This window comes from Podarcis gaigeae, assembly GCF_964106915.1.
Source record: "Podarcis gaigeae genome assembly, chromosome: 8".
NCBI lineage: Eukaryota > Metazoa > Chordata > Lepidosauria > Squamata > Lacertidae > Podarcis > Podarcis gaigeae.
The window spans coordinates 49,842,212-49,964,107 of NC_139684.1; the positions used below are offsets into that span (position 1 = coordinate 49,842,212).

General features: G+C 43.2%; 3 protein-coding genes across 4 annotated transcripts; 1 reads left to right on the top strand and 2 right to left on the bottom strand.

Annotated features, from left to right (window-relative positions):
• Positions 1-17,226: 17,226 nt before the first annotated feature.
• GCSH (glycine cleavage system protein H) lies at positions 17,227-26,431 on the bottom strand. The gene is made up of 5 exons (XM_083752079.1): positions 25,990-26,431; positions 21,924-22,003; positions 19,559-19,622; positions 18,503-18,634; positions 17,227-17,936 (listed from the first exon to the last, which is right to left on the bottom strand). Exons 1-5 carry the CDS (start codon positions 26,201-26,203, stop codon positions 17,839-17,841), a joined length of 588 nt encoding a protein of 195 aa, XP_083608205.1. The 5' UTR covers positions 26,204-26,431; the 3' UTR covers positions 17,227-17,838.
• A 1,371-nt stretch (positions 26,432-27,802) lies between these two features.
• On the bottom strand, positions 27,803-74,178 carry LOC310851282 (polycystin-1-like protein 2). The gene is made up of 43 exons (XM_083753504.1): positions 73,968-74,178; positions 72,683-72,847; positions 71,185-71,370; positions 70,816-70,926; positions 70,491-70,638; positions 68,924-69,153; positions 67,877-68,281; positions 66,873-66,971; positions 65,769-65,818; positions 64,353-64,470; positions 63,816-64,023; positions 63,190-63,310; positions 62,074-62,215; positions 60,410-60,610; positions 59,295-59,440; positions 57,689-57,883; positions 54,915-55,040; positions 53,617-53,799; positions 53,314-53,438; positions 52,656-52,782; positions 51,959-52,090; positions 50,910-51,135; positions 50,047-50,240; positions 49,439-49,669; positions 48,495-48,596; positions 48,096-48,274; positions 47,589-47,735; positions 46,954-47,153; positions 45,971-46,191; positions 44,388-44,604; positions 43,084-43,312; positions 42,121-42,352; positions 41,144-41,240; positions 38,668-38,808; positions 37,175-37,360; positions 35,882-36,209; positions 35,026-35,159; positions 34,606-34,733; positions 33,073-33,233; positions 31,656-31,866; positions 30,900-31,001; positions 29,426-29,557; positions 27,803-28,211 (listed from the first exon to the last, which is right to left on the bottom strand). Exons 1-43 carry the CDS (start codon positions 74,050-74,052, stop codon positions 28,083-28,085), a joined length of 7,230 nt encoding a protein of 2,409 aa, XP_083609630.1. The 5' UTR covers positions 74,053-74,178; the 3' UTR covers positions 27,803-28,082.
• Positions 74,179-87,677: 13,499 nt separating this feature from the next.
• On the top strand, positions 87,678-117,958 carry BCO1 (beta-carotene oxygenase 1). Of its 2 annotated transcripts, XM_083751286.1 has the most exons (11): positions 87,678-88,291; positions 92,874-93,002; positions 97,568-97,697; positions 99,991-100,138; positions 102,152-102,299; positions 103,013-103,239; positions 104,637-104,894; positions 110,142-110,247; positions 110,668-110,762; positions 113,457-113,568; positions 116,838-117,958. In XM_083751286.1, exons 1-11 carry the CDS (start codon positions 88,207-88,209, stop codon positions 117,032-117,034), a joined length of 1,635 nt encoding a protein of 544 aa, XP_083607412.1. In that variant the 5' UTR covers positions 87,678-88,206; the 3' UTR covers positions 117,035-117,958. The 2 variants fall into 2 exon arrangements, with proteins under 2 accessions (XP_083607412.1, XP_083607413.1); XM_083751287.1 differs by lacking the exons at positions 87,678-88,291; positions 92,874-93,002 and adding an exon at positions 93,341-93,412 and having other exon boundaries at positions 93,806-97,697.
• The last annotated feature ends 3,938 nt before the right edge of the window (positions 117,959-121,896 follow it).

Sequence of the window (121,896 nt, forward strand, 5' to 3'; positions counted from 1 at the left end):
ACATTTTTATATTGGACAAATAGTTTTTGTTGTTTTTTACTCCGGCCTCACAGGCTAAGTCTTGCAAGCCTATCCCAAGGTTACAAAAGTGTATTTGACAGACAAAGCTAAGGTTGTGATCCTGTACTCAGTTACCTGGCTGCAGGTAAGCCTCATTGGACTCAAAGGGGCTTCCTTATGGGTACACAGGTATTGGGGTTGCCCTGTGAATTTTTCTGATCCAGTCCCATGCCCACAGCAGCTATAAGTCCTGGTGAAGTAAGTGGGATGTCATTCTGAATCTACATCCATAGGATTGGACCGCAAAGCTTTGTTTCATTTATATAAACACAGTAATTTGGTTCTGGGGTTGAGGACAACATTCTGCTTTTTGAAACCAATTAGCCTAGTTTAAAGTAGTTATCTCACTAGTCATCATAGCACTGAAATCCTGTGCAGGTCTACTCAAGAGTGGGACCTCTGGGGCTTACTCCCAGGTAAGTGTGTACAGGAGCACGTTCAGTCTTGAAGCTACTATTCATTTCAGCAGGATTTGCACAGAAAAGCCTCTGGGTGTGTTATGCCCAAATTACTAGCTCTTAGAGAAGAGTCCTTATTTAGCAACATGTTCCTGTTGTGATAGTATAACTTTTTTTGTTATTTATTTCCACACATCTTGACTTTCTTCAAAGTTATTTCTTAACTGCTGGACGCAAACTGGTATCTGAATTCTGTAATGTTTGTACTTGAGATGTTGTTTGGTTTGTAGTTTTTTTCTGATTAATATTACTGGTATTATTTTGGTTAAAAAAATACTTCATGTCATTTGATATTAATGCCTTCTACTCTTTCTGACGCCAGTGAATACAAATGTAATATATCTTGCCTTATGACAACATTACATATCTTGTCTACCTAAAGCATTAGCCAGTCACTGGTTGTACTATTATGGTGAAAAGTAGAATTTATAAATGTGTCATTACTAATTGTCATTAAACTTGAATGGTGCAAAATGGGAGTGTGATCCTGAGAAAATATCTGTTCTGTATGCGTTCTACATTCATGGGTAACATCTATATTTAGCCTTTCTCACTAACATATCCATTCAAAAACTTTCTAGATGGAAGGCAGAGATTCTCTTGGTCAGAATCTCTAAAGCAAGCATGGGGAACCTCAGCCCCGGAGGCTGAATGTACCAGTACTACTGAAGACCAGTAGTGTGCTGTGTCCGACAATTGGTTCTATTCTGATGTCCGTCTAAGGGTGAAACTATATGTTACGCTTAATGCATCATGTGCAGCTATATCTTCATTTGGTCTTAATTGTATCTGCCAAACTTCAGCACAGGGACAGAGGAGGGCTAACCTTTCCCAACCACAACAGCATCCAGAAAATTGCTCTCCCAGGGCAACTATGAGGGCGAGTTTTTTCTTCTCCTTTAAATATTCCATTTCTGGTTTCTGGTGGGCTCTGGAAGCAGAACCAACAGCTGTGACATGCGTATTTCCCACCAAGCCACAATGAACACCCACAACTTTGCAAACCCTCCCTAATTTGCAAATACATCCATGTGCAACTGCACTTTGTCAGTTCATTGCATCACTCTTAACATAGTTAAGATTCCTTAAGCATGATTTGATGTGATGTATGAATTGAGCTGTACTGGTAAGAGTTCCCATAGGTGTAGGCTATGTTTGGGGTGCAGTGGGGGGGCACCATCACTGTCGTTTAGGCTTCCCTTTCTCCAAAGGTGAGATCAGAGCACTTTCCAATGCTCCTCTTTTCCCCAAGTATAATTTTTGCCATTGCGAGCCGCGGTTAAGGCAACAATGGCAGAAGCAGAGATTTAACAAGCAACTGCAGCAGCCTATAAAATTCCTGACTCATTCTCTGCAGTAATAAAATGGAGGCCTCCCAAGGTGCTTTGCTGTTAGGATTTCTCTCTCAACTCTCTCTCTCTCTCTCTCTCTCTCTCTCTCTCTCAACTCTCTCTCTCTCTCTCTCTCTCTCTCACACACACACACACACACACACACACACGAGAGAGAGAGAGAGAGAGAGAGAGAGAGAGAGAGAGAGAGAGCGAGAGCCCTGCTTCACTAGTTCAGTGCTATATAACCACATTACCACCTGCTTTCTTCCTAATACCCTTTATGCAAATTCCGTGTTCAGAGCTGGCTTTTGGAGTGTATGCCAGACCCTTCCTCACCCCATTGCTTTTAAAACAGAGCATTGTACATGTTTCCGTATTTGTTGGCTTAACATAGGCTATGCTGACATGATACAATGCTGTTTAAAGACTTCTTTTTCCCCAGAGGGGTACTCATGTTAAGTTTTTTTGCAGCAGACAAAAAAAAAGTTGAAATGTTATTATGGCATAAGCTTTCACGGGCTGGAGTCTACTTGAGTCTGAGGAAGAAGACTTGAACCCACATTGGCATATGCCATAATAATAAATGGCATTTAAGGTTCCACTTTGTTTTTCTAATGTGCTTGTTCTGCAAATGCATGTTCAGGTTACCCTCCTGCTCTTACAATCTTAAATAAATGCTGATTGGCTGTTGAGACCTGCAGGCCTGGAGTTTCCCCATTGTAGTCTTACAGCAGCCTTCGCCAACCTGGTACCCTCAAGATCCTTTGGACTACCACTCCCATCAGCCCTAGCCAGCACATTCTGTCTGGTGGGAGGGCACCGGGTTGGTGAAGGCTGCTGTAGAGCTTCAACACCATCTTTCATAACTTTGTTTACTAAATAGACAAGTAGATTATACTGGGAGCAAGGGATGCCCACAGTGGAGCAGCAGATCGCCAGAGAGTGGGAGATCCATTTCACCTCACAGAGCTTTAGCTTCTGTCCCCAAAGTTCAATGGGCAAAACCAAAACAAGCCCTGCCTGCTTTTCTCTTGCAGCCTTGCAAAATGCTGGTCTCGGATCCCACGCTTTGCTTATTCATGAGAGCATTGGCTGCCGCTAAAGGAACATTAAGGGCATTTCTGTCAAATCATTGACTCCTGTCAGGCAGCACTTCAGGCAAAGCAGTAATCAAATCGCACAAACCCATAACAGTGTCTTAAAAGCATCTGTTATCCTCGCCTGTTTTTTAATGCCTCATAAAATTATAGCAATATTATTAGCTTGGAGGAGGCCGGGGGGGGGGGAGGCCTCCTTCTTCCACCCCCACCTCCTGGGCCTTTTCCTCTCAGGAAGGGATTGTCCTTTTTTTATATGTACCGTGAGACTGGAACCAGAGCAGTCCTCTGGGGCAGAAGATGGAAATTGTAGCCCCTAACGTCTGGATCCTACTACGCTGAGAAGAGACCTGGATACAGCTGTGAAGCTCATTGGCTGATTCTGGGTTAGTCACTCACTACCTCTCGGGTTGCCCTATCACAGAGACTGTCCATTTATATAAAAAGCAAGGCGTCATCATCTTGGACAGCTTCAAAAGAGGATTAAACAAATTCACTGACGGAAAGGCAATCAGCAGCAGCTAGCCATGATGCTTATGTTCTGCCTTCCCTCTCGGAGGCAGCATGCCTCTGAATGCCCCTTGCTGAATCACAGGTGAGAGGAGGGTCCTACTCGGGGGGCTTCCCACTGACATCTGCTTGGCCACTGTGAGAACAGGATGCTGGCCTAGACAGGCCTTGGATGGATCCAGCAAGGCTCCTCTTATGCTAATTTACATCTTGCTTTTCAGTGTTTTTCTCTCTCAGGGCAGCTAACAAAAAAAACACAGCTAAATCAGCAAAAACAATGCAAGGGGGAGGGAAATCAAATGTATTAAAGCAGTAAAAGGAATAGAAACGTAAGCACAGCTGTTGTTGGGAAAGCGCCAAAGTGCTGCCCCCCCTTCCAAATCGATTGCCAGCCTTGAATGATCAAGTCAAATACAGTGGTACCTCGGGTTAAGAACTTTTTATTTTTTTATTTTTTTTCAAGAATAATTTTTTATTAACTGACCAATCACATCAAATCAAACCAAATTACATAAATTACAAATTACACAGCCGAATTTTAATTTTTTGTTGGGGGTACCCATATTTCAAGTTCCGAAGGGGATCCAATCAACTTCTTGCTTCTTGCTGCTGTTTTAATTTCCACAAATCTAACCATATGATGTTCACAGTCCTTTCTTATTGTTTTTCCACATCTCTTGTTGTTATTTTCATATATTTTTCCTTTCTCTTTGTAACCTCTGATAGTACCTTGGGTTAAGAACTTAATTCGTTCTGGAGGTCAGTTCTTAAACCTGAAACTGTTCTTAACCTGAGGTACCACTTTAGCTAATGGGGCCTCCCGTTGCTGCTGCCCAATTTCTGTTCTCATCCTGAAGCAAATTTCTTAACCCGAGGTACTATTCCTGGGTTAGCAGAGTCTGTAACCTGAAGCGTCTGTAACCCAAGGTACCACTGTACTTGGAAATCTTTCATGTTTTTTTTCCTCTGAGCATTCAACTTCATCACCCAGAGAGTGCAATGCCAGCCTTCTTCCGCCTGCCACCCTTTTCCCCTGCCCATGGTCTGAAGCACCATAGCACTATGTACATTTTTTGGGGTAAGGGTGACACACCTTCCCTCCCCACATGCCCCCCCTGTGTCATCTTTAAAATAAGTATCCATGCCTTTTTAGTCCTGGTTTGTAATAGCAAAAGCTCTGTGATTGAGCTCCAATGACTTTAATTATGGTGTCCTTTTACTTAATTGCTTTAACACAATAATTCTTCCCTCTCAAAGCCTTTGGGGGGGGGGGAGAAGTGAGCTACTAATCTCAGTTCTTATTCAGAGAACTTCAGTGCCCTTCTTTTAGTTAACCATCTCTCACATTTTTAAGTAAAGCAAGAGGAGGGGAAATTACCTCTATTCCCTTGAAGGCAAGTCTCTCAAATAATGGTCTTCAATCAAATGTCATTTGTGAATGAACTGTTTGGGCCAAGGAAGACCCCTACTTTCAAGGCCTGTGCTCTAAGCAGCAGCCAGGACTCCTGGAGCAGGAACTTAAAAAGGCATTGTCTAGCTTGCAGCTCAGTGTAGCTCTTAAATAAAATATGGTCTAATGAAGCACAAGTCACGTAGGCCGGTCATAGTTGGTATGCATTGTGAAATGAAAACTGGCAATTTCCCACTTTGACTGAACATTGGTGTCGCCTCAAAAATGGTGCCCAGTGCACCAAAACAGATCTGAAATGGATAGAAAGAAAAGGCATTTTTTACAGGTTTGTTTTTTTTAAATGCAAGCAATTCACCATGAATTGCCCTTCACCATAAGGACAACAATCATCCATAGAATTTGTCACGTCTGAGTGGTTTTGAGGACTGCACATATGCCAATCCTGAGCTGCTCTTTTTAACTTCTGTTTTCCTGTAATAAAGGGAAGCACAAAGGAATACCTTGGGAGCCTCCAAATGATGGAAGGTCCAGAATGGACCTCCTGACTCCATTCTTCTGTGGATGCTCTCAGTTGGAGCAGCAGTGCTGGGGACAAGGAGAGGTTAATTCTCCAACCCACTATAAACCTGTGCCCTAGAACTACTAAACTTGCTGAAGAAAAGAAATGCAAGGACATCTATCATGCCCCAGCAGGGCTAACAGCAGTTTAGTTTGTGTGAGAAAGAATTAAATGAGTGATTTACCATACCCGTTGTCTTTTAAAAGTAGCTTTCAACAGTATTGCATCACATGTATATTTATTGCATATATACTCCACATTTTTCTCCAAGGTGCTCAAGGTGGAATACCTGGTTCTCTCCCTCGTTTAATCCCCACAAGAACCCTGTGAGGCGGGTTAGGCTAAGAGGCAGCGACTGGACCAAGGTCACCCAGCAAGCTTCCTAGCTGAGTAGGGATTTGAGCCCTGGTCTCCAAGGTTTTAGTCCTGCATTCTAACCACTACACTACACTACACTGGCTTCCTTCTTGCAGCAAACTTTGGTGGTGAATGTCCCCCCCCCCCGCCCCCGGATTGCATGGCACAAAGCCAATGCTGATCGTAATCAGCCTCCCCACCTCACCCCAGGTTGCCCTTGAGTGGGGAAAGGGGAGAGAAAGTGTGGTAACATTTACAGCCTTCCTCTAACTTGGTGCCCTCAAGATGTTTTATTATTTATTTTATTTATATGCCCATATTCATAAAACCCCCCACAACAGAACAGTTTACAACAATTGTACAAAAATCAATGCAATAAAAACGTATTTCAACACATAGAATCAGAAATCAAACTAGCTATTGCGGAAAAACGTACTTTTAATTGCCTGCATAAGCTTGACAGAATAGAAAAGTTAGTTCTATTTAGTTTCTATTTAGTTTAAAAGTTGAAACAGAAGGTGTCTGCTAAACCTCTGTTTGCAGAATATTCCACAGGACTGGGCAAATGACTAAAGGCTTGGTATCTTGTTGTCCAATGAACCACATCAACCCAGGGAATGACCAATGACGCTCCTGTGGATGATCTCAGTGATCAAGGGTTCCTGTAGTACCCTGGACCTAAGCTTTGTAAATACAAGGACCTTGGACCTGAGTCAGTAGATGGGCTGCCAGTGCAGATGCTTTAACAATGCTGTCACTCGTTGTCAGCCAGATGCAACCCTCGGCAATCTTGCAGGCACATTCAATACCAGCTGGAGTTTCCAAAACAGGCCCAAGGGCAGCCCTGCACAGAGTGCATTGCAGTAATCCAGCCTCAAGGTTACCGATGCATGAACTACAGCTGTCAGGCTTTGGACAACACATTCTTTGACTACAATTCCCATCATGCTGTCTGGAGCTGATGAGAGAAGGGCACCAAGTTCAATAAGGCTCAGTTTTACGTAAAGTACAGTTTGGCCAACGTGTATATAACAGAGAGAGAGAGAGAGAGAGAGAGAGAGAGAGAGAGAGAGAAGGAAAATGATGTGGTCCTGGGGAAGGTTAAACATTCCTTTTGCTATGGCTACTGCTCCAATCAAGCTCACTCCTCCCTTCCATGGCTCCTTTAAAAAATAAAATATTAAGTGACAGAGGTACAATCATAAATCGTCTGTGACACCTTTGTTTGGCTATGACTTTACTGTAGTATTTGATGCCTCTCCTGACAAGAGTTGTCAGGACTCCTAGTATGCTACCAGCACAACTGCTCCTGTTAGAAAATATTTAAACATATGAGACTGGGCAGAGTAAGAATCCACAGATGCAACAGACATATATTTATAGAGGCCACTTTCAGTAGTGGCCCAGTTATACAATCAGCCAAACAGAGTGGTGAGGCTTTTCATGGACTGCACCACTTCAGGCTGCAGGTGACAGTGGGCATGCAAATTTAAAAGCTTTGTCTGGGGATTGGTGGTGGTGGGGAGAACACCTGCATAGATACCTAGCATTTCAGGGCAAATGCTCAAACCTAACTGGGCGCACTAAGTTTGCTGTATGCAGGGAGGGGAGGACGGGTTTGTTTATTTTATTTTTTGCACACAAGCTTGCAGCCCTCTCAAGTTTTGACCATGGTGTGTGTGAAATTTGCACCAAGGATCACATGATACCAATGGACCTTTGGCCTCACCCAGCTGGACCAATGTTATGTGGTCTTACTAGTAGATGCTACAAGGAGTTCAGGGCTGTGCTGCTTCTCCCTCCTTTTTTAAATCTTAACACAGCTCTCGTTTTTTGCACTTCTCCCAGAGGCAAAGGATGATGCCTTGTCTCCTGTTAGTCCACGTTTCTCTGGCAGCTGTGCTGCCTGCATCCACGTTCACAGAGCATGTGCCTTCCTGTTTGGAGTCACAGAGGCAAGTGGGAGCTCAGAAACATTACAAAACCAATGCCTCTACTGCTATTTTGAAACTCCTATAGTCCGGGGACCACATGGAAGCCACGGGAAATCCACTGGGATCTCAAAAGCAGAAAGGGAAGCTTTGTACTCGGCAAGATATAGACTACAAGCAGAGGTTTGAGGTTTGTGTTGGAACAGAAGACCCAGGCTAATTTCTGGCAGTCTCTTGACAGTCCCAAAAGGTTTTCTCTACTACACCTGTGTTGCCAACTCTAGGACATTTACTGCAGCAATTTCTCCCAGGTAAGCATCCTCCAGGGGGGAAACACAGCCTTTTGGGGCAGGCAGAGGAGTGGATAAGCAGGTACTCAAATACTGTCAGGATTGGAGAATATAAAAGTTGAGAGTATGTCAAACTATAATTAAGATTACTCTCCTTCTCCCTCAGTTTTATACCCATAGTTAATAAGAGCCAGGTTTATCCCTCATTTCAGCCTGTAATTTATTTCATTTTAACAGCACTTTTTACATGATCAGAATTAGTGTTCAACCAATCACATGAAATGTGTCTTGTGTGAAGCCCTGGAGGACATCCCAAAACTAAAGCTTTACTATAATGGCAGTTGTTACTAGACATGGTAGGTAAAAAAAATGTTATGTCTGTCAGTTTAAAGTTATTGTTATTATATTTTGGGTTACTGAACTGTTTTTGAATGGTTTCTGCCTTTTCAATTAACATGTTACATTATGCCTTCAATATTTTGTTGATATGGGTGTGCTGATTATTATATTGACTGGAATGCTATTTATATCGTTCCTCCTTATTGCAAACTCAGGCGACGAGTCTCAACAGAACCGGAACCAAAGCTGGGTAGCTGGGAAGGCTCAGCGTGCTCAGGCGAACCCTTGGTGTGCAGTGTGAAAAGTGGGTAGGAGATCTGACTCAACTTTGCCTGCCTGCCTGCCTTTGGCTCCCAGGCTCCTGCCACCCGTTCAGCAAAGGGGAGATCTCACGTTTCCACCTTCCAAGGGCTGCCAGAGCAATGACCTGCCTTTCTCCACCTGCCCCAGCAATAAGCAGTCTCTTCGCGTCCTTTAAATGTCAGGTTTGATTACTCTGCTGTCATCTCGCGGTAGAGATAGCAATCTGAGACCATTGTAAATCCCATGTCTCCCAAGGGATGGAAAGTGAAAGAGAATCTTTTATCCTCTATCAGTTGACGGCAGAGGCACCAGGCAAAGAGGCAGCCAGATTTGTCACTCATTCTGTGATGAAGACATTGAGATGCGCCAGCCACCGTCAGCTTAGCCGACAAAGCTGTTGCGGTAATTGGCTTGCTGCTAATTTAATTTGACACAGGGAGGCTGCTGCGTTGATACTCTCAATGACCCTGCTAACACGTTGAGTGCTGGTGGGGGGGGGGCAGGGCAATCCACTCAGCATCAGTCGCTCTGCATCCCCTGTTCATCTCGAGTGGGACTTAAGTACTTTCGGCCATCTCCACACACAGCAAGATTTGCAGAGGTAAGACAGTCTGGGTGCCTCGTGCAGAAAATAGCATTTTTGTTTCACCTGTTTTCTAAGGACATACACTGGATTTGGCCGAAGCTCAAACCGAATCAGGCCAACCTGAGGGGATCCAGGCTTTGACTGAGTTAGGTGGAGACAACTCTGTGAGCCTGTAAGCACTCCAAGTGGAGAACAGCCTTTACCAAAGGTGTCGTGGGCTTTAAAGATGCTCGAACTCAGGACGAAAGGGAGAAACGTGCTAGGAGGAAGGCACACTTGGCAAATCCACACCGTGAACAACTCCCGCCCGGAAACCCGGAAACCTATGTCCCCACTGTGGAATGACTTGTGGATCCAGAATTGGCCTTTACAGTCACTTATGGACTCACTGCGGGATGCGGGTGGCACTGTGGGTAAAACCTCAGCGCCTAGGACTTGCTGATCGAAAGGTCGGCGGTTCGAATCCCCGCGGCGGGGTGCACTCCTGTTGTTTGGTCCCAGCGCCTGCCAACCTAGCAGTTCGAAAGCACCTCCGGGTGCAAGTAGATAAATAGGGACCGCTCACCAGCGGGAAGGTAAACGGCGTTCCGTGTGCTGCGCTGGCTCGCCAGATGCAGCTTGTCACGCTGGCCACGTGACCCGGAAGTGTCTGCGGACAGCGATGGCTCCCGGCCTCTAGAGCAGTGTTTTTCAACCTTTTTTGGGCAAAGGCACACTTGTTTCATGAAAAAAATCACAAGGCACACCACCATTAGAAAATGTTAAAAAATTTAACTCTGTGCCTATATTGACTATATATAAAGTAATTCTCTTGAATAGGAATCAAATAAACGAAAAAGAAAGTATTTTATAATTACTTTATTATGAAATAGTAAGTAAACAGAAATATGAAAAATTATAAAATACTTTATTTTTAAATCTTTTCGATTTTTCCCACGGCACACCAGGCAACATCTCATGGCACACTAGTGTGCTGCGGAACAGTGGTTGAAAAACACTGCTCTAGAGTGAGATGAGCACACAACCCTAGAGTCTGGCAAGACTGGCCCGTACGAGCAGGGGTACCTTTACCTTTATGGACTCAGTGCTAAGTCCATGTTCATGGAAGACAATCTTACTTGGCTACGAGTGATTGCCAAAGAAGAAGTAGAAGGATCAGGCTGCCCAGTGATCCGGGGCTGTTGGGCTCAGGAGCTGGGCAAGTGGCAGTCAGGCATCCCTAGTGTGCCCCGGAGAAGCAGATCCCAGCAGGGTTGAATCCTGCTGCTTTTCAAATCCTCCACTCACATGGACTGTGTTTGCAGAACAGTATCCTGCAGGAGAGATTAGGTAGGTGGGTCTTCATACACGGCCCTATCATTTGCCCCTAGAACAATGCTTTGCTGCTTGACACGATTTTGCAACTTCTTTCCTGGAATGTATAATACCACTGTCAGAGCTGCCCCAAGGTCCCAGCTCACAGAGGACCAACGCCAGATCGTCGTTATATACAAAAGTCTTTATTGACGTTCAGTTTCCATTTTAAAGCCTTGGCGCGCAGCTCTACGTCTTAAACCCTAGACCGCCGAAGCTCCGTCTGAATCTCCTCCCCTTCCACACCAGTTTAAGACTCTAGCCTTGCTCCACCTCTTCCTTAGCTCCTTCCTCCTCTGGGCCCTCCTGCCCGCTGGGGTCTCACCCTTTCTGGACTCTTCTGACGCTGAGTCCCCGTATTCACTCCCCACCTTCCGGCGGGCTTTAGGACCTGGTTCCCTATCCGGGCTACCTGCTGTGCCGCTCGCCTGTACATTTGAACTTGGCGCGCGCGCCCAGTCGGCAACCTTCCTTTTGACCGTTCCCTCGCTCCCCGATGGAGGCGTGGTCAGCCCTAACTCATTTTCTCTCCCTCCTGGAGGAGACGCTGGCCCTGATACCTGGGATTCTTCCCCCCCCCCCACTACGCTCTGGTGGGGAAGCTGGTCCTGATCTCCAGCCGCTGCTCTGGGAGTCACCGCTGGCCCCTTGCTCCTGGCGCGTCCCCCCTGGGACCCCCCTTGCCCTGGCCATCGGCGCCCCCTTCTGTGAATCTTCCGATTCACTGGAGAGGCTCATGGAATCTCTCGGGCCACTGTCGTCTTCTCCTATGCTGCCCTCAGATTCTTCCCCTTCGCTCTCCATTTCCTGTGCTTCTGCTCCTGAGCCCCTGACAACCACCTTTCATTTCCCAATGGAATAGCAAGGCACTTGTTCCACAACAGACCTTTATATATGCCCTACAGACACCTGCTGGACTACAGGTCCATTGTCCCTAACCATTGGCCATACTGGCTGGGACTGATAGGAGTTGGAGTCCAACAGCATGTGAAGAGCCACAGGTTCTGCACAACTTGTGACTTCACCAAGCTGAGCTCACCCCCCTTTCCCCTACACCGTTAGTTTATTGCAGCCAGATGTGGGGCTTGCAAACCCACATCCATTTTGCTGACATAGGCAAGCAGGCAGCAAAAAACAGATGTGTCACTTATAAAAATGTGTACCCCACCTTCAGTAGAAAAATACTCCTAGGAATAAAGTATTACAACAATCACTCAAAAAGCAGTTTAAGCAGCAAATCAATAAGCCTAACAAAAATAGTGAAACGGTAGAAGCAGAATAAAAAATAGCAGCCACATCGGGTTAAAATGAATTCAGCTAGCATTTTATTTATCAGCTAAAAAACAAACAGGAAGAAAGAGCATATAGTCTCGTCTCATCTACAAACCCAAATAATCCTAGGTCTGTTCCCCAGGATGTTGGAATTGGGCCTCTAGTGGGACATTTCCTATCCTTTGGAACTGCCTCCCATTATATATCAAACAGGCACTTTCTCAATTGTCTTTTCAGTGCCTGCTAAAGACTTTCCTCTTTTAACAAGCCTTCTAAATGGAGATCTTTATTCTAGCTGGTGTCTGCATTGGATCTGAAATGATTTTATGTGTGTGCTGTTGTTTTAACCAGGCACACACAAAAATAGATATACACATCCATATATATGTATGTATGCAGTTGTTTTGATTTTTTTATATGTAACTGTTTTGCATGTCTTTTTATTATATTGTGAGTTGCTTTGGGGTGCCTCGTCAAAAGTGATTAATAAGCAAACAAAAATGGACAAATATATGGTCCTTTGTGTTGACAGGATGCCCATCCCTAAACTATGATGCAACTTGGGCATGGACAGGTTTCTGGCTTGCCAGGTCTACTTTTATTTTTCCTTAGGTGCAACAGAGGAGGACATAGGGAGAACAGAGAGTTCCAACAGAAACAAGAGTGAAAATTGCCAGCTTGCTTACTCGTCCCATGTCCATAACAAAAATCTATCCTGTGAATGCAATCAGTGTTTGCTGTCTTTGTTGCTTGCAAATGATATGTAATTGATTATGTTCTACCCCCTACAAAGCAAGTTTTCCAAGATTCATTATTCCAGTATGGCAAGCAAGCTAACATAACACAGCGGCAAATGGACTCCCAGAAACACACAGCATGAAGTTCCTTGATCATTGGGTTGCTACTTTAGCTGCTCAGAATAAGGACATCAGCACAGCCATATGACTAAATCATATGAATCTGTTGCTAAATACACCATCCAAACTTAGCGTGGGCAGAAGGCAGAGTCTGCTGGTAGATGGCTGGATGATAGATTGGCAATTTTTTCCTCATTCTGTCAAAATACTAGAATTTGGGGCCATTCAACGAAGCTCATTGTGGAAGATTCGGGACAGTACTATAAAATGGTTTTTCCTGCATGCTGCATAGTTAAAACTCTTTGTTCCTAAAGAGGATCAGGACAAATTCAGAGGGCAAGGCTTTCAACATAGCATGATGGCTATGTTGAACCTCCATGATATGCCTCTATCTACCAGTGGCTGGGAGCTGCAGTCTGGTCCTGTCTGCAGGCTTCCCTTGGGCATCTGGTTGGCCACTGTGAGAGCTGAACTAGATAGGGGGAACACACTGCCTTGCATGCCAGCTCAGTGTGCTAATGGTTGATGGGCAACTTAAAGGCCCCTCCTGCTCTCCCTTCTTAGGCTTCCCTAGCTTTAAACCAGACTTGGACTGGACAATCCTTTAAACAGAGAATGCCTTTTTATAGAAGACTGTCCTTTGACACACAGTCACCCTACCCATTTGCTCCTTCACCCTCCTTTCTTGACTGCAGTGGAGTGCTGGATACCTGGATTGGATATATCTTTCTTTAAGCTGTTGCCTGTGTTAAAAAGAAAGGCGCAAGCACACACCATGGCTGTTCTTGAATGTTCTCCCTAGGAAGCAGCTTGGAAATAACAGCTTGTCGGTTGTGCCTGTTATTTTCCCAGCAGGCTGCACCAAGTGTTTTGCAGCCGACTGATTGAAAATTAAGGTTATCAAAGGAAAGATACGTCCTTCCTCAAAGGAAGTGCCTTGTGTTTATTCAGACTATGTACTAGGCCACAGCATACTGCTGGCATAGGAAACTCTCTTATACAGAGCCAGAGCATTGGTCAAGGTAGCTCAGTATTGTCTACACTGACCTGCAGCTGATCTTCCAGAGTTTTAGGCAGGAGTATCTCCAAGCACCACCTGGAGATGCCAGGGACTTGAATCTGTCAAACAGTATCATCATAATATAGCCTTCTACTACAATCCACTATTGAAACACAGTAAGATCAACAGACCTATGTATACATGTTAACCGTGTTGTATTCTGGTTTATGTTCCTTAGGAAAGCACATTTGTCTGCTCATGTGCTTCTGCGCACAAACCTGTTGCTTGGCAAAGCACCATCTCCCTCTACTGGAGGGAGTGCAGCATGCACTTTTTAAAAATCCATGATTTATTAGGGTTTTCACATTATCATCCTCCAACCTCACCCTTTTTCTTTTTTTAAGCTGCAGTATTTTCATCTCTGTTATTCAGTTGTTTAGCATACTATTACAGTGTTCAGTTACGCACATTCAGAGAAGGATTAGGATAAGTAAGTATTAATGTTCTGCTCTAGTCCTAGATTAGCATCCATTAAGTTGGGGAAGTTTCCATCCCTGCCTTGTGCCTCCCACCGCTTCTAATTTGTGTCTGTTACTCAGTGAAGAGTTCCAAAAATGCATTCCAAATGTCTCGGAATCTTGACTTTTAATGTATGGAGTAGAATTGTCTCATGGGTGACTAGTTGCAGGGGGTCTTGTGCCCAGTTTCTGGTACTTAGTGCCATGTGCTGGCAGATGCTAGTGGGACACTCGGACCTTGACTTCCTGTGCTTGCTATCACAAATATTTCAAAGGGCAATGGAAGCAAAGGGTCAAAGCACTGGAATGTGTTAAGCAAACCTCAGTGTGTCTTTCAAGGTTTTAGGCTGCAGACCATAATGTTCACCTACTTGATCACATATCCTTTTCAGTGCACTATTTTTATTTATGCTGATGGGAGTTGAGGACTAAAAACATCTGGAAGGCCACAGGTTCCCCTATCCTGCACTGAACCAATGTGCTTACACAAGGTCCTCTATCATAGATGGGTAAGTTTTGACAAATTATCAAATTAATACAGTATCTAAAACCAGTGCTCACACATGTTCAAGCGGCAGGTTCCCAACTGCGTGGATAGAGCCCAGTGTGTGTATAGCTATATGCAGGGGTCCCCGTTCGGACATTCTAATGAATGCACATCCAGTGCACCCCTCCTGTGTCCATTTCACAGAACATCAGAAAAGGGCACACACATCTGAACAAGAAATAGGCCAGAGGTAGCTAACCTGTGGCCCTCCACGTTTCATCCTGCTGGGTGGAGATGAAACATTCCCTAAATCCTCTCTCTCGAGTGCAGCCTCCTGTGGGCCTCAGGGCAGGCTGAAATTGATGGGGCAACCTGCCTGCCTTTCTGCCAACATTCCTATCCCTTACGACATTTGCAGTGAGTGAATGACCCGCTCAAAGTCACTGAGAGGAGCAATCATCTCAGCCTCTTGCAAGAGGTACGTTTAGACATCACTTCAAACAGTCTGTGAGAGCTGGAGCCAGGTTTGAGGGAGACCTGGAAAAATTGTTGGGACATCCCATTTATTAATGTATGGGGGGGGGGGGAGAGTTGGGATTTACCAAAAATTGCTCTAGGAGTGCCTATCCCATTCCTATCCCACTCACTGATGCTTCTTGGGCATTTTTTAATTTGTCTGCAATGGGTTTAATTACTTCAAAGCCTCTGTGGGTGTTTTTGCTCTTACTGTTCTTTGAGCATAAACTTAATGAAGACATCAACCTAGTGTGTGGCAGCAGTGAAAAAGGCAACATTAGGGACCATTACTGAAAGGAACTGAAAATAAAATCCCATACCCCATATCACAGAGCTTTCCAAATTGTGTGGCAACACGTTAAGTGTGTCAGCTGCAGTGTGTATGTGTGTCACATGAATGCTCCTCACGCTCCTCCCGCGGCTGGAAAGGGTTTTTTTTTGGGGGGGGGGGTAGAATTTATATACCGCCCTATACCCAGGGGTCTCAGGATGGTTCACAGTTTAACCTCCTGTTTGCTAGTAAAACTGAATTACTGTATGGTAAAATGATGCATATCTAAAAGTGTCACCAACATGAAGTTTGAAAATCTCTGCTGTATCATAATGCAATTATACCAATCTGTCTGTGGTGCAGTCACACTGGGCAGAGCCCCGGTCCCCATACCTGAAAAGGGCTGCTGTAGACCTGGAAAAGGTTCAGAAAACGACAGTGAAAATGATTCCAGAGGTTGGAGCAACTCCCCTTTTGAGAAAATGTTACAACACTGGAGGCTTTTTAGTTTAGAAAAATGGCAAGTAAGGAAGAACATGATAGAGGGGTAGAGAATTAGGCATGGCATGGAGAATGTGATTCTTTCCCATAATACTAATGAAGATGCAGGACGGACCAAAGGAAGTGCTTCTTCACACAGCAAATACTGTAGTTAAAACTCTGGTATCGGCTACAAGAAGTAGTGATGGCCACCAAGTGGATGCCTTTAAGGGGAGGGGGTTGATAGCACAGGTGTCCACCCATTCTTGCCTTTTTCTTAATGTCACTGAGGAAGAACAAAAATCCATGCGTCAACCCTACTTTCCCATCTGCAGAGCTGATGTGTCAAGGAAAGTAATATTGATGTGCCAAGGAAAGATGAGCAAGTGTGGTATCGTAGTTAGAGTGTCAGATTGGAAACTGAGAGACCTGGGTTCAAATCCCCACTTGGCCAGGAAGCTCACTGGGCGACCTTGGGCCAGTCACTGCCTCTCAGCCTAACCTACTTCTGAAGGTTGTTGTGGGGATTAAATGTGGAGGGGAAGAACCATGCATGCCATCTTGAGAAAAAGGTGAGATATAAATACAGGAAGTAAATAGAATCATAAATAAGAATACACTGAGGGAAATGAAAAACTGTTTCATCTGTTCCCAGACTTCAGAAAGCAGTTTTTCTTGCTGTGTTCTTTACCCTGGACTGGTGCTAAGCCAAGTAAGTCTGCTGCCCAAGAAATTCAAGAGACCTATCCAAAAATCCCTCGCACTGCCAGAGGTGGGTAGGCACAATCTGAAGGATCCCCGGGCACATGCCTCAGATCACATGCTGCTTTATCAGTGCCATTAACACCGCTGATACCCCAAGCAGCTGGAGTACTATTCATTACGGATTGGCTGCCTGGCCCTTATTTTCATTGCATCTTTCAAGGAGAATGCTTTCAACAACAGTTATTAAAAACGTAACTACTATGGATTTTTAGACTTATCTTTGACTGCCATTTAACTCCACCACAGGCTGCACACTGACATTTTCAGTTCCCCAGATAACCTAACCCAGCTTATTTGACAGTTTCAAAACATTGCTTAGAATTTGTAGGGCAGACACTCCAATCGAATAATGCATCACACTGCAGATTGATCCTGCACATTCCAAAATGCCACCTGAAAGCTCATCATTTAAATATTAATCCCAGAGAGGCTACTGTAGAACACACACAAAAAGAACAGTAAACACACTTGGTAAAGTCAGGATTTTTTATTAACTTCTGTTATCTGTTCCAAGGCAAAGCAGGGAGCCTTATCTGCAGTGGATGGCCACACCTCCACAGTTTCACTTAAAAAGGTGAAATCTGGTTCTGCTCTAGTCACCTGGAACCTTCACTAATTCTGAAGGCAGCAATGCAGCCTTAATATTACAAAACGTGATTGAAAGAAGACTGCTGTCTTGGGGAGGGAATAAAACCCGTGGAGCTGAGAAGCACAGTTTGTGCTGTGAGATTAAGGCTGTTACAGTTCTAATTTATCAATGCTTAGGTTTATTTTAGGAACAAAGGTTATTCTACTCCAGATGTAATTATGAACTTCAAACTCTTGACATCCTATAATTACATTTATTCGACTAAAAAACAATTCATGTACTAGAAGTGAAGATAGACACGCCACCCCAAATGAAAATGTTTTGACTTGCAGTCACTTGTGGGCATAGATCAGCACAATTTGAATCAAAGGCAGCATATTTTCCTTGAAAATTTCCTGGATAAGCTGCTCAGAGTTGAACCTTCTGTACACCACTAATTTAGGACAATCTACAGTGAAGAAAATGGTCTGCATTGGTTTACTGTTAACATTTGGATCACTCCTCAATAGATTTTATGTATTTTTCATATGCATCTTCACTCATGAGTTCATCAAATTCTGAAGGGTTATCCACAGTCATCTTGATAAGCCAACCTATGAGCATAAAAACAACTCAATTAGAAGCAGCAGCAGCAGCACACACAACTCCTTGGAGCTCTAGTAAAATGCTGGCTCTTGACCCTAGCAATTTCCATTCATGTCAACAAGCATAAAAGTCTCATAGGAAATAGGTAACTTTTCACTAGTTGAAGATGAGAATACATATATAAGCCATTCCATTCGTGACTACAGGAGAAAAGGAGATAGATGGAAGTGCAGGGCCTCTCTGCTGAAATATCAGCACCTCTTGGCTCTCCCCTTCCTTGCAATCTTTTCAGAATGGTCATTAAAAGAACTCTGGACCTAAGAAATAGTGCTGAGTTTGCTTTGCTCCTCCTCTCTCCCTATCCCCTTTCCATCAGCCTGAGAGTAGGAACTACCTTATCACTGATATTTATAAAATGCTTTGTGAGCATTTTTCAGCCGATGAATGGGATAAAAATGCTTTCAAATAAACTTCACTGCCGCAACCACAAGACAATACTAAACGAGTTCCACTGTTATCCTTACAACTCAATGATGGCGGAAACACTTTTGCAAAGTTAAGATGCCTCCCTTACCATCTTGGTAGCAAGATTTGTTGACAAGTCCTGGATTATCAGCAAGGGCAGTGTTGATTTCCGTTACTTCTCCTGTGAGTGGGGAATAGAGTTCACTAGCAGCCTTTACACTTTCCAAAGCACCAAACTCATCTGAAATACAAAATTGAAGAGAGCAAAGCATTTAATTTAGAAACCGAATTAACTAGGCTTCGAGGAAGTTCAGAGCTACTTTGTGCTGCCACAAGAATTTTCTAAAGGTAGGGAGCTCCGGTGTTGAAAGATTAGAAATTCAGGTAAATCCAGGCTCCATTTCAGCCTAGGTGGTGTACACCTTTACTTTGCATCCAGTGCACTTCCTATATGAAGCCGTGTACACATAGCGTTAGCTGCGATCCTGTAGTTTCTTGAGAAATATTGCATTTTGATGTGTTTTCCCCCAAGCCAGCTTTAATCCGATTAGAAAAACATAAGCAATAAGAAAACATCCACGTCGCTTCTCCATCCTTTAGTGCAGACAGACAGCAGGCCACCTGGCAACACATCCAACTGTACCGATGTGTGCAATGATGTGCAAATGTGGTTTGAAATGCAGCAGGAAAGAAACAACACTACTTTGTTTTAAAGCTGGTATAATGTGTACACAACATTAGAGAGGAAAAACTAGGTTTCCTCTCCTTCTTTACAAGAGTGGAGGCTATGAAAGGAGAAGGCTTAGATCTCAGTGGGTGCACAATTAGATCTGCTTGCATAAGCAAGTCCAAAGATGCAATTTCCAACAACAGGACCCCACCCACCCCACCCCAATTCCACATGACCAACTTTCCAAAGTAACGATCTTTTAAAAGTTGCTTGTGCCATAACATTGGATGTGGGGAAACAGAAGGAGCCTTCTATTCAAAGTCCTTAAACACACACACACACAAACAACTTGGTATGCTCAAGCTGTTGAAAAAACCTAAATTAGCCTTTGGGGTTCTAATCCAAGAAAGACGCTTCTGTTTAAATCAAAATGCATTGCTTTCTGCCAATGTTGCAATGTGTTAAAAGTGCCAAAAAGTAAAGAAAATCGCTTACCCTGTTTGTTCAGCTTTGTTCCAATTTCTGGAAGACTACAATAAACAACATCTCCTAGTGCTTCCTGAAACAAAAACATTCAGACATCAGCAAAAATTGTTAACTGAGAAAGCTATCAAAAAGTTGGAATCCCACCCCCCGCCTTCCCTCTGGCAAGAATTTAAGCAAGGAACAAATGCACCGCATTATAATTCACACACTCCAGAAGCTGGTGGCACTATTCTTATTGCAGTTCCCAAAAACCATATCAAACATGGGCTGCAAAGCTTCCCACACCTGTCTCTGAATACGCTTTAGTCTGGCAAATGAACTGTATCACAAACAAGTCATAAACATGACTGATTTCTCAAGGATAATATAACTGGCTTCTCATACACAGCAAAGTCAAACTGGAGGGTGATGAATGAAGAGAGAAGCAGCTGTAGAGTCTCTCAGCCACACCAGCTTAGGAGCACCTGAGACACACAAAGACCCATGTTACCACCATCCAGCCACTTACAGCTGTTGTTAGGGAAGGACCAGGCCCCCTTTCCCAGGCTACCTTTGTGTGTGCATTGTATTGCAGCAATGGCTCCAACCTCCCTCTTGTAATGCAACAAGGAGAGCAACACTGGCTGCTGATTTTGCCACCGGGCCTGCTTCAAGGATCTTGTGTTAATTTACAAAGCGCTTACGCAACTTGGGCCCAAGGTACCTTAGGGACCGCCTGATCTCTTGTACTCCGCCTTCATCCCTGAAACCCTCTGATCATAGAATTGTAGAGGGGGAAGGGACCTGAGGGTCAGGTCTCCCCACCTGCTTTGTGGAACTGCCCACCTGTAGAGGTTCAGCAAGAATCGTCCCTTCTTTCAGATATCTTCCGAAAACTGCACTGTTCAGACAGGCCTTTACTGTAAGAATTTTTGTTTAAGCCAACCAGCATCTACTGACTTCTAAATGTTTTATAGAGAGCTAGAGACTGATTTTATTTAACCTGTTGCAAGCTTCCTTGTTATGCTGTGAATTATAAATGTTCAAGAAAACAAACAAACAAATAATAGGTTGTGCACCAGGCATATCTAGGTTTAGATAAGCAAAAGCAATGAAATACCACAAGATCTGTGGATGGCTATAACTTTACTGGTTACAGTATCTCTGGCTTTGGCATAGCATAGGGCAACCCTTGCCAACCGGTTGCCCTCCAGCTGTTATGGACTACAACTCCCAAGAGCCCCAACCACGGGCATAGTCCAAAACATCTGGAGGGCACAAAATTGGCAAAGGAATGCACAGGGCAAGGATCTGCCTACGTGGCAGTCTGTCTGTTGGTTAAGGATGGGTGAATCCATCAATTTTCTCTCAGTTTTTCTGAAATTTAGCACTCCACATTTTTATATCAGTTTGCAATTTAAAAAAAAGGTCCTCATGAAAATTAATCAGCATTTTAGCACAAATTCCTCCTAATTTCTGTATACTATTTTGTCTAATCTACATGTTTTTGCAAAGCAATATTCCCTAATATGATGAACTTTCTATGCTATTTTTACCAATACAACACGTCTAATTATGCACGCTTTGCCCTAGTATATGCATTTCTGTGCACGTTTTTTGACACAATAAAATTTGGCCATGTGCTTTTGGGCGGCGAGGAAAGCCTTTTCAAACAGCTGCTCTTTATTTTTACAGATGAGGAATGGAGGAACTTTTCAATCATGCCACGAGAAAGCTCTGCTCTGGGTCTTGCGCAAGTTGAGACCAGCCAAGCTGGATGCAGACCAAATGACACTTGCAGTCCCAATCTCATTTAAGAAATTACATGGTTCCTATGCAGAGAGCAAAGGTTCAGGTGCTATCCATCACCACCACCTCTGCAAACGAGGCAATAAATATATAAGCAGGGCAATAAACATTTCTATTTCTTAGGCTCCAGGACACACACAGCCATTTTGTTGTTGTTCTGTCTGCAAAATCATAGACCCTACTGAAATATTTAGGTACATAGGGAACTAACCAAGCACCTGGAGATTTTCCAACTCCTGTTACAAGGACGTATTCAGCCCTATAAACACTTGCATTAAAAAGTATTATCAACAATTAAACAAACAAAAAGCAAAAAATGCTTTGAGCCAAGGTTCCCATTGAGTCCTAAGTGTAAGATACAGAGCCAAACTGCTGAAGGGAGGACAGGATGGTTTAAAAGGGCCAATAATGTTGGAGTTCCAAGTCTACAATTTGGCTCTACATGCAGAATAGGCAATAAATGAGCCAAAGACCAAGGCCAACAGAACAGGCTGATAGATTTCAATTTTGCAGCACAAAGCTGAGAGAGAGAGAGAGAGAGAGAGAGAGAGAGAGAGAGAGAGAGAGAGAGAGAGAGAAGCAGTACCTGTGCAAAGTTGCTGATTCCTACGGTTCCAATACTGTTTTCAACTGTTATCCATTCATGCTTGTCTGTGAATCGACGGGCTGAATGAAGCAAACAGAACATTTTAACACACCTTGCTTTCTCTGAACACATTTTTGCCTCAATGTTTTACCCTAAAAAGTATCAGCATAAAAAGCACGATTTCCTAGTTCCAAGTTTGCAAGCAGGAATTAGAAAAAGATAGCCTGCTTTCCTATTTCAAGTACAAAAAAAACACCACTCCCAAATCCAAGCTATGCATCAATTTCATTCATCATTACATATCCAACCTTTCCTCCACGAAGGTAAAGGTGGTTTTTTACATAGTTTCCCCCCCTCTATTTTATACTCACATCAGCCCTGTGACGTAGACTGGGCTGAGAGACTGTGACTAGCCCAAGGTAACCCAGTGAGCTTCATGGTCAAGCGGGAACTAGAACCCAGGTCTCCTAGGTCTTAGTCTGGTATAGAGGCACACCTCCCTTTCAAGTGTTCCAATTTCAGAGGTGGAAATTGCACAGCAGTGTTCAGAGTGGGTGAGTCTTTTTACATGGGGCAGAAGTAAAAGATCCAACTTCCTGAGCCATCCCAATCTGCAGTCTGAATTGGTAGTCTTAGAAACAATTTGCCACATACTATTTCAGTACATTTGATTTACCACGTATTATTTCTACAGTGGTGATTTTTATTATTGTTCAGGACTAACACACCAGAGGTCCTAGGGAGTGAAGCTCCTTTGGATAATGTCCATCTATGAATTATGTTTGCACTTCCCTGCAGTTAATTATAACCAGCGAGAAAAGCTGGGATTCCAGTCAACACATCACAGTCAAATATCATAAAATAGCCCACAGTGCTATAAATCTGTGGGATGCCTGGACTCCCCTTCTAATTCTGGACCCCCTTTCTAAATCTGGGGTGCCAAACATTGAATTTAGCCTGTTACAAAAGCCACATTTTAAAAAAGCCAGGCTGCTTTTCTGGTGAAGTAATTGCCTAGAGAGATGGACCATTAGAAGGCCACAAAGAAATGGTTGATCAAAGAGGCTATTCACAGAGACTCTCTGGGCAGGAAAACAAATGGGAAAATCCCCTCCTGAGGTGAGAGAGAGTTAGCAGAGACAAAAGCCCAGTTTCAGAAGGGAGGGGCACAACTGTGGTGGGCTTGCAGTTTGGCAAGCAGGAAAGTAGAGGCTAAGTCGAATGTTTGCTGGCAGTTTTTGGATCCAACATGGCAGCCGTGAGAGGAACAGGAGATCTGCTCCTGCCCCTATGAGAGAAGCAAGAGACCCCCTTGGAGTGTAATGCTGGGAACTTCCTCTATCTAGACTCAGGTTGTAAATACGTGTAAATAAACCATATATGATCAAGATGCCACAGTCTCTTCTGCACCTCATTGTCCCAAAGGAAACACAGACCCTGGGCAAGCACGCCTAGTACCCTTGAAATCACACACCACTCGCACAGAGTCCTTTGCCCAATCTTGCGTGAATATAAAGCTGTGCCTCCCCTCCCGGGACCCTCTCCCTAAATCTTTCTCCACAATGAACAAGCACATCTTAGTGGTCCCACCAATATGCATACACCACTTGAAATAAGTTCTGTAGCACAATCTACCATTCAAGTGAATGAAACCTTGCAGCACCTTAAATAATACAGGGATGCCAGGGCCTTTTTCAGCCCAAGGGCTGCACTGCCTTGTGGGCAACCTTCCAATTGGGTACAAAAGCAAAAGTGGTGTGGGCAATGGATGCAACTCTTACCTTTGTACAGTAGGCTACATTCCAGTCACCAGAGGTTTCCACATAAACAGCCCTGCTCTGTCCAGGCAAGCAATAGGAATTATCAGAGTTCAAGGACACATTACAAGCAGGTACAGAGCAGGGCTGGTGCGGGACGCGGCATGCGGCCTAGGGAAGGGGTGTAGCTTGGAAAGAGTCCTGAAGGCCATACAGAGAGGCACAGAGGGTCGCATTCAGCCACCTGGGCCTGAGGTTACATTAACAGTAAAGGTAAAGGTAAAGGTACCCCTGCCCGTATGGGCCAGTCTTGACAGACTCTGGGGTTGTGCGCCCATCTCACTTAAGAGGCCAGGGGCCAGCGCTGTCCGGAGACACTTCCGGGTCACGTGGCCAGCGTGACAAAGCTGCATCTGGCGAGCCAGAGCTGCACACGGAAACGCCGTTTACCTTCCCGCTGGTAAGCGGTCCCTATTTATCTACTTGCACCCGGAGGTGCTTTCGAACTGCTAGGTTGGCAGGCGCTGGGACCGAGCAGCGGGAGCGCACCCCGCCGCAGGGATTCGAACCGCCGACCTTTCAATCGGCAAGTCCTAGGCGCTGAGGCTTTAACCCACAGCGCCACCTGCGTCCCCTACATTAACAGTACTGTGGTGTAAATGGTGTAAATCTCATGACCCTAATTCCATATGCCTGCTGTAAAACAAACAAAAAAAAACCCTCCATCCCCATCTTGCAGAATTTAATCTGAGAAAAAATGAGGGTGCATAGGGAATGACAAGCAATGCAATAAATTACTATGCCGCACAGCAACACAAGACCCAGTCCAAAGAGTCAGATCCAATCAGAGTGGGTGTGTCACTGGATATGAATGGCAAACTAAGCAAATGCTGCAATAAAATTAACCCTGTACGGACCACAGTGCTTCCATTAACATTTATGGGGTAATGAAGGAATGCAACCCTGACCTCTATTCTTTGATTAGGTCTTGGGCATGCAGGAAGCAAAGCATGATTTGAATCCTGGAAAAATGCAGGGTAAAGACTGCATAAAGTCAGCCTATGAGCCAATAACAGCACAAACTCTGTACTGCACACAAGACAGATTTTAAGTTTGAACACCCATAGCTGGGTCAACCAAAGCAATCCCTTCCCTCCTGCCTCGATAGGTTAAATATCCCAATATGTTTTGCACAATTAAATCCTAGGCATGTTACTCAGAAATGAGTCCCACTGTGTTCAACAGTGCTTACTCCCAATAAATGTGCTGAGGATTGCAGTACTGAAAAGCTCCATCCTAACTTTGTCTACTCAAAAGTAAGTCCTATTGAACTCAATGGGGCTCACACCCAGGTGTGTTTAGGACTGCAGTTTTTGAGGCTCTGTACACATTTAACTGAGGGACGCGGATGGCACTGTGGGTTAAACCAGAGAGCCTAGGACTTGGTGATCAGAAGGTCAGCAGTTCGAATCCCCACGACGGGGTGAGCTTCCGTTGCTCGGTCCCTGCTCCTGCCCACCTAGCAGTTTGAAAGCATGTCAAAGTGCAAGTAGATAAATAGGTACCACTCTGGTGGGAAGGTAAATGGCGTTTCCATGCGCTGCTCTGGTTCTCCAGAAGCGGCTTAGTCATGCTGGCCACATGACCCGGAAGCTGTACGCCGGCTCCCTCGGCCAATAAAGCGAGATGAGCGCTGCAACCCCAGAGTCAGTCACGACTGGACCTAATGGTCAGGGGTCCCTTTACCATTACTTACACATTTAACTCATATCCCCCTACCCCCCCAAAAAAAGAACTTCAGGAACTGTAGTTTGTTAAGGGTGCTGGGAATTGTAGCTCTGCTCAAACTGCAGTTCCCAGGATTCATTGGGGACAGGGGATATGCTTTAAATGCATGGTGTGTAGCAGCAAACAAGCTGCAAATCTATGACCGGCTGCTGGGGGTATAAGCCACTTTGAACTCAAGTGAGGTAAACCCGCACAAGTTTGGGCTGCCCAGCTGCACTCTTAGGCACGCTTACTTGGGAGTAAGCCGCCTCTCGATTCTCAGGGGCTTCCTCCTGAGAAAGGCAAGCGCGGGCTTGGGTTGCAAAGCAGCAGCAGCAGCAGCAGCACCCCCTCCCTCCACCCAAGGAGAGCGACTGAAGCTCCTCCGCAGTTCCCATTCATTGCAAAGGCTTCCTTGCGCAGGAGTGCTTGCCTGCGGATCGGGCCCCTTGCACTGCACCCTCCGCCGCCCACTTCTCCGCCCCGTGGCCCACGGCGCCCATTCATCCCTCTCGTTTCCTCTCCTCCCCGCCGCGACTCACCGGCGAGCAGCAACGCGGGGCTGGTGCTGAGCCTCCGAGCCGGGGCGGCCTGGCTGCTGCTGCTATTGGCCCAGGCGGCCTGGGAGCAGCCGACTAAGGCGCGACGGGGCCTGGCCAAGCCGGCTGCACAAGGAGCAGCGGCGGCGGCGGCGGCAGAAGCCGTGCCAGGCCCAACCCGCCGCAGCGCTCGCAAGGCCGCCAGTGCCGCTGCCATGGCGGGGCCGCTGCACAGAGACGCGGCCGGGGCCAGAGGGGACAAGCCGGCGAGGGAGGCGGTGGCGGAGGACAAGGGGGAGGCGGGCCTTTCGGAAGGGGGCCTGGCTTGGCCTGGCCGGCGAGAAGGAGGAGGAGAGTGCGGAGGGGACGTGAGGGAAGGGGGTTGCCGCGGCAGCTGCTGCTCGCTTCATTTTACTTTAGGCATTTATTAACCGCCCATCGATCGTGTCCTCTGGGCGGCTTGCAAAAAAGAAAAAGTGGCGTGTTTTTTTAAAAAAGTAACAGTAAAAAAAATAAGAGCAGTAGCATTTAGCACAAATCACCCCAGAAGGAAGAGCCAACATTAGCAGCTCGTCATCCGTCTAAAAGCTTGCTTCAAACCGTATAAGCACGATTCTGAAAAGACCTTAGGAGTTTTGTTTTTACACTCGCCGGAAACAAGTTAGAGGAGTGCATCCCATAATAAGTGGAGGAGTGGTACTTTTTGCACTTTAGGAGCCCATCGTGACAGGCTCCATAGAGCCCTGTTCCCCCTAATGAGAGTCCCAAAATGCAGATAGCTTTGTGCCGAAGAGCAGTGTGGTGTAGTAGTTAGAGTGTTGGGACTCAGAGCTGGAGGACCAGGGTTCAGATCCCTTCCTCAGCCTTGAAACTCACTGGATGACCTTGGGCTACTCCGTGTCTCTCAGCTTACCTACATCACAGGTTTGCAGTGGAGGATAAAATGGGGAGGGGGAGAATCATGCACTTAAGGTGAAATATAAATGTAATACATGAATAAATAACTAAAAGCATATAGCATAATGGCTAATTTATTAGGAGCAGCTAAAGTGCAATCTAATAATGCACTTCTCTGGGAGTTAGCTACATTGCTTACTTCTGATTCCATAGGTTCAGCCATTAAACACACACACTTTAAATCTCCAGCCAGTTGAAATGCAAACTGTGTGTGCAATCGATACATGTCCTAGCATTATTGTTTGTGTCTTACTATGCTCTGTGGACATCACTTCCTCAGTTAATGTTTTAGGACAGAGGCGGGGAACCTTGGGCCCAAGGGCCAAACGTGGCTCTCTAGACCTCTCTAATGGCCCTCCCCAGGCCAAAGGCCCATCTAGTCCAGCAACAATTCTCCCAGTTGTGAACCAGATGCCCCTGGGAAGCTGACAAGCAGGACATAAATGCAACAGTGCTCACCCCATCAACTGGTATTCAGAGCAGTACTGCCTCAGAGACTGAAAAGTGAAAGTAATCATTGTGGCTAATAGTCACTGATATCTTTATTCTCTTTGGATTTGTGCAATTTTCTTAAAGCTATCTAAGTTGACAGCCATCTCTACATCTTGTGGGGAGCAAATTCAACCATTTAATGATGTGCTGTGTAAAGAAGTATTATCTTTTGTCCTGAATATTCCAACATTCAGCTTTCTTGTATGGTCCCAAGTTCTAGTACTCAGAGAGGTTTCCTCCTCATCCATTTTCTCCACACCATGAATAATTTTATGCATTTCCAAATAAAGCATTTTCTAAGAATAAATTATGAATTGAACTGGTAATGATTTTATAATTTGATATAAACAATGAAGCTGAACAATGCTTTGGATTCTTAGCTTTTATTATACTACACTGTGGAATAAGTACAGAATAAAGCAGTATGCATAATCAAGCAAGCATCAGTTCTGTCAAGCACTCATTTTCACATCTATCAGTACAGAGTTAAGGCCAGTAGCTTAAGTACAATTATTGGAGAGCACATCAAGACCTCAGTCAATGGAAGTAATTCTGCTGTCTGCCACAACATTTCACAAACATGGAAGCCACAATATCTAAAGGCAGCTGCAACAGATGTAAGTTGAAGCGGGTAAGAAGACCAGTTATTAGTTGCTCATCACAGGTTCTTCTAGTTTCTTGTCACAGGCTGGTTTATGGTCAGTTTTACATTTTATTCCAAGGAAGCTGCAAATTTTCTTCAGCATTAGGTCAACAATCTCTTCCTCTTCAGAAGCCTAAAAAACACACAGAGACACACACAATACAGTTTGTATGAGTATAGATATAACAGTGAATTGCATCCTGGGCTTGTGTAGAATTTGTGGTGATGATGATAACTACAGGCAGGAAAAAGTAGAACACAAAACAGTCATGTTAAACATTGTAGTAGCACACTGCAGTAAACTGTAGTGTGGCCAGGAGAATATGTGAATTTCAGTATGAGTAGATTGTCAGCCAAACTAAACCTGCTGATTAATGTGCATGTGATTAGGCGGCAGACAGATACTGAAAATTACTGCCAAAAGAAAGGAAGACAAACAGGAAAATGTATTGGGGGGTTATTAGTTCTAGTTCATAGTTAGCAAGCTCAATCACAAGATGAGGTTTGGACAGCACACTGAGCTATACCGTGGCTTAGCTTAGTGCAGGAAGGAGTAAAAAGACTGGGGAGAAGCAAAATGGATTACTGTGTCATATGAACCAGGCCGAACCAGGCCAGGGCCCCACACTTAATGCTAACACCATGAGTTGTGGCAAGTCCAAGTAAAGAATTAGGCTTGGATTCTCCCCTTTCCTCCTCCTGCACAGCCAGTAGGCAGAGATCTACAGATGTTTGTTCTGTAAGAATTATCTGTTTGTTTTGTTGTATGAACCAGGAATCCTGGCTTTAAACAAACCAGTTACTTAAACAATCCAGCATCACAATCCACAGTTTGAACCTGGCTTGTTCTGAAATTTACCACAGTTAGTTGTATGACAGGTTTCCTGGTTCATAAAACAGGACAACATTCTTTGAAAATGAAAGTAATCGGAGGAGTGGAAGGGGAGCAGGCAAGCCTGATGTCCATGTACAATGGTTACAAACACGTTAGGTTACAGACTCTGCTAACCCAGAAGTAGTACCTCAGGTTAAGAACTTTACTTCAGGATAAGAACAGAAATTGTGCGGTGGCGGCGGCGCAGCAGGAGCAGGAGGCCCCATTAGCTAAAGTGGTACCTCAGGTTAAGAACAGTTTCAGGTTAAGAATGGACCCCCGGAACGAATTAAGTTCTTAACCAGAGGTACCACTGTATGTAGTACTAAACCATGGTTTAGTAGTGTTACATATGAACTTGGCCTGTGCAGGTCCTTGATTAGTCGGATCTCCCAGTATACATATATATGTACAGACCAGGGCTGATGGCATCCTTAAATGTGGAAATTCACATATTACTTCTGTGGACAAACCTGATAATGTTTCTGTTCCTCACTGAAAGCGACAAGGATCACAGAAATGAAGAGATTCAACACCACAAATGTCATAAAAATGATGCAGGAGCCAATTAAGAAGGACCCCAAGATAGGATTGTAGTCCAAGACCTGAAAGAGACATATATGTTGCAATAAGGGATATTGTTATCGTCTTCAGGGAAGAGAACATTATTTTCAGGGACAGTACAGTACTTGTGAATTATTTAAACACTTCAGTTTGCTGGTGTCTTGTGTAAGCATCATGTTTGCCCAAATGCACTCTGCCTTAATACTGAAGAGAGTGCTTCCTTGTATATTTTGAGGATAAGTAATGCTTAAGATATGTGTTGCTGTTTTTTTATGTACAAGTTATACTACCGTACTTCAGTGGGAGCAGGGGGTAGCATTATGAAAAGTAAAAAAAATGTGTTCCCTCTTGCCTCTCCCATTCCAATGCATCATTGCCTGTGACTTTTGCTCCTCCTTTTCCACCACCCTCATCTGTCCAAAGGTCTCTTCCTGCTTAGTCAACCTTCGTCCTTTCTTCCCCTTTATACCCAGAACTGCTTTTCAAAACCCCAAAAGGTGATTTCACCTTTTTTGCTTTGCTCAAAACCCGTCTTTTCATGAAGCCTTACAGTAGTCCCAATACCCATCCACAGCCTTTCCCAACTTGTTGCCCTCCTGATGTTTCGGACTCCCATAATTGCTGACCATCAGCCATGCTGGCTCCGGGTGATGGGAGATGGGAATCAAACAAGGTTGAGGAAGGTTGTCTTATGATAACTAGGGATGGATGAATCTGTACATTTAATTTTCTCTCCGTTTCTCATTTTTCTCTTCCTAAGTTCAGTTCTCCACATTTCGCATTACAGTGCTACCGCGGGTTACAGACACTTCAGGTTACAGACTCCACTAACCCAGAAATAGTACCTCGGGTTAAGAACTTTGCTACAGGATGAGAATAGAAATCGTGCTATGAAGGCGCAGCGGCAGGGGGAAGCCTCATTAGCTAAAGTGGTACCTCAGGTAAAGAACAGTTTCAGGTTAAGAACAGACCTCCAGAACGAATTAAGTTCTTAACCTGAGGTACCACTGTAGTTTGCATTAAAAAAAAAAGTCCTGAAAATTCACCAGTATTTTACTGCATTTCCCCCCATAATATGCATTTTATATGCATTTTCTCCCCAATATACACATGTTTGCAAGGCAATGTTCCCTAATATGATACATTTTTAAATGTTACTTTTGCTAATAGATGCATGGCCATCCACACTTTACCCTAGCATTTGCTTTGTGTACAAATTTATTGGCTGGAGAACGGCATTGCAAAATATAGATAGTTTAAGATGGGGCTGGAAAAACTATGTGTGTGGATGGTGCTAAATAAATAAGACAACAGATATGTGGTTCATTTCATTTAATTCAACCTTAGTTACAAGGAAAAAAACCTCTGAAGGATAAACCATACCTCTTCATAGTTGAAGATTCCAAGCTGAAGACTGACCATTGTCTCTGCAGAATCAAACAGGGTCTTGTAAGAGTTCAACTTCCAGCCGTATATCAAGTTTGTCTGCAAATTATAAAAATGGGAGGAAAACAGTTTCTCACCCAAATCACAAGGCCAGTTAGCAAGTGACACAGATTACTGGGCAAACTAGGTTCTCCATAATACACATGGCTATTTTTCTGCTTAGACACAGGTTGTATTGGAGCAGTTGGTGTCTCTTTACTGCAGAGATGAAAGTTTAGGTTAATGCTGAGGTTGCAACTGAGAAATGCGCCCTGCTTGAAAACATAATTACTGTTGCTGCCAGTTGCTTTCACAAGCCCCCTGCGCTTTAGGCCTCAGCTTCTGCATATGTTAAAGCGCTCATACCACTTTAAGAGTCATGACTTCCCCCCGAAAGAAACCACCTTTGGGTTAAAATTTGTTTCAAGCTGTTTTTAATGTTGTATTTTAAATGGCTGTAACCTGCTCTGGGACCTTAGGGTGACGAGTGCGTAGTAAGTTGAACTCATTGTCATCATCCTTGATATCTGGGGCTGATGGGAATTGTAGTCCAACAGCACCTTGAAGGTACCATTTTGACTACATCTGTATAACAGACAGGACTCTAAAAAAAATGAGCAAACTAATCCAAATTACAGAGGGTGGGGAGGGGCGAGGGGGGAGAGAGAGAGCCAGAAAACCGATTGGGAATAGATGGAAGACATGGGTACTCACCGCTATGGAGTAGGCAAGGAACATGATTATAATCACAGTTGCAAATCCTGATATGTCCCCCCAGGCCCTCCTCAAGGTTGAGGTGATCATGTTCAGCTTTGGGTTCAGTCGCAGGAGATGCCAGAGTTTCACAGTGGCAAGAAGAACCAGAAAGGCAATCAGGTAGCCCAGAACTGCATCAACAGTTGCTGTCTGATTGAAGCTTGCAAACCTGAAGGAATATGGGAATCGTTATGACATTGTGGAGGCTATTCTGTTAGGGCACATGGAGCACGGCTCCACCAACCTTAGTTACCCTCCACCTGCTTGCTTGCTTGCCTGCCTGCCCCTCTCCTTCCTTATAACCAGTCCTGGGGCTGTCTCTAGATGTCAGCTCCCTCCTCCTCTTTTGTCTCAGTGTTGCTTTTTAAAACTCACCAGGGAAGAGGATAATAATAATAATAATAATAATAATAATAATAATAATAATAATTTATTTATACCCGTCCCATCTGGCTGGGTTTCCCCAGCCACTCTGGGCGGCTCCAACAGAATATTAAAAGCACAATAAAACATTAAACATTAAAAACTTCCCTAAACTAGAATTAGTTGGCACTGCCTGTCATTGAGCTCTCTGCTCTCTGCTTTACCAGTCCCAGCCAGCACCGGTAATGAGGCAGTGTTGTGTAGTGGTTAGAGTGTCAGACTGGGACTGAAGAGACCTAAGTTCAGATACTGGCTCAGCCACAAGGTTCACTGAATTTTTTTCTTTCTCAGCCTGATCTGCTTCACAAGGCAGGTGAGAATCATGTTTGTCTCCTTGAGCTGCTTCCTGGAGGAAAGGTGGAATTGGGCAAGTCAACCAATCCGTTCTTTTCCAGTTGAAACACAAGTCCTTAAAAATTGGGCAGCTTCTCTCAGAGCAAAAACCTGGGAGACGCATATTAATTGTATTTTATATAAACTTTATGGATGCAAGCACTAGCTATTACAAAGTTGAAAAAATGCCTTGCAAAAAAAAAGATCTATGTGAATTTCATGCGACCCATCCCATCCATTTTGAGCCTGCGGTTTTTTAAAAAAAACCTCCACAAAATTATATAAAAAACTTGTATTTAAAAACTTTTTTCAAAATAAAAATAAAAATATCTAAAGCCGCATTTTTCTAAAGACCTTTTTCTGAAACCATACATTTTTATTTTAATACATTTTGGTATTCTTTAATGCCAAGGACTGTATTGCAGCATTTGTACAAGCACCAAAATCAAAGGATAATTATATTTGGGGGATGCAAATCAGGTCAGTTTGCATTGGAATTCACAGAGATCAAATTCCACAGGGAGCATCCACAGATCACAAATGCTGCTTAAAAATTCTTCCCTTTTCTACCCCTGATGGGATGGAGAGTTTGCACAGTGGCAGGATGGGGAGCCCTTACTCATCCTTGTGCTCCTGATAGTAGCTGATGTCCCGCAAGCCCAAGATTGTCCGTCTTACAAACACCAACAGGGCACTCCAGCTGATGGAAATGATGGCCAGTTCCAACAGGTTCCACTTGCTTCGGAAGTAATTCCATTTCAGAGCGCGCATGAGCTTTCCCTGCAGGAACAAGGTGTTCAGTTCCAAAGAATGCATTAAGTGATCGTTAGGGAGAAAGGCAGATTGTGTTGCTACAATGCAACCTCATTTTGATGCCTAGCCAAGCATGACCTCATATCCAAGGATCACACAGTCAGTTAAGTGAGAGAGCTGCTGGAATGCAGAGAGGGTTTCCAGCTTTTTCTGGCTGGCGGCTGGCTCTCCTTTCTAACAGCTGCCTGACCTGCAGAGATTCAACATGGAAAAGATGATAAGGAAAACACTTCTGATGACGAGCCTATTCTGCAAGGAGCATTCTGCTCTGAAAACTGTTTGTTATCTATTCCCAACCATATTCACAATGCATGTGCAGAGACTTGGGGTGGCCTAAATTTTAAATGGCAAGTAGGAACTGTATGCAATTTCCTGGGTTAACATGGCTGCAAATAAAATCTTGCTGGAACCAAATAAGAAGGAAAAACACTAAATTTGTTCTAGATTCCGCTTGTTTTCCAACAGTGGCTTTTACTTCATGTGAAAGTTCACATAAAACGTGGAAATCAACAGTTACAGAAATGATAGGAAAATGGAGCAAAGTACTGTCTGAAGGCAGCCTTAGGTACTCCTTTATCTCCAATGATGTTCTGGAAATTCCATGCGAAAGAGAAAGCCAATCAGTTTGTAGGACAGCATCCCAAAACTTCAGGGTGGTCACAAAAAGAAGGACAGCTGTCTCATTACAAGTCTTTGGCTGCAGGCCTCTGCGCACCTACCTGGACAAAGTCCCATAGAACTAAGTGTGGGACTTATTTCTGAGAAGACATCTATACAATTACACTGTCGGGGTTACTTAGTCCCTGCCTGCAGGGTGTGGCAGTTGACTGGCAGCAGGAGCTACAAGCACTATAATAAAGTGTCAGGGCTGGTGGCAGCCAGGGCTGCTGATAGGATTCGCAAGCCCTGGAACATATGTGACCAAACAATATGGGTGTCTGGTCTCCAGAATGCATGGGGGACCTGTGTATTCTTCAGATGTTGATGACTTCCAACCTGCATTAGCCTCAGCGAATATGGGCAATGGCCAGGGATGGTGAGAGTTTCACTTAAAAACATCTGGAAGGATTAATTTGTGGAAGGCTGGTTTAGCAGCATTGTTCTCAACTGTGGCACAAGAAATTCCAGGTCCATATCACCAACAAGGTTCGCTTTCCTGGCTCAGGGTGGAAGAGCATGCCTTCCACTGTTCAGGGGTACCATGCCTCTAACTACCAGTCGCTGAGAACCAAGAGCAAAAGAGTGCTACTGTGCACAGAGGCATGTGGCTGGCTACTATTGGATGCTGGAGCAAATAGACCATTGGCTTGATCCAGCAAGGCTTGTCTGGTATCCTTACCTGTCCCACCATGTAGTATATGACAAAGAGGAAATAAATGACTTCTGCTGCTATCACAAAGATATGCAGACCATCTGTGTATGGATAAAGTCGGACACTCTGCAGCTCAGACCGCGTAAAGAAGGCCCCTGCGAAATCAAAGCAGAAGTCAGTAGTCTATTCTGTCGGACAGCAGGTGCAGCTTATTGTGGAGGGTTAAGACAAAATGTACAAATCTGAAATGCCCTCTTCTATGTATTGTAGCTGTATGGAAACCCTGTTCCTTTTTCTGTCTGGCTCACTGTATCCATGTAATATGCTGGGTTGATATTGAATTACTACAGTAATGTAGAGACAAAATGTGCCAGGCAAACTCCCAGAGTAATGTAGGCACTGCTTTTTTCTTACATGAAAACACTGGCGCAGATGTCAGGCTCTTACCTAAGGCATTGGTTTCAAACATGAGGCTTACAATGCAGAAGAGGTTCACATTTGCATTGTAGACAGTGAACTCAACAAACACAGCTCTCGTAAATGTATCCAGCCAAACGTTATTGAAGAGGTACTGGAGGATTCTGCCAAAATACAAAGTGAGGAATGTGTAATCTCACATGCTGTGGTCCTAAAAATGTTAAGATGCTAATGAGTCAAGAGGTTGCCAAATCCAGCAGAAAAGAGGGTGGAACCCCATTTCCTGCAGTAACAAAGCATTCAGTCTAGAACATTTGAGATGCCCTTAGATCAGACATTGGTCTAAACTAGCCTTTCCCAACCTAGCACCTTCCAGATGATTTGAAAGACAACTCCCATTAGCCACAGCCAGCATAGACACCCTCAGCCCCACTTTATCTGGCTTGACTGTGCAAAAGGTAAAAAGAACTCTATAGCTCCAGGAAAAGAATACAAATAATATCAATAGACCATTGAAATGCAAGCCTTGCCTAACAGCTATTCAAAGTCCCAAACTTCAAAATGCAGTCACACCCTGGAAATGGCATGTATGCAATTAGAAAATGCAGAAACACTGCATATTTGCAAGGAAACGTAAGTTTATCTCTCTGCTAAGACTTTTCCCAATCTGTACCAAATCTGGAGCTGCAACTGCATGCTTTGCAAAACATCAACACCCCATCTTCTCTCACTTAGTTGCTTCCCATTGAACTGCTAATGGGTGGGATGGGACCCTAGAACTAGGTGGAGCCAAGGATTCCCAACCCCTGAATTAATCTAACTGATTAAACTACTGCTGCTGCTACCACTACTACAGTGGAAGCACAAATAAGCAGAGATAAGCTACCTGGAGGCATTGTGGGCATCTGTCCCCAAGTGAACCACATATCCACCACCTCTGTAGACAGCCAGTTTGCCCCAGATTGGGTGCCCTCTCAGTTTGGACTGGCTCTGATACTGCCATGCAGAACTGAGTTCTGATGAGTTATCAAGGGAAGAGATGTTCCAGTGCGCTCCATAGTCTGCCATGTCCTCCGTGTCGAAAGAATAAGAAGCATGGCACTTGCCAACCGTCAGCTGCAGTTTGGGATCTATTGGGCAGGTGTTGCCCTTCACTCGCACCTGGCGAATCCGGGCACTGCCTACCAGCTTGGAGTTGCCATCCGTGATAAAGCCTTGTTGAAATTTAAGGAGGGAGGGGGAGAGAAAGTGTTTGAAAAGGCAAATCCTTCCACAGTCATTTGCAATGCTTTCAAAGTTGATTTGTACAAAGTTAATTTGAAACAGTTTTATATTTACTCATTTTATTTTTTTTATTTATGGCAATGTTGTCTGAGTGACAAGCAAATCCTCGGAACAAAAGCACAAGATGCAAAGAAACAGAGACGAAGAAGCAGCAACTGAGGCAGCACAATGCCATGCTAACTGTATTTGCTTGTATAAAAACTTCATAAGGCTAAAATCCTTAAAAAGGCAGATCTTTTTCAGTCAAAGGGTCACGTCTCCTACTGGGCCAGAGTCTGAATGCCAGACAGAGATCCCTGGTGAGGCACATTTGGCCCCTAGGTTTCAGTCTCCTCATCACTACCATAAGGGTAAAAAACACAGCCAGCTGAGCCTAAAATTATTCCAGTAATAAATTAAAAATATGTCCATGCTAAAACAAGAAAGCCCTTAAAAAACACAACTCAGTGAACTGAAAAGTGTCTGGTGCCAAAAAAATTAATTAATGTAACCACTGGGTGAATATCCCAAGATATAGCATTCCATAACAGAGGAGCCACAAGAGAGACGGCCCCTCTCTCTTACAGCCACTTTCTCAGGGGGTACCTGCAGAATGGCTTCCACTGATGACTTTGGGGTACAGGCAACAGTATATTGGAAGAGGAGATGCTTTAAAGCAGAGATGGGAAACCTAAGGCCCAGAGGGCCAAATGCAGCCTTCCATGCCTCTGTATCTGGGCTTTGGAACTCTTCCCAGGCCTTTGGCTCATTAAACAATATATGGGCTTTTGGTTTGCTACTCTGTTATGTATTTTTGTGTTTTTATATTGTAAACTGCCTCTGATCTTTGGATGAAGGGTGGTATAGAAATTTAATAAATAACTGAAATGAAACAAAATGAAATGAATCTCTGTACCTTGGTGTGAGCTGTACAAGTTGCTGACTAAGGTGGTTCTGGCCCATTTGAAGAAGTCCTGATAACTGAAGACATCTTGGAATCCGTCTGTGAAGCTGTTCTCAATGTGTTTGTTCAGGTAATAGGAGTTAGGATCTCGCTGCCCATAGGCAACCAAAAGCAGCATCCACAAGAAACCCAAGTAGGCTGGGGAGAGGAGAGCAAAGCAATATGAAAGCAAAGAAGAAACCCAATAGGTTTCCAAAGGTGCTTCCAGACAGGGGCTAATACATTGCAAATGGCTCATTCTAATCTGTGCAACTGTAGTACGAACACAGGTTTTTCTGTACCTTTGCAAACACACCTTAAAAAACAATTCAAGCAGTGTGCAAGAACACAACAGCAAACATTGCCACCCTAATCCTAAGTGAGTTACCTGGGAGTAAGTCCTATTGAATTCTGAGTAGATATGGTTAAGGTTCCACTGGTTAGGATTACGGCGTAATGATTGTGGCATATGTTTTTATGAGGGGCAATATTCATTTCCATTTGGTTCTAATTTTTAAATACTAAGGTCTTGGACACACACAAAATTGTACTGTGCTTACGGTCCCTAAGGTAATGTCCCATGTTTACTTTGTGGACCGCTTAAGAGAATAGCTTCTCTAAACTGGGCTTGTTCTTGTTGGTTTGTTTTTAATGGCCCAGAGGACAATCTTCTATTTGAAGAGTTCCCTATTGCCCAGCCCAAATCCAGTTTAAAGATAAAGAACCCTATAAAGAAGAGAGGGCCTTGGTTCAAGGCAGAAGGGGCATTGAAAGTTGTCCATCAACAGCGAGCAGTAAAAAAGGTAAAGGTAAAGGACCTCTGGACAGTTAAGTCCAGTCAAAGGCAATTATGGGGTGCGGTGCTCATCTAGCTTTTCAAGGCCAAGGGAGCCGGTGTTTGTCCACAGACAGCTTTCCGGGTCATCTGGTCAGCATGACTAAACTGCTACTGGCACATGGAGGACTGTGACGAGTGCCAGAGTGCATGGAAATGCTGTTTATCTTCCAGCTACAGCGCCACCCACTCCCTTTACGTTTACCTTTACCTTACCTTTACCTTTACCTTACCTATTTATTTACTTGTACTGGTATGCTTTTGAACTGCTAGGTTGGCAGAAGCTGGGACAGAGCAACAGGAGCTCACACTGTCATGCAGATTCGAACTGTGAACCTTCCTATTGGCAAGCCCAAGAGGCTCGGTGGTTTAGACCACAGCACCACCCAGCACACAGCTCACTTGATCAGTCTTCCCCATGGTGAGATTATTGTATTTCTATTTATGTTTATAGTAATCATTTCTGAATGTGAATCTATACACATTAGATAAGCACATTTTATGTGAATCAGTATCGCCTATTGTCCTCTGTTTCTTGACGAGGAAATAAGTAACTATCCAACTCATGCCTTCTTTTAAAGCCCATTCTCTCTCCCCTCACAGTATGTTTAGAATGCAATCATAAACGTACCCAATATTTCTCTAATCAGGGCAAATGCTTTCTGCTCCTTGATGCGGTTATTCTTCATTTTCTCAATGTCGGTAGAAGGGGGAGGCTGGTAGATGTTGCTTCCGCTGTCCCTGCGGGCTCCAAAGATAGGGTTTGAATCACCTGTACAGGAAGAGGAGGCAGCGGCCTATTACTAGCCTGGAATTTATCAGCTGAAAACAATAGGAGAGGGACAATATTTGGAGACTGTGAATCAATGGCAATAGGCATATGTCACCAATCTCAGGTAGCACATTCTTGGCTGTATGAAAAGTGCAGTTTCCATTGGGAAAGCCTAATTTAGACTAGCCCTAGAGCTAGTTTTGATAGCCTACATCAGGGCTGGGGAATTTTTTTCAGCCTGAGGAATCATTCTCTTCTAGGTATCCTTCCAATGGTCACATTTCAGTGGTGGGCAGGGTCAGAAGCAAAAGTGGGTGGAGCAACAATGCTCACACATCTCTGTCTATCCAGGCAAGCAAGAAGCATCATCAGGAGCTCAAAAGCACATTCTAGTTATCAAATCCCACCCCAAAATAGCAACAGTCTGGGGGCAGGGTTTGTGGTTGTTTTTGCATAATGTTCTTACTTATTTTTCATGCTACAGAAAATACATTTTAATAGCAACAGTACGATGTGCCCCAAGCTACCATTCATACTCCTTTAGGTACCCAGCTCATTTAGAGCTCTGTAGGTCAAGGCCAGAGCCTTCAAATACACAGTCAATGAAAGCTTCTTTGGTTTCTTGACCATTTCCAGGCACAATTATAGACAGACAGACAGGAAGGATTGCAGACTACTTTGTATATCTCCTTGCAGTCACTTCCTCAGCATGTGGGAAACCTGTGGTCCTCCAGTTGTTGTTGGACTTCAGTTCCCACCAGCCCCAGTAGCCTGGTCAGGGATGACGGGAGTTGGAGTCCAGTAACAGGTCCGTCCGTCCCCTGTCCCCCCCGCACTAGCTGATCAATAGTGCGATCTTATATATGTTTGTCGACTCAGAAGGAGAAACCAATGACTTCAGTGTGACTCACTGTTCAGTTAAGCATGTATAGCAATCCTAAACACACTTACTAGGGAGAAAGCCCTACTGAGCACTATGGGACTTACCTCCAGATAAACATGGATTAGATTGCACTTTGCCTCCACAACATCTATCAGTATATTGTTAATTATAAAACAGCAGCACGATAGATTGATTTAAAAAAAACAACTCTCTATAAATACTCAGTCTTCCATCACCAACTGTAAGCTGGTTTTTAATGCTGACTGCAGTTCTGTTTTAGGCTAAGATGCTTATTTGATACAATTGTTTATGTAACCTGCACTGGGTTCTTACTAGGAAAACAAAGGATACACATTTAAAAACCCCTTTAGGAACTTCAATGGAGAAGCTGAATTATTTAGAAATGGAAAATAGCACAAACTTACCTAGTACCTTGGATTATGGACAAAAAAGCGTAGACTGGCTGGAGCAAAGAAAAGGTCATCGATATCAAACAGTGCATGTGATCTAACACCCATCATGGCTATTGAACTGGGCAGGAGAGAATATGTTTGGCTTAAGGTGAGATAAAAATAGATCTCTGCACAAGCGAGAAAAGGGCCTAAGTGGAGCGAGGAGCTCTGCTGTACAGGCAGTGAAACTTCCACTTTTCAAAGATGACAAGGAAACTGGGCAGGTGTCCAGTACAGCGTGCTAATTTTGCCAGTGAAACTGATGTGACAACGAGAGGCAATTTCACAAGGGAAACCTGATGCTCCTGAGTCCTGGTTGCCCCTTATGGTCCACAAATTGCAGAAGAGGATGTCCCTTGATATCAGGCTTGTTCGCATGATGTACAAGTTCAAACTGTTTCTACCCGTGTTCCAGTGTTTGCATGAAAGAGGGCACACTTGTTGATCTGTACAGCTCAGCGACTATGTGCATAGGTACACAGACAGTACAATTGAACATTACATGTGAGTAACATGAGTGCGCAACTATTTGCACATGCAGGTTACACAAATTGTGCAGTTATTGGTAGACTTGCCCCTGTTCAGCACTTTGCTCTTCCTCAGTCCTTTAGAAGTTGAGGGGCAAGTCTACTGTAGGAACCTGCCTAGCTGTTAAGAAAGTCCTCAGAAGGCCATCTCTGCAGTCCCCTTCTTTTGGGAGCTTGATGGGTGGCAAACAGAAGGAGGACTTTAAATTGGAACTACAACTACTTCTAGCTTTCTCTGTCCTACCATGAAAGCCTGGTCGTGATATTTTGCAAAGCCAGGGGAAATAAATTATAGGTCAGTTTTCCCCAATCAGCAGCCCTCCAGATGTTTTGAACACCAAATCCCATCAGACACAGTCAGCCTGACCAATAGGGCTGGTGACAGTTATAGTTCAGCTACATTTGGAGGACACCAGATTAGGGAAGGCTAATGTTATTCTAGGCCATGTTATTAAAATAGCTTAATAAGTTACCTGGGGCAGACAATGGGCCATTGATAGATGTGTTTTCCTCATCTTCCTGTTCCACCTTTTTAAGAACCAGAGCAAAGAAAGCAGCAAACCCCAGTACCTGGAAAACAGTTGTTGCAGATCTAAAAACATATTTTGGCACAAATAAGCTTAGTGTAAAATATCTATTTCTGACACCTTGCATTGGCAGAAAAGATATTGTGTTTTCTAAATGCAGATGAAGCCCGTGGAATATTGGAATATTTGGCCACCAGGAATCTGTTTCACTCTTTCTGAAGACGGCACAAATAGTATGCCATTGATTAATGAAGGCTGCCTTGCACATATCAAATTAAGATAATGCACCGTTAGAACTATGGTTTCTGAAGGTGAAAGCAATTCTGTAGTTAAACCAATAACTACAATTTCCAGGCTTCTCTTTGTTCAGACTCATGCTTAAAGAGATTTGAAACCAGTTTACATTTGTAGTATAGACATTAAATTAAAAGACAAAATAAAGCCCTGCAATTCTCCCCACATGTATTTAGATGGCCTCTTGGTACACTGATTTGGCCTTAGGCTAGGAACAAGCAGATAAAAGCAAATAAATGAAAGTGCATATCCAGAGGCGCCCATAGCATCCCTTCTGCAAATGGTCCACAGTAGCAAAACCCTTGGTGAGCAATGCATATCCCCTCTTCATTTCCAAGCCCTGAATATCCTGCTGTGACCATTCACCGACATTCCCACTTGTGTGCACACATGTAAATGGAGCTTCTGCTATTGAACCTTATGTAACTAAAGCCCGTGATGAAAAGGAAGGGCAGTCTTCAGTGGTAGAGTATATGCTTTGCATGCAGAATCTCCAAGAAGGGTTGTGGAAGACCCCTGCCTGAAACCCTGGAGAGCAGCTGCCAGTCAGTGCAGACAATACTGAGCTGGATGGAGCAGTGGTCTGACTCAATATAAGGCAGCTTTCTAATGTTCCTAGGGGAGCCTACCTTTAAGGGTTGTGTGATGAAAAGGCTTTCAAAGAAGGAGATGGCCATGGAGATCAGCCACTTGATGGAGTTGTCCTTCCCATAATGCAGCCCGTACAGCATTGTGAAGAATCCCGATACGCCGCTGGTGACGGCCACCAGGGACCAGCCAATGAAGACACACCACCAGGGCAGGCCTTTAGGTGTTGGTTCCTTCTTGCCATCTCCGAGAACGCTGGGAGTTGGTGAGCCTCTGGTGAAGCAAGAAAGCTGGGTTACATGACATATACAAGAGCTCAAAGCAGTGGTTAAAAATGCTAAATAAGCATCTTAACCGGGAGGGGGCAGAATGTTGAATGAAAAAGATAACAAGTGTGTAAGAGTGCTTTAAAAGTATGGTAGGGATATGGTCCTTGTCATCCCTCAGTCATTCACTCACTGTGTGGTCTTAGATAAAAAAATCTCTTGACAGATTAACTATTGAATTTTATATTCTCAAAACAGGGGTTTCAATGTCTGTTTCCTTGTCCCTCATTCCATCTTAAAACCTCTTAAAACCTCTTAATTCCATTCTCCCCACCCAATTTTCCTCCCCCACTCTGTTTACTGTCTAGCTTGATGAAGTGTTCTAGTGAACTCAAAAACCCGCACACTACTTTGTGACATTTTGGTTAGACTGCATCTATTGCTGGTCATACTCAGAGTAGACCCACTGAAATCAAATGACACAATTAACTTAGGTCTATTCATCTCAGTAGGTCTAATCTGAGCAAAGCTTAGCTGAGTACAACCTGTGGCCCTATGGTGGATTTTTGGCCTCAGTTTTCCCTTCCTCAAACTGTAAACTGGGAATAACAGACCTATTTCATAGGAGTCCTATGAGGAAAAAGCCAATAAGATAAAGCTTGTAAATGTTCTTATGTAAGATAAATGCATGGGCAATGGCATGAGGCCCCTGGACCTTCCCCAAACCCATCATTTTACCTCTCGCTGATGGATGCTGCAGAGCACAGCTGGCTTTCCAGGAAGTCCTTCATGTGCCGAACCTGCCTCACAGCCTGGGAGTAGCTTTGTGGGCTCTGGAATCTATGAGGCCCCAACAGCTCCATCTCCATCTCCACATGCTGCAGCTGCATGTAGAGGCAGCGGTTGTAGTCTCGATGCTTCAGTTTTTCACCCACTCCTTTTTCTGGAGTTGGAGTCCTTGTCTTTTCTAGAGGGAGAGGAAAACTAAAAGTTGTTTACTTGGAAATTAAAAGAACACAGTCATTTGTAACAGCTGTTTGATGGTGGAACGGACTCTCCTTCACGGGAGGCTTTTGAACAGAGGTTGGATGGCTACTTGTCAGAGATTCCTTACCTGTGATTCCTGCATGTCATCTCGAACTCACCTTTTCTGTAAACTAGTAAAGGTAAAGGGATCCCTGACCATTAGGTCCAGTCGTGACCGACTCTGGGGTTGCGGCGCTCATCTCACTTTACTGGCCGAGGGAGCCGGCGTTTGTCCGCAGACAGCTTCCGGGTCATGTGGCCAGCATGACTAAGCTGCTTCTGGCTAACCAGAGCAGCACACGGAAACACCATTACCTTCCCGCCAGAGCAGTACCTATTTATCTACTTGCATTTTGATATGCTTTCGAACTGCTTGGTTGGCAGGAGCTGGGACTGAGGAACGGGAGCTCACCCCGTTGCAGGGATTTGAACCGCCGACCTTCTGATCAGCAAGTCCTAGGCTCTGTGGTTTAACCCCCAGCGCCACCCACGTCCCTCATTTCTGTAAACTAGAATGCCTCAAATGCAGCAAACTTTCCCCATAGGGAGTTGCTCCACCCCTCAATCATTTTGGTTGCTCTTTTCCTGAACCCTTCCCAACTTTACACTGCGCTTTCTGAGTTAATGTGGCCAGAACGGTACAAATGTAGTCACACCATAGATTTGTATAAAGGCATTATGATATTGGCAGTTTTATATTCAGTTATTTTTCTAATCATTCCTAACATGAAAGTTGCCCCTTTTTCACAGTTGCCTCACACTAGAATCCCAAGGTCTCGTTCCTGGTCAGCCACCAGCAATTCCAACCCAATGAACATATGTGTGAAATTAAGAACTTTTTTGCCGCAACAGGCAGCAAAATGTCTCAGGCTGGCCCTGGTGAACTGTCTCAGAGAGTGAGCATGTCAGCCGCTAGGACCGTGTTGCCTGCCAGATGGTTCTGTGTCCTTGGGAGCTGTTATCACCTTCACTTACCGGAATTTTGCCGCATCGGAAATTGCCAGCTTGTAACTTACCTTGTAAATCCACCAAGCCGAGGGTGATGATAATTGGATCATCTTTCTTCTTGCTTTCGTCATAAAATTCCTGTCCGATCCTGTTCTGCTGGCAGATAATGTCCTCAACCAAGGCCAAGAGCTTGTTGATGTCAGTCGATTTGCCAAAATCAGGGTCTGGGGAAGGCAGTGGGGCCTTGAGGGTTTTGAACAGGGAATTGGCAATTCGCCTGATATCCTGTATGGAATCAAAAGATATGGTGGCAATGGGAAAGAAAATCCAAATTTGCCAAGATTATGAAAATGCCATCTGTGTTGGTTTCATGCAGAAAACATGCAAGGTTTTCCCCATATTGATCCAGGCCCAAACCCTAAAAAAAAAAACCCACCCCCCTCTTACCCAAAAAGAAGATGAACAGAATATTGCAATTAGGGGACATGCTACAGCTCAGTGGTAGGGCACCTGTTCTGCATCCAGAAGGCTCTAGTTTCAATACCCAGCATCTCCAGTTAGGACTGGGAGAGAACCCTGCCTGAAAACAGTGTAGAGCAGCTGCCAGTCAGTGTAGACAATACTGTGCTGTATGGACTGTTGTGTCTGGCTCAGTATAAGGCAGTTTCCTTTGTTCCTATATACAGTACCAGGGACGTCCAACTCCCAACAGATTGTGATGTACTCACAGTATAAAAAAATTGACCGTGCTCTACCCATTATCATTAGATGGATCAAAGTTGTTGGGTTTTTTTGGAAAACCAACGTTGTTCAGCTTTTTTGGGAGAGGCAAAGTTGTTCAGCTTTTCTTAGGAAGCCAGAGTGGTTGAGCTTTTTTGAGGAAGCAGTAGTTGTTGAGCTTTTTAAGTTATTTTTGATTTTGGGGGGAAGGAGATCCAGAGAGCGACCAGTATCTAGCAGAAACACCCCACAATCTACCAGAACTTGAATTCCTTTTCCAAAGAAATAAAATGCTGGAGGAGAGAAGCGACTACATATTATCATGATCATGAAATTGAGCCTATACTGCTCAGGCATTATGTCCTTGATTGCACAGGCGCAGTGGAGCCATCAGAGGAGGATTTGGGGGCAGAAATCTCAGGCCCCATGCAGCAGATAGAGGGAAGGCAGTCTGCAAAACCAGAATGCAGTTTACCAGATTCTCAAATCGAGAAATACACATTGCACTTTAAAGAATGGGGGTGTGGGTGGATAAAATCGTCATGCCCAGAGTCTTGTTTGTTTGTTTATCTAAATTTAGGAGAGTTTATAAACCATTTCATCAGAGTCACCAGTGTCAGGTGGAACAACAGGAACATGAAAGCTTGCCTTGTCACCAGGTCAGGCTATTTCGTTCATGTAGGTCAGTACTGTCTGTTCTGACTGGCAGGGTCTCAAACAGAGAACATAGGAAGCTTCCTGATATTTTCAAGACTGACTAGCAGTGGCTTCCAGAGTTTTAGGCAGGAGCTTGTTTTCAGCCCTACCTGCAGGTGCCGGGGATTAAAACTGAGCCCTTCTGCTTTTGTCCTTCTAAGTGGAGATGGCACCTTCTGTGGGCAAAGCATGTTTGACTCAGCATAAGCCAGCTTTGTATAGTCACGTGGCTTGCCTTGATCACAGCCTCCGGAGTGAGTGACACATTCTGGGTGGCTTGGTGCAGAGGTGCAGGTAGGTTGGGGGACACTCGCCCACTTTTCCCTGGCTTCTTCTCTTTCTTAGGCTGAGACCGGATGTTCCTGAAGATCTGGACGATGAGCAAGTTGATGGGGAACATGAGGAGGGAGCTCTCAAAGCCAATCATCACCTCCTGCCACGTGAACTCTATTTTACCTGGCAACATCAGGTAGAAGAGAGGCTTTGCTGTTAGGGATCAGTTAGAATTTCCATTTTCTTTGCATTTTAATGAGAAACTACCTAATATGTACTTCTAGAACAACAGAGTCTTTCTTTCAGGAATAAAAACAAATTCACAGAAAACTGAAGACTGGGATGAAAGCCATTAGAACTATTATTTTCCTAAACCCATTCTCATTCTGCTTATTCCCTCTACTCTCCACCCTCTTTCAACAGCAACCAGCTAAGTTCTTGTTAAAGTCCCAGCACTCCATACCTTAACACTCCAACATTCCAAGCATATATGCAACATTCATCCCTACCTAACATTCCATACTCCAAGCAAACTATCCTCCTTTCCTAATACAAATCCCAAACGTGGTTCATTACAGAGACATTTCATTTGGGATGTCAACACTCTGATCTGATGAATCCATGTTCTTTGCTGAAGAAGCTGAGCTGTGCATGCTGGAAAGCTTTTCTAGTAAGCATTTATATAGCAGGTTTCACACACTCAGAGTGCTTCACATGGATAATCTCAGAAATCTCGCAAACAGCCCTTCAGAGTAGGCCAGTATGGCTATTCCCAAATAACTGAAGAAATGAACAAAGTAGCAGCTCGCTTAAAGTCACCTAGCAGCGATGCCAATCCAAAGCAAGAAGAACCCCTCAGATCTATAGAACCCCTTCCTTGTTCAGCAATCTGTCTTAGCTCTCACCACAGTTCCAATTCAAGTGGTGAGGCTGGCATGCAGTTACCTAAATCCATTTTCTGGTCAGCTGGATCCTTAGGCACACCCCAGAACATGATGCTGGTCAGCATGGTGCACAGAAGCAGTGAGAAGCAGCAGGATACCCTCTGGGCTCGCGTGAAGGAGCTACGCGGTGAGCGGTTGAAAATGGAGTACCAAATATGCCCATCACGGAAACCCTTTGAGGTCTTCATGAAAAACAGATTGCTGCAGAGGAGCAAAGGAGGTGTCAGGCTGGACCATGAGTAACATTTATCGTAAGCTAAAACGTAAGACTGTTTCGTGGATACATGGCTTCATGACAACACAGACAAATGAAACCACCAGAGTCACATAAATCATTCTGGTATGATGTAAAAAGATGTTTAACAGTCTTGGTGGCCATTAACTTAACCACTTCAGTTGTTCCTTCACTCTAGAACTACAACTTACAGATATAAAGCTACAGGCTTGTAGGGGACACAAAGATGGCATTCATACCAGCCCCACTACCCTATTGATTTTACACACGCACACACACACTTCTGCATTACCTACAAAACCCATGTGCAAGGGAATCTCTACTTCATAACCAGTGGAAGCATTTTTGGTAGGGCCAAAGCAGCCAGAGGAAACTGCTCCTTCTGGTCCAGCCTAACATACCTGAACTGCTTCATATCTTCCTCAGTAGCTATGGGGAACACTTTATCGAGGACACAATCTCCGACATCAATGGCTAGCCAAGAGTTGCAGAGGAAATACCATTTCTGATCCGTGGCCACATCATGAACCAGCACACGGTTCACATACCTGTGAACAAAAACAACAGAAAGAAGCTAACAGCACTGACATGGGATAGGTTCGCACAACACAAGTGCACCAGACCCCCACTGCAGTATTTTGTGCCATGGGTGATTGTTCTTATACAATTGGGCACCCTAGCCAATCCACTCTTGACCAAGCCAACTTCACCCCTCTCCCTCTCAGTTACCAACAGCAACCTCCACATTGGGAAAACAGGTGAGCAGCGTCTCCTCACCCGGCTCTGCCTCAGTGGCTGCTACTGCCCATGGGGGAGCTCAGCATCCAGCCTATCAGCTGGCTCCTCTTTCCCAGCCCCAGTTTAAAGGATGACCCTTCCCCTGTTCCATCTCTTTGCCCCTTGCATACCAGGACGGGCTGCCTCCTGAATTGTCATGCCACAGCCGGATGCTCTGCAGTTCCCCAAGAGGAAACAGTGTACACAGCAGGAAGACATCCACTCCTCCTCGCTCAAAGACTGGCATGTCGGGGTCCACCAGGTGGTGTGGCTCACTCTCCCCTTCCTGGCCGTACAAGGTCAGAGTCACCTGGAATAGCAATTGTTCATGCTTGTACTGTACTTGCATGCCACCAAATCTTGAGCTGTGAATAGGTGTCTGAATGGAGCAAATGCAGGTGTGCGTGAACATGACCAGGGGCTGTCTCACTATTTACTGATTTATGATTTGCACTTATAGCCTCCAGGGTTTCAGGCATGAGTTACAGCTCCTTACTCGTGTGCAACAATGCCCAGGACCCCATTGGTACCTTGGAGGTTGTAGCTGAGCCTCGACGGTGTCCGGTAAAAACAGTCACCAGGTAGCGATACCGAGCAAAGGGGTCGTTGTCCTCCAACACCGTTATCTTCACCTGGATATTTTATGGCAGCATCATCAAAGACCATGCAAATGACGAATGAAAATATGTAATGTAGGGAAGAGGAGAATGATTACTAGATCTGAATCTAAGACGTACCTGGAAATAGGACCAGGTGTTGTTGTTTTTTGCTGAGGGAATCCCCACCCCACCCCACCCCATAATTTATTTACACCTTGAAGGAAACACATAGGGTCTTCAAATGGAATGCTGATTACCTCTTCCTCTTTGCACCATCTCAAAAATACATATTTTTAAAATATTTCTTAACTACCTTTCTTCGAGAGATTTCAGGGCAGTTTAAAGAAGTATGAAAACAAGTCGTATACAAAGGCACAGCTCTATGTAACAACTACAAAAATGTGCCGAAAGGCACAAGACTGTAACATCAACGTATTAATGAGAGGAAGTTTACGATCAAGTAGACAAAAGTCTATTACAATTGCAAAGTGCATATTTCGGCAAGGATGACAAAGAGCCACACAGTGGAAAAATATATATTATTGTACAGTTGTACCTTGCTTCTGGAACGCCTTGTGACTCGAATGTTTTGGCTCCCGAACACCACAAACCCGGAAGTGAGTGTTTTGGTTTGCGAATGTTTTTTGGAAGCCGATTGTCCAACACAGCTGACGTGGCTTCCAATTGAGTGCAGGAAGCTCCTGCTGCCAATTGGAAGCCACACCTTGGTTTCTGAACATTTTTGGAAGTCAAATGAACTTCTGGAATGGACTCCGAGAACCAAGGTACCCCTCTATTGAAGAATGCTCAATTGAAGAATGCTCTAAGCAACCAACAGCTTCCAGATAAAAGTTCTAGCTGAGAACAAGACTTACTTTGGCATCATCTTGGATATCTTTTCTTCTGGCCCAGATCAGAACCAGCAGGTACACGAGGAAGATGCTGCCCACAGTTGTCACCACCACAGGGTTGTCCACAAAGGTGGCAAACAACTCCACCGTTCTGCTGACATCAATGGAGTTTGGCATCACAAAGAAGGAGCTCCCAAAGAATGTCAGGTGGTTACAGAGACACTGAGTGCCATTGGGGTTTGTTTTGGGGCCAACCTGCAAGCCAAGGAATAGTTGTCTTTATGACTACCTATCTATCCCTACATTCCTATAAGAATCCAAAATTACCCACTCACAAGCTTGTGACTTTGTGCAAACCTTGTGAGTAGATTTTTTTTCCTTACAGGAACGGAGGAAGCTGCCTTATCCTGAGCCAGACTATTGTTCTGTCTAGCTCAGTACAGCCTACTCTGACTGGCAGTGGTTCTTCAATGTTCCAGGCAGAAGCCTCCCTCTGCCCTACCTGGAGATGCCAGGGACTGAACCTGGGACCTTCTGCATGCTAGGCTGGTGCTCTACCACTAAGCTGTGGTCCTCCCCCAAATTTCATTACTCAGGATGCCCCTCCACTGCATTATATTCTGTCTACTCACATGGCATCCATAGCTGTTCCAGTTCCCTTGGTGCTCATCCCAGAATACACATTGGGAGACAAAGCAAGTGACAGAAACATTTATGTCATGGGTGGCCATGGACTCCAGTTCTGTTTCTGGTCTCACAATGAAATAGTAGGTTCCTTCTCCAAAAATAAGGTCTTCCGGGTGAAGGATCCAGGAATATACAACATCTGGAACAGATGTGGTTGAGCTGAAGTCTAGGGAAGTATGATCAGATTAAGCAATGCTTATTGCTTTATTTATAACATTTTTACGTGGTTATAACATGGCTTTGAAACATTAACAAGAGACCACAAAGGTTTTATAAGTCATGATTAAAAGTCTACTAAAAAGATTAAAAGGTTGTTCTTAGTGGGAAAGGTTGTAACGTAAGAAAGGTTGTATGTACACATTGCAAACCCCAAATGGACCAACAAGAGTATAGTGAAATAAAGAGGTTAAATGCACCCAGCTTTCCCTCAGACTAAACAGTCTCTCAACATAACATTCTCTCTAAAGATTCTTGCATTAGAGTTGCAGCTCCTCCTCCTTTTTTGGAGTGCTGTCTTCCTTGTCATTGGGACACTCACTTTGATCTACCTTTCTTTCATCTGGTACCCTCAGGCTACCCAAGCCCCTTAAAGCCCAAGCCACAAAGCACTTGCAAACATTGCCTACAGTTTGTGTCTTTCTCAATGGTTTTACCACCTTCCAATTGGTTTCCCAAGTAAGGTTTTATAAACAAACCCCTTAATTCTCAAACTAACCTGCATGAAAGATTTGTAGTTTTTACACAGACTTACATCACCCTTTGGTTGATGAGCAAGCAACCAGACCTCTATCAGAGTGTTTATTTTTACCTCTTGAATTTCTGTTGAGAGGAAGGCGTGTCATCAATTCATAGTCAGTCTCGTTGGGGTGATAGCCATATCCCAAATATAGGATAAGTGGAATGTCTTGGTCCAGCTGTAGATGGATCACTAGAGATGCATTTACTGAAGTCACATTGACTTGCAGAGCATTGAAGTTTCCCAGATTCAACACATTCAGGTCATTGTCAGTTGCTGAATTCCTTGGCAGCATTATCTGCATTTAATGTCAACAGTTCAATTCTGGAAATGCCCCCAAACCCTGATAAATTTTTAAAAACCTATGCTGTCATCAAGCAGGGAGACCCACCTGAAGTATAAATGCAAGTGTGTGTGTGTTTGTATATTACATTTCTACCCCACCTTCTTTCTATGGAACTCCAGATGTCTTTAATGGGGTTTCCCCTTCCCAGGCAGTCTCAAGTCAAGCACTGCCCAAATTCAGACTTGTTTGGCTTCAGCAAGGTGCCTGCATCAATACCTTAAGACAGAGCTTTCCAAACCATGTGTTGCGACACATTAGTATCTTGGCTGCAGTGTGCAGGTGTGCCATGCAAATGTTCCCCACTCTCCTCCCAGGGCTGGAAACAGATCAATTTAACCTCTGATTTCCTAGTAAAACTGAATTACTAAGAAGTACTGAATGTCTAAGAAGTGTGCCACCAACATGAAAAGTTTGAAAGCTCTGCTTAAGATCATGTCTTGGATGCTATGGTTAACCTGTGGCCATCCAGATGGTGCTAGACTACAACTCCCATCACCCTGACCATAGGCCAGGGGTGGCGAACTGTAGTTTGTAGCCTACTAACTCCTGCTTTGTGTAGACCCATTAAATTTAATAGATCTTAGTTAATAATGTCCACCAATTTCCATGGCTTTACTATAAGTAAGACTAATGTTGGATCCAAGCCTGGATGTGCTTGGTGGGCTGGGCTTCTCCCCTCATCACAATACAGTTAGCAATGATGAATGAACGAAGTGGCCTGTTTTTAGAAAAGCACATGGTCCTGCCCTTCAGAAATGCACACAAGGAAAATTACCTCAATGTCTTCTGTAAGATTCTTAACTGGAATAACCAGTCCATCTAGGCTGGTGAGGGAGAGGCCTCCCACAGCACCATGGATATCAAAGCTGTCACTTGTGGAAAAGGGGTTCACAGACAAGCTCACCATCTACAGGAAGAGATTTTTAAGCACCAAAAAGATTTGATCATAGAACTGTAGAGTTGGAAGGGACCTCACAACCCCCCACAATGCAGATGACCATCCAATCTATGTTTAAAAACCTTCAATGTACTACCACTGCAACAACTTCTGCTTCTAACTTGCTAGTTGCTTGTTACACAGATGTCTACAACTTCCAGCATTTTTATAAGTAAAATACAATATCAACACATTCATACAAAACCAGATGAAATTCCTACAAAATACAAATGCATAAAAATTCTTCTGATGATCTACTTCTTTTCTGCCTCTCAAAGCAACTGAACTTTTTCTTTAGTATTCTTTTTCTGTACGTAGCCTTGTAAAATGTACTTCCTATTTCTGTTTGTTCTAGTTCCCTACACCTTTCCTCCTCCCCCTTTCCCACCCTTTATTGGGCAGGTGGGGAACAGGTGGGTCAGTTTCTATAGTCCCATTGTTTATATTGTTATTAAAGCCAATAAAAGCCTTAATAAGAAAGGAAGAAAATGAATTCCCAGAGCAAGCTAAAGCACAGTAAAAACGGGACACTTGCCCTGATGTCCACTGTCTCGTCTCTGTCTCCTGAGATGCTGAGAGAAGAGGCAGAGGGCAGAGTGAAGCTGGCAGAGCTGGAGTCAGAGACATGAATGGATGTGCTGTCTGCGTTGTCTGTCTGCAACCTTTCCAGAGAAAGATCAGAAAAAAGTCAGAAAAGATGGAAGCAAAGAAGAAAAAAATCACAGAAGTAGGAACCACAACATAGGAAGTTGCTTTATACCAAGTCAGACCATTGGTTCATCTAGCTCAGTATTGTCTACACTGACTGGCAGTGGCACTGACTGGCAGGTTTCTCTCAGCCCTACCTAGAGATGCTGGGGATTGGATCTGGGACCTCCTGCATGCAATGCAGAAGGCATAGGAGGCTGCCTTAAACCAAGTCATACTATTGCTCCATCTAACTCTATATTGTCTCCATCACGGGTGGGCAACCTTTCTGGGCCTGAGGGCTACATTTCCTTCTGGGTAACCTTGTTTGACTCCGATCTTTCAACTGACTTACAAATGAAACATTCCCTACTGGACAATCCAAAGTCATTTTTTGTTATTAGGGTTGTTGCCTTACCACATAGTTAATGGGATGCTAGTTGCTGCAGTTATGCTACATTTTTCCTGGAGGGTGATGAAAAAGCAGTATAGCAAAATCTGTTTACCGGTTGATGTACATAGCTGCAGAGGGGGCTGTGAGCACCATGGGTTCATTGTCAGGCAACTTCCCAATCAAGAGAGCACTCTGGAGGTTTTCAATGGTGTTTAGAAGCTGCAGTGATACCAAACTCTAGGACAGAAGAAAGAAACCACACTCTGAACCTTCTTCCTTTGATGGTTTCCCAGCCGGTGCTTCCCACCATTCCTCTGTGTGTCCAGCCAGTCCATGACACTCTTCCATAGCCACAATATGCTATATATACTTTTGCATGCTATAGCTCTTTGACATTTCATAGTTTTGCGCCCACCTGTGCAGTCTCTGGTCCAGCAGTATCCTCTGTCCCATTCTGCACAGCAGCTTCAAGGACGTTGCTCACTGCATTGAACAGATAGCTGGCAGCCTCCTTGCGCTTCAGGTCATCTTCGCCATCTTCAGCATTCACAATCAGCAAGGATTCACTGACATCCTTCAAAGTATTACCGGCTTCCACCTGAATGAGAAAAGAGGCCTCTAAGTGGACATAGCCCTCCAGGCTAAAGAGAACAAACTAGCAGGTGTTTCATAGCTCCCTTCTTCCCAAATTCAGGTGATAAGCAAATGACAGGGCAGCACCTCTCACAAACCACTGTAGATTGGCGAGGGCCCTCTGCCAGGAGGTACTTGACACACACACGTTCTGCTTCCCTCCAATGAAACTGAACATTGGGAGAGTCAGGACCAAGAAAAGAAAGCATTTCACACAGCTATGGAATCTGTTCCCAAAAAAGGCTGCAATGATGGACACCTATTTGAATGGTTTTAAAACGGGGTGAGCTCCCGTTGCTCGGTCCCTGCTCCTGCCAACCTAGCAGTTCGAAAGCACGTCAAAGTGCAAGTAGATAAATAGGTACCACTCCAGCGGGAAGGTAAGCGGCATTTCCGTGCGCTGCTCTGGTTTCGCCAGAGGTGGCTTAGTCATGCTGGCCACATGACCCGGAAGCTGTACGCCGGCTTCCTCAGCCAATAAAGCGAGATGAGCGCCACAACTCCAGAGTCGTCTGTGACTGGACCTAATGGTCAGGGGTCCCTTCACTTTACTAAAAACATAGACAAATTCATAGAGGATAAGGCTATCAAGGGCTACTAGGCATGGTGGCTATGTTCTACCTCCACTGTTGGAGGCAGTATGTTACTGATAATACTAGTTGAAGAGAATCACAGGTGGGGAGAGGGCCATTGGCTCCTGGTTAGCCAATATGAGAACAGGATCTTGGACTAGGAAGACCTTTGGCTGCCCCAGAAAGGCTCTTCTTATGTTTGGTACAAGGTGGAGGGTTCCATCAGTCATAGGTGGGTTTCTTTTCCTCTGTGAAATTTCTGTCCCGACTCCAGTTGTCTAAGGCCACCAAAGAGGTGACTGACAGTTTTATAAATACTGCCTTCCTCTAAGGATTAATCATAGAATAGTTCCTTTAATTTCCCTCCCTCCACCCCACTTTCAACCCCCCCTTACCAGTCTGTTAAAAGCACCACTAATCTCAGATTCTCACATTGTCAATACATCTGTTGCCTCTTTGCATGAACCACACACAGTTATGAAGAAATGCACATCGCCCAGCCACTCACCTGCGCAGAGGAAGAGAGCTCTTCACTCCTGTAAGTGATTTCCTTGAGCACCTCTGACATCTTAAGAGCCGTATGCATTGATGTTACATTTACAGTAGAGAGGGTTGTCAGCATAAGCTCTCGCAACTGGGGATGCAAAGACAGATCATTAGAGACAATATAAATACTGGTTATTGATGGTCATGTTTCTAATAGACCTATCCCTGGCAGAACAGGATCAGCTAGTACAGAAGTGGCCAACCTTTCTAGGTCCATGGGCACATCTGGATTTTTGAGTGAGTTGCCATGGGTACCATCCACTCTGATCACTTCCTTCTATCTCCCCCTGGATCATCCTCCTACCCCAACACACAGAAAGAGAAAATGCAGAGACACATTTCACATTTCCATGTGATCTGACTAAAACATCAGATCCAGTAGAATTAACCTGAAGCTTGAAAAGCACATAGTGGGGAAATCAGGAAGTGGCAAAGGGTGTCCCTTCCAGCTTCCTCCTCTATGTACTTTTCAAGCAAGAAAATGCTAATCACCTTTGCCACTCCAGGATCAGGTGGACAGTGAACCTGGGGGCTCAGGGTTTCACAAGCACCAGACGAAGACCTGCATCTAGAGGTTGTGCATCAGTGACCTGTGATTTGCAACATGCTACTGAATATCATAGGGTGGTGACTCCAAAATGGGCATTTTCAGCTGCTGCCCTTGTTCTGTGGAATGTCTGTCCCTCAGCCATACATAAAGCATCTCCTCCTTCAGATGTCTTATAAAGACTTATCTTTTTGCGCAGCCTTTCCCTGTTTGCCATAAGATTGACTCCTGATTTTTCTGTATGAATCCCCTAAATCTGCTTATAAATAAATGCTTTTATATTTTTATATTTTCTATTGATTTTAGCCTATATTTTTGTTTTAATGGATATTGTTTTTATATTGTACATTGTGTACACAGCTTCGAGATTTTTAAGTGGTTCAGAAATGCTTTTAAATAAAAATATACATATAGAATTTCCGGCTCCCAATGGTTTAACAATAGCAACAACCAAAAGTCTTTCTCTCCCACGCCCTTCGCCTCCTCATTTGGGCTGCCGAAATCAAGAATGCTTGAGAAAGCAGGAATAGATTTGTGGGTAAAATAATTAGGATGCGAGCCATTTTCTGCTACTGAAAACAAATTCCTAAGCTCTGCATGTGCTCAGAGGCATCTTGCCTTGCAATTCTATGTGCACCTTCTTGAGCCAATATTTTGCACTTGGCTTCAATTGGGGACCTCAGAGTCCCAATGGGAAAAAGTAGACCCTTACCAAGCTTAAAGTCTGCCCACCCCTACTGTAAATTATAGGGTGGGAAGTGGTTTGTATGTCCAGTCTGAGTTGACATCTATTCTAATTGCAAATTCCCAGATTATCTTCCAGTTGACTATATAAATAGAGGACTATATTAACTCCATGAGAGTGAAGGGAATTTATGACTGTGGAATAAATCCATTTACAATAACAAGAGTTCCTAGTGAGGTGAACATGTAGCCTTTTTGAGCATATGTAAGTACCAGCTTCCCCGTGACTTTCAAAATGATCATTATTAATGCCAATTAAACAATTCTTTACACTTCTCTGGCTTCTTTTATTTGCACATCTAGAGGCATTTTGGCAGTGCCAGACAGGATTTGGATCCCCAAAGCACTAAAATAATACAAACCCTATTTGTGACAATTGGCTTCCAAACCCAAACAATGCTTCAGGAACTGGGGAACAAGGCCGTATCTGAGGGATATCCTGCTTATTAGCAAAGGACACATTAACAGGATGAGCTGTAATTTCATTACTTCACACAAGATTACTGCAAAGGTGTCTATGCGGGGACAGCTTTGGAAATAGACCCCAAGCTTCATTTTGTGCAAAATGCTGCTGGCATTTGAAGATCAGAGCATATAAATCCAGACTTATTCCACCTGCTGTAGTTATCTATTTGTTTCCAGGATTAACATAAAGTGTGAGTATTGGCTTTAAAACTGAACAGCTTAGGGCCAGGTTGCCTTTCAGAAACTGCCTGCTCCTCCTTTTTTTAAAAAAAAGTTTAAATAGTTTTTATTTTGTCAGAGAAACTGCCTGCTCCTTCATGAGCCTACCAGGCCTTGGAGATTGGCCCTGGAGACCTTGCTCTCTGTAGTGCCTGTATACGAGATCCTGTGTGCAGGCAAGAGAGAAGGAGCCTTCTCAGTGCTGGGGCTGGGATTGTGGGGCTGGTGGAGATTTGCTGGACTCCATGTTCCCATCTTTTAATGGGTGGTAAAGCTCTTTTTATTCCAGTTAGCTTTTAATTAATGACCCACTGGTTGTTGTTTTTTAATTTATATGTATTTATAAAAGTAATTATGTACCGCCCTCTCATAAAATATCAGGCCAGTGTACAACAATATGTACACCATTAAAAACAACAAAAGAATCATTAAAATAACTGGCTGGTGAAAAGATTGTAAACAGCTAAAACAATTATTTCTTTCCTACCCAACTGTTAATGCTGTTAGCTGAGTGGGGGTTTACATAGGGGTCACTACCATTGGGCAAAATGCGCTGATGTCACAGAAGGTGTGGGCAGCCTTATGCCCCCACAGCTGAGAGGTAGGGGAAGCACCTGCGGTCTGCCCAGATCAAGCAATGGCACCAGAAGGTATTGATTCTACATTCCATGAGTAGCTTGTAGTAGCTAATCTATACAAATGCTGCTTAGACACCAAAGGAATAGTAAAAGTGGTTCCAGAATGCAATATGTGCAGCTAACCTCTTTCCGTGTATCTGTCCGCAGAGATGAATTAACACTCTCTTCTTTTGTTTCTAGATTAAGGACAGAAGAGACTGACTTGTACAGCTGGAACAGGGTCATGCTGTTGTTCTCGCCTTTGAGGATGGTGTTCGATTTTTCCGAAATAATGGCTTGCAAGGTCTGGTTTCCGCTGCTTATGTCCTGATGTTGAACCTGATAAAGCAAGAGGGAAAAGCACACAGTTGTTCATTCCATAACCACCAAGGACATTATTGCTGCTGAATGCCAGAGTGGATGTGTTGTTATTCTTAGGCTTAGTCCCCTCCTCTTAGCCCTTGTGTGGCTAGAAAACAAACAACAGATGCAGATGCTCAAGGCTGAGGTCAGGACCATGATATACAGCAGAAGGCTTTAAGCTTTTCATCTCATTATAGTCCTGATCCAAATCAGTTCTCTGACACCTACAGTTTGCAATGAGAAGAAAGTTTTCAGATAGGGGCTTAATATTGTAAATGGGTTGTTGACAACATGATTCTATAATAGAGGAGACACAGCAGGTGGAATTTTCTTTCTGAGAAAAACCCACCTGCTGTGTCACCTCTACTTTCTTTACTTTTCTTTTTATCCCATCATAATTGGTGTGATATCAGGAGGGATATTAGGTGGTATATTGGGGGGGGGTGGTTCAGGGGGACCAGATCAAGCCCCTGAACTGTGTGGGTTTGTCATCCTGGATTATCTGTTCTGTGGCAGAGCCTTCCTGTGGAGAAAAGACAACCACTCACTGGGCTGCACTTTCTGGAAACAATTGAAGACAGTTTTGTTTTGACAAGATATTGCAGCTGGATAAATGGTTGCAGGCCTAGTCGCCGTTCTCCCCAGTCCTCTACCCCCAGAGAAATGAAAGACAACTGAGACTAGATATGGATTGAAACAGGCCACAACTTTATTGAATACAGATGAGAGAGGTTTGGCTTGGGCATGGAGCAAGTAAATATTTCCAGCCTGCCTGCCAGAAATGACACAATAGTCAATCCACACAGGGGTTCCTAAGACTTACATCAAATAGGGACTGCTGTCTGGGGGACAGCCAAGGGTCCTAGGCCCCGGCTGGTCATGCAGACATGGCCACTCCCCCCAGATCCCTTTAAGGGGATGTCCAGCATTTGGAGGGGCAGGCAGAGACTACAACCTCCCCTCCATCCCAGATTGATATTGCCCCAATGCCAACCAAGTTGTGATGATTGCTATGAGGTAGGCAAAACCAATAGGCTGGTGACCATTTGCCTGGTGAACAAATTCCTACCCAGCCCCAGAATACAGCGACCACCTTAGCCACCCTCTCCTCCCATCAGGGCAGGAGGCCAATCCTGGGATTCCTTGGGGGAGACTCTGTCATCCAGCAACACCGCGAGGGTGAGTGGACATCTTTGCCTTGAGGGTCTATTTTGTACAGCCTCAGTTTTGTTTTAAATGTATTTACTCGTGTGTGTGTGTGTGTGTGTGTGTGTGTGTGTGTCACTGTGTTTATTGAACATCACCTTAAGACAGCTGTATAGAATGTGATGATAATAATATGGATAGCAAAGGCACAGACAGCAGAAGCCAGTGAAGTCACACCTACCCTGGCAGTGGCATTGGTATAAACGGTGTCACCATAGATGTTGCTCACACCAATTTTAATCCATAAAAGAAAGTTATCGTCTGCTTCTCCAAGTGGAAGGTAAACTGAAGGTAGGACAGGCTCTTGTCCGCAGTGTAGAAGAGAATCTGGAGGAGGGAGGGAGACTGGTTCAGGTGACAGAGTAGGAAACCAATTTTTCCATGACCCAGTTTGACAGCAGCAGCAGGGCATTTCATGATCCGTGTTAGTCTTGGATTGCAATGGCCAGATGCACATTTATTTGTCATTTGTCATTTTCTATTTATAGCCAGTGGTTCTAACACAGGGTGGGGTGAGAAGCCTGTGGCCTTACTGTTGTTGCTAGACTACAATGGCCTACAATTGAGTAGGGAGGAGCAAATTTCTCAGTTTCGGTTTCTCATTTTTCCAGTCTTAAGTTCAGTTCCCCACATTTCCACGTCAGCTTGTGATTTATTTTTTAAATTCACCATGAAAGTTCATTTTAGTGTGAATTTCTCCAAATACAGTACACACATTTCTTATGCAATTTTGCAAAACAATTGCCCCTGATACGACCCATTTCTGAATGTTATTTTCACCACTACACACTTTAGTAGTAGTTTAGCTACTACAAGCTACTTGTGGAGTGTAGAACCTGACCACTTAGCATAAGGGTGGGGAACCACTGACCCAGCATCCAAATGTGGCCCTCCAAGCTTCTCTATTTGGCCTTCGAGACTCCCTCTAGGACACACTTTCCCCTGGCCCTTCTCTGCACTCTCTAGGATACTTTTGCCAGGCTGGGATGTGTCATTGAATTGTGAATGTTTATTTTATTGTATATTATTTATTTATTTCAGTTATTTATATCTATTTTAATGCCTCTTGCTTACCTGGATGGATGCCCAGAATGTGCCTTTTACTGGAATGTAACCTACTGTATAAAAGTAAGAAGCACCCTTTTCGTTACACCACTTCTGCCTCTAACCACGCTAAACACTGGCATGCCATCCCTATGAGAGAATACAGCTACAGAGGTGCCTTCAGTTAGAACATGTGGACCAGAACCAACCTTAGACAAACAGTGAATGCAAGCAGCCACCTCTGACTCTTACTTGTCTCCAGGTAGAAGCAGTATGTGAGTGAGGAGCTGTCAGCTGGAAGGCACTGATCCACCAGACAGGGAGAGTGGCAGGAGATGGAGAAGCTGGTGAGCACTGATCCTTGAGCAGGAGATACAGTACATACTGGGGCTACAGGTGGAGGCACGGTGCTCACAGTATAGGTGTCTTCACCATATTTGTCCTCACTCATAGCTGGCAAATTTAGAAAGAAAACAAGTCAAAAGTGAGTTTGCTATGGTTTGTGTACTATTGAGACATAAAAGGAGCACTTGGCTTTTTGGATTAATACTACTTATACATTTTGCTGCACTGCAGCAACACCTGTGTGGTCATGCACTGGCCATGCTTCACCCTGCCTCCCCCCCCCAAAAAAAAACCCCAATCACACCTTAGTGGCAGCATTTGTATATAGGCTCCCATCCATGTCAGCTAACAGCCATTTTAGAACCCCCAAAATGCCTCGGTCCAGTATGTCTGAAGGAGCGTCTCCACCCCCATCATTCTACCCGGACACTGAGGTCCAGCGCCGAGGGACCAGGCGGTTCCCTCACTGCGAGAAGCCAAGTTACAGGGAACCAGACTGAGAGCCTTCTTGGTAGTGGCGCCCTCCCTGTGGAACGCCCTCCCATCAGATGTCAAAGAGAACAACAACTACCAGACTTTTAGAAGACATCTGAAGGCAGCCCTGTTTAGGGAAGCTTTTAATGTTTGATGTATTACAATGTTTTAATATGTTTTTGGAAGCCACCCAGAGTGGCTTGGGAAGCCCAGCCAGATGGGCGGGGTATAAATGATAAATTTATTATTATTATTATTATTATTATTATTATTATTATTATTATTATTATTACCTGGCAATGCCTAGACATTCCCCAGCAGCCATTCCAAACGCTCCCACAGGTCCAAAAAAGGTTGGAGCCTTGGAAGAGTTTGTTTCAATGCCCATTGTAGGTTTCATCCTGCAGGGCTTTGAAATATTTGTTGTTCTATGCTCCAGGGAGAACTCTGAACTGCACATTTGTTTTGCTGTTATAATGCTGTTAATAATATGCTAATCTTCTACCTGAAGATGTCTTGGAAACTTAAATTGGTTAAAAATGGAGCAGTCGTATTACTGGCTGGGGTTCTGTTTAGTTCTTGCATAATTCCTGCTTTAAAATAGCTGCTTTGGTTGCCGGTTCATTTCCAGGCTCAATTCAATGTATTAACAGGTTTAAGGTTAAAACCTCAAAACCTGAAAGACCACCTCCTTCCCTATAGGTCGGCAGAGGAGACCCTCTTGGTTGTTCCACCACCCTCAGAAGTTCAGTGGGTAGGGCATTCTTTGTGGCAGCCTCTAAATTGTGGAATGCTGAAGCACACATCTTTTCTCTTGTTTTTGACACCTGAGATGTACCCACCTTATTTCTGTGATTTCTGTGTTTTAAACTGTTTTTAACATTGTCTTTCAATTGTTTTAAACTGCCCTGGAGCCTTTGAGTGAAGGGCAGGTAATTAATAGTCCTAAAAATAATACTCAATAGTGCTTAGAGCAGCTTACAGGTAGAAAACAAACAACGCTTGATAGCATGCAGTATTAAAACTACCAGTTGGAAGCAAACAATTACTACTAAAGCCATAGTAAATGTAGATTATCCAAATTCTGGCTCTCCCACCTGTTACTTTAATTCGAAACGCTTCTCCCTGGGTTTGCAAGAAGGAGCTGTTTAGCACCAACATTGGTGTGCCACTCTGAAGCAAAGTGAGGGAGCTTTGTGGGAAAGCATTCAAGGTACAGCTTGGTGGAAGAGGATTGGGCTGGTGAGGGGAATGAACCACAAGGGAAAGAGAGAGAGAAAGCAGAAGAAGCAAGGATTAAAACATGTCCAGTTCCCAAACAAGAAGTTCTCACCTAGCTCTCAAACAGTTGTATTAATCTCTCCCTTGTCCCTTTTAAAAGGATAACCAGCTTTTGATAGTCTTGCCTTCTTTCTCTAAGGGCACATCCAGACTGCAGCTGATTTCAGGTCATTTAGCCTCCTCACAGAGAAATCAAAATTTGATTTTTTAAAATTTTATTAAATAGATATCTTGCCTGGGGCAGCAAACCCATCATTGATGCAGTATTTTTAAAAAAATATTTATGTAAAACATTTTAAAACAATTGAAAACATGTAAAAACAAAAATCACAATAAGAACATAAAACAAATTTTAAAACAGATGTAACTATATCATGTGTCTAGATAGGCTGCTGAAAGATAAAATGGTCATTAAATAGCCAATGTCATCTAATCTCCCTGCAAACAAATCAAGATAAAAGCTCAATAAGCAGGTTGTCTGCTGCTGGCTATTTAGTGAACATCCTTCTGATTTGTTTGTCGGAAGGTTACATGATGTTAGGTCAAAGCAAATGTCATCTCACACACAGGATGGATCTGTCCATTTCTGTTCTCTCAGTTTTTCATTTTTTACAGTCTTAAAATCTGTTCCCCACATTTCTGCAGCCATTTGTAGATTTCTTTGTAAACAATTCTCATGAAAATTCATTAGCGTTTCAATGCAAATTTCTTCAAATAAACACATTTTTAATGAAGTTTTGCAAGTAATTTTTCCCAATATATTGAGTTTTTGTAAACATTGTTTTGTTGGGGAACTGCATCATAACATTCAAATAAGTACAAATTTTGAAAAATGGCTGTGTTTTGTTTTTCACATTGTTTCAGAAAGTGCAAATTTCATTGATTCAACTTTTGTATGTGTACAGAATTTCTGACATGGGCAACAGGCTCACCTTTCTGTGGAACGTATAATCTAAGTACCACCTGTACAGCGTAGCCTTTGAGTCTGTCCCCATGGATGCTAGGAGCGTCACGTCTTCAGTAACATTCACTGGTTTGCAGTTCATTTTGCAGCTAGGAGGAAGGCAGGACCTGCAGTTAGCAAGCTCAAGGAGCAAGCTAAGGGGAGCAAACTGTGCTTGCCTACCAAATGAGCTCTATGCTTTTGGGTGGAATGATATAATCAGTGCTGTGCATCTGTGATACTCAGAACCGGGATTCTTGAACGTCTTCCTGTTGAACAGATCTACTGTTGCCTAGTTGGCTTCCCCAAGCACACCTGACCTGTCAGGGTAGCATCTTGCCATCCTTCACCCTCCCCATGCATCTAAGAAAAGAGTCTGGCTGCTGGATCAGGCCAGTGGCCCATCTAGTCCAGCATCCTGTTCTCCTGGTGGCCAGTCAGAGGCCCTAATGGGAAACCTGTAAGTAGGACCTGAGCACAATGGCATTCTAGTCATTTAAGATTCACAGCAAGTGGAATTCAGGAGCAAACTGCCTCTGACAGCTTCTGTATGAGGCTTTTACCTGACACTGTCAGAACCTCAGAGCGCAAGGAAATAAATAAAGTGCAGCACACCTGATCTGCAGGCTCACATCCTGCTTTGCTGTAATGTAGAGGCATTGCTCATCCTGTTTTTCTTCTTTCTCTGGGCTTTTGACTGTAACTTTCACTGTCACTGCAGAGCTGGGAGGAGGTAAGCAAGCCGGTGGGATCCGGATCTCTCTTTGGTCTGTGAGGATGGAATGCTCTTGCACACATTGGTCCCATTCAGGCCAGCAGTAACCTTCAAAGGCAATTTTCAGCTGAATCATTTGAGAGAACCCAGCACCCAGTGTTTTTATATTGGACACTTTAGCCCTGTATATGCATTTTTGCACACATTGTGTGGCTGGAGAACTGCGCTGCAAAATCAGAATGTGTGAATGTGTGAATTAGGTAGGTTCACCTTTAAATGTGAACTGAATCAAACGGATCTCCCAGCCCTAAACTTGGATAAACAAACCAAACACATCAGCTCACTTAGAACATGAGGACGCTTTCATATTCTTTTGAATGGAGAGTTCTGGTCACAATTGTAAAGGGGAGAAGGGCAGTGAAACACAACATACATACCGCAAGACCAGGTGTAGGTAGAATTAGTGCTGTCATTAGGCCAGCCAAGAATGATTGTTGTGAAGAGGTTGGCATGGCGGCTGGGCTTAATGTAGATCTTGTTTTTCCCTTTGTCATCCTAAACCAGAAATGACGAAGGAAAGTAATTGTCAGAGCAGTTGCATCTTCCATGTGGAAGCAGACACAGAAAAGAGGTAACCAGAATGAACAAGAGGTTGGAGCAACTCCCGTTTGAGGAAAGCCCCCAAAATGTCTGGGACTTTTTAGTTGGGGGGGGGGGAGTAAGAAGTGGCATGATAAACGTATGCAAAATTATGCTTGGTGTGAATAAGATGGAGGATACCTTAATCTGGGGCTATCCAGTTAAACTGATTGGCAGGGGATTCTGCACAGACAAAAGGAAGTCCTCCTTCACTCAGCACATAGTTGAAGCATGGAATTTGCTCCCACAAGAAGTGATGGCCACCAACGTGGGTGCCTTTAAAAGGGGGGTTGGACAAGTCCCTGAAGGATAATTCTATCAGTGAATACTAGCTGGCTGTATGTTACCTCCACTGTTGGAGGCAGCCTGCCTCTGAATTCCAGCTGCTGTTTGTGAGCTTTCCAGAGGCAGCTGGTTGCCCACTGTGGGAACAGGATGCTGAGCTAGATGGTCTGGTCCAGGACGGTTTTATTCTTAGGTGTGTTGCCTTTTGGGACAGGTTTTCCTTGGTTTAAGTACCTCTCGCCTCCTTGATGTCTGGTGAGAACCCTCCCTTTAAACAATCTTGTCATGATATAAGCCATTATCCATCCCACATTGCAGACAGGGAATGAACATTCTTGGACATTCCCAAGGCTCCTTAGTGACTTGATAGACATGCAGGAATTTTGGGGGTATATATTTTATTTATTAACTGGTTTTGTTGGTTGGTTGGTTTTGTCTTTGATGCCATCCTAATAGTTTTGCTGAAGCACAGCCAAACATAAAACATAGGCTTCAGTACTAACTCCACTTACTTGGGAGTAAGTCCCATTGAGTTCAGAAGGACTTAACTCAGAGTAAGCATAGTTAGGATTGTAGCCTCAATAAATACAGTGGCTTATACCCAACATTGGTCATACTCCAAGTAGACCCACTGAAATTAATGGACATGACTAACTTAGGTTTATTCATGTCACTGAATCTACTCTGAATACAGCTTACTTGGATACAACCCAACAACAGCGCAATCAAATGCATGCTTTCTTAGAAGTAGGTCCCACTGTGTACAAGGGGGATAACCCTCAGGCAAGAGGACATCAGCTTGAAATAATCCAGTGTCTTAACCATGTCATCACATTAAGAAGAAAGAAAAGCCATTCATTAATCCCTGTGAAATATTTTCAAAAAGATTTTTTTTGTTATTTTCATTCTTTCTTTTAATAGATACTCACAACTCTTTTTTCACCATTTACATTGGACTGTTCTTTGTCCTCAAGAGGATCTGTTGAACACAAAGAATAAATCAGAAGGCTTCAATAGCACCTGAAAATGCCATGCTGACCCTTTCTGTATAAATCAAGGTTATTTTTCCAGGTCTGTGTAAAAGTTACACAGCAATTGGTAGAAATTGCTCCCCAAAGCATCACAGTGTATAAGGATTCAGTTTGTTCATGGGAAGGAGGGAGGCAGACTTCATTTATCGGGGCCTCATGCTGCCTCGTACTAAGCACCCAGCTGTTCCATCTGGTCCCATGTCTTCATTATATGGAATCTATGCGCAGCCAAATGCAAAGGGGGAGGAGCAACCCTTTTCAACCAGTGTGTTGAGGGTGGGCCCTACCATAAGGCTTGGGGTGGAAACCTTTTCCAGGCTGGTGGCTACATTACCTTGTTAGGAACCTATGTGATGTATGTGTGTGCAAGAAACGGGGAGGGGGGGCAGAGAGAGAGAGAGAGAGAGAGAGAATGGGAACATTGGGAGTGTCAAATAAAACCAGAAGTGAAACCAGGGATGGTTCCCCAGGGATATGTTACCAACTGCAGGAGTTCTTGTTGGTTTGTCCTCTGATTACCGTACTTTTCTGTGTTTAAGACTAGGGGTTTTTTACTTTAAATTAAGGTTAAAAATCTGGGGGCGTCTTATACACGGAAAAATACGGTATGTACAGTGGTACCTTGTTTTAAGAACAGTCCAGTTTAAGAACAATTTGGTTTAGAACTCCGCAAAACCAGAAATAGTGTCTTGGTTTGAGAACTTTATCTCAGTCTAAGAATGGAATCCGAACGGTGGAAGGGCACCAGTGGCGGGAGACCTTATTAGGAAAAGCGTGCCTCGGTTTAAGAATGGTTTTGGTTTAAAAAGTCTGTGGTGCCCTCTCATCAAAAGGATACCAAATCCTGTAATGCTGTTCTTGTGACTTCTTACCATTTGGAAGTGGGAAGCACACAACAGTATGAATAAAATGCAAAGGAAAAGAAGAAGTATAATTTAAAAAGTATGATTGCTCTTCGTTTTATGAAGTCATCATTTGGCATAATCAAGAGCCTGCTATTACCTTCTTTGTGAGAACTGTTAGATGAGACAATTACAGTTCCTGCATCAGTGCTCATGTTTGAGAAGGCATTAACAGCAAACACTTTGACCTGGAAGGTACCTGGAAACAAGACACGGGATAAGGTAAATAAGGGTGAATAAGAAGCTGGGAACCAAAGATCCACGGAGCCAGGCAGATTAAGGGGTGAAACTTGTTAGGGCAGGTGCAAAGTCTGTCGGTGTCAATCAGGGAAGTGTACCACCTTGTAAAAAGGGGGCGGGAACATGGATGCATGTGGTTTGATGGACAAAAAATGGAGCCAAAAATATTAGTACAAGACAAGTCCCTTTCACCCATGATTTTATAGCAAGGTGCTTTAATTTATGTGATATCTATATCTGTTATTTATTAATGTATCAGCGTAGTCCTCTTGGCAATGCACAACGATTTAGTAAAAAACAAAAGAATTAAAACACAAATCAAATATCCCATTCCTTGGAAAAGTGAAGCAAGGGGGGGGGGGTGCTATACATCAGCGGTAGAGCATCTGCTTTGCAAGCTGAGGGCTCCAATTTCAATCCCTGGCATCTCTGGGCAGGGCTGGGGAGACTATACTGTGCTAGAAGGACCAGTGGTCTGACTCATTATAAGGCAGCTCCCAATGCAACATCTGGAGGGCCACAGGTTCTCCATTCGTAAGACTGGGCTTCGGTTTCATCCAGCTGGGTTCTTCTTATCTTCCATCTCAAATACTGGTCATCTGACCAGTCTCAGGGCCAGCCTCAGTTTTGGGGGTCCCCTTGTGCCAGATGCCCCTGGTGGGCCCATTCCACCTCCTTGCTGTTGCTCACTTGCTTTCCTTCAGCCACACAGAGGGAAAGGGGATGGGAGCTCCTCCTTCTCACCCCCATGTGGTGTATGTATGGTACACTGCAAATTCCCTTCTCTTTCTCTCTCATTTTTCATACTTTTAAAAGAAGACTCATCTGGCTCAGTTACACGTTTGTGCTTTTGTGTGGAAGTACCTTCAGACTTCACTGGGATTCTGTAGGTCTCGGCTTCTCCTTCGGTGAAGTCCTTCAAGTGGGAAAAGGTCTCATTCAGCCCGGTCACCTCAAACCTCAGTTTCTCAGGAGACCCATGACGTACAGAGACTTTTATCTCCAGATCTTCTCCCAAAACCACAGAGTGGGAGCTTAATATGGCCTGAAGACCAGAGATTGCTTCGACTAAATGAACCGTCAGGATTTCCGAAACGTCTGCTTCTGTGGTGTTGCTGGACGCAACTATTTCAAGATGATGTATGCCAGGACCAAGCAGCCGTTGGGATGTGCCATCCAGGGTGAGATTGTGAGGAGTGATTCCTTCCTTCACCCTGGACTCCATCAGAGTTTTGTTATCAGCCAGCACCGTATAGGTCACTCCACTACCTGAAAAGGAAAAATGGTTTCCAAAATGTGGTGTAAATTATATCTCGTTTCGCATCCTTTTGCAAAACATTTAAAACATTTATTTTAGGTACTAAATACTGTATCAGTTTATTTACTGTAATACTATAGCAATGTGGTTTATTTACTTATTTGGCACCATCCATGTGCATGGCATTACAAAAGAATCAAATATAAAAATAATAAAACCGATTAAAAAGAAAGCAGAGGCAGATGTCAAACACAGCAGCACTGAAACAAGCAAAAAAAAAAAACAATCCATCAAATTTACAGTTTTAGATGACAGAAATCAGTTACAACATGCCTTTGGGAATAAAACTGTTTTCAACACCTGTCTAAAATGGGAAGTCAATGGACCTTACCTGGTTGGAGAACCACATTTCAAAATTTGGAAAAGTGTTAATTTCAAAGGAAGACTGTGCTTTGGGACGTGTATGGTTTAAGAAAGTCTGAATTCCATGGATTTGCCTTCAAATGCAAACTGAATTGAATTTCTCCCTAAGCATGAAATGTGTTTTTTAAAAAAGCACAGTTAAAAGTCTCTTCTATGTGCTCTGAAAGTGCATTGTTCAAACTACTATTGATCTGCAAAAGAATATACAAAAACGAAGTGATGGCTCTGACCTCCATTAAGTTCCACTTGAATCCATAACACCTCTTCATAAAGAGTCCTGCAATGTGAAGTGTTCCCTACTTCATATTTGCTGAAGCACCCGATCACCAAAAGCTCGTCCATTTTGTCTTGCACGGTGATCAGTTTCTGAGCTGTGACATGCCACTCGCTGGTTGTGCACTCTACAAAGATGGTGAATTCGCCAGGAGATGTGAAGCGATGGGTCACATTGCTAGACAGGCTTGAGGTACATAATGGAACATGTTAGAAGCAGAACAAGCCAAACCTGCAACAAAATGTTGCAGCGCGAGTGCTCCTGTTTAGGATTTTAGTCAGCAAGCAACCACATCCTTTTCCAGGATAATCCATTCCATTCTCCAACAATGCTCATATGTGCATTTTTCAAGTTAAAATTTCATCATTTTTGCAGCGTTTAAAGCATTCATTTCATTCCTTTGCTGTGCCATTGGTAAGCCCTGCTCTCTCTTATACCTAGAACAGTGTGTTTCAATCTGTGAGCCAGGGGGCAACCACTGACACTCAGTCCACTTTCAGGTGGGCCTCAGCACTGCAGCCTGCCCACTCTGTCCTGTTTGTGGTGTGGCCTTTGGGCTGAACTGATGCCAGCACCCCACCTGGCACATGCAGAATGCAGGCATATGTGGGAGCCCCTTGGAGACATGAGATATAGAAGAGTTTGGATTTGATATCCCGCTCTATCACTACCCTAAGGAGTCTCAAAGCGGCTAACAATCTCCTTTCCCTTCCTCCCCCCCAACAAACACTCTGTGAGGTGAGTGAGGCTGAGAGACTTCAGAGAAGTGTGACTGGCCCAAGGTCACCCAGCAGCTGCATGAGGAGGAGCAGAGATGCAAACCCGGTTCACCAGATTATGAGTCTACTGTTCTTAACCACTACACCACACTGGCTCTAGCATGCAAAGCTAGAGGGGAAGGAAAGAAATGAAAGAGAGGAAATGTATGACAGTTGGGCAGAGAAGCCAGAGAAGTGTGAGATAAGAAAAGGGAAGAGTGGGAAGGAGGGAGATAAATGGGACACGCAGACCAAGGCAGAGGAAAAGGAGAGCTGTTTGGAGCTGCTACTGCACCTTCTCCCCTCCACTTCACACTCACACCCCAGACATCCTTCTTTCCAGCCCCTTCCCTTTATACCCTTCTGATGTTCCAGGGGCTGCATGCTGGTGGTGGGCGTGGCTAGAAGCAAATGTGGGCAGAGCAATGGAATGGACTCTTACTTTGTACAGGGGGCTACATTACAGCCATGCATAATCAAGATGTCTCAACAAACATACACCATTCCATTTGCATCTGGGCTAAGAAGATGCAGTCTGACAGCTCAAAGACACATCCCAGTCAGAGGTAAGTTCTGGGGTGATGGGGAGAGTCTCAAGAACCAGTTAGGTAGTCCTAAAAGGGATTCAGTCCCCAAGCATGAGGTTCTGCTCTCCTGATTTGGGGCATCACTGACAAACTTGAAAGGTGTCTTGAATCATCACCATCATCAAATAAGAAAGCAACAAAACCTTCACTTCCTCATCGCCTGGCTGCAAAAACTTACGTTGGAGGGTAGTATGGATCAATAGTGTTTCCGTCTCCAGTGCTAATGATGCAGGAGAGATTGCCAGAATAAGGAGAGAGTAGCCACTTCACTGATATGGTGATGTTTTCAAAGATGAAGCTTTCCTCCGTCACAGCCAGTCGCAAGCCTGTAAAATAGTGCACAGAATAACAGCACCTCTCTGCATGCTTGGAGAGGTCATACAGGTGAAATTGCCTTGTACCGGATGAGGCTGCACTGGTCCATCTAGGTGCAAGCTGGTCACTGGAAGATGCTTCCCAACTTGCTGGTGGTACCTGTGGGTGTAGAAAGTGCTGCTGCTTACCTTCCATGCAGTGGTATTGAACGGACAGGTAGCTTCCCAAACTTGGACAAGGATCTCCAAAGAAGGTCCCATCAGCTGCCACCTGGCATGCTTGGAGTCCATGGCACTGCCCTGCAAGGTTTGATGCAACAGCATGTCATTTTCGCTAATATAATGATTTTCAGTGTACACTTTACCACAATGTATGCCTTTTATATGCATTACTTGGCTAGAGAACAGGATTGCAAAACTTGGAGAAGTGCGGATTTTGAAGGTTGGCTGCGTTTCAATTAACGTCTTGCTTTGCCACATAGATTTGCCTTTAAATGCACACTGAATCAATTTTCTCCCCCATCTGTGTTCAAAACACTGAAGTCCCCTAAGCCTTACCTGCAACTTCATCCTTTACACTTATCCAGCTACATTCCTCTTCAACATCAAACTGCAGGGGAGTCTCTAACACACAGAAGTGAGGTGTTTTCCGTCCATAAAAGCTTTCTCCAATCTGAATTACTTCTCCTGAGCCACACTGCACTGTGGCATTGAAGTTGTCACAGGCAATGCTGTGGCCTGATTCTGTGCGCGCAGACAAGAAAACACCATGAGTGTGTGGCATTGTTGGCTAAAGACACAGTCCACTTAAAAGCAAGTATAAAAGGTAAAGGTACCCCTGCCCGTACGGGCCAGTCTTGACAGACTCTGGGGTTGTGCGCCCATCTCACTTAAGAGGCCAGGGGCCAGCGCTGTCCGGAGACACTTCCGGGTCACGTGGCCAGCGTGACATCGCTGCTCTGGCGAGCCAGAGCCGCACACGGAAACGCCGTTTACCTTCCCGCTGGTAAGCGGTCCCTATTTATCTACTTGTACCCGGAGGTGCTTTCGAACTGCTAGGTTGGCAGGCGCTGGGACCGAGCAGCGGGAGCGCACCCCGCCGCAGGGATTCGAACCGCCGACCTTTCGATCGGCAAGTCCTAGGTGCTGAGGCTTTAACCCACAGCGCCACCTGCGTCCCAAAAGCAAGTATACATACCATTAAAACAAACATACATAGAACCATCATCATTAAAAACAGAGAGTTTTAAAATAGTGCTCTGTGGGATTGTGGAAATTTAAACAGGTTGCTCCAAGCTGACCATTTAAAAAAATGCGTACAATCCTGGAGAAAAGCACACTAGCATTATTTTTCCTCTTAACCCTTCCCTGCCCCAGACGACTAATCCCATGCCTTTACTTTTTCATAGAGCTGAGAGCACTTTCAGAATGATCCTCTAGGTGGCATGAATAAGATTCAGAAAAGAATCAGGAGAGAAAATTCTAGCAACCACGAGTGAGACCTGCAACAAGATGTTGCAGTGTAAAATGCTTCTGTTAGGTTACAACCTTTTGCAGGATGCCTCATCCCACATCCCCTGCAGCCCCTGATTTGGGTGAGGGGTTCTTCAGAAATCATTCAAGGTTCTGTGGCCACTCACCAAGCTCACTAAATGGGACTCCATCCTTCTTTTGTGCTTCTCCAAGACCCCAGGGTCACCTGAACATGCTGAAATGGGGCTGATTTGGCCCATTACTGCTGACACTCCCCACTTGAGTTAATTATTGGAGGAAATTAGAGTATGGTATTGTGCACACACTGAAACTGCTAATAAACATATTTAAGGGAATAGCACTAATCAAGCAAGCTACAAATATACATTCTCAAATGCATGGGTTAGGTTGTTTTACACAGGACAGCCTTCTATTTTAGGTGTTCTGTGTTGCACCTATGATTATAAATAAGTATATGTGTTTTGCTGCAGATCTGGGTTCTGTGCAAATCTTATTTTTTAACTCTTTTGGGGTGATTTGTGGTGCAAGTAGTTACCCTTAAGTTGAGTTCAGGACCTCTTACCAAACTCGCAAATAAAGTCAAACTCCTGGCTGCAGTTCTCTGTTACACCCCAGTCATAGCCGGCGTTTTTCAGGATATAGCCACATGATGACGAGAGAATGGAAGGCAGGTCTTGGTGCCACTTACTGTAGGTGATATTCGAGGTATCGAGCCAAACCATGGACCCTGCATGGAAGGAAGCTGCATCATGAGTGCACATGCCGCTCCTACTTGAACAACTGGGATGAGTGACTCTGTCAATTTATGTTTCTCTCAGTTTCTCCTTGTTCCAGTCCTGAATTCAGTTTAGCACATTTCTGCACGAGTTTGCAATTTTTTTAAAAAATCACAAAAATTGGTCAGCATTTTAGTGCACTTTTCCTAGCAAGCGATTTTCCTCAATATAATGCATTTTTGTATGTTATCTTCACTGTTATATGCATTTTCTGAGGGATTTTCTTTTCTTTTCTTTTCAATTTTAAAATTCAACCATTAAAACCAGATACTTGCCTTAAGAAAATAAGATGAAAGTGGAAATATCCAGTATTCTGCATTTTCCATTAGTTAGATATTGATTGTGGGAGGTAGTCACATTTTTGCATATCTTATGGGTTCAGCTCATATAGGACTATGTCGCTGGGACTCAGCTGGCTAATATTTCATCAGTAGCACAGTGAAAAAAATCTTAGCATAATTTAATCCACTGACATCCAGTGTGCTTGTTTATTACATTTTTACTCTACCTTTCTTCCAAGGATCTCAAGATAGCAACATAAAGTTCTTCTCAGCCCTTGTTTTATCCTCAAAACAAACCTGTGAGGAAGACTAGGCTGAAAGAGTGTGACTAGTTGCCCCAAGGCAACCCAACAGGCTTCATGGCTGAACAGAAATAGGAACCAGAGTCTCCACAGTCTTGGTCTGGTACACTAACTAACCAAGGTGTAGCCAACCATGGTGCTCTCCAAATCATAGACTTGGAAGGGACCCCAAGGGTCATCTAGTCCAACCCCCTGCAGCCTGGCCAATGGCCAAGGGTCATGGGAGTGTAGTCAGCAACATCTGGAGGATCCCAGATTGGCTACCCCTGCTCTAACCTCTAAAGCGGGAGTGAGACACCTATGGCCCTGAATATGCTGTCAGACTCCAAATCCCATCAGTCCCAGCCAGCATGGCCAATAGATAGGGATTATGGAAGTTATAGTCCAGCAACATCTTTAGGACCGCAGGTTCCCCACCCCTGCACCACACCTTGCCAACATGCCCCCCCTTCAACATTTCACAAAACAGGGATACTATTTTCCCCTACCTTCAGTAGTTTCATTGGAGGAAGAACTGTAGGTTATGCCGATCCACCATTCGTTGTCCTCAGAGATGTGCTCCTGCAGAAACATCTGGGTTTCTTCATTTTCAATAAAGACCAGGTGGCCCCCTCCTCTCTCACACCAGCTCTGGGCACTCGTGAAAGTACGCTGGAGCCTCACAAACTCATAGCATGAGCTATTGAAAGCCACTTGGTATTTTGAACATGGTATACCCTCCACAAGGGAGAAATCCTCTGCAGTAGAACTGACGACAAGAGGGATGATGAGGCTTATGATGAGGAGCTTCATGTTTGATTCAGCTGCTTACCAAGTCCTGTTTTGGAACTGATGCAGCCCACCACTCTTTTTGACCTTTTCTGCAGATATTTGAGGTGTCATTCTACTCTGGCATATGCTTTTCTCGCCTCAACCTTCCCTTCCCTGGACAATACTAGCAATGGCTCTGTGGAATAGCTTGCTCCCAATAAACAAAGGTTATTGCACAGGGGAAAACATTTTTTCTTTATGCCAAGATGTGCTGATGGATATGAGACAGGCCATTGTACAATTGTTCAAATAAAGACGGTATACACAGTGGGCTTTAATTTATAGCCTTTCATGTGAGTAGAGAAGATTACTTTGATATATACACCCACTGGACATATGGCAACCAGAGATAAAGGACCCTGTAAAAGAAGCTATTGTACCTTAGCAGCTGGGCATTCAACCTCAAAATAACCATTTAGAAACTCAGAAAGCTGGTGCACCATAATAATCAGAAATTCTGTATCTGCAATGAAACATTGGAGTTGTGTTTTTCCATTCAGTGTGTGAACCAGGGCATGCACTAGAGAAGAGTGCATCCATCCATGTTGGTTTCTTGTTTTTTCCCTCAATTAATTTCAGTTTTCCACATTTCCACATTGGTTTGCAATTTTATTTATTTTGAAGACGTCGTGAAAGTCCATCAAACACATAAGGAGAGGGATAAAATTCAGTTGTCAACCCAACATTCAGCTTTTGTTTGTGTGGGGTTTTTTTGTTTTTATATATATATAAAAACTTTGCTTTTGAATAGTTTTCTGAAATTGGGGCAGGGGGAACAACACTAACCGATGCAGAAATTTGATCAACTGAACCTCAGACTAGAAAATGAGAAACTGAGAGGAACTGAAACTGGCAGATTTGTCAGTTTCTACTTGGTTGCAAGTACTTTACCACTTAGAAAAGGATGCTTTGATTACCAATAACTGGTAAAAAAGAAGATTATTTTCAAAAGATGGACTCACACTGAGACAGGAAATGTATCATGCTATATGGCTTTTAGCCTCTGACATACTGGTACTGGCAAGTACCGGTATTTACAATAAATACTCTGACCTTGCCTTGATAACTAGCCTGGTGGTTGTTATGCTTTTTAGCAGACCTGTCATCCTAACAGAACATGCTTCTGTGATGCTAAGCTCTCATAATGTCTTTATAGCTGTGCTGCTCCTAATCAGTTTCGCAGCTGGCAACTTAGGTGGGACTGCTAAATGCTTGATCAGCCTTCTGTTATTATCATAATGCAATGTCTGCTGAGGGATGGAATCAAGGCCTGCTGCATAGGCACCCCAGAATCTAACTCTGCAGAAGCCTAAATCTACCCTAATTGAGCTTGCATGGGTACGTCCACTGTTAGTCATGCTTTCCTTCTCTTCTCTAGCTTTCGAAATTTAGAATATATGATCACTGGAGCACCAAAAATTAGGGAAGAGGCAGAATGGTGGCCATTAGTCAGTGCTGCCTCTTTTTTTTTTTTGGTGGCAAATCCTATTTTCCTCTCAGAATATCCTGGAATGACAAAATGTCCACGATATTCTGGAAAAATAAAATGATGGATTCTGGGAGTCAACAACTAAAAGAAGCTTTCCATACTCAAAGAATTCACAACTTTTTTCATATTGCATATGTCCCTATCCTTTCAAGAAATCACCCCCTTTGATATGCAACTGCGTGAGTTGACTCTTACACAGAATGAACATTTTTTTCAGGACATAACACCTGCTGTTCTGAAATAATTTCCTCCAAATAGTCCCAAAGAAATTGTCCCAGGACGGTGCCTCATTCCCCACAAGTTCTTATTATACTTTACAGCCTCTTGGCTCATGGTATAGACTGCCCTCAATGGAAGGACTGTCTCACGCCACCCTGTTCCAGCCAGCTCAAAAGGGCATAAGAGGACAAAGGGACTTTAAGGTAAAGCATTATATTGTAAGTCACATCACAGTACACAGGCATGCATTGTTTAGCTGGTGGACTCCTGGTATGTTTTTCATTATGTTCCCTTAGCCAGAAGGGGCCATAGCTCAGTGGCAGAACACACACTTTGCATACATAAATGTTTTGTGTCAGCTCCTGGTGTATCATGTAGGTTGTGAAAAACACAAAGGAGAAACACTCCTGGTCAAGGAAGAAGTCCTGGGCAGACTCCGTTTAAGGCAGCTCCATATGTTCCATATGTTCCTGGAGGCAGGCAAATGTTGTCTCCATCTTCAAAAAGGGGGGAAAGAAGACCCAGGTAACTACCAACTGGCCAGCTTGACGCTGATACCAGATAAGGTCCTAGAACAGATAATTAAACGATTGGTTTGTAAGCACTTAGAAAAGGATGCTGTGATTACTAAGACCCAGAATGGGTTTCTCATTCGTGGCAGACGAATCTCATTTCTTTGGTAGAGTTACTAACTTGATGGATCAGGGGAATGCTGTAGGCATAGTGTATCTTGATTTCAGTATGGCTTTTGACAAAATCCCTCATGATAGTATTGCTGAGAAGCTGGTAAAGTGTGGGCTGGACAAGGTAACTGTTAGGTGGATTTGTAGCTGTTTGACTGGCCGAACCCCAAGAACGTTCATTAATGGATGCTCATAATCCTGGAAAAAAGTGACAAGTGGGGTGCCACAGGGTTCTGTCCTGGGCTCGTTGTTATTCAACATCTTTATAAACGACTTGAGTGAAGGAATTGAGGGGATGTTAATCAATCTGACACCAAGCTGGGAGAGGTAACTAATGCTGCAGAAGACAGAATCAGGATTCAAGATGACCTTAACAAATTGAAGAACTGGGCCAAAACTAACAAAATGAATTTCAGTAGGGACAAATGTAAGGTTTTACATTTAGGCAGGAATAACCAGCTGCATACATATAAGATGGCAGACACCTGGCTTGCCACTAGGACATGTGAAAAGGATCTGTGGTCTTCGTAGACCACAAGCTTGTTGTTGTTTAGTCGTTTAGTCATGTCCGACTCTTCGTGACCCCATGGACCAGAGCATGCCAGGCACTCCTGTCTTCCACTGCCTCCCGCAGTTTGGTCAGACTCATGTTTGTAGCTTCGAGAACACTGTCCAACCATCTCGTCCTCTATCGTCCCCTTCTTCTTGTGACCTTTCCCAACATCAGGGTCTTTTCCAGGGAGTCTTCTCTTCTCATGAGGTGGCCAAAGTATTGGAGCCTCAACTTCACGATCTGTCCTTCCAGTGAGCACTCAGGGCTGATTTCCTTAAGAATGGATATGTTTGATCTTCTTGCAGTCCATGGGACTCTCAAGAGTCTCCTTCAGCACCATAATTCAAAAGCATCAATTCTTCAATGATCAGCCTTCTTTATGGTCCAGCTCTCAACCACAAGCTTAACAACAGGTAATTCTATTCTAGGCTGCATCAACAAATGTATAGTATCCAGGACAAAGGGAAGTAATAGTTCTGCTCTATTCTGCCTTGGTCAGAACCCACATGTAGTACTATGTCTAGTTCTGGGCACAATTTAAGAAGGATATTAACAAGCTGGAACATGTGCAGAAGAGGGTGACCAAGATGATCAACAGTCTGAAAACAAACCCTCATGGGGGAGTTGGGTATGTTTAGCTTGGTAAAGAAGAGACTGAGACGAAATATGATATCTAAAGCCTTCAGATATCTAAAGGGCTGTCACACAGCGGGTTGAGCAAGCTTGTTTTCTCCAATTCTGGAGGATAGGACCTGAACCAATGGATACAAGTCACAAGGAAAGAGATGCCAATGAAACATCAGAAAGTACTTTCTGGTGGTAAGAACTGTTTGACAGTGGAATGAACTCCCTTGGAAGGTGGTGGACACTCCTTCCTTGGAGGTTTTTAAGCAGAGGTATGGCCATCTGTCACGGATACTTTAGTTGAGATTACTGCATTTCAGAAGTTTGGGCTAGATGACCTTCAGGGTCACTTCCAACTCTACGATTTTATAATTCTGTTATTCCACTAACCATTAGCCACACCATCCCTGAACGTTGGGCATGTTGGCAGAGGCTGATGAGAGTTGTTGCTCTTGTCTTTCTTATAGAACAGTCATAGCTCAGTGGCTGAGCTCAGTGGTTGAGCCTTGCAGGTAAAAATCCCCTGCAGTGCTAGTGTTGACAGTTCAGAGCTAGAAAAACCAGCTTGATATAAGGCAGCTTCCTATAGCCCTCTATGCAGGAGTGGGCAATATTTGTGGTCCCCCGTCCCCCCAGATGATGTTTAGTTACAACTCCCATCATCCTTTACCATTGGGCATGTTGACTTGGGCTGATGGGAGTTGAACAATAGAAGGAATGCACCACTTTGGTGATTCCTACTGGAGAGGAAAGACTGTGACTCAGTGAGAGAGCACCTGCTTTACAAAGAAAAGGTCCCAGGTTCACTCTCCAGCATCTCCAGACAGGGCTGGAAATGTCCTGTCTGAAACCCTGAAGAACCAGTGTTATTCATTCTAGACAATAGTGAGCTAAATGATCCAATGGACTGACTCACTATAAGGCAGCTTTCCATGTTAGCTAACCAAAAGGAAACTAGGTTAATCCATCCGCCTAAGGAGAGGATCAGAAAAGGTACAGACAGCCAAGGGGACTGATAGTAGCAGTTTTCATTTTCACACGTTCCCATTCACCCAAATGTCCCCCCTCCCCTCCACTTCCAAGGCACCGTGCTGAAACATGTCCCCTTTTTCTGGCAAAGAGATTTCCTTGATTCCTCAAAGCTCATTTCACAGTATACATTCTTCTGTATTGTATAAGCTGAGTCAGCTGCTCCAGCTAGTGCTGTCACAAGGTTATTGAGGTGTTTATCTTAATTGGTAAGATGTAATAAACCTTCCCTTGATAAGCTATCTTGACTGGGTACAAAAACCAACACATTCTCAGTACATGCACCCAAAGTTAGCAATGGTGGGTTAGGCTGGGAGACTGTGGCTGACCTGAGCCCACCTAGTGAACTTCATAGCTGAGTGGTGTCCCAGCTCCTAGACCAGGCATGTCCAAAGTCTGTTTCAGGGGCCTAATCTGGCCCGCCAGTCAGTTTAATCTGTCCCCTGTGGGTAAAATCCTAAAAAAAAAACTCAACAACTTCAACTTCAATCCAAAAAAAGGTCAACAACTTTGATTGGCCCTTTGGTCAGCCCTCAGGGCCCTTCATCAAATCTGGGCCTCTTTTGAAAAAAGTTTGGACACCACTGTCCTAGACACACACCCTCAAAGTGTGACATATAAATGCAAATACATACATACATACATACATACAAACATACATACATACATACATACATACATAAATAAATAAATAAATAAATAAATGTTGCTTAGCTGTCTATTGAGCCTCATAAATATATGATTTGTTTACTAAAGAGCTGTTCCGGTGACACTTGTGGGTGGAATGAGTACATGCTTGGAGAGCAAAGTGGCTGCAGCTAGGGCTTCAAATGGGTTTGTTTGAAGGTTTGAAGAAAGCCTATGTGTGTACAAGCATTCCACTCTGGAAGGCAGGATGGCCCTGAATGCCTTTGTTCAGCATCACACATGGGGAGAGTTGCATTCAGGTCCTGCTGGCGGGCTCCCCATAGGCATCTGCTTGGCCCCTGTGAGAAAAAGATGCTGGACTAGATGAGTCTTTGGCCTGGTTCTGCAGGGGTCTTCTGATGTTCTTAAGCGTACACACAGAAACCTCTCAGCAAAATCAGGAACCTTGGATCAGCCCTCAGCTATTACCGGTAAATACACTTTTACTTTATTGCCAACAGATATCACGTCCGCAAGGCAATCTCTAACAATGATAATGGTTAAACCTTGGATCTCCTGGCACAAGGAGATAACAACTCCCAATCAATTCAGTAAATATATTGCTATGTTCTGAACTTACCAATTTTGCTGTTGCATCTGCTGGCTCATAACACACTGCCCAGGCAGATTCATATATGCATCAAGCTTGCTTGTTTTAAGTGCACTTGATAAGAGAGCCACGTTTAAAACAGTTAAGTCTCCTCTGCTCCATACAGCAACAGAGATAAATGGCAGGTTCAAAGGTAGCTAGCTATTACCTGTTGTCATTCAACTGCTGTTGACTATGATAAACAGAAGAAGAAAAGAACAAGTAAGACCTGCAGTAAAATGTCGCAGTGTGGAGTACTCCTGCTCAGATTTCCAAACAGGATACTCCATTTTCCATTCCATCATCCAATCACCAGTGTTTTGCACTGGAGAAGGCTGTGCACCTTTGGCACCCAAAGTTTGGCAGCTTTCCTTTTCTTTGCCATGCTCTGGATATGTGTAATGGTTCTAGAGGTTGCTCATGCGTAAATCGACGCCACACCTGGCTGGGTTACCTGGGTGAACCCTTTCTGTCCGGACCGCCACTCACCCGTGGCTGTCTCAATCGCTGGCAGAACCCGTCAGTGGGCGTTTCTTGAACTTCTTTCAGCAAAGAAGCTCTTTGACGCCTAGTCGCCGCCTACTCTCCCTGCGTGGAAGCCTTCTGCACAGGGAGGGTGTGGGCAGCGGAGGACCCGTGCTCTCCTCGCTGGTCTCCGGCGAGGAGTCATGGAGCCACCTCGCCAATTCCCCCATCTGTCCCCCTTCTCCACTGGTGCTACGCTGAATTCCTTCCCCAGAAGATGGGCTTCTTCTCTCCCTCCCGGGACGCTCTCCGGAACCCCTCTGGAGCCCTCCCTCTCCCTCTGGCTCCGATGGCAGTTCCCTGACAATATGCTTTTGGGATTAGGCTGTTATAGACACTGACTGGTCCTGATAGCTCCACTTTGAAATATGCAATGGATAGCTTAATGCTGGAGCACAAACATGGCATGCAAAATGTCCCAGGTTCATTGCTTGTTTGCTTTGATTATGTCTAGTGCACTCTGCTTTTCAAATCAATTTCCAAAAGCAGCTTCCATCAAAAACCAAAATATAACAATAAAATACTGCATAGAAATAACAAAAAAAAGACGTACAGCTGTGCTAAATTCCAGGAACCCCTGCCCCTGGAATAAAAATATATTCGAACACCATATAAAATTAGGAAGAAAGAGAAAGTCTGTCAGCTTCCCATGGAGAGAATTCTATAACTTGTGAAAGCCTAAATAGTGTTTTGTTTATATTGGAGAGGCTGATGTTGTGAGTGTATCTTACATATTGATTAATTGCCACAGATTATGGGGGGGGGTGATTAAAAGCAGGAGGACAACACAGAAAGTGCAGAAATGCAACAGACTAACAGTAAATTTGCCTGGATTCTCTGTAAAAGGCAGAGATGCTTCCACTTACTCATTTTCCACAGTAACATATCTTTCTAGCCTTGGTTTTACAGCCAAAGGAAAAGATCAGCATTAGGGCTCCTGTGGTTTTCACATAATATGTGGTGCTGCCCTTCAACAACCGAGGAAAATTTTTTGCAGATCTAAAATATTCCTGGACCTAGTTTCAAACTTATGCAGCAAGAGCCTTATTCAGTAAAAACTGCCATTTAGTTCTAGCAGACGCATATGTTAATTGCTTAATTGGTTATTAAGAGAGATTTAAACACATTTTGGGACAGCGGTTAATAAGCTTCTGATTTTCTAAGTCTAATTCACATGAGATTTTGTGACATGCAATGGGTCGTGCAGAGTCTTCATGTGGAGCATGTAACCTCACAGTTAGCGATGTTCAAGTTTCTTTTTTTCCCATATAATTTTTATTAATCCACAAATGAAATAAAAGTAAATAATAACAAAACAAAAATCCACAAATAAAACAAAACAATTTGCATAAGTTTCACATCTTTTCCATTACTTATTTCTCCTTTGGACTTCCCTCAACTGTTCCGTAAATCATTCGTAGCCATGATTTGATTACACATTTCTCCAGTTTGCATTGACATTATTTATCTCCTTTTTCCCCCCTATTCTCTTTAGACAATACATCTTACTTTTCTTACAGTGCTTCTTTAAATCCCTTAAGCGTCATCTGTCCTTCACTTAAACATTCCAGATATTCTACAAATTTCCCCCAGTTCTCGATGAATTTTTGGTCTCTTAAGTATCTGATCTTCCCTGTCAATTTGTCTAGCTCTGCGTAATCTAATAATTTTATTCTCCACTCTTCTATGGTCGGTATATCTTGCTGTTTCCAGCCCTGGGCCAGTAACACTCTTGCGGCTGTGATTGCGTATCTAAAGAATTTGCAGTCTTCCCTTTTTATCTCGCTTCCTACCATTCCCAACAAAAAGACTTCTGGTTTTTTCGTAAATGTGTATTTTAAGATCTTCTTTAACTCATTGTATATTTTCTCCCAGAAGTCTTTCACTTTCTTACAGTCCCACCACAAATGGAAGAAACTGCCCTCTTTATCCCTGCATTTCCAACACCGATTGCATGTCTTGTACATTTTTGCCAGTTTCACCGGCGTCATGTACCATCTATAGAACATCTTCATCATGTTTTCTTTTAACGTCATACAAGCAGTGAATTTTAATCCTTCGTTCCACAGTTTCTCCCACTCTTCGAATTGTATATTATGACCCACATCCCTGGCCCAGCTGATCATCACCGACTTAACTTCTTCGTCTTCTAAATTCCAATGTAACAACAGTTTATACATTTTAGATAAATTTTTACCATCACTATCAATAACCTCACTTTGAAAATTCGATTCCTTATCCGCTAAGCCTCGTTCTTTACTGTCTTTCTTAAACATCTCATTTATTTGGAAGTAGTGCAGCCAATCGTATACATGTTCTTTTACCTGCTCATACGGTTTTATTTTCCACTTTCCCCCCTCCTTAAATAACAGTTGACCATATGTTATCCAATTACTTCTCATATTGATTCCCTTTACACCCATTACTTCTAGTGGCGATAGCCAACGTGGCGTTCTAGGTTCTAATAGATTTTTATACCTATCCCAGACCTCAATTAAGGGACCTCGGAAGATGTGGTTCTCGAAGCCTTTGTGGACTCTCTTTTTCTCCTGCCATAGATAGGCATGCCATCCAAATTTATTATCGAACCCCTCTAAGTCCAACAATTTGTTATTCTCTAACTTAATCCACTCCTTCACCCAGCAGAGACATGATGCCTCGTAATACAGTTTCAGATCCGGCAAGGCAAAGCCTCCTCTTTCTTTTAGGTCTGTTAATAATTTAAATTTAATTCTCGGTTTTTTGCCCTGCCAGATGTATCTAGAGATCGCTCTCTGCCACTCTTTAAAGATCTTATTCCCCTTAATTATAGGGATAGTCTGAAATAGAAATAATATCTTCGGGAGCACATTCATTTTGATTGTAGAGATCCTTCCCCAAAATGACAATTTCAGCCTCCCCCACACCTCCATGTCCCTTTTTATTTCCTTCCACGCTGGTTCGTAATTGTTCTTGAATAAGTCTATATTTTTGGGAGTTATCCATATTCCCAGGTATTTCACTTTCTTAACCACCTCTATTTGTGTTTGTTGTTGCATTATTTCTATTTGATCTTGATCCATATTCTTCACTATCATTTTTGTTTTTTCCCTATTTAATTTAAAACCTGTCACACTTCCAAACTGTTCCATTTCCTCCAGAACCTCTTTTACCGTATTTATTGGCTCTTCAATCATTATTACCAAGTCGTCTGCGAACGCTTTGATCTTATATTCGTTCTGGCCAAGTGTCACCCCCTTAATTTCCTTATTTTGTCTAATCGAATTCAAAAGCACTTCTAATACCGTTATAAAAAGTAGCGGTGAGAGCGGGCATCCCTGTCTTGTTCCCTTTTGTATCCTTATTTCTTCTGTAACTACATTATTTATAATCAATTTGGCTTTTTGTTCTGTGTAAATTGCTTTTATTCCATTAAAAAACTCTTTTCCAATTTCCATGTATTCCAGGTTTCTCAGCATGAAGTCCCATGATATGTTGTCGAATGCCTTTTCAGCATCAACAAACATCATTATAGCTTGTTTATCAATCCTAACAGACAGATATTCCATCATATTGATTATATTTCTTATATTATCTTTCATCTGTCTGTTTGGCAGGAAGCCCGCCTGATCTTTGTGTATGATTTCTAATAAAGTCTTTTTCATCCTTTTTGCTAGAATCGCAGCAAATATCTTGTAGTCTAAATTAAGAAGTGAAATCGGCCTGTAGTTTTTGACTTGGGTTGGATCTGAGTCCTGTTTTGGGATAAAAGTAATGAATGCCTCCTTCCATGTTTCCGGGATTTCTCCTTCTCTTAGGATGTTGTTCATCACTTCTTTCAGCGGCGTTGTTAGAATAGATTCCATTTCTTTATAGTAGCAAGCGGTGAATCCATCCGGTCCTGGAGCTTTCCCCCTTTTTAATTCCTTAATCGCCTCTTTTATCTCCTCTATTTCAATTGGGGTATTCAGTTGCTCTTTATTCCTAGTCGGGATCTTTTGCACCTTTTTATCTCTTAAATATCTCTCTATCTTCCTCAGATTATTTCTTTCTCCTTTTTTGTAAAGTCTTCTGTAGAAATCCAAAAACCCCTTTCTGATTCCCTTCGGATTCGTTACCTCTTCTCCTTCTACTATAATCTTGTTTATTGTGCTCTGTTCTTTCCTTTTTTTTATTTGCCATGCAAGCCATTTTCCTGATTTATTCGCAAATTCAAAGTTTTTTTGTCTCAGTTTCTTTATATTCCATTCAACTTCTCTATTAATTATGATGGCAAACTGTGCTTGTAGAGCTTTAATCTTTTCTTTTATCTTCCCATTGTTTGGTTTTTTAATTAGTTTTTGTTCGTTGGCCATTATTTGTTCCAAGATTTCTTTTATTCCTTTTTCTCTGTTTTTATTCTTAATTGAATTTTGTTGAATAAAAAATCCTCTCATTACTGCCTTGCTGGCATCCCACACGACTTTGGCCTTTGTACCTTTGTTGCAATTATCTACAAAATATTCTTTTAGCTTTTTCTGTGCTTTTTCAACTATTTTCTGGTCATCTAAAAGGTAATCTTTCATTCTCCATCTGAAAGTTCTTTCTTCGAGGCCTCTTAGTTCAAATTGTATTGGGTTGTGGTCAGAGATTACTTTCGGTTGGATTTCTATCTGTTGTGTTCTTACCGTCAACTCACTCGAGATCCAGATCTGGTCTATCCTAGACATTGACTGGTTCGGTTCGGAGTAATACGTAAATTGTTTATCTAATGGGTGCTTGAAACGCCATATGTCTATCAAATTACAACTTTTTATCATCGCAAAAAAGGATTTTGGTAGTTTTCCATCTTTACTTGTTCCTTCCCTGAGTCTATCCATTTCTGATGAAATCACTCCATTCATGTCACCCATTAAGATGATTTTCTGATCCGCATATTCGAATAGTTTTTCTTCTAAAACTCTGAAGAATTCTGTCTTATTTCCGTTCGGTGCATAGATCCCGACTATTATCAAATTCTCTCCTTGCCAGTTAATTCTAGTTCAAGTTTCAGAAGGGAGAGTAAGAGTCAACAAGAGCTATTTTTACTAGCATTCAAAATTAAATTATATTATTATTATAAATCATCTGAAAGCCTTTGTTGTGACTATCTTCTATTTTCTGATACAACTTACTGGTAAATCGCTGTTGGATGGCTATGTGGGGGGAGTGTGCAATTTTTGAAAAGTTGTTAGTGTACACATATTTGCCTCAGTTTCCCTTACGTCTCCCTCTGCTCCCTGTTCCCTGCCATAACTGTCTGTTTTCACCCACTTAGGCTGGTCCCTTCCTTGTAGAACAGATCTGGTCTCATGACCCCAGACTTGAGCAATAGCCAAAGCACAAGAGACTAGGGAGGACGAGCCAGTCAAATGTGTGGCTGCAGTACTGCCAGCTGAAGGCCATGTCCAGGTTCTTGATACCAAACCTGTAGGGTTGTGGTAGAGCATCTGCTTTGCGTGCTGAAGGTACCAAGTCCATGGCATCTCCAGGCAGGGCTGGGTCCTCCAGATGTTGTGGGGCTCCAAGTCCAATCAGCCCCGGCCAGCATGGCCAATTATTAGAGTTGTTGTTGAGAAACATCTGGGCATCCACAGGTTTCCCACTTGACCACTTTGATCTGCAGAACAGGCATTTTATAAGTGTAAAATAATGGTTGCTGTGCAAGCAACTGATATTTTAGTGTGGCAGTTCCTATTCTCTGGAATACACTGCCTAATAATATTAGGCAGGTAACTTCATTGTACACTACTTTTTAAATGGCTGCTAAAAACTTGCGTCCCCAGATGCGTACAGTGGTACCTCGGGTTACAGACACTTCAGGTTACAGACTCCACTAACCCAGAAATATTACCTCGGGTTAAGAACTTTGCTTCAGGATGAGAACAGAAATTGAGCGGCAGCATGGCAGCAGCAGGAGGCCCCATTAGCTAAAGTGGTGCTTCAGGTTAAGAACAGTTTCAGGTTAAGAACGGACCTCCGGAACAAATTAAGTACGTAACCAGAGGTACCACTGTACTTTAATTCTGTACATTTTTGTTTTTATTTAAAACTGTTATTTTTATCTACCTTATATACTTGAGTATAAGCCGACCCGAGTATAAGCTGAGGCACCTAATTTTACCACAAAAAACTGGGAAAACTTATTGCCTCGAGTATAAGCCAGTTCAGCACACCAGAGGCTGGTGGCAGCAGCGGCGGAGGAAGAACAAGCAGCCCTAAAGGGCTGCTTTTGGGCTGCTCGTTTCTCCGCCGCCTCCGCCAACAGCAGCAAAGGAGGAGGAGGACAAAGCAGCAGCCCAAAAGGACCCTCACTCGAATATAAGCATTAAAAATGTGCTGAAAAAGTCGGCTTATACTCAAGTATATACGGTATGTTTTGATTATTTTAATCTGCTTTTTTAAAAACCTGTTTTTATTGCTATTTTTAAAATGGATATTTCATATGCCTCTCTTGATATGAACATAATACTCAGACCCTTAGATTTTATTCTATCTGTGGAATGCTCTCCTCCAGCTGCCACCATCGTTGGCATTGTTCCAGTGCTAGGAAAATGCTTACACTTCTCCCCAAGGCTTTTGAGACACCAAGGCAGTGGTTCCCAAAGTTGGTGGTGCTGTGGGATTACCCAGGCAGGCGCTAAGAGGTAACGGCATGGGGTGCTGGAGGTGCCAATGACTATCAAACTTTGAAAAGCTGGTATCCCTGGATCAAGTTCATCAGTTTAATTAAATCAATTAAACTACATAGTTTTAATTGGATTTTGAATATGTGCAAATGTTACTGTTTTGAATTTCATTGTGTAATTATATTCCTTAGTGGGTGGTGCAAATTGCTATTCTGAATAATGCTTTTCATAGAGAAGACTAAGGGGTGCTGGGGGAGGGACTTGTTACTGATATACTCCCAAAGCATCCTGTGGCTGTTACGGGGTTTGTTTTGTTCCGCTGTTGTGGTATAATGTATATTTATTTGTTTTAAACGTGTTGCAGGTAACTTGGAGACCTTTTTGCAACAAGCAACTAACACGTCTAATAATAACAACAATTAATAATACCATTTTATGTAAACCACTATGTGGTATATTAATCTTGCCAAATAACAGTATGATTATAGCAGAAGTAGTAATCTATTATATATCGAAGCAGTGGAGACAAGACATGCCGAATGAAGCAAACTTCCCAAGCTAAGGAGAAGCCGATGGCGATTTGGAAGGGATTTCCTCTCCTCCAAACTAGGTGATCCTAAACCCCGCAACTTCGGGGCGCGCGGACTAGCCTTTGCGGAGAAAGTGTGAAGCTCAGCAGAAAAGTAAAGAAAGTCCTGCGGATTAATACTCAGCCGTTTAGAAACCACATGGTCACCCTTTAGCCACTAGCAGTCGGCTGGGGGCGGACTTCACCCTTTTACCCCGTAAATATAAATAACCAGAAAAATCGGCGGGTCCCCCCCTCCTTCTCCAAAGCCTTAGATGGGAAAGGAAAGCTGCAAATCGCACCGTCAGTAACTCCGGCTGGGACGATGGCAGCACCTGTAGGGATGATGGAAGCGATTTTTGCCAGAAATAAAGAGGAGCACCCGGAGCCCCTCCGAGCAGAAGTGCAGGGTAAGTGCAACAGGCAGCTAGCCAATTGCGAAGGAACTCAGATTTTTTTTTGGGGGGGGGGGTGTTCCTGCCTTTCTCCAGAGAAGACTTCTTTTTCCTAGACGTGTTTACTCAGAGGCAGGTCTGCCTGAGCTGAATGGGGTCCACTTCCTAGTAAACAAATATCGGATTGCAGTTTAGGGATCGCAGATAAATTAGATTATTTCTCTCCCCACTTCCTGTTTATGTGCATTTCCTCTCACCGTCTGGGAGGGAATGTGGCTTCACTGCCCTTGGACTTGAGCCTCAAAGTCCGGCTGAGGTGGACAAGTGGCGTAACACTTGCCCAAATACATTTAAACTTCCAAAACAGCTGGGGGCAGGTTGGTTTCCTCGGAGCTAAATAGGGGGAGGGGAGTCGTACTTTCACTTTTCCCTGCTGGTGGTTTAACGTCGTCTTCTTCCTCCCCCTCGCCGCTCTGAGCTTTCATCTGCCTAGTCAGCAAGTTGACCATTTCCTCAATGCTTGCACCTAAAGATTGCTACACCCCCCACGCTCCATTTTTCTTAGTTTTATTTATCTAAGGCATTTATATACCTAAGCAATGTACATGAAATAAACCACACAAAATAAAAATTCATCACCTTAAAATACCCGCTGGAATAACTAAGGACGTTTTAAGCATGTGCGGAAGTTTAGCGAGGAGATTGAAGCGAAAAATCTCTCCTTCCTTACATTTTGTTTACTTACTTCTTTATTCCCCTCCCCCCCAAAAAAACCCCCACTCAGCTCCTCCAAGAAGTTCAGGGCAGCATACATGATTATTCACCCATCCACCTTGTGATCCTTGTCTAACAACAAACCTGAGAGGTAGATGAGGCTGATATATAAGAATTCTGGGAACTGTAGTTTGTTAAAGATGCTAGTAATGGTCGCATTGTGCTAAGAGAATCATAGATTCTTTGGGGAAGTAATGTGCTTTCAGTGTGATTTAAATGTGTGCTGTGTATACACACACACACACACACACACACAGAGAGAGAGAGAGAGAGAGAGAGAGAGAGAGAGAGAGAGAGAGACTGGTTGGGGGGCTCAAGTACGGCCAGTGAGATATTCATGGCTGAGTTGGAGATGTAACCCTCAGTCCCATCATGGTTTGCCAACTGCTACACTGCACTGGCTTACACAACCAACAACACACACTAGACAACAGGTGTAGGGAACTTGTGTCTGTTCAGATATTTTTTGGACTACAACTCCAACCAGCCTCAGGCAACCTGGCAGATAGTTAGGAATGATGGGAGGTGCATTCCATCAACGTTTGATGGGTGAAAGTTTCCCCAACCCTATATTAGAATAATATGTAGTATAGATTTGTTGCTCTCTCTTTTAGCAAACTCAGGTGGTAAGTGCCAATAGGTTTGTAACCAAACTGGATTCACAGAGAAGCAACCTCAGAGGAAACTACAGTTTTGCAGAAGTAAAAAAACAACAACAACAAAACCCCCCCAAAACTTAACCTCTCCTTCCAGCAAAAGTATCCACAGAAAGTTGACTGTTGTGGGGGGCACACAAAATGAAGGTGGGGATGGAATGGAGAGTCTTTGTGGCCATGGTTGGCTGGCACCCTAAAGCTTTTAAGAGGTGTGACTGTACTGCAATCTTTCGTTGTGGCTTGCACGCTTGGAAATTTAAAAGTGTGTTCCCAATATTCTGCCAGATTCTAGCATGATCCCAGAGGAAGTCTATGCAGATGTTGAGGCAAAGCTATGTAGATAAGGCCAGACTTGATTCTCAGTAGCTTGATTTGCCAGAAATCGATTTTCTAAACCTAAACAAATGATTCAGGTGTGTGGAGAACCATTGGGCCATTACTGCAGTGTGGGCAAAGTCTTGTTTCAACATTGCACATGAACAGGAATCTCATAGCATGGGTGCACAGCAAGTGAACCCATTGAGATGACCAGGATTCCTTATGATGCACAAAGCATTCCTCCACCTGTATCCTACCCATCATAATGACAGACATTTTGCTACTTTAGTAAATAAAATCTCATTGTTCTAAAGAAAGGCCTTCTCCTATTTTTCCTTCAAAACGACAACCAACAACTAATGAGGGAATACGAAATATTGTTCATTGCATTAGCATACCAGATCCAAAAATAGCTTCAAAGCCAGACAAGTTCAAGACCTATCAGCACTGTGAAAGATTCAGGTTAAAAAGATTTGGTTGACTTCCACTGTGCATTGCCATTTTGATTTTTTTTTAAAAAAAATAATTTTCCAAATTATTACAAATCAAACCAAATTAAATTAGTTTAATGCAAGTTCTTAAAATCCAAATTACGGAGGAACCAACCACAAATCATGCTGAAGACATGAAAGTATTAGCTCCCCCACCAACCCCTGCCACACATACCATAGCACCAATCCACATCAGGGACTCTCACAAGAATAAAGCTAAGTTTGGCATTTCAAACCTGAGACACCAACATATCCTGCAGTCTGGACTTCATTCCTTCCCTAGGGACAGGAACTAAACTGCCTTCCGGCAAATCAAGCTACTGAGAATCAAGTCTGGCCTTATGTACATAGCTTTGCCTCAATGCCTTATGCATGTGGCTAAAATCCCCATATAAAAACAGAAGAAAAGCACCTTCTCTGCCTGCCTGCCTCCTGTCTCCCTGTTTAGTGTGTGTGTGCATTTGCACGTCTTTCACTGTCAATCATCATGTAATGCAAATAAGCATGTTAGATAAACCTAGCTCTTTCATAAGGCATTTATACTGGATTAGATCAAGCCATTTTATAAGAAATATGTTGCTGTTGTAAGAGGGTAGCTTGATTTGGGTTAAATATTAGGGCAAACGTATCTTGGCACAAAGGATAGTTAAGTAAGAGAAAAGTTGCCTCAAGTTATAAAAGGAATAATAATTAGGGGGACACACAAGTTATGAGACTGACATCATTGGAAATGTTTGTGACTCAGACAGGATAAGTAAGCATATGTAGTATTGCTGAGGAATGCTGGGAGTTGTAGTCTGAACAATCTGCAGGGCACCAGGCTGCTGAAGGCTGGCTGAGTGAGATCCAAGAAGAGGCGAGCTCCCTTGGATAATTTTCCTTCTTTACTTGTTCCTTTGAACAGCCAAGTTCCCTTCATTTTCAAAAGCACTTGGCAATGTGGCATGAGGAAGAGGGTTTTCGAAGGAGGGGAATAATCTAAAGCTCCCTTGAGTTTCACTGGCCTAGTTTCAGAGCCTTTGGATCCTGGTTTCCTTTTTCTGACATGACCAATGGCTTGAAGATATTGCTGTCATAAATTCTGCCATGGTCAGTGCGTCATAAGTCTAGCACTGGCATTATTACTGTGACTTGGCTCATCTGGGATTTACATCAGCATGAGTGCAGTGCCTTTGTGAAATGTGTTGACATCCACTTCTACAGATACACACAGAACTACCGTAAGTTATAGGTGGATTTAAATAGACAGTGTGATTGTCTTTACAATAAGAGAGAATTCCCCATTTGCCACTCAAGTGAAGATTGCAGGATGTAAAGAGGAGCGCTCCTGGTGTCAGCTAAATCTACAGAGGTAGTTTCTGTTTCACATACAGAAGGTTCCAGGTTTAATTCTGTGTAAGGGATGGTCCACCACCACTGCCTCTAAACATGTAAAGTCCATAGAGCCGCACTTTAACTTTTCATGGTCAGAATTTGGGGGGAAAGTGCGGCTTATATTCAGGCCAATATGGTAACAAGTAGGACCTACAACAAACAGTTCAGGATTCCAGCCACTTCATTCTCTTCCCCCTAGTTTTTCATTTCTGGCCCCTGCCTTGCAGCCACCAGTCAGCATTCTGTGGCTGCTGAGTTCTCATTGGTCTGCTTTAGATAGTTCCTCCGCCCCCCCGCCCCCCACTTGGGGTTATTTCTCAATATTTATTTGCTACACTTGCAAAGTTCTGGCTTCTCCAACTCTGCTGATGACACCCTCTTGCATGTGGGTGGTGCCACTTTGGCTATATAAACAATGGCACTCACAAACAAAACATCAGAAATAGAAGAGATTATAGGCCTACCCTCTAAAAATCTGTGTAATCCATGATAATTGCTCAGCCAAACTGCTTTATTCCCCAGACTGCAGCTGGATGAGATAGGTTCAAGGGTTAAGCCTCCCTTTTGGTGATCTTCCACTTCAGACTGTGTTGCCAGTGGCTGAATGGTTGGGGAGGGGTGTCTAAACATACTTACAGAAATACATGCAGTTTGTAGGTCCATCCTAACAGTTGGGAGAAACAGAAGTTTGAGTAGTATGGGGTTTTTGAATGGTTTCTTTATTGGGATGGTGCCACCCTACTGACTTAATACACCTTTTTTGCCTAATGCATCCCACACCTGGTAGCATCCTTACATTTCCAAAATCACCAAACAACCTTCATCCTGTCACTTTTGACACATTGCAAAATTGATCTCAGCATGTCATATTAATTTAGCAAGAGTGAGGGCTAGGCGATTGGGGGTCATTCAACAGAAATACTTCTGGAGTTCCATTGAGGCAGAAACAAATATCCTACTGCAAAAAGTCCCTTTCTTTTCCAGGTGAGATCCCAAGCTGGATGGAGGGAATCCTTCTCCGTAATGGTCCAGGCATGCATACAATCGGGGAAAGTAAATACAATCACTGGTTCGACGGCATGGCTTTGTTGCACAGTTTTACAATTAAAAATGGTAAGCTTGTTTGTATTGCATATCTATTAGTAGTAGTAGTAAAAACCTATCTGTCCACCCAGGCTTTCCCTGTTGCCTTTGGTAACTGTTGTTTACTAAAATCTATTTTTCTTATTGAATTTTGTGGGGGGTTTTTTATGTGAAGCTGTCTTGGTATTTTCTGGCATAAGTTTAAGGCATAGCTATCTTGGTATTTTCTGGGTTGGCAGAAGCAGTACAAAAATCCATTTTATAATTATAATAATAATAATTGTTGTTTAATTAGTATTATTATTTAATGGAGGGCACCCTATTGACTGTCTCTGGTTTCATGTATCACCTTCCTTATCTATTCAAAGTCCATTTTGGTATCTTCAACTAAAACAATGCCACGGATCTTATAGTCAGAGGCATCCTGAGATGCCATACAGGTAAAATTGAATAACTCATTGTCAAATGCCTACAAGGTTGTGCCCAGCCTTCTCTTTTCTGCAGGTTTAAAATATTCAGTTTTGCGAAGTGTTGGGCTGACCTAGAGAAGGCTTTTGTCCAATATATAACTTGCGGGTTTATGAACATGTGCTTTTAAAGAAGGAAGGCCAACTTCCATTCTGAACAATGTCTCAGGTGTACAATGTGGGACTACAACTAGTGTACACCATAACTTATTTTTGGTTATACCGAATTCCTCTCTACTAGGGTTATCCCAGATTTCTGCACCATATCACAAAATACAAGTTCAGCAACAAAAACACTTAATGCCAGTTTTAACAAAACATAGCCTGCTGTATAATACAATATCTTTGTTATTCCTAAATAAATAGGCAGAGTGCCACTGAGTGATTTTGCAAAAACGAAGTCCAGTCAGATGTTGGATAGAGCCCCCTTCTTCCCCACCACCGGCTAATAGTCAAGCTGAAGAGGAACATAGGAAACTGCCTTCTATTGAATCATACCATTAGTCCATCTACCTCAGTATTGTCTGCACTGACAGACAAGGGCTCTCCAGGATTCTAGGCAGGAGACAGACCTGGAGATGTCGGGGATTGAACCTGGGACATTGCATGCAAAGCTTATACCAGGCTTCCTCAACCTCGGCTCTGTTTTTGGCTTACAACTCCCATGATCTCTAGCTAGCGGGACCAGTGGTCAGGGATGATGGGAATTGTAGTCTCAAAACATCTGGAGGGCCGAGGATGAGGAAGCCTGGGCTTATACTCTGCCACTGAGCCCTTCTGCACACAAATGTGCAATGCACCTGAATGGAAAGTGAGTGCTCAAAAGGCAGATTTTACCTCCAGTTACCACAGGATGGAGACACACCACAGGAGATGAGCAGCAAGGTGTCTTATGCCACAATAAATGCATTAGTCATTTGTGATGCCAGAGACATGCCATAATTAATGTGCTAAAGCTTTTCTGGGCAACAGGTCATGGCTATCTCTGTCAAGCTCTGCATGGGTGTTTCCCAGAGGCACTGTTGGACAGCGAATGCTAGTTTAGGGGGAAAGCTGAGATCTAATCCAAAGAAAAAGCTTCTCAACTTCAACTTCCAGTGATGGCAATCTCCCTTTCTTTGTTGTTGTTGTTGTTTAGTTGTTTAGTCGTGTCCGACTCTTTGTGACCCCATGGACCAGAAAACGCCAGGCACTCCCTTTCTTTTGCATACATTCTAAATATCTAGCACTGTTTGGGCTCATGACTTAGATCCTGTTTCCTTACACCCTGGTGCAGTTTAAAGGAGGAACTGCAACCCAGTGGAAGAACAGCTTGTTTGAGTGCAGAAGGTCCCAGATCCGATCCCTGTCATCTTCAGATATTTGCTCAGCTAGCAAGTGATGGGCAAGACCTCTTCTTGAGACCCTAGAGAGATGCTACCAGCTACCAGAGATGATAGGAGTTATAGTCCAAAACACCTGAAAGTCTCCAGGTTGGCAAAGTCTGGCCTATGGAATTGCCTGCTCGGCTAGAGGACAAATATTCTGACCTGGAATAAGATAGCTTCCGAACTGTACATGTGATGGTGGAAAGGTACTTAGTGACTTTCACTTCTGCGTCATAAAGAGAAAGTACTCCACACATGTTAAGAGGCACAGCGTTTTCTCTGCTCTTGCCTTTTAAGTTGAAAGTCAGTGAATTATTTTAAACAGGGATGTGGAACCTTTGTCCTTCCAGATGTTGTGGGACCCCTGTCCCATCAGCTCCAGCCAGCATGGCCAAGGGGTGATGGGAGGGTCATGAATTTCCCAGTCTTGTACAGCTCTTCAGCTGCCCATCATCCTTGACCTTGGGCCATGCTGGCTTAGGCAATTTGGAATTGTAGTCCAAAACATCCGGAGGGCACCAGGTTGGAGAAGATGGTTAAAGTCATTTTCTCTGAGCTTTTGAACCCAGTTGCTGAGGTCTTAACTCTGCTCCATGATCAACAGACCTGTCCAGGGAAGCAGGTCTGCACTGGTGATTTCTTTCCTTCCTGCTTCAAACCATGAAGTAGAAGCCTCTTTATGGAGGCTGGGTGTAGCACCAGGGGATGCCAGGCTGCCCATAAAAAATCTATAAGATTCACCTTTATGGTGATGCACACAAGATCTGATGGGTTTCCCAAGGGTAAAAGGGCAACATGCTACATTAGCCTAGTTTTCAGTGACTTAAGTCTGCCCTTCTGCAGTTTTTTTTTAGCTTCTGAAGCCAAGCACGAAAGTAGGCCACTTGTGAAACAGGTTTCACTCTTCAGCCTATTCATTATATAGTAATGAATGACCCCAATACAGGGAGTAGCAGCAGCCAAAACAAAGTGACCTTGGCTTGGTCAGGAGCAAATAGTTCACATGATCCTTTTCTCTGCCTTCCCAATTACTTCTGGTCTGAATTTTGCCACAATTCTGAACACCTGAAAAGTAACCACTCTGTGCTTTCTGTTTAACACAACACAAACTTGAAGAGTTTGTGTGTTTCCAGGACAGTAGATGCTGTATTTATTTGGGATTTCACTGTTATCATATTCTTATTCTGGTGTTTTCTTTAGTTTGTAAACGTGTTTCCACAATTTGCATTTTTACAATGCAACCAGTGAAGTGAAGTAAAGTTTGATTTTTCTAATCAGGGTCATTGGCAGGCCCAGCAGATCTGGAATTGTTATGGGTTTTCTTCCTTGTTCTGAAACAAATGCCTTTGTGTGCTTTGATTATAAAAGCTTCTAACCTTTTCTAGACCCAGTACCTTCTTACACAACCTGGATAGCTCGGTCGGTTAGAGTAGGCCGCTTCGCTTCCCAGGGGGGCGGTGTTGCAGGCAAGCCACACACTCTCCCCGTGTACAGTGGGGGGCGTGGTGATGCCGCCATGTCACAGGGAGTCCTGGCTGCATCACGCCCCCCAGCCGACCAATCTGGCCGGCCAGGGGGCGTGGCTTGCATTATTTAAACAGCTGCGCGGTCAGAGGGTTCTCCCTTCTTACCTCCTCTTTCGTCGGATCTCTGCCGCTGCTCCCATTCTGCTTGCCTTAGCTTCCCACTTCACTGTGTAAACAAGCGGTAGTTTTCTTTGTTTCTGCCTCTTTTGGGTGCTGAAGCAGCCGGTTGCCTTCGCGTGCAACTTGCGGTTAAGCATTGGTAAAACCTGGTTTACCTGTCCCTCCTCTTTAAGAGTATTCCGTTAAAGGGATCTGGGGTGTGTGGATCTTGTCCGAAGCCTGGGTATGAGCTAGGGCCATGCCACGACCCTATCGGGGACCCTGGGTGAGCTCTCAGTTGATGTATATCAACATGGCTTCTCCTACTGGTGGTTGACCCTTCCTAGACTACCTGCATGGCGGGCAGGAGTCAGATATAGTTGGTTCAATTCCAGTGCCTAAGCCAATACCACTCGTATTCTGTAACCAATAAAGTTGTGGCCTTAATTATCCCATTTACCTGAAATACTGGTGGCCGTGTGTTTTATTATTCAACAAATGGAGGAGGACTCAGGGCCTTGACATGCAATGGTGCTGATGCTAAGGTTGCAGGCTCAATCCCCATATGGGACATTTGCATATCCTGTAATTGCAGGAGGCTGGACTAGATGATTCTCAGGGTCCCTTCCACCTCTCCAATTCTATGATTCTAACCCTTGTCCTGCATCATGAGATTTGTTTTGTATTTTTCATGGTAAATATTTGGGATAGCCTATGTGATGCCTTCCAGATGTTGTTGGACTGCAATTCCTATTAGCCCCACTGGCTGGGGTTGATGGGAGCTGGAGTCCAACAACATCTGACTCACCTTTAAATGTGATGTGCATTGAATCTCTCCCCTACCACAAGCTCAAGCGCTGTTTGCAGGCTTCCCATAGGCACCTGGTTGGCCACTGTGAGGACAGGATGCTGAATTCGACAGCCCTTTAGCCTGACCCAACAGGGTTCTTCTCCTGTCCTTAATATGTGGTCCCAAAATCATGCTTAGAACTATGTCTGCTGAGGTCAAACTAAGGTGTGCCTTTTATACAAAAGTATCAAATTCAGTTTGCATAATGAGTGGGAAATTGGAACCATATTTATCAATCTATGTGTGGGATTATGTGTTCATATAAAGCTTTTTCTTTTCTTATCAGGTGAAGTTTTCTATCGAAGTAAATACCTCCGCAGCGACACATACAATTGCAATATTGAGGCAAACAGAATCGTGGTGTCAGAATTTGGAACGATGGCTTATCCAGATCCATGTAAAAATATATTTGCCAAGTAAGCAAGTCTTTCTATACACAATGTGATGCTCTTCCCTGCTTCCCTTTGAGGCCTAGCTCCTCAGTGCCCCTTCTCTCAGGTCCTTCAGAAGGAACCAGGGTTGCCATCTGCCCACCCCCTTGTCACCATCCCCATTACCTTGCAGGAGTGGGAGGGCAACCATCTGCAGCACAGAGCCTCCTGCACTCAAGGAAACGCCCCACACAATATAGAACCCTGATTTTCTACGCTCATAGGAAGACAAGAAGCTGCCTTACTGAGACAGACCATTGGTCCCTCTAGGTCAGTATTATCTACACTGATTGGCCACAGCTCTTCAGGGTTTTAGGCAAAGAGTCTTTCCCAGGCCTACCTGGAGATGCCGGGGATGGATCCTGGGACCTTCTTCATTGCAAAGCAGGTGCCCTGCCACTGAGCTACAGCAAGCTGCAGATGGTCAACTTCACAACTCATGGAAGTTGACACTAGCCTGGTTTGCACCTAATGCTAAACTATGGTTTATTAAACTATTGCTTAGCATTACGTAAAACTGTTCTTTATTTAAGAAGTTTACCATTAACCATGGCTTAGCATTACATGTGAACCAGGCCACGGTTGCGGCACAGCGTTGGCACACTCGTCCCTACTCTCCCTATTCTACTTACTTATGAATATAATGCCTCCTTACGAAGCGCTGTTTTTCATATGGACACAGACACCTGCCCCTTCAGTTGACAGTGAACCACAATGAACCGTTATGGGCTATTAACTTCTAGCTATAGGTTTAACGAAGAAATTTGTTGTCAAGCCACCTTAAAAATACCTACGTGAGAACAGGATTCCTCTCCCACCTTCATTGACTCAGAGGTCTCCACCTCCCTCTGCATACATAACAAATGCAGGAATTTGTTTAGTCAAATTAACATAACCATATCACTTGCAAACCCAACATTGGCATAAATCGGAGGGTATGTATGTATGGAATTTTGCCCAGGTCACAATGATTAAATTGTAATGCAAGCTCTGCATACCTGTGAGATACAAATACTATTTGCCACCAATCAGCTGAGTCTACACCTCCCCTCTCTGCTATTCCACTTGTGCTGATCCGAGGGAAACAGTTCAACAGCAAGGAAAAGGGGGCCTAGGAGGAGAGGCAGATGGAGGAGAGGAAGTAGGCCTGGGAAGTGGCTGTGAGTTAGAGGGGGAGGCCCTTTGGGCCACATAGAACCCTTGAGCCAGAAGTTCCTGACCCCTCCCCTATTTTTGATTACAATTACATGTAACATATAGAGTGGGGAATGTATGGCCCTCCAGATGATTTTGGAATCCAACTCCCATCAGCTCTAGCCATCATGGCAATGGCCAAGGATGGGAGTTGTAGTTCAAAGCACCTGGAAAGCCAGCGGCTCCTCATTCTTGATACCAAGGGTCACTACTTAAGCTGGGAAATGTGTGTTTATGTTTCAGCATTACAAAGATACCTGGGTGCTTTCCAACATGCATTTTGCTGATGTTAGTAGAGGAATGTGACATCCTCGCTACCCAACAGTCCATTATTCAGAATTTCAAAAATTTAGTAGATACTAGCAACATGACAGACAGGACACACAAGAGTATCTACTGAATGCCGTTCTTAGCTCAACACACCTGGTGCCATCTTTGTCAGTTTTTAGGTGCCAGGCTAAGCCCTCTCTGTTTACCCAGGCCTTTGGTTAATTCATGTTGCCTCCTATAGTGGTCTCCTTGGTCCTTGGATTAGCATCTTATGTATATTACATTGCCAGTGTTTCTCAATTTTTCTGGCCTTATTTTGTTTCTGTGTGTTGTATTTTAGTTTATCAAGTCGATTTGACACTTTTTAGTGTAAAAATTGTCCGATAAATAAAATATAGGCCGAATTCACACACCATCCTTTGAGTATTGTACAAGTGGTTCCTTGCATGTGTGAATGACCTATCACAGGCGTCTTCCCCCAACCTGGTGTCTTCAAGATGATTTGGACAAACAACTGCACCATCCCTGCCTTGGTGGCTTGGGCTGATGGGAATCATAGTCCAAAACATCTGAGCAGCACCAGGCTGGAGCCATAGGTAGAATTTAGTTGCTGCCTGAAGTACCATCCTATTGAATGTGGTATATTTACAAGTTCAGCTGCAGATTAACACACATTGTCTAACCAAATAATGTGCATGCATATGCACCACACCAGTTTTTCACATTTTCTTAGCATTTAAAGATGTATCCTGGTGAAGCTGATAGGAAAGATTATCACTGTGATGCAATTTCCCCTCCCTCCCCTTGTCCACAGGGCTTTCTGTTATTTATCCCACACAATACCTGAGTTCACAGACAACTGTCTCATCAACATAATGAGAAATGGTGACGATTACTATGCTACAAGTGAGGTTAATTTCATTAGGAAAATCAATCCTCGGACTCTGGAGACCTTGGAGAAGGTAAGCATTGGTGTCTTACGAGTAGACCCCATAAGGCAAAAGGCCAGCAAATGAGAGCAATGGTGGAGTTGGTAAAAATGCACCTCAAATGATAAACCACTTTGCTGCAAGGAGATGATTTGACAGATATAGAGGGCATAGTTGTAAACCTAATTCCAAAGGAACTTGTGTAGGGGATCCCACTGTGCTGGGCCACATCTGCACTATTGTACCACAATCATGGCCTCCGCAAAAGAATCCTGGGAACTGTAGTTTGTTAAGGCTACTGATAGTTGTTAGGAGAACCCTATTCCCTTCACAAAGCTATAGTTTTCAGAATTCCCTAGGAAGAGGGATCAATTGTTAAACCAATCTGAGAACAGGCAAAAGAAAGGAAGCGGGTGTCTCTCAACACAAGCTCCTTCCAGAACCAAGCTCCCAAGTCCTTTCACACAAAAATCCACTTCAGGCTTTATTCCAAGCATGCCTTTTCATCCACCTAAATTAGGAGGGGGAAATACTTTTTAGCTGTTGCTGTTGTTAGACAAATTGAGAGTTTGAAACCCTTGCAAATCACCCAGACATCTACCTTCTGCCCACCCCTGCTTCCAGTGTACCATTCAGTGCAATCCTATACGTGTTTGCTGAGAAGTAAGGCCAACCACAGTTTCAGTGGGACTTAATTCCCAGGACTGGATCCTTTCTCAACATTTCTTTATTCATGTCTCATTATAGCACTTGGAAGACAACTAAACCTGGGGGGGGGGGAATGCCACCTCCTGGTCAGACCCTTGATCCCTACATATGGATTTTCTCTTCTACACAGAGCCAGTCATCTCCAAACTGTGTGTCCATATGCTCTGTGTACAAGAGCTGTTCAATGCATCGATGTCAGGACTGGAGCTAGCAAACATGATTCAGCTCTGCCACTGAGTCCCGACATTGATTATCATCATACTTAATTGTCCTCATAAATCTTACAAGCTTGGCCAATGCAGATGAATCTGTCAGGTGTAATTAGGTTTAGTGGATCCTATCACAGTGGATCTTTTTGCATATCTTTTTGCATGAATTATACTTTGGATAATTATATCCATCCTATAATTCAGTCATGCAGCCACCAGTGGTCACTGCCAGATGGCTTGTTTAAGGAGCATCCATCTTGATTCATTTGTGGGCATGTTTTATGATGCCCCACACTTTCCAGGGCACTTTTCTATCCCTTTCATTGCTGCAAAAAGTTCATCTTTACAATAGTGAGTTTGTTGCCAGTTTGTGACTGAAACACATGCACCAAAATAGTGACGGTCTGGACGGAACTCTTGTGGCCCACTGCCATTTTAATCTTTTAAAGTCCCTTCAATTCTAGTACTCTTAAACTTGCAGGATCTGAATGAAGTATAATTCTGAGTTGCTTTAGTCTGGGGTGGGCAACCTTATCTCTTCTGCATTCCCTTGGGGGCCAAATGTCTGGTGCTATAGCTAGCACTGGATGAGGCCAGAGCCCAGATTGGATGAGCCATTCCTTCTCTCTCCCCACCCATCCCACCTTTCCCCCCATCCTTTCCTCTTGCATGAAATTAAGCTAAAGGCCACATGTTAAATACCATTGTTTTAGTCTTTGCTCTTCCTGGTGAATTGCCCAACAGAATCCTTGGCAAGGGTAGCTGTAGGTTCAGTGCAGGCTGGTTCTCATTAGGACTGGTAGGACAGAAAGCAAGGAGGCAAACAGTAGGTGGAGCCAAAGCCAATGTTAGAGTTAATATTTTCCTCCTGAGTTCTACAAGGGCAACACTGAGGCTAAGGAAGAGGAAGGCAGCAGCCAGTGCCACCCTCTGAACTGTTAGTTAAGTAGGAAGGGAGGCAGGTGGGGGTTGCATGCGGGTAGATGTGAGTCTGATGGGGATTTGCCCTAATGGACCAGCCTCCCCTGAACAGATTCCTTAGCAAAGGTACCAGCACTTTCTGGGATGTGAATTATGATCATCAACACATCCCATCATCCTTCTGTCTTCTTTTGCTATCCTGCGGTAGGTTGACTACACCAAGTACGTGGCCATCAATCTGTCAACATCCCATCCCCATTATGACAGTGCTGGAAATGTTCTCAATATGGGTACCTCCATTGTGGATAAGGGGAAGACAAAATATGTTATCTTTAAGATCCCTTCTTCAGCACCAGGTAAGAGGCACAAGGAGCTGGCATCTCTGAGCTCCTTATTAATGTGAAATAAAGCAGGATCAGGTGGATTTGTACAACATGTTGTGCTTGGAGAACATGAGGGGCGCTTCCTCTCCTAACAGAAATAGCAGCTTGGGGGGGCATTTTAACCAGGATCATAACAAGGGAACAAACATGTTGTATGGGTAGGTGGTCTATGAATAAAAAAAATGACCACGTGTGGGTGAGCAGGGTGTGTGTGTGGGTGTGTGTAGGGGATGAAGGATGAATCTGAATCTGCATTTTAATGGGAAACTACCTAATGTGCACTTCTCAAACTGAGCCATCCTTAAGAATTCACACTTTATTGAATTTTGCAGTGCAGTTCTGCAGCTGTTATGTGTACAAAAATGCATGTGCTTGATCAAGTATGCATAAAAATACATACAAAATTGAACTTAAGATGGGGGGGAGGATAAGAAACTGAGAGAAACCGAAATTGACAGATTTGTTCCTTCCCTACTAAAGGGTTGTTTTCCTTGCCCCCTCCCCTCCTAAATTCATGCTTGAAAGAAAACTTCTATAGCTGATAGAAAGAATTATTCAAGTCTCATTATGGCAGGGGGTATGGTTGTAAGGGAAGAACTGGTGTGGCAGTTCTCTGGTTTGCAGAAGAGCTCACAGGCCCCAAAATGTTGACAGCCCTCAGTGTATGTGTTCTTTTATTTATTTAGCAAGCGAAAAGAGGAAAAAGAAGTCTTGCTTGAAACACCTGGAAGTCATGTGTTCCATCCCCTCTCGCTCCCTGCTCCACCCAAGCTATTACCACAGCTTCGGCCTTTCGGAAAATTACATCCTCTTTATAGAGCAGCCCTTCAAACTGGATATACTCAAGATGGCAACAGCCTACATCAGAGGGGTGAACTGGGCCTCTTGCCTCGTGTTCCATAAGGATGACAAGGTATACAGTATATATATACCTTTCCCCCACCCCTCCTTTCTTGCTGAGTACAGCAGGAGTGAATTTTCTGTAACTGCCTATTAGTTTTATACAGCTCCCTTACTCCATCCAACATATTATTTGTTATTAGCATGGACATTTCTTTTGGAATGCCGCACCTCACATTAAATTGCAGGTGCCAAAGCCCATATTTTCCTGAGAACATGTCTAAGCAACCATTGGCAGGCTGTTTACTTATGTGAGTTTTCTTGATGTGATGACTCGGAAATCAATAAACCCCTGGAAGAACATTCACGCAGTCTTGGCTGTCACCTCTGCAGTATAAGGTGGTCACATCTGCATGTTGTCTAACTAACATTTGGAAGTTTATTTCCTTGCATTGGATTCCATTATTTTATTTCAAAAATTATATATTCAGAGCCAGTAACAACATAAAAAGCCCAACACTGACTAAAACAGCCTTTCCTCACCTGATGTTCTTCAGATGTTTTAGACCACAATTTAGGATGGAGAAGAGATTTGATTCTGTTTGCATTTTAATGGGAAGCCAGCTAATTTGCACTCTGCAAACCAATATATGAACTGAAACACAATTAACCTTCAAAATGCACATATCTATGAATTTTGCAATGCGGTTCTCCAACCCAGTAATGTTTTTTTTAAAAAATGCATATATTTGCAAGAAAGTGTGCAATTTAAAATGCAAATTTTAATAAAATAGCAAAAAAAAAAAAAATTATATATGTTCAGAACTGCATTCAAAAATGTGTATATTACCAGAAAAATCAGATATGCTGATGAGTTTTCACAAGGATTAAAATAAAAATTACAAGCCGCTGAGGACATGCAGAGAAGTGAATTTAAGACTGGAACAAAGAGGAGTTGAGGTAAGCTGAAATGGACACTTTCATCCATCCCTAACTGTAGTTCCAATCAGCCCCAGCGAAGACTTGGTGTCATTGGCATTAAAATGTCAGCTCGTATTCCACTCCTCCCTTTAATCTGGCATTATTCTTCATGGGTTAAAACTCTGACTTGGCCATTGAGCTCATTGGATGACCTTGGGCCTGTCACAGTCTGTCAGCCTAGCCTACCCTACAATGTGAGTACAGGGAGGGGAGAACAATATACACATCTTCAGCTTCTTGGAGGAAAGATGGAATATAAATGTAATAAATAAATAAATAACAATTGAGATTTATATGCTGCCTTTCAAACAGCAGTCCCAGGTTGGGTTAGAAAAGCAGACAACATAAAATAAAATACAACCCATATACAGTTTTTAAAACAAAGTATCTAAAATGAAAATACAGAATTATTCAGTTTGATTGAGTAATGTAATTTCCATCTTTATGACAGCAACATTCTTAACCAGAGGTTGTGTTGCCATTTTGTAGACCTGGATCCACCTTATTGACAAAAGGACCAAGAAACCTGTTTCTGCCAAGTTTTACACAGATGCCATGGTCCTCTTTCACCACGTGAATGCTTACGAGGAGGAGGACCATGTGGTTTTCGACATCATCTCCTATAAAGACAATAGCTTGTACCAGATGTTTTATTTAAAAAACCTGGATGATAACTTTGAAAACAACACCAAACTCAATTCTATACCAACCTGCAAGCGATTTGTGATTCCTCTGCAATATGACAAGGTAATTCTAAACTGTATCTTTTGGTTCTGATTCACATAGCAATGGTGAACACAGTATCTACAAGCATAAGAACAGAGAGGGCAAGTTTTGTCAAGGCAATGCAATGCAAACTTACATGTTGCAAACTTACATGTTGCAAAATGCAAACTTACATGTTGAATCGTTTGAGTAGGGACATTTCCAGACTATTGCTACTTTGGGATGGGATTCAATCGCATACAGTGAAATTCAGATTGCAAAATCAAAGTTGTTTTGGAGTTCTTACACAACAAATTCACATTTTACAATAAGCAAAGTGACGGCAAAATGCATCTTTGCTTGACACATCATCTAACCTCTGCAAAGAAATCAGGATGAATGCTCAATAAACAGGTTATCTGGATGCAACCTTAGATTGCTCTTCTAGAATGTTATGTTTCCCCAGGAACAGTCTTATATAAAACTTTCTGGTGCTCCCTCCAATGTCTTCTGCTGCTTACATGGAAACTCTCTATAAGCTGAATTAATGGTAGCACACACACAAAAAATTCTGATGAGGCCTGGGGCACTGGAAAGAGTAGCGACAAACTTCTCCAGCCAGGCCACACCTCTGAATCAGCTCTCTAGGAGCTGGGCTCCGGGCCATAGCTATGTCTCTTAAAGGGGCAGCATGCCTGATATAGTTGATAATGCTTACATTACACTTCCTCCCCACATCATTGGTAGTTAAGACCTGGCAGGGCCAGGCCAACCATTAGTCAGAGTGAGGTGACTATCTCAGGCAGCATATGCTGGGAGGCAGTTGGTGGTCCTCAGTTATTCCTCCTGAGCTCCCTGACTATACCCTTCTGTTGGAGAAGAGAGCTGTGCATCACAAAGCTTGCCCTCCACCCTGCGTATCTCCCTCCAGGGCAGAGCAGTGCCCGGTTGCTAATACTGAAATAGGATTCACTGCTATATGTGGAATGGGTGCATGTGTGGACCATACTGTCCTTTCCTCAGGCAACAAAATATATTGGGCTGGCTTTGAGACCTGGGCTCTGTGGGTGAATCATTGAGACGGTATGCATTTCCTTCCACAATCTCCAGCTGACCTGGCTTGTTTTCTGGGTCAGCCAAAAGAAAACATTGTCAGAAGCATGTTGCCTTCTGAATGACCTGGGCACAACCCAGGTAAGCCAAATAATGAAATTAATTCATTGCATTATTTACATCTACTGTGCAACGTGTTTGTATAATTCTGGCAGCCAATGTTTCGGCTGATCCATGCGGAAATCACACATATATCCACACACCCATCTCCCACACTTGGGAGAATATCCTTTCCCCATGCAGTCTCTCTTGCCTGGCTTTTTCTCCCACAAAATCCTAACTCCACTCTTTCCCACTCCCTCCTGCCCCAGGTCCCACTTCCCAGGTCTCAACACCATAAGCACCAAACTAGGAACATACTAGCCATAGTTCCAGTTACAGATAGGTAGCCGTGTTGGTCTGCCATAGTCAAAACAAAAAAATTCCTTCCAGTAGCACCTTAAAGACCAACTAAGTTAGTTCTTGGTATGAGCTTTCGTGTGCATGGTATCTGAAGAAGTGTGCATGCACACGAAAGCTCATACCAAGAACTAACTTAGTTGGTCTTTAAGGTGCTACTGGAAGGAATTTTTTTGTTTCATACTATCCATGACATTCATAACTGCATGAACCGTTTTTAAAAAGTGAACTGCAGGTGCAGGGAGGGGTGGATCAAGAAGGGAAGAGTGTGCCTCACCATCACTGGAGACGGATCCATTGAGGTTAATGGGACATTGACCTTCTAATTTCAGACTACCCTCAACCAACCCCTATATGCCTGCCTTCTTACTTCTGCACTGTCCAGTGGGCAGCACTTCCTGGCAGCTTACTCTGAGGTGCCCCTTGTAGAATTCAGCAGAGAGGAGAGTTGGCTCCGCCTTTCATTGGCTCTGGCTCCACCTACTCCTGGCTTCCTTGCCTGTTGATCTACCAGTCCCAATGGACAACAGTCATCAATGAACATCATTGCAGGTTCAGAAGCTGACCGGAATGGTAGTTCAACCTTACTCCAACATTAGCAATGGGACAATGTCCGCCACAGTGCTTAAGGGCAGCAGCCTAGTTGAGAAGGTGCAAAATGTGACCCACATAGCTCCGTCCTCCAATGGAGGCAGAAGACTGGAAGGAGGGGCCTCTGGAAGGATAGATGGCATCTGTTGCCACTTTCCTCCACCACTCAGCATCCACTACCTGAGGCATCTGCCTTACCCTGTTTAACAGGGCTGGTCCATTGTGCCACATTTTCTTTCAAGGTCACATCCATACCATACATTTAAAGCACATTATTCTTCCCCCCAATCCTGACAACTGTAGTTTGTTAAAAATGCTGGAAATTGTAGCTCCATGAGGCGTAGACTACAGTTCCCACGTTTCTTTGGGGCAAGCCATGTGCTTTCAATGTTATAGTATGGATGTGACCCTTCTCTACTTTGCTTGGGATTTACATTTTCTGAGAGGTCACCCGGCTGCATTGCACACTGCAACTAAATACACCAGAAAACAGATTTATTTTTAAAAACATGAGTTTAAGTGAATGCAATGTGAGGTGTGTTAATGAAAAAACTGCCCATTATTTCTAAATTGTTTATTCAGAATCAGATCCCATTTGTATAAGAATGAGGAGAGGGAATAAGATCACATTTTGGTTAATTCTAAGGTAACTTGAAATGTATTTCTTCATGTTTCTGAAGAGTGGCGAGTGGGGCACCGGCATGGGAGTGGATTGTGCATAACAAATGCACATGTGTCTGTTTAGCTGCATGTATATGCGCTGGGGAACCTCAGTGGGCTGTGGCAACCAAGGGCGACTGCAACATCTATTACATGTACCTGTGCATCTGAATAGCAAAATAAATGCCGATGGTGTAATACTACATAGCATTTATTATAGTACTTGAGGGAGTGCAAAACACTTCACCAAAATTTATCAGCATTTATTATCGCCAGGATCAAACTGCATGTTGCGTGGCGGTTGAAAGACCGGAATGCCCTGCAATTTTGTGTTTCTTAAAAAGTATCTGGAGGCAGGGGTTAATTGGATTGAGGTGGGAGTAGAGAAGTCTAACCCTTTGCCTCTGAGCTGGTTTCCTGTATTAAATCCCCTCCCACTGAAGCTGTACACAAACTTGTACATTTTCCTCTAAGCAGCTAGTACCAATTTCATCAGAACATAGGAAGCTGTCCTATTCGGTATAAATCAGGCCATTGAACCATCTAGCTCAGTTCTGTCTACACTGGCTGACAGTATCTCTCCAGGATTTCAGATGGGGGATGTTCCAGCCTACCAGGAGATGTCAAGGATTGAACCTGGGACCTTCTGCACACAAAGCTGATGCCTTACTCCTGAGCTACAGCACTTCCTCTTTCAAGCAAGAGGAGGAGTCAGATTAGGGCTGAAGTGGGAGGACAAAGATTTAGACCAGGAGTGGCAAACCTGTAGTCCTCAGGCCATACCCAGGCCCCTGCGAGTTCTTTTGTGGAGCTCCCAAGACCCAACTGCAGAGCTCCGAAATACTATGTAACGTAGCTTTCAAAACACCCCTGTAAGGTCAACCAGCATTATTATAAAATTGTAGATGGAGGGATATAAGAGATGATGGTGCAGTTTGGTAATTTTAGACTCAGGGTTTAATGGCCTTATTGCTACCCCACTTTAGATGTTGATACAGCATCTGCCTTGCATGCAGAAAGTTCCAGGTCAATCCCAAGAATCTTCAGGCAGTGTTGGGAATGTCCCCTTTCTGAGGCACTGCCAGTTTAGATGTCTAGATGGGCCTGACATCATATAAGACAGCTTTCTATGTTTCTATTCTGCTTTGTTTAAAATGTACGAAGCCACCCAAGCTGGGTTTTGGGACCCTCGTGCTCTTTCTACTGAGTGGAGCCCTGGACTTCTCCCTTCCACCTCCCATGGTACCACTGAGGTCACCAAGTGAGTTCACAGCTGCAGTAAGGTTTGCCCTGGGGACTTCCCAGTTCACAGTCTTAACTGCCAGCTCTCATGTGACATAAACATGATTTCCAACAGGGAAGTGGTACCTGTGTCAAGAATCCCATCACATCTGAAGCAGTCCTGGAACTGCCTTGTCTTTATTACATTGTTGTTTTGTAGGGACAACTCATTCTGCCCATCAACCTGTCTGACAAGTTTAGGCCTGCCGCACTGTGGAATGGCTGAGACAGTGTTCCTTGCTACGCCTTTGAAACAGGGCTATACTAATGCTATGAAAACACAGCTCTGTACTAATAACTGAGATTGCATCAGTTGTTGCCCTCAATATTTTTCTTCCTTCCTGATCTGTAAAGAATGAAAGGCATGGGGCGGGGGGGGGGTGGCCAAAGTGAACTGTTTTTAGTATTTTCCCTTAAAAATCTGCATAGCAAATCTCAATGCCTTCAAATCTTTTATACTATGGCGAGTGGATCCTGCAGCACACTGTCTTGATGTATTATCATCTCTCAATAAGTATGCTCCTGTTCAGAGTGCTGTCTAGCCAGCCAGGGCCCTCCCTCCAGCAAGCCATTCCATCTCCATCCCAGACCCAATTTCATCATCATTACAATTATTATTATTATTATTATTATTATTATTATTATTATTATTAAGTCACTTATCTTGCCTAGGACAACCCAAAGCAACTTACAACCAACCAGATAATAAACCCCACATAGGTACATTAAAACCAAAAAGGAAAGAGAATTGCATTAAAAATATCCCACCCACTTAAATAGTTAAAGGCCAAAGGTCTGGTTATAGAGGAAAGGTTTTGCCTGGCACCTAAAGATATATGATAATGGTGCCAGGCAAGCCTCCCTGGGGAGAGCATTCCACAAATGGGGAGCCACTGCAGAAAAGGCCCTTTCTTGTGTTGCCACTCTCTTGGGGAGGGGGCACATGAAGAAGGGGTTCAGATGATGAGTGTAGGGTTCAGGTCAGTTTATATTCTCTTTTTCAGGTGACACTCAGCATTCCATGGTTACTGTGCATGCTCAGTTCTCATTGGGTTTACTAAAAAATAACCCATCTCTGTGTTTGAAACTGGCCTCGTTGCAGCCAAGTTGCTTCTCATCCCAATTCATAATTTTGTGAGCTCTTTTATACTATGAAATACATCCTAGTGCAAATTTTACAAGCTTCCTTGGTTCCTCTGTATTCATTTGGCACTGGAAATGCACCCTTTGCACTATGTCTTTCAGGAGGCAGAAGTAGGCTTGAATTTGGTCCAGCTCCCATCCACCACTGCAACTGCGGTGAAGGAAAAAGATGGAAGCATCTACTGTCAGCCTGAATTACTATATGAAGGTGAGAGGCCATTGCATCTTCTAAGTCTCATAATTTCTATAAAATATGACTGTTCTTGAAAATATTCCACCACCTTCCTTGTGGAATGCCCATTGAAATGATTAGCGACCTTATAGGACAGGGCTAGCTAACATGGTGCCCTTCCATTAGTTCCAGCCAGCATGGCCAAATGCCATGGAAAATGGCTGTTGGAGTCCAACAACATTTTGAGGATGCCATGTTGATACCCATGCTCTAGGAACTTGACTCCAGATATGATCACAGTTGCAGACATGACCAGCTCCCAGAGGGATTACACAGGAAGTCAGTCTTACTGTATTCAGTACTATAGTCTCTTTAAATATATTTACCCGTATATCAGCAGTGATTCTGTTTACCTCTTGTTGTTTATGAGTACAAATTGTTCTACTTCCCTTGCAGGAATAGAGCTGCCTCGCATCAATTATGACTACAATGGCAAAAAGTACAGATATATCTATGCCACAGAGGTTAAATGGAGTCCAGTTCCCACACAGGTATGCTGTCTAAAAGCACACTTCCTCTTATAACATGTCATTGTGCAATGCCAATAAACATTAAACTGACTTTATTATTTAAACAAAATCTGTTTAAAGCTAAGGCTACCTTTCCTCTGACCTACAACTTTGCAAGATACTCCGATTGCCATTTGCAGGCCAGGGAGCTAAGTACAAGCACAGCAGTGTTAGAAATAAGCTGCCCAAGGAGGAGGTGGCATCTCCTTCCTTTCAAGTTCTCCACAGAAGTGCTTTAGATTCAAGGTGGGGAACCTGTGGCCCTTCAGATTTTGGAGTCCAGCTCCCATCAGCCCCAGAAAGCATGGCCATTGGTCAGGGATGATGAGAGCTGTCGTCCAACAACATCTGGAAGGCCACAGGTCCTCCACCCTTGCTTTAGATGCTTCACTGAATCACATCCATTTCTATTGTCCATGGCCTATTTTCTTTCTCTTATAATTGATGATGCCACCTAACACAATTATATGCATAGATCACAGCTTTAGCAACAACCAAAGGGCCCTGAATTAAATTTGCTTGACATGCATGTTTTGTTAACCCTTAATTAAGGCTGTTGTTTCTTCCTGAGTTAAGGTCAAGGAGGACAATAGGGTGAAAACAGAGCTGAGAAGAAACTTCCTTTCATAGCTGTCAACTTACAGATTTGAAAATAAGGGACCAGCAGCCAAAATAAGGGACCTGCAGCCTCACCTGTTCCAGGCACTCCAGTCTTCCTGTCCTCCTGCAGTCTGGTCAAACTCATGCTGGTAGCTTTGAGAACACTATCCAACCAACTTTGTAACCAGAGGTTCAACTGAATAGAATCTGAATCACATGCACCACAAGGCCTATGCAGCCTCAACTTAAAATGGCTCCCTGGCTTGGCTTTGCACTGCAAAGTTTGCAGCAGCACGTGCAACAAAATGGCGTCCAGCATTCAAAAACCCCCTCAGCTTGCATTAACTAGCCACACACAAGGCATGCAAGCTCCACCCCCCAGTCATTCTTAGACTTCTTATTGGGTGAGCAACATAGCCAAGGAACACAGTTGGAGCCTCCCTCCTCTCTGGCCAGCAGGGAGGGAGGGAGAGGAGCTGCTTCCTTTGAAATTTAAGGGACATCATTTAAGGGACATTTAAGGGACCCATCAATAAGGGACAGCAACGGGACATAGCGCTGGAATAAGGGACTGTCTCTTCAAATAAGGGACACTTGACAGCTATGCTTCCTTTTTCAGCAGCAAATCTGACCCAGAGTTCAAAGGTTTTCCAAGTTATTTTGGCAACTCTGGAAAGTTGCATGAAATGTGACTTTCATTCCATAATTATTGATCAAGCCAGAGATACGGAAGTGGAACCATGAAGTAATATCCATTTGTCAGGACCATATCCTGTATTCTAGACTCCATCTTAGGATTGCCATCTTTCAAAAAGTACGAACCAGGACACCCCCAAAATTGTTAAGCTTTTTTAGACAAACCACAAAGTTGTTGAGCATTTTTTTTAATGCATTTTTTCAATTGACTTGCCTAAGATCCAGGACAAAGTTCTGCCTTTCGGAAATTCCTCCAAAGCATCAGTTCTGCCTTTGAAATCCCAGTAATGTCAGAGAAAATCCAGATATATGGCAGCCGTACTCCGTCTACATATAATATCTAGGGATGGGCAAATCTGTCAATTTCCATTTCTCTCAGTTTCCCATTTTTCCAATCTTAAATTCAATTTCCCACATTTCCAACTCAATTTTCAATTGTGAGTGTGTGTATTTTTAAAGTCCTCATGAAAATTCATCAGCATTTTAGTTCAAATTTCATCTAATTGACACATTATATGCAATTTTGCCTTAATAAAAATAATACACACATTTTGGGGAAGCCGTTTCCCCAAATATAATGCATTTTTGTATGTAATATATGCAATTTCATGCACATATTACCCCAGTATGTGCATTTTTGTACACATTACTTGGCTTGAGAACTGCATTGCAAAATTCAGAAAAGTGCAAACTTTGAAGGATGCTTATGTTTCAGTTCATGCATTGCTTCAGGAAGTGCAAATTATATAGGTTCACTTTTGAATGTGAATCTGAATCAATCGCAATATTTCTACACATAATAATAATAATAATAATAATAATAATAATAATAATAAAATAAATAAATAAATAAATAGGAATGTTGGACAGAAAAGTTAAGTGAGTATGTTGTTTGATTTTTTGTTACAATCATAATTTTAATCTCACCTTTCTAGATATAAATCTTTTCAAGGTGACTCACAATGAAATATTAAAACAATAATAAATATATTTAAAGAAACTATATAATTTTATTTACTACTTGTATATATCCAATTTCTGCTCAGGGTAGGTCACAGTTTAAAATCATGACTTATAATCTAATAGACACAATATAAAATAAAAATGGGGAAAAGAAAGAGCAAAATACATGAGCTGGGAGAGGAGGAACAAAATGGTAGTAGCTTCCAGTCAGGTTAACTGATAAGCCGTTGCTGTCTTGTGTCTCCCTCAGTTCTCCCCGGACACGTTGAAGGGGATGGGGATTTGCTGCAGCATCCCTCCCACTGAGTCAGGCAGTTGGAATGGGGATTAATTTTATTTTGGGGAGGCATGCAAATCAGGAAATATTTGAAGAATTCTATCATACGAATGCATTTCCCCTCTTCTTTGTTCACCTAGGTAGTTAAAGTTGACACTCTGACAAAGACGGCACTTCACTGGGAGGAAGAACATTGCTGGCCAGCTGAACCAATCTTTGTTCCTAGTCCTAATGCCAAAGAGGAAGATGATGGTAAATGACATCATGGTTCTAATGAGGGAAAGTGTGAAGATTTGCGAAAGTTAAGACCCATTTTAAAGGGAATGGGATTTCATTAGTCGCAAAAAAGCAATATTTTTATTTAAAGTCTTTTTCTTTCACAAATAGAACAGGCTTTAAGAAGCTGCTTTTACCAGGAATGGAGGCAAACAGTTTTTAAAAAGGGATTTGAAGGTAGTATAATACAGGCCTTGTTTACCTTACTGTGATGTAGATGCTCATTTATTATCCTGCTGCTGTCTCTGGTCAAACAAGTTTGGGAGGCTTTGGGAGTATTACAGAAACCTGCAAAACCAGTGACTAGACAGCCAGCTTTCTCTCTCCCTTTCTATCTCTCTGGTTTTGTTGTGGGAGAAGAAACTGCTCAAATTCTGCTGGAATCACAAATGCATACATACATCATTTTATCGGTATGCTGCCTTTTCATAGTTAGGACCATGCTCAAGGCGGCTTACAACATGGGAAAAAAAATTACAAATATAACAAAGGTCATAAACAATAAATAAAACACATCAAAAAGTACACAACCAAACTGAAATAATTTCCACATAAATCCTAAGATCTAAAAAGAAAGCTACAAAAAAAATATATCAATAACAGCAACAACCCCCTGCCAAACAAGAAACCACTAAACACAACCCCAACTGAAGAGCCAGTCAGATTTATTTGTTAAAATATGTTGGTCATCATGCCAAAAGTACAAACTGTATTAAGGTATAGTGCAGATAGGACCTGGTATTCAGAGACATGTTGCCTGTGATCCTTGAAGCAGTATATAACCAACATGATGAGTAGCCACCAACTCTTAGGAGCAGGAGAGGAAATCTATCTTCCAGTCTTGCAAGTTAGTGAGTGTCCAGAATCTGAGGCAGATGGATTTACCTGATATTCTTTCAAATTGGAAGTGTTGAATTTATGAGCAGTTACTAAGGTACTGGGGTAGGTACTAAGGTGCCTACTCCAAATGGAGAACTGGATTTTTAATCACTAGATTGGCAGATGTCATCCTTCCATAACAGCCCCTAAACCTTGTTTGTATCACCAGTAGAAATTTCTCGACAATGCAACTCACTTATCCACTGGCAATACACAACTCAGAACAAAGCAAAGCTACATTTTGCCTTGACAGGCACAGAGGCGTGTACAATGGATCTTTCATTCAGCCTATTGGAATGGCTTATCATCAAAGGGCCCCGTCTTAAACTGTGTAATAGTCCTGGAGATTAAGGCTGTTTTGTCTAAGCTAAACAGCAGACTCAGCAAACACAACAGCAGTTGTTTCATCACACTCTGCCAGTTCTGTTTTGGAAAAACTGCAGATAGGAGCAAGACATAAATATATGCTATAAGTAAATAAGGCTGTTAACTAATTGAATATATTTTAATTGACAATATCTGCCTTTTAATTATATATTCATTTAACTGATTACATGGTAAATGTTTGAAAACCAACAAAACCTCAACATAGGAGCTTTTTGACGTATTGATGGAGATGTGAGAACATCCAGTTTAATAAACAAAAGTTCCTGCTCAAGATTATAAGTCATAGTTAATAGTTTCTCTACCTATTTCAGTAACTTCAGTTTTCAAGCAAAACTGATCCTTGGAAGCTTATCAGGGTGAACAATCCCTGGAATGTGCTGGAACGAGCAAGGGGTTCTTTGCCAGACAAAGTGCCCCTGAAACTAGAGAGTTTGAAAACCACTACAGTAACACATAATAATAATAATAATAATAATAATAATATGGTGTGCCATTAACTTTGCATGGGTTCAAATCTCCTAAGTAATATTATAAAGTATTATTATTATTATTATTATTATTATTATTATTATTATTAATTCAAATTTCTTTCCTACCCTTCACCATAATGTCCCAGGATGCAACTCTTTGGATTTAAACTTTGCAGGCTTGTCAATGCCTCACTTAGTCCATGGCATGTTGGCTAATGTAGTCTGAAAACAAGTCTTTATAATCCGGGCTACATTCCTGCTTAAGTGAGTGCTCAGCATTTGCACACATGTTGAGAAACCATTCCAAGAAGCATGGAACCATTATATACTTGTGGTAATGCTGACTTAATTGGGAATCTTGACATCCACACATTGCGGCTTTTGACACATGTCACTTTCCTTTGTCAACTGTCCCCATTGCATTTATTTGTCACGTGTGCCCTGCACATCTTTCAAGAAGCTCAGGGTGATGTATTTGGCTTTCTCCCATTTTATCAACATAATAACAGCTCTGTGATATGTTAGGCTAAGGGACAACAATAATAATACATAGGATTTATTTTTTAAAAAAGAATTAGTTTATATCAACACAACAAGCACAGCTATAACAGAAAAAGAACCTGCCTTACACCACTTGCCCACCTCCCTCAGGGCTGTCAACTGTGACTGGCAGTGATCTCCTGGGTCTCAGGAAAAGAGGGGTCTTCCAAGTCACCTGCTCTCTTTTTATGAGAGCCAGTGTGGTGTAGTGGTTAAGAGCAGTAGATTCATAATCTGGGGAACTGGGTTTGTGTCTCTGCTCCTCCACGTGCAGCTGCTGAGTGACCTTGGGCCAGTCACACTTCTCTGAAGTCTCTCAGCCCCACTCACCTCACAGAGTGTTTGTTGTGGGGGAGGAAGGGAAAAGGAGATTGTTAGCCGCTTTGAGACTCCTTCGGGTAGTGATAAAGCGGGATATCAAATCCAAACGCTTTAACTGAAGATACCAGGAGCTGAACATACAGGCTTTTGCATCCAAAGAAGGTGCTCTACCACTGAGCTATGGCCTCTCCATAGCTTTACTTGGGGAGTATGTTTTTATTGTAATTTTATAATACTGAAATCATACAGGCATGATACATATAATAAAAACAAACAAGAGAGTATCAGTGAAGAAGACAATGCAGGGCATATAAAATCATATCAAATAAGCCATTGCATTCTCGTGTTAACATTACGTACTCCATTAAAGTGACCATTCAGATTTTTCCATCAAATAACAGTTAGCTTGTTTCCAGTTAATTCTTTTGCTTTTTAAGCGGCCAGCATGCTATTTCTTCCATGCAGCAACAGTGCTTTCTTTTTCATTGCAGTTTAGTAGAAAACTATTAACTCCCTGTGCCAGGGCAAGCTCCAAAAGTTAAGCATAAATTAATATCCATTCCATGCCCCCACTGCCCCATCTTCTAAAAAAAAAAAAGCCATATTTCAGGAAAATCTGTTTTAGCATATATTCTGTTGCAACTTTAGGTATCATCTTGTCATCCATCGTAACGTCAGATCCCCAGAAGCCACCTTTCCTGCTGATACTGGATGCCAAAACGTTCAAGGAAATAGCTCGGGCCATGGTCAAGACAGATCTGCACCTGGACTTACATGGTCTCTTCATACCTGAGAAGGATTTGAAAGTGGAGCCTGAGGCAGATTTGGACAATGAACACGAATAAAGTAGACTGTTTCCTGCTATAATCAAAACATTAAGTCTTGCTGCACACTGCTGAAAAAATTGCTGTGATACTCCAGTCCTCAGCACATGCACCTGTATATTACCTGCAATGCTGGACTAATGGCCTGGTTCTTGGCATATGGTGCAAGCTGTCTGCAGTATTTTCTGGGTGCTTTTGCCAAGCTTTGCAAGATGTCTGTGCAATGAACATACGACTTAGTTGCTTGAACAAAGTGTGTTTACAATGTGGTGTGTACAACATGAATCACACTTTCCAAAGTTTGAAATCTTCAAGGATTGTGTTCAGCACATAATTAGAAGGACACCCTCGATAATCTGAGTTTGTCAGAAATTCTGGTGTTTAATCACAATTCATTTGAGATTCATTGTCAGCTGATTACTTTGGTGCTTCATTTGCTAAATTCAATGACCAAAGTGAAATGTCAAGTTAAGGTGCTAAAAGATTTCTTGACCTGACATTCTGTATTATTTCAAAAGAAGGCAAGGCTCATCCTCCTTCCTGTGTGGAAAAATGTTTAAATCCAGAATACTTTTATATTATTTTTAATTATATTGTAATTATATTTAAAGCAAGCCTTTTTCCTTTGAATCCTTCAGATGTACTTATTTTTAGATCTTTTCTTTAGAAACTTCTAATGCAAGTTCAGTGGGCTTACTGTCCTTACTGTCTCATAAGTAAATTATGCTTTGCTATTTCAGCAGAAGCAAGTTTGTGCTCATATATTTTTTTCTGTTTAAGAGAAATATAACCAAGCTAAGACTAAGCACCGTATCCAAAGAACCTAACAATTAGTAGTGTAAAAGTAATTTTACATGCCGCAGACATAAATATTTCTCTCATATGGTATTCCCTAAGGTATATTAAGCAACATATTGTAATAAAATAAAGGTAACCTTACCTAAACATACTGTTCTGAAGCAAAGGGCAAAAGAAACCAGAATATGATTTGACTTCAACTTTAAATATGTCTGACTTTAAAAAGGAAAGGTCCTAATAGCTAAGTATTGCAACAAATGCTTAACAAATGGCATCTGTCATTTTGCGAGCTGCAAAATACTCATGCAGAAGTCTTACTTCTGAATACATATAAAGAGCATTGCACTATTGATCTCAGATTCCCCCTCCACCCCCAACTGCACCCCACCCCCGGCATGTCTTGTTATTATTTTCAAATATCCAAACATACCGGTAAATAACATTTTCCTAGTCGTTCTGCAACAAACCCAGTTCAACCACTGCCTTTTCATTCGAAGCACATTTAACTCTGCACCTCTTAAAGAAAATGAGCTGCTGGGAAAACTAGCCACCCATTCAGTAAAAGGGTGTGTTGTTCTGTGGGCTTTATTTATTTGCTTCATGAAATTTATACACTCTGAAAAACCTCAAAGCAGTTTACAAAAAAGAGAGAGAGAGAAATCCACAACAAACATACAAAAGTTAAAATACTAAAACAGGTTAAAATTACCTCAACTTTCTAAACATCTGGATAGGCTTGTTTTAGCAGGTTTCTAAAAGAGTACACCGAAAACACCTATTTGATCTCGAAAGGCAGGGAGAACTCAAAACAATCGAGTTCTTGCAAAGGTGGATTAGGTATTATGTGGCCGTAGTAGTGCCAATTTCACCGACTGAAGTGGTCAAGTGGGCACCTGTGGGATAAGGCAATCTCATCTGTGAACTGGTCCCAAGTTGTTAAGGGCTTTACAGTGGTACCTCGGGTTACATATGCTTCAGGTTACATATGCTTCAGGTTACAGACTCCACTAACCAATAAATAGTGCTTCAGGTTAAGAACTTTGCTTCAGGATGAGAACAGAAATCGTGCTCCGGTGGCGCGGTGGCAGCAGGAGGCCCCATTAGCTAAAGTGGTGCTTCAGGTTAAGAACAGTTTCAGGTTAAGTACGGACCTCCGGAACAAATTAAGTACTTAACCTGAGGTACCACTGTATATGCTAATAGTGGCACCTGGAACTTGGCACGGTAGCAAATCAATAGCCAATGAAAATCTCTGAGCACAAATGTTATCGGCTGACAAGGTCTCTTTGTTCCAGCCCTCCTCACAGCTCAATCCAACGCATGTTTACTTGGAAGTAAATTTCACCGTAATCAATGTACTTCGTCCTTCAAAAGGATGCATTCTTAAGCACTATACAAGATCCAGCCCTTTAGAATAGCATTCTGCCACCATAACAGTTGACTTGTCTGCGATCCTTTGAAATTATGGACATTAATTCAATAACTCACTGCCCATTTTTCTATAGCAACAAAAGCGATATCCATAAAGCTTGGAAAACAGCAGAGGGACACATAGCCCTGACGTCTTCCTGTTCTCATTTGAAAGCCACCATTTTGTGGCAGGGTCATTGCCATTCTTATATTTTGACCCTCTCCTTCCTCCAGGTTCGATTCCCCTGCATCTCCAGGAAGAGCTAGCAGAGACCCCCATCTGAAATCCTGGAGAGCCAAAGCTACTCAATGTAGAAAGTACTGAATATATCTGGCAGTTTCTTATGTTCCTAAACAGCCTCTGGAAGGCAGTTAAGGCTCCTCCTGCTGTTATTAAATCTTCATTCTTCCAGTACTGCTGCATACTCAAAAATGCATACAGTTGCAATTTAAACCAGCTTTCCTCAACATGGCATTCACCAGGTGTTTTGGACTACGGCTCCTAAACCAATCCATAGGAGTAGCGTGCCAATTTTTTAAAATAAAAGTACATTGCCTGTACAATAACAAATGAATCCTCAATCTGGAAAGGAGGGTGATTTGGATACTGCATTCTAACTGGGTGGCCGTTCATGGACAGAAATCAAACCTAATTCTGTCTTAACAAGGAACTTGGCATGGTGCAAGGAGATTACAGCCATTGCATTATTCTGTCTCATGCTAGCTTTACTTTCACTTCAGCTCCACCTAGAATTTAAAATGTCTTTGGAGCTGAAGAATATTTCAAACCAGAGGTAATTTGGGAAATCACCATAATGTATATAAACACAGTAAGCTGTCAGATGCATTGAAATTAAGTTAAATATCACACAGTTCATGCTTCATTTGTTCCAATTAACTCCAGAGGGCATGGTATATTTACTGAGGGAATTTCTGATGGGAAGCTAAAATCCCAAGTATATTCAATGGAAACCAACATGTTTATTTTAGACTGTTAGCAACTGAGTACAGTTTGCATAATCCTTCAATGCTTTTTAAAAAAAATAAAATTACACGTGACAAAGGAAAAGGTCTGTGCAAGTGTTCCCCTGACCCACAGAGTCCCAGTTTCAATGCTCAGCCTTAACAATTGTTAAGCTTGTGGTAGCATCATAGTTTGAGCTTGTTTGACTTGGATCTCTTTTTCTCAGAATAAGTTGTCAAGATTTACAATTCCTGATGGAGTATGACTAAAATGAGTATGACTTTTTTAAAAAATGCAGATAATTATGTCAGTTCATTTGGTGAAAATGAATATATCAATATTGCAGCATAATTTTGTTATGATGGCCAATGGTGGGAGAGCCATGAAGTAGTCTGCAAGCATTTGTGTTTTGTTAAGTGACAAAACAAATTTGGAAGGGAGGAAAGTTTGGAGAGAGAAAAGATGTTGTTGAGCATGATTTTAAAAAATAAAACAAAAACAGTCTACTGTCACAGCCACACCATACATTTAAAGAACCCTGTGGAACTCACAAAGCTATGATTTCCAGCACCCTTAACGCAATATAGTTCCCAACATTCTTTGAGGGAACCCATGTGCTTTAAATGTGTGTTGAATGTGCTTTAGTGACCAAAGATGGAATAGAGGAGTTATTATGCAGATCAGGGCTGGTTCTGGATTCGAGCGTAGCCTTCTTATTATTATGGGAAGAAAGCCAAATATGAAGGGTCATGATGATAGAACTATATAAAATTAAGCATCCTGGACTATGGAGGAAGTGTATAGAGCATGCCTCCACAGGGCATTTTATAGTGGAGTTTGCGTTGCTCACACAGGTAGCTTTTTTGCAGTAACCACAATACATTTCCTTTCTCAAAATGCCATCCTTCCTCCCCAATTAATTCTGGATTTACCATTTCCATGTGAGTGTTTTGTTTTGACTTACTGCATTTTATGTGTCTGTGGTAAATCTGGATTAAGTGGGAAAAACATATGGGATGGCATTTTGCTGAGGATCACTTCATGTGGATGCTGTGTAAAACTTTCATGCATGAGAAGCACCGAATGCACAATAAGCTGCTGTGTGGAAGCACTCAGATAGCTACCATATTTTGCTCCCTTTGTCATCATACTAGAAGCTGAATGGTGGTAGATTCAGGTCTGGCAAAGGGAAATACTTTCACCATGCAGGGATAGTTAAACTACAAACTATGCTTCCACAAGATGTAGTGATGGCTACCAACTTAATGACTTTAAAAGGGAATTAGCAATATTCGTGAAGGATAAGGCTAAAAACTGCTGCAACCTCATGTGTACAGCACCCCAAAAAGCTCGTGAGCTTCTAATCAGCATCTGGTTGATCAGAATGAAAACTAGATTATGGACTATATAGACTCTTGCTCTGGTCCAGCAGGGCTCTTACTATCCGATTCTTCTTCCTCCCTAAGAAGCCCAATGGGCAAATAGTAAAAACAATGCAATTAAGATAAAACATGTTGTGAACAATTAAATACAATTAAGAACATCTAAAACATGTTTAAAAAGCCACATACAACTAATAATTTCAAGGTTGGTGAGAACAGTAAGTTGTAGCCAATACTACTTCTGCTCCGAGTAGTTCCATTGTAATTAATGGCCATGACTAATTTAGGTCTATTAATTTCAATGGGTTTGCTATGAGTAAAACTTAGTT

Excerpts from the sequence above, each read along its gene's own strand:
- LOC310851282 (XM_083753504.1), bottom strand. The coding sequence starts at position 74,052 with ATGTTTCTGCAGGAGCACATCTCTGAGGACAACGAATGGTGGATCGGC. Across the intron at positions 72,848-73,967 it reads CTCCAATGAAACTACTGAAG|GGTCCATGGTTTGGCTCGAT; the intron begins GTAGGGGAAAAT and ends CCTTCCATGCAG. Across the intron at positions 64,471-65,768 it reads TAAATGGTGAAAAAAGAGTT|GATGACAAAGGGAAAAACAA; the intron begins GTGAGTATCTAT and ends TTTCTGGTTTAG.
- GCSH (XM_083752079.1), bottom strand. The coding sequence starts at position 26,203 with ATGGCAGCGGCACTGGCGGCCTTGCGAGCGCTGCGGCGGGTTGGGCCT. Across the intron at positions 22,004-25,989 it reads CCCCGCGTTGCTGCTCGCCG|CCCGTCGATTCACAGACAAG; the intron begins GTGAGTCGCGGC and ends TGCTTCATTCAG. Across the intron at positions 19,623-21,923 it reads GAATCAGCAACTTTGCACAG|GAAGCACTAGGAGATGTTGT; the intron begins GTACTGCTTCTC and ends TTTTTGTTTCAG.
- BCO1 (XM_083751286.1), top strand. The coding sequence starts at position 88,207 with ATGGCAGCACCTGTAGGGATGATGGAAGCGATTTTTGCCAGAAATAAA. Across the intron at positions 100,139-102,151 it reads CTCTGGAGACCTTGGAGAAG|GTTGACTACACCAAGTACGT; the intron begins GTAAGCATTGGT and ends ATCCTGCGGTAG. Across the intron at positions 113,569-116,837 it reads TGCCAAAGAGGAAGATGATG|GTATCATCTTGTCATCCATC; the intron begins GTAAATGACATC and ends TTGCAACTTTAG.